General features: G+C 36.4%; 10 protein-coding genes, 1 non-coding gene and 1 pseudogene across 11 annotated transcripts in view; 6 read left to right on the top strand and 6 right to left on the bottom strand.

Moving 5' to 3' along the window:
• Nucleotides 1-8026: 8026 nt before the first annotated feature.
• On the top strand, nt 8027-8132 carry LOC112090052. Its single transcript, XR_002901411.1, has one exon. It is a non-coding gene; the product is annotated as a small nucleolar RNA R71 (small nucleolar RNA).
• Nucleotides 8133-16246: 8114 nt separating this feature from the next.
• LOC18026019 lies at nt 16247-17995 on the top strand. The gene is made up of 2 exons (XM_006409324.2): nt 16247-16626; nt 17046-17995. Exons 1-2 carry the CDS (start codon nt 16306-16308, stop codon nt 17859-17861), a joined length of 1137 nt encoding a protein of 378 aa, XP_006409387.1. The 5' UTR covers nt 16247-16305; the 3' UTR covers nt 17862-17995.
• A 5785-nt stretch (nt 17996-23780) lies between these two features.
• LOC112089973 (putative defensin-like protein 256) lies at nt 23781-24290 on the bottom strand. Its single transcript, XM_024160871.1, has 2 exons — nt 24233-24290; nt 23781-24001 (listed from the first exon to the last, which is right to left on the bottom strand). Exons 1-2 carry the CDS (start codon nt 24288-24290, stop codon nt 23781-23783), a joined length of 279 nt encoding a protein of 92 aa, XP_024016639.1.
• A 2122-nt stretch (nt 24291-26412) lies between these two features.
• On the top strand, nt 26413-27067 carry LOC112089687 (probable aquaporin PIP2-8). Its single transcript, XM_024160436.1, is given in 4 exon segments — nt 26413-26689; nt 26771-26874; nt 26877-26987; nt 26990-27067. Coding segments are annotated over 4 exon segments (570 nt in total).
• A 523-nt stretch (nt 27068-27590) lies between these two features.
• On the bottom strand, nt 27591-28880 carry LOC18026018 (F-box only protein 8). Its single transcript, XM_006409323.2, is given in 1 exon segment — nt 27591-28880. A coding segment is annotated over 1 exon segment (1290 nt).
• An 8250-nt stretch (nt 28881-37130) lies between these two features.
• LOC112089686 lies at nt 37131-58853 on the bottom strand (annotated as a pseudogene).
• A 108-nt stretch (nt 58854-58961) lies between these two features.
• Nucleotides 58962-62189, bottom strand: LOC112089685. Its single transcript, XM_024160434.1, has 7 exons — nt 62176-62189; nt 61150-62075; nt 60459-61014; nt 60257-60351; nt 59697-59981; nt 59443-59616; nt 58962-59305 (listed from the first exon to the last, which is right to left on the bottom strand). The coding sequence occupies exons 1-7, from the start codon at nt 62187-62189 to the stop codon at nt 58962-58964; spliced, it is 2394 nt and encodes a 797-aa protein (XP_024016202.1).
• A 20777-nt stretch (nt 62190-82966) lies between these two features.
• On the top strand, nt 82967-84260 carry LOC18026017 (putative F-box/kelch-repeat protein At1g13200). Its single transcript, XM_006409322.2, is given in 2 exon segments — nt 82967-84205; nt 84207-84260. Coding segments are annotated over 2 exon segments (1293 nt in total).
• Nucleotides 84261-109653: 25393 nt separating this feature from the next.
• On the bottom strand, nt 109654-112005 carry LOC18026016 (pre-mRNA-splicing factor syf2). Its single transcript, XM_006409321.2, has 6 exons — nt 111872-112005; nt 111294-111429; nt 110759-110958; nt 110434-110674; nt 110171-110307; nt 109654-110097 (listed from the first exon to the last, which is right to left on the bottom strand). The coding sequence occupies exons 2-6, from the start codon at nt 111409-111411 to the stop codon at nt 109870-109872; spliced, it is 924 nt and encodes a 307-aa protein (XP_006409384.1). The 5' UTR covers nt 111412-111429; nt 111872-112005; the 3' UTR covers nt 109654-109869.
• A 2082-nt stretch (nt 112006-114087) lies between these two features.
• LOC112089684 lies at nt 114088-115613 on the top strand. Its single transcript, XM_024160433.1, has 3 exons — nt 114088-114564; nt 114820-115320; nt 115362-115613. Exons 1-3 carry the CDS (start codon nt 114088-114090, stop codon nt 115611-115613), a joined length of 1230 nt encoding a protein of 409 aa, XP_024016201.1.
• A 3364-nt stretch (nt 115614-118977) lies between these two features.
• On the bottom strand, nt 118978-121374 carry LOC18026015 (pentatricopeptide repeat-containing protein At2g16880). The gene has a single exon (XM_006409320.2). It carries the CDS (start codon nt 121353-121355, stop codon nt 119145-119147), a length of 2211 nt encoding a protein of 736 aa, XP_006409383.1. The 5' UTR covers nt 121356-121374; the 3' UTR covers nt 118978-119144.
• Nucleotides 121375-142352: 20978 nt separating this feature from the next.
• LOC18026014 (UDP-glycosyltransferase 90A1) overlaps nt 142353-144179 on the top strand; it is a 2625-nt gene continuing 798 nt past the window's right edge. The window contains exons 1-2 of the mRNA XM_006409319.2: nt 142353-143270; nt 143971-144179. The exon at nt 143971-144179 is cut by the window's right edge and continues 127 nt beyond it. Coding sequence (XP_006409382.1) covers nt 142359-143270; nt 143971-144179 — 1121 coding nt within the window. The 5' untranslated portion in view covers nt 142353-142358. The remainder of the gene's footprint in view (nt 143271-143970) is intronic.

The following is a 144179-nucleotide window of genomic DNA, read 5'->3' as shown; positions in this document are numbered from 1 at the left end:
ATGTGGATATAAGAGTGGACTGCCTATACACTGACCTTAATGGTAAATTTGAAGCTCTTTCCACTCATGTTGATAGCATGGACGTGCAGCTATCACAAACCATAGATAGTTCAAAAAGCACTGAAGTTATCGACAGACGAATCGCTGAGGTACATGAAAAAATCGCCCAAGACACCTGCAACCTTAAGCTTAAGTTAGACAACATGAATGATCTTGGGTACAAGTTAGATATCATGAATGATTACCTCAACAAGAACAATGAAGAGTCATTTCAGAAGTTCACTAACCTCTCAACTCATGTCAAGATGCTCGAGAAACAAATCAGACAAATTGGAGAAAGTGTGAAGAGACAAGATGGTCACCTTCTGGGAAAAACTGTAGACAATCCAATGTGGCGTTGCAATGTCATAGACACTGATGGTGAGAGAGAAGTCACACCTATTCCTAGCAATCAAGACACTGAAGTTAAATCTCCAGCATGTCCTGAAGAGTATGATGCAATAGGAAAAGTTCCACACTAAAGGAAGCTTCATAAGATAAACGATTCGGTGAAGTTTGTCTTCCCCTGCATAATTGAAGGTATGAAATTTTCTGACTCTCTATGTGACACAGGAGTGATGTCGTGTCAACTGGGTGAGGGAACAAGTTTTACCCTTAACAAAACAAATGAAAGCCGTAAGTGCACAGCTAATCAGTTGTAGTATTTAGGGATCGAATCCACAGATATTTGTGTGCCTGGTATTCTTCTACGGTTTTTAACTTTATGTCTAGACTAAATTGGTTTTAAAGGTTAGTTGTTTTTGCGAATTAAACTAAAAGAAAGCAAATAAATCTATCCTAAAAAGCAAGTAAAGGAATCGAATGAAATGCAAATAGAACAGGTAAAATATCAAATGAAAGACTAATAAGGTAAGTAAAATACCGAATGAAATACTAGTAAAGCAAGTAAATAACGAACTAAGGAAATTGAAATGCAGGCCTAAATAAGCAAATAAAAATCTATGGAATTGTACACTATGGCTAAAAACGCTGAGCTTTTGAGAACTCTAAGGGATCATAATCGGTTTTAACACTAAGGTAGATAGATTGGGATTGATAGATAACGATATATGGGTTCTAGAGCTAGAGTACGGCGGTATGACTACGTCACTGTCGTGATCATAACCAACTGTTTCTCGCAACCCTGACCAGTAGGTTTCCACTCTGGCTCTGGAAGGGAGAGAACACAAGAGCTGCACAAGACTCGTTAATACTCACGATCTCGCCGCAGGTAGGTTTCCACTCCTACGGAAAAAGCGTCTGTTTCATTCTAGGGCTGATACTTAATGAAAACTTTCGCAACACTAACTATCTAGATCAGATACTAGGTGATCAATCAAGCATACATGCAATAAGAACAAGAATAAACAGAGAACAGGTCGAAATCCCAGATCTATAAACCTAGATGTCTTAATCGATTATAAGAGCCCCTTTCGGGAACCCTAAGCCCAACTCGGGATCTACTCAGATATGGCTGAGGTCGACATCATCATTGGTTTTAATAAAAGTAATGAAAAACAGTAACGAAAAGAGATAAAGAAAGCTTATCTATTGAAGAACTTGGACTTGAACAATTTTCTACAAAAATATCATAAAAACGGCTAAAGGAAAAGGGTTTCTGTAAAGTATGAAGGGTGGTTGCTAAAAACGACCGAAATGACATGTATTTATAGTCTCCAGTACTCCATGGTCTCTAGGGTTCCGGAATTGAGGCTGAGAATGACTTTGGGCTTCAGATACATGGGCTTTAAATCGGAGCTTGATTGCCGCGGTCGGGAGTGTTGTGACCGCGGCAATTGGCTTGTTGGCCGCGGTCGGGAAGCTTCTGACCGCGGGAAATAGGTTGATCACCGCGGTCGCGTGACTTGCTGGCCGACTTCGAGTGGCTCCGGGGCTAATGGAATATCTTGAGATCCAACCGTTGGAATGTCTCCAAACCAAGTGCATTTGAAAGCTGGTTGATTCTTCTATAAGTTGTCCAATTTTGAGGGTGATCAGACGGTTAGAAGGTCTTCGTATCTCCATGAGAGTTCTGACGGTCTGCATTTATCCAAAAGAGTCTTTTTGTTCCATTTTGTGCCTCTTTATCCCAAATTACCTGAAAAGTCTTTTAAAATCCGAAAACATAGAACTCCTTTGAAAACCTTTGAAAATGGAGTAAAAACACCTGTAAAAGATATTAAAGTGATCCATAAGAATGGTCAAAATCCGGTGTTATTAACTCCCCCAGACTTAGTCTTTTGTTAATCCTCAAACAAAACAAAGGCTAAATCTCGGCGAGAGGTTTGAAAACGCAGGAACTAAGCAAAATCTCAGAGACCAAACTTCTAGACCAATATCAATCAGTATGCATCAATCGGGAATAGCCTAGAAAATTCTCACTAGCAGTACAGGCATAACTAGTCCGTTAATCCGTCATGCGGAAATCTATGCACTATGATCTAACTTCCAGTCAACTAGCTCTTAACATTCATTAAAAATCTCGGTGGTTCTCATCAAAGAAAATCTAGGCAAGGCAATCTAGGCTAGGTGTCAAAAAGGATTATTTTGGGGGTAAGGCTTAAAGTGTTTAAGGGTTACCTGAAGATCTGGAGGATGCAGGATATTATGCAAAACCGCAAGAGAGAGTGAAGCTGTTGGTGTCCACAGTTTTCAGTCACTTTCTTCTTGACATAGATTTCTGGTCTTCTTCCTCAGGTTCTCTCCAAACTCCCCTAGACTTAGATTTTTGTAAATCTTTCAAAATCATAGCTCCTTAAATGAATAGTGGTTGCTTATTGCTCCACAAACTTTGACAATCTAAGACTCATTAGGCTTTTTGTCTCCCTTTCAATTTTCACGTTTTTTTTTTTTTTTTATAAAGTAAAGGAACACCTTTAGATATAGAGTCTTAGAGAGCACGAAATTACCAGTCAATATCTGTCTTGTAAAGCTTCATGATGTTTCTGATACTCTTCCTTCCCAATTCTATTCAGTCTCCTTTGTGAGTGACTGAAAACTGCGTCGCTCCTCTTCTCTCCGACGTTTTTGCACATATCTGCTGATATAAACTAAAGAGAGAATGCATGAGGATTGAAAACAAGGGTTTCGGGTTTAGGGTATGGTACCAGATAAAGATAAACTGGTCATCTAGGACGACAAAGAGTGGTAAAAGTGATGGTAGAAGACGTCATAGATGTGTATGTCGATGTCTGCCTAAAATCAATGATGAGAAAATTAGATATCAATATTAAGTCCAAATAAAATGAGCTAGTATATCCTGTCAGAAAGAATCTCCATGAATAGAAGTCCTCTGATGGAGTTCGTAGTGCAACTATTCTAGCTACCGCCTAGTCTAGTGCTAACCACAAATGAGCTATCATGCATAGTGTAGAAGTGTGCAGGTCTAAATCATCATAGTTTTGCGTCAAACATTCCTGAAAAATACTTAATGTCGAATAGGTTACATATTAAAATTTAAAGAGTACTTGGAATTTAAAAGCAAAAGCAAGAAAATGATTAGTACGGATAGACATCCTCCCCCAGACTTAAATCACACTGTCCCCAGTGTGAAAAAGTTGGTGAGAAGATGGTGAATAAAAGCGAAATAAAATAAGATAAAAGAAAAGAAAATGATGATAGAACCGTGATGGTGGTGAAGTGCTGATCAATCACTCATCCTCCGATGTGTCGTCTGCGAACTGGTGCTGCTCCTGTAAGAAGGTGACAACGCGCTCAAAGCGTCGTCCCTGTCTCTCAACTCTGCGCTCCAGTCGGAATGAGTGTGCGATGATGTAGATGATGAGGTGTGGCCGGTCGAAACAGATGGCTGAAAATGAGCACGGGCCGCAGCTGCATCACGCTTCGCCTTGGCCACTATGTATTGGCCAATGGTGAATGGTAGACGAGGTACAGATGGTAGAAAATCATCGGGTTCCGGAGTCCATCGTGGACGTCCTCCGTTACACAATCTCGGGATAGATGCTGAAGGCAAGCTGACTCGGTGCTCCTCAGTCCCAGTGCAATACTTGTAACCAAACCTGTCTGGATCGAAAGCGGCACGAGAGATAGTGTGATCGCGAGAGAGATAAAGTAGATCATACCAGACATCGGGAAGTGGCTCATCAGATGAGAAATCGAATCCTACAGCCTGGAGTATCGTCCTCGCAACCATGTAAATCATGCTTTACTTTACCATATTCTGAGCTATGATCCAGGCAAAGCAAGCAAGTCGTGGGTCGTCCATAAACGGAATCTGAAGTGTAATGAGCTCAGTCTTCAAAACACCTCCCATGTTGGCTCTAGAAAAGATCGTGTGTGCTAAGAGTTTGTGCACAACTCTCACTGTTGGATGAGTAAGAAGGGCTGACTTCGATCTCCCACTATCATAGACTCCATGACCCATCTCTCTCCACAGGTTAAGATCAGGTTCATCTTCAAGGTAAATGCCATCAGTGTATGGAAGCTGAAGAGCTTCAGAAACCTCAGAAATGGTGAGAGAGTAAGGCTGTCCACGGATAGAGAATGACAAGATGCCATCTGATGCTCTGGGGTTCCTCCTCTTCGTGTGGTGGAGTATAATAGTCGCTAAGAACTCACGGACTAGCTCAGGATAAGTCGGAAGGTTCAGCTCCATGTAGGGTCTCAGCCTAAGTGCATCGATGTACTAGATCACATCATCTCTGATTCCAAGCATCTCGAGTGTATGATAATCAATGCAAGGCGTGGGTTTGATGTTCAGCTTCTTGAAACGTCTTGCATAGTCCACTCTCGGGTTTGTCTCCCTCCCTCGAATCTGTGGTGGCTTAGGAGCTGCTCGTGTTTCTCTTGAGTGCTGGAGCAATCTCATCACATAGTTTCTCCTTCTCGGTCTGGCTTGGTTCAGCATGTACTCTCCTAGAGTAGCATCATCGGGAATGTCCTCGGAGCTGCCACCAGTGCGACGGCTCCTTCGGGATCTGTTTTGGTCCATTTTTCTGCAAAACTAAATAGTTCTTGGAAAAAGAGTGAATTTGGATGCTGATTTTAACACATTAAGATCTGTTATACTAATAATAGCATAAAGAGATTAATTAAAACCATGAGTAAACAAAATCGATATTAAATCAGAGAAATCAAGTAGTTCATGACCAGATTCGGATTTTTTATGTTCTCAACATAGAAATCTTCTAAAAATCGGTTTTTATGAGCAATTTCCATGTAAATTCTAAAGATTACCCAATACTAATCACTACTCACACAAGACTTAATCAAACTCATCAATTTTGCTGTTCCAAATTCGATTTTTATGAAGCATGTAGAATCCAAATTTCAAAGATCTCAATTCCTCTTAAGCTAGGTGCTAAAATCGATTTTTAGATAACCTAAACGGATAATCTATCATTCTTAAGCTATTTCCACCATCAATAGACCAAGATTTGGGTTTTTAAAGAAAACCCTAAGTTCTAAAATCAAGTAAAAATGGCGAGTTTGAGGTTCATACCTTGCTGGAAAAAGAGATTTGATGGTAGAATTGAAATCAGCTTTGAAAAGAGTGACGTTTGAGCCAAAAATCTCTTAAAAAGCTTAAGAATTGAAAAATGTGTTCTTTCTCCTAAATCTCCAAGTCTTTTGGAAGAGAAGAGAAGAAGGAGTTTTGATCCAAAAAGTTTGTTTCTTTTCTTTAAAAAGCGTTTTTGTAGCAAAAACGAAAAATTTATAGAAATTTTTAAGTTTACGGGAACTTACCTTTCTTGTTTGCACGTTAGGAAAGTTTAAAACTTACGAAGGATCTTTTCGAGTTTTACCGGGAACATTTCAGGAAACACCGGGAAACACCGGGAATCATCGGGAATCACCAGGCAACACGGGGAATCACCAGGTAAACACCAGGCAACACCGGAAATCACCAGGTAACACCAAAAAGCGGTAGAAATCCGTGGCGTCACCTCAACGACCAACAGCCGCGGTCAAGAGACGCGCGACCGCGGTGATCGAGGGCTCGGCCGCGGTCACATTCACGGTGCCGCGGTCGATGCTTCATTGGCCGCGGGTCCGTCGTTCGCGACCGCGGCTCTTCCTCCTGCGGCCCCTGTCCAATCTTCTCGTCTTTGCCGGGCCGAGCAGCTAAAAACCTACTTTTTTCTTCTTGGTTTTTCTAATTTTCTGATTTTTTTTTTGTGTTTTTGTTTTATAAAATACTTCTAAAACTTAAAAAGAAAAAGAAAGCATAAATTGTAAAAAGGAAAAGAAAACTAAAAGAAAGAGTACCTAAATGGGTTGCCTTCCATTAAGCGCTTTTGTTTTAAGTCGTTTAGCTTGACGTAAGCATGAGGAATCAGGCTGATTTGAATGGCACTCTAGTTGACGTGCCCTTATCACTTCCGGTCACCGGAGGTTTTACTTCTTCTCCTTGAGGAGCCGTCTTCTTACCTTTACTCTTCTTTCGGACTTTAATATTGTTTAAAACCCTTTTTGTGTTTTCGATCAGCTCCTGGATTTGGTCCTCACTAGTTTCTGTTGCATCTGGTGGAATGATGATCTTGATCTTTGCAAAAGCTTTCGGCTTCTCCTTTTCTTTCTCTTTTGGCCTGTTTCCTTTGCTTGGAAAATCGTCTAAGATAGTCGGATAGTACCTTCTGCGATCCACATTCAGGAAAACAGCATGCCCGTTTGCGTGATCGATTACTGCTCCTACTGTAGCTAGGAATGGTCTCCCAAAAATGAGTGGCCTCTCCTTGTCTTTATCCATTTCCAGGACTTGGAAATCTGCTGGAACAATCTTTTCTCCCACTAGAATTTGTAGATCATGAATCGCCCCTCAGTATCTTTTTGAGATAAATCTCCAAAAATAACCTTAACCGTCGATGTCCTTAAGGTTTTTATGCCCAATTTTTCGGCAAACGTCTTAGACATGACGTTGACATTGGCTCCGGAATCGCACAGGCAGTCTGTAAAATTGATTCCTGAAATGAAACATTGGAAAACAAAACGTCCCGGATCATCGGCTTTTGTAAGCCTTTGAAACGGTCATCGTTCAGGTACCTTAAACGGTGGCTGCTTGGGGTCGATATCCTTGTACAGTGGTACAAAGATTGGGGTTTCTTCTTTCTTTCCATCGGTTCTGGCCTCTTCTTCGGGCAATGTGGTTATGGCGTTGCAAAACTCCTTAGGATTATGTTCAACTCTTTCTGGAAGAACCCCACTTTGCCTCTTCATAGAGTTGGCTGTTTGGGCGACTTGCACGTCTAGCTTTTTGACGTGCGAAGATAAAGATTCAAACTTACCGTTCAGATCATTGTACATGCAGTTCACTTTTACGTTCACGTCTTTAGATGCTTTTTCGTTCGTCATAACGAGCTGTTGGATAGACTGTTCAAGTCTACCGATTTGTGAAGCTAGCTGGTTCGTCGTGACTCCCTGCTGTTGTACAAATTGATTGTTAAAACCCGTACCTTGGTAGTTATATGGCTGTCGCGGTTGATATGGTACTATTCCTCCAACGTTTCCACCTTGAAACTTGTTTTGGAAGGATTTTTGCTGAGGTGGGTAGTACTGGTCTTGAGGATTCTCCACATTTGGATTGCGGTAAGAGAGATTGTTGTAATTTGCATTCTGGAAGTTGTTGTTGAAGCTATTGTTGGAGCGATTTTGATATGGCACCAGTGCTCCTACGTAGTTCACATCTTCTTCTTGAAAGGCTTGATTAATGTGATCGATATCACTAGGTCCTTCATCTTCTGCGCCATTGTTGGTCTCACAAGCATGGATTGGGCGATTGTTGTTCTTCAGAAGCTGGCTCGCCATGTTCTTCAACTCGGTTATCTCCTTGTTGTCTGTTCCGGCTTGCTTCATCGATCGATCGTATTCAGGACAGTCATTGCTATTGGCTTGAGCCAAATTTTCAATGAGAGCTCTTCCTTGGGTTATCGTCTTTTGTCCAAAATCTCCATTGCTAGCTGTATCAAGTGAAAGTTTGTATTTTGGTTGCAAACCTCGGTAAAATGTGCTCAGCAGGCTTGATCCATGAAATCCATGGTGGGGCAATCACGTTCATACTCCTTAAAACGCTCCCAGGCTTCATAGAAAGATTCAGTTGTCCTTTATTGAAAGGTTGAGATCTTTGTTCTCAAATTGTTCGACCGTGACTTAGTGTAGAAGTGATTCAGGAAAGCAGTTCTACATTCTTCCCAATTAGTAATCGATCCTGCAGGCAAAGACTTCAACCAACGGTGAGCTTTATCTGCCAGTGAAAAAGGGAACAACTTACACTTTAAATAGTCTGGTGGAACTTGGTTTGTTCTCATCATGCTGCATATTTCTTCAAAAAGCTCGATATGGTCCATTGGGTGCTCAGAAGGAACTCCATGGAACTGGTTTTGCTTCACCAATGAGATGATTTGAGGCTTGACCTCAAACTTATTCCGGTTTGGAAATGGTACTTGAATCGCAGATCGATTCTGAAAATTTTGAGTAGGTGCATCAAAATCAGCTAATCGATGGTTCCTGGCTTGTCTTCGGTGTTGATTTGCTGGCGGAATGGGGCGGTGAATGCGTTCATTCGGCTGCATTGCTGGGTGGTCACCATCGGCTGCATTGATGGGTGGATCAAGGTCTTCACGTCGTTCTCTCTCGCGGTTCTGGTGGTTTCTTGGAGGAACCTCAGCCTCCTCTCCATCTCGTCGAGCATGATCACCTCCTCTGTGATCATTCTCTTCATTTTCTCCATGTTCGGACCCGTCTTGGTCCATATTCAAAGTTCGATTAAAAGAATCTCCAGGCTGGTCGTCGTTGGCCATTCCTTGCGTTCGTCTAAGTCTTCGAAGTTCTCTTTCGTGTCTGTCTATCTCGTCTAGAATTGGAATGTTTTCTACAGGTCTGCGCCTGGTATTCATGCAATTCAAAGAAAAACAAAAGAAGGGAAAGATAATTCAGCAAAACTTTAAGAAAGAACTAGAGATCAGGTGTCTAGAACAGAAGTTAAAACAAGAAAAATAGCAAAAGGCAGCGAAACAAATCCCCGGCAACGGCGCCAAAAAACTTGATGTCGTGTCAACTGTGTGAGGGAACAAGTTTTACCCTTAACAAAACAAATGAAAGCCGCAAGTGCACAGCTAATCAGTTGTAGTATTTAGCGATCGAATCCACAAAGATTTGTGTGCCTGGTATTCTTCTACGGTTTTTAACTTTATGTCTAGACTAAATTGGTTTTAAAGGTTGGTTGTTTTTGCGAATTAAACTAAAACAAAAGAAAGCAAATAAATCTATCCTAAAAAGCAAGTAAAGGAATCGAATGAAAGGCAAATAGAACAGGTAAAATATCGAATGAAAGACTAATAAGGGAAGTAAAATATCGAATGAAATACTAGTAAAGCAAAATAACGAACTAAGAAAATTGAAATGCAGGCCTAAATAAGCAAATAAAAATCTATGGAATTGTAAACTATGGCTAAAAACGCTGAGCTTTTGGGAACTCTAAGGGATCATAATCGGTTTTAACACTAAGATAGATAGAATGGGATTGACAGATAACGATATATGGGTTCTAGAGCTAGAGTACGGCGGTATGACTACGTCACTGTCGTGATCATAACCAACTGTTTCTCGCAACCCTGACCAGTAGGTTTCCACTCTGGCCCTGGAAGGGAGAGACCGCAAGAGCTGCACAAGACTCGTTAATACTCACGATCTCGCCGCAGGTAGGTTTCCACTCCTACGGAAAAATTGCCTGTTTCATTCTAGGGCTGATACTTAATGAAAACTTTCGCAACACTAACTATCTAGATCAGATACTAGGTGATCAATCAAGCATACATGCAATAAGAACATGAATAAACAGAGAACAGGTCGAAATCCCAGATCTATAAACCTAGATGTCTTAATCGATTATGAGAGCCCCTTTCGGGAACCCTAAGCCCAACTCGGGATCTACTCAGACATGGCTGAGGTCGACATCATCATTGGTTTTAATAAAAGTAATGAAAAACAGTAAAGAAAATAAATAAAGAAAACTTCTCTATTGCAGAACTCGGACTTGAACAATCTTCTACAAAAATCTCATAAAAATGGCTAAAGGAAAAGGGTTTCTGTAAAGTATGAAGGGTGGTTGCTAAAAACGACCTAAATGACATGTATTTATAGTCTCCAATACTCCATGGTCTCTAAGGTTTCGGAATTGAGGCTGAGAATGACTTTGGGCTTCAGATACATGGGCTTTAAATCGGAGCTTGATTGCCGCGGTCGGGAGTGTTGTGACCGCGGCAATTGGCTTGTTGGCCGCGGTCGGGAAGCTTCTGACCGCGGGAAATAGGTTGATCACCGCGGTCGCGTGACTTGCTGGCCGACTTCGAGTGGCTCCGGGGCTAATGGAATATCTTGAGATCCAACCGTTGGAATGTCTCCAAACCAAGTGAATTTGAAACCTGGTTGATTCTTCTATAAGTTGATCAATTTTGAGGGTGATCAGACGGTGAGAAGGTCTTCGTCTCTCCATGAGAGTTCTGACGGTCTGCATTTATCCAAAAGAGTCTTTTTGTTCCATTTTGTGTCTCTTTATCCCAAATTACCTGAAAAGTCTTTTAAAATCCGGAAACATAGAAATCCTTTGAAAACCTTTGAAAATGGAGTAAAAACACCTGTAAAAGATATTAAAGTGATCCATAAGAATGGTCAAATCCGGTGTTATCAAGGAGCAAATGTGAATGTCATGTCCAAAGCTGTTGCAAACGAGCTGGGGATGTGTGATATCAAACCTCCTCATGGTTCAGAGTCGCCGAAGGAGCCACCATCGATCTCCATCTTCATCCTCGTTCTTTGTTCTTTACCTTTCTCTTATTTAATTTCCAGCAAACTACAATACTTCTGTGATGTTTTTATACACTATGATTGAGTTATTCCCTTGTTGGGTTTTAAGGGATTTTTCAAAGGGATTCATGGATTGATTTCTGGTTTGTTAGATTAGGGTTTATCTTTAGAGTTCTTCATCTAAATTTGTGTTTCGTTTATGTGGCTTGGATCGATCATCTAGCTACTGTGATTAGGTTGATTTACTCACCGAAAGTGTTGTTAAATCGATTAACCCTATTTAGATGAACAAATTCTCTTAAACGGCGTGAGTCGATCTAAAGCGTTTTGTGAAATTATCAAACTAATTTGTCTAGACATTTAGAGAACTGAATGGGAATTTAGTAAATCTGAGTGAATGGATTTGTGATTAATACTACGTGTGTAGGTTAGTCTGGGTTTGATTTCAGGAACATATCTATTGAAAACTCTATGTTTAATTCTCTTGTTAGCTAGTCTATGATTCCCGGCGAATTCCCTAACGCCCAACACCTTCTTGTATTGATTTGATCTTATTGTTTACTAGTTTTTAAGTTTATTATTTTCTATTTTGGTCACTGTTCACAACCCCAAAACAAACACCCATATTTTCATCTTAGCTCAGTTCTCATCTCAAGTAAACTCGTATTGCAGTTACTTGGTCTTCAGTGGATCGACCCCTAAGTAGTACAACGTACATCTGTGCGCTTACAGAAAACTAGGGTTAAAACCTGAGCACATCAGTAACCGGGTTAATGGCCAGGATTAAGCAAATGTCATCAGAGAAGAATAGCTCGTTGAGGGTATCTATGGTCCATCCATTAGCAGAGGAGTTAAGCAAATCACAAACCTTCAAATCAAGATCCACCAGAATATTTTTCATAAGATCCACCAGTATCACTCTTTCACACACTCAGTCTTGTAAGTATTCCTTCTTCTTCTTCTTATGATTTCTGTTTTTGTGTGTTTGTGTTAGCATGAATTGAGAATAATTGATGGTGTTTCTTTGCTGAGTCTATTTGATAGTTCTCTATCCGAAAGTTTCATCCTTTGATCGGTTTGCAATTATACAATTTTAGCTATTTGTGTTATCCAACTTTTTTAGTTAATCTGAACTGACTCAGCAAAGGAATTGCTCTGGTCATCTGATGCTGCTAGGGTTGACTTCGCGGCTTCATGTTTTAAATTTATAACCCTAGATATCTGCAAGTGCACAGCAGTGCGTTGTAGTACTTAGGGTGTCGATCCACAGAGAATCCACGCTTTACCTGCAGAACCTTAGAACCAGAATTAGTAAACGAAGTCTAAGACGAAATACGTGTTTTGGATAGGTTGTGCGATTTCTATATATGTATTTTAAAAAGGGATTTGAAAACTAGAAGTGAATAAATCGATAATAAATTTAAAGGATGAACAAAGCTCTTAATATTGATCCTAGTAAATTCTTAGAACTCGAGTCACGGACGTATGACTACGCCACTGTCGTGATCATAACCAACTATCTCTCGCAACCCTGACCAGTAGGTTTCCACTCTGGCCCTGGAAGGGAAAAGATGCATTATGTTTAAGACTCGTCAACATTCACAGCTCGCCCATAGGTAGGTTTCCACTCATATGGTTGATCTGCTCTTCTCAAACTAGATCCAGCCCCGGATGAATACTTTCGCAACACCAAGGACCTAGATCAGTCTCTAGTTCGCGACGCTAGATCCATGCTTTAAGTATAAGTTTAGAAGAAAGATTTCTAGAATTCGGCTTTGGTTTATCTCGCGAAGATCCTTATCGAACATAGTCGATTCCCTTCGATCGAGCCTTTAAACTCATACCTCATCATTCCAAAACGTGCATAAAGTAAATAGAAAAGACGTGCATAGATTAATAAGAAGAAAGAAGTAGAGAAAAACAGACTAGGAGATGAAGAAGAAGCATCTCGATTTCGAAATCTAAGCTCGGAGAAAACTTCTCTTCAAATCCTTTAAACAACTAATCTAATATAAAGAAGATGAAAACGAAATTGAAAGATGCATATAAGTAAAAACCAAATTAAAATAAAGGTAGAACATAAAGAGAGTTCAAGAGAAATCTCTATCTCCCTAAACTAAAAACTAAGAACATAAGAACATAAAAACCCTAGAAAACTAAATTTGGTGGCTCCCAAAAGGAATTCTTCTGAGGCACACGAAAATAGGTCTCCTTAGACACATATTTATAGGTCTTGAACTCTCTCCAGTCGTCCTTAGGGTTTCCAATAAAGAAAAGACGAATTGGGCTTGAAACAGGGTCATGGGCCAGCCTTTTAGTCGGCACCGATCGCGAGGCTTCTGACCGCGGTGAATTGGGGTTTGGCCGTGGCCAGAGACTCGTAACCGCAGTCGAGAGTGTGTTCTCCACGGTCGTGGCTCCTGGACCCGCGGGGATTGGTCTTTGAGGTTGAATCTTCATTCTGTGCTTGCTTCCTTCGCAAGACTGCAGAACATGTCTTCAGTGCATCAAGGATATCTGGAGATCTAACCATTGGATTGTCTTCAAACCAATTGCATTTGAAAGCTAGTTGTCTCTTCTATATTTTGGGGATGATCTGACGGTGGTAAGGTCTTCATCGGATGTGAAACTTCTGAGGATCCGAATTTATCCAAAATGGTCTTTTGCTTCAAAATGCACACTTTTTGCCTTAATTACCTGAAAAGAGTCTTGGAACTACAAATACTAGAAAACATACTTAAAAAACTTAAAAGAAATAAAAAGCATTTGAAAAGCATTTAAAAACGATCCATAAAAGTTGTCAAAATACGGTGTTATCATCATCCTCGTCCTCCTCGTCTGTCAGAACTGGTGAGTCTCTAGCAGCTTTGTTGCTTAGTTGATATGGTTTAGAATATGTATATCGCCTTACAGGAATTTGATAAGGTTGATTTCTGTACAATTAGCTAGGTTTCAAGTGGTGTTTTGAGTTGTATATCTCAGGGGGTCAAAGATCTTTTCCATGTTTCAGAGCATGTTTTGGTGGTGTTGATTACTGTATTTTTAACATGCAGATTCCTAATGGTGCATCTGGGCATTAATTGGATCTGATTTTAACATGCAGATTCCTAGTGGTGCATCTGGTGTTGATTACTGTATTTTTAACATGCAGATTCCTAGTGGTGCATATCAGATTGTCTTTGGCAGGTCAGATTGGTAAGGATCCACATGAGAGTGCATGAACAAATTAAGCATGCATCCAAATCTCTCTTGAATCCAAAGATTTGCAACTCAGTGGATCTCCTCCTCTCTCTGGATCTCATACCTTGAGGTTCGTCTCTCTGTTAAAATTTGACATATGATTCAGATCTTATCGAGATCAAACCTCTTTCACTTTTTCTTTTGTGGAAATCTTCATTTCTCGGTGGTTTGATTGCTGCTCTTGGAGTAAAAGCACAGAGATGGCATTTGTTTGTTTTGAATTTTAGTTGATCTGAAGCTATATTATTGTTCGAAGTGATTCATGTTAATTGTTTGGTCGTAGTTGCAGTAAAGTGATGTTTATTGCTGGATCTGAGGATTTAAAGTTTGTCTATGCTTTGCATCTTTCTGGTTATTGCAATTAATCCTTGTATGCCTGGTACAATGGCTGGTGGTTGCCAATTTTGGCACCAGAATCTAGGAATCAAGGTACTGAACCTCAGTATGTTTATAAAGAAAAACCTCTTGATTTGAAAGTCTGATTTGGGGTCCTATTCTCTATATTCACTTTCTATCTATCTTATGTTACAGTAGTACTTTTTCTTGCAAGGTTTTCCTTTTCAATTGAACTAATAAGTATTCTTCATTTTGATTTCTCTCACTTTTTTTGTGCAGCGCCTGAAAAGATGGACAAATCCAGCAGGTGCCAACGATATTAAAGAAGCTCTCGAAGGAAATGATGTTGAAGCAAACTAAAGGTGATGCTATGAAGAAGGCGGGTATGCTTCAGCATCCGAATGAGTACATTTGGGGAGTGACACTGAGGTTTCTCTGCCGATTGAAGGAGACTGAAATAGTCCTCTACCTTTTATCGTTTTGGTAATATTTGTCATTATGATGTTTTTGTAAGACATGTTTTTGGTTATTAATGAAATAATCTTTTAAGCAGATTTCAAATGTAAGTTTTTATATAAATCAAATTGATTATAAGCTATAAAATTGGGCTCGATATTATTGGCAAATATAACAACAAACAAATGCTACAAAACAATATATTACAGCATTAAACCTGTGTTATCAAAATATACATTAAAGCATTTGAGTAATGCTCTAATAGAACAACATACAATAGCGAATCAAAAACGCTATTATATGAGGGGGTCCTATTATAGCTCCGGCAGAAACAGAATTCATGGAATCGCTATTATATAGATATAATAGCTGTTTTCGTGTGCTAAAAATGTCCATTTTTGTTGTAGTGCCAAAAGCCATAACCCAGTCCAAACACTAATGGATTCACTAGTACCAACCGTCACCCTCAAACCTTCAACCAAAAGATCTCTTCCATGGATCACACTTCTCCACCCAAAATATGGACGGGATCCAACATTAGAATGCAGAAAACCACCTTGATCGAAATAGCGGCTTTTAAGAAAGTGAGAGAACATACATTCAGAGAATTGAATGAGGCGCTAAGTTTTTCTCGACTAATCTAGTACGTTTTACGAACATTTTCCTCGGCAGCCACCAGAACTAAGCCATAGCACTTGATAGTTTATCACACGTTGTTTTTGGGAGTTTAAAGCAGCTCATGGCTACCGATTTCAATAAGATCTCTTTCCCATTTTAGGACAAAAGTCTAGCAAACCAACTAGAAAACCGTGATTTCATCTTATCTTGAATGTAGTCAACCATATCAACCTATAATCCACCAAAACATTCAGGCAATCCAAGATAAGTTTCCGTCTCACCTTTATTCCAAATACCTAGTTCAGACTTAGCTAAAACTTTTCTATCCTCATTAACATGGTCACCAAAAGTAATCAATAATTTGGAGAGGTTAATGATCTGATATGTAGCTTCTCCATAGACATAAATGATTTTGTTAATGTTCATGCATTGAATATCATCAACTTTGTATTGAAATAAACTATCATTTGCAAACACAAGATGGTAGATAGATGGACAACTGATCTGTTCTGTGTAGTTTTTTTTATATTTTGATTTTTTCACTTTTTTTCATCATCTTTGATTTTTATTTTTTATTATTAACTTTATACAATATAAAAATTAATTAAGTCTTTAATTTTAATATTAATATTTTCTTTTATTTTTAAATATAAATAATATTATATTAAAATGTATAAATGAATTGAGTTATTAATTTTTTTCGATATTTTGGTAGATTTTATTTAAAAAAATTCTTTTAATTACGAAAGCAACCCAAAATAAAACTTTTTAAAAAGTTTATCCTCACCAACGCAACAGTCTCCCTCTCTCTCTCTCCATTTCCACTTGCTGAGAGAACTCAGAGAAGGAGACGCCATGGAAAGGCTTCTACAACCACCGTCTTTTCGCACAGTTGCTCCCTCCAAATCCCAACCGAGAGCATCTCCGTTGTTCCTCCGTGTCCACCGTCTAGACTCGTCCGGTCTTAGCTTTGCCTCCACACGCCGATCTTTGTCTCGCCGAGTCAGCTCCATTTCTTGCCTCTCCCGCCAGATTCCATCGCCGAATACGTCTCCAGTACTGAATCAGACTAGAAATTTCTCGTCTGAGTCTCCTTCTTCGTGTCCTGAAGCCGATAAGTCCAAATCTAATCCAGGATTTCTCGAACGGTTCGTGAGGAGTTGCGAGCAGCGAAAGGTAATAACTTTAACATCTTCTGGTCTTTTCTGTTAAAATCTTTGCCTGGAACGATTGTGGTTTAATTAGGCGTTTTCGGTGGGTATTAAGGCATGGTTTCGATTTTATATGCTTCAATAGGTTTCAAGGATCAACTAAAACTCCATCTGCTGCTTGAATAGTCAGACATTGTTTTGCTTCGTTAGATTCTGATAATACTCAATTGACAAAAAGATTAAAACTTTTTGCAATCTTATATAGCTGCATTGCTTTAGGAATCATATAAATTTGTAAATCTCTTTCATCAGAGCTCTCGGATTGCATATACATTACTTTGGACTCATTTATATAACTGGTGGATCTTTGTCATAAGTGGTGAATTTTAGTCAAAGTGTTTGATTGTTCACTGCTTTATGCAAATCTGTGTGTTTTCTTTGCAGACCATATCTGTTGGAACAGTCATGATAATCTCTGCTGTAGCTATGCTTTTGCTTAACCCCGTTCTTGCGCCACCTGCTTTCGCTAGCTTTCAAGCCACGGCTAAATCTAGTGGCGCTGCTGCTGTTGGTGGAAAGCTCCTCCGTACTGAGATACTGACAAGTGCCTGGACTGGTTTCTTTGCTGGTTGCTTACACACGTTGTCTGGACCCGATCACCTTGCTGCTTTGGCTCCGCTCTCGATTGGACGGACAAGAATGGAGAGTGCTGCAGTTGGAGCCCTCTGGGGATGTGGCCATGACGCAGGTCAACTTATCTTTGGTCTTTTGTTTCTACTTCTAAAGGATAGGCTTCACATTGAAGTCATAAGAACTTGGGGTACAAGAGTCGTGGGCTTGACCCTCCTTGTGATTGGTGCTATGGGGATCAAAGAAGCTTCTGAGATCCCGGAACCATGTGTGGTTGGTGCCTTGGGTGATGAGGAAACAGATGAAAAGAGCTCAAAGAAGAAGAAGATAGGGTTTGCGACATTTGCGACCGGGATTGTTCATGGGCTGCAACCAGATGCTCTGATGATGGTATTGCCTGCACTTGCTCTTCCTTCTCGGTTAGCAGGTGCTGCGTTTCTGATCATGTTCTTGGTTGGGACGGTGATTGCAATGGGAAGCTACACGGTTTTTATAGGGTCATGTAGTGAGGCGTTGAAGGAGAAGGTTCCTAGGATCACAGAGAAACTAACATGGGCGTCTTCTCTTGTGGCCATTGGACTTGGATTGGCGATTATCATCAGCCAGTTCTTTGGATTCAGCCTGTATTGAGAGACAAATATCGTCCAGTCTTATGTAGCATTAGAAGGGTTAGATTTTTTGCATGGACCAACAAAATTTGTAATTTTGTATCTTGCTTCTGAATTTTTTTTCTATCAAATAGATGTTTGAGTTTGGCTGCACAATTTAATAGTATACTTCTAAGCTTTACGGAAGAACGTAAACCATGAATGTTTTTATACATACACTACAAGAAAAAGTGTTTATTGCAACAGATATTTTTGTGGCAAACAACTAAAATTTGTGGCAATAGAGATATTTACCACATATTGTTACAAAATTAATTTGTGGCTATAGGGTCGTTACAAACATAAATTTGTGGTAATTTGTGGCATATTTACCACAAAATACCATGATAATATTTTCTGGTAAATTAGCCACAAATTTCCAAGAAAACAATCATGGCATATTTGCCACAATTTAATACAAAACAATTGTGGCATGGTGTAACAAGTTATCACAACACCATTTCTTGCAAATTCAACACAATTACCACAAAAAAGTTCGTGGCTAATCTGTGGTTTTTCATAAATTTTTTTTAAAAAAAAAATATTAACAACAATAGTTCATTTATTGTCTCATCATTTTATTATAAAATCCCATCAAAGTGGGTTATACAAAGTTTCGGAGCCCAACTAAGATTTAACAAAATAGAAACGTCTAAAGCCCAACACAATAATAGCCCAATAGGTCTAACACGTGTTGAACCAAGAGCTGAAAAGGAGTCTCCGCAAAACTGCCACCGCATAGCGCCGCCGCGACTCTAGATCTGATATAACTTCTACCAATGTCCGGTGAATCCCATCAAATCTCTTCTCAACATCTTCGAAACTAAGCAATATGCACCAACATTTTCTTCATCATATCTCGCCGGTATAGATAGATAGAGTTTCCTGAATTCGCCATGAGAAAACTAAATTTCAGATCGTTGGCGGCAGCGAGATCTGTGAAAAAACAAAGTGTTAAGAGAAGAGGAGAAAGAAGAAGAAAGAAAAGGAGAAGATAAATCTGAAGAAGAAGAAGGGGAGAGGAGAAGGATGGAGATCGAAGTGGAGGAGAAGAAAGAAAAGCTAAGGTTTTGATTGGTAACTTTGCGGAATGGCAGAATTGTTGAAAAAATTTTGCGGAATAGATTAAACGACTTATAAGTCGCTTTTCTGCGGAATGACTTTTTCTTTGTATTTTTGTTAAGCAAAAACGCAGTCTGCGTTTTTGTGTGTATTTTTTCATTACGCAAATTTTTGTTGATTGGTAAAAAATTTGCGGAATTGTGTTTAAAAACGCAATTTCGTCTTTCCGCAGGTTATCAAGAGCCTAAGTGTTAAGATAAGAAGAAAAGAAGGAGAAGGTTTGTGCCGTTGGATTTAATCTTATCAACGGTGGAAGATAAAATAAAATGTGATCCTTGTCTTTATGAAGTAACCAATGAGAAGCTAGTAATATTATACTTAAGGTTAATAATGAATCCATTATCTAGTTTTACGGATTGCACCACAAGTAACTCCAGTTTAATTAAAGTGATCCAAATCCAATAAACAAAAAATACATCGATTTTCTTTTAAAACACAATCTCAAAATTATAACCATCTAATTTACGTTCAAATTTAAAAAATATTTTTCAAACACTGTAAACTAATAAATTGATTTAGAATTAAGAAAGGTTTAGGGTTAAAGGTTTGTGGTTGGGGTTTAGATTTAGGATTTATAAAATGACTACATCCGAAATTTTTGTAATTATAATTGATGTTTCTGTGTAAGATCTAGTAAACAATGTAAGATATAGACTTTATAATTAAGGTTAGAGGTTTAGAGTTTTGGTTGGGGTTTATATTTTAGGATTAGTATTTTTGTACAAAATGAAACATCTTTATATCACTTATAAAAATAAATACTATACGAATTTTAAAACAAAATTTTTGAATAAGAATATGTAGTAAATTTACCACAAATATAATACAAAATTAGAATAATAATATGAGACAAATTTATCATAAATTACTATGGTTTTGTGTTTTGGCAAATTTGGTAGAAATTTTTTTGATAATATATGTGGCAAATATTGACACAAATTTTGTACCAATTTGTGGTAAATATTGCCACAAAATGCCACCGATTTTGTTAGCGTGGCAAAATTGACACGAATTACCACAAAATGTAAGAAAATTTTTAAAAATCATTATTTGTGATAAATTTGTGATTAAAAACAATTGCCACGAAAAAGTGATGGCAAAATTGTGGCAATAGATATTTTTTCTTGTAGTGATATAAATTGCATTTAGGCACCACTTCTCTTTTATGGTTTATTTGCGTCATGAAATGATTCTGATAAATGAATGGCTAACTCGTTATAGAATTAGTTCTACATTCATCACAATGAAAAAGAAAAAAAAATAAAATAAAACACACTTCCTGTCTTCTAAACCAATGTATACGTAAATCAATTGGAAAACATGAAATCTAAGCTTGTTATTACACAACACTAAAGGTTTTATCTCCTAAACCAATGTACAACATTTTAAATAAACCAATGTAAAACAATTTTAAAACATGACATCTAAGCTCTTTATTTAACAAAACTAGGAGAGAAGTCGTGCTACGCACGCACAGATCTTGTTTTACTTATGTTTTAATTTCTAGTTTAACAATCAATTTTTGTGATTTTTTAAATATTTTTTTTTACCCTAATAATCTTTTCTGTTTATTATTTTCTAACATTTTTCATTGAAATGTCAATTTAGCAATCATTTTGAAATCCTAATCTAGCAATCTCAAGTGTTGTTTGAAAACCCGATGTTGTGTTCTCATGCCCGGTCGAAGTCCAAGGCCAACCCGGTCTGTTGCCAATGAGTTGTGAGGAATCTTCCGAGAATACTCAGGGTATTCGATTCAGTTAAAATTTATTATTCTCACTAAAATCTCAAATTACTTTTGTTTAATTTAAATTTAAATTTAGTTTATATTATTTTGATGATTTAATTTTTTATACATCATAAAAATTAAATTAAATTTTGTTTATGCATTAATAATAGAGATAATTTTTTGGGACATGTGTCACTCTCTCCAATGCTGATGTGTCACTCAACTGGAGAGAGTTGATTGTCTTTTATATATAAGACTAGGTGAATACCCGCACATTACGTGCGGGTTTTTATTTTCAATTTTTTCAATTTTTAATATTTTTATAAAAATTAATATAATCATCACTTGTTATTTCCTTATTTGTTAATATTTATTAAATATTATTTAATAATTTAGAGTTATATTAAAATTAATAAATATCATCAATATTTTTAATTAGTTATAACATAAAATTTTGTTTAACATTTACACAAATATTAACTAATAGTCAATTAATAAAAAATTTAAATTAATAGAATCATCATTTCATTTGTTACTTGTTAGTATTTTATTATAAATAATCTTTAAAAAATAATTTAAAATAGATATTAAATATTATTAAGTAATTTACAGTTATATAAAAATTAAATACATATCTATCAATATTTTTAATTAGTTATAACATAAATTTTTGTTTAACATTAATATAAATATTAGTTAAGAGTCAATTAATAAAATAAACTTTTCATATTCTTTAAATGCTTTAAAATTAATATTAAATTTTTATTAATTAAAATTTAATATTAAATTTTTATTAATTAAAATTTAAGTGACATGTGTTAATTTCTCCAATGCTGATGTATCAAGCATATAGAGAAAGTTGAGCAACTTTTATATATAAGATACTATAAAGGTTCTATATCTTACACCAATGGAAACCAATTGTAAAGCATGATGTAGCATTTTAGAGATGTGGCTTTTGGTAAGAATATATTGTCAATGACCATTACATCTTCCTCCAATCTTGCACAACCACAGCCCATATAGATCCACAGAACCAGTCTCTTTGAGATAGGTGATGTTAAAAACGGCTACTTTTTCAAGTTTCAACCATCATTTATTTGTGTCACTCTTTTCTTAAGTCTAGGTATTACATCACCCGCTTTGCGAGGTACTTTTTTGTTTGTTTAGTAAAGTCTTTTCGAGGTACTTGCATCATATACAACTCTTCAAAGCTGATGCATGCAACGAGGAGCTTCTTCAGATAAGATATCAGATTCTACGCACATGCAGGCATGCAGCCAGCAAGTCGAGGCCTTCCATCTTACGGATGGTCAGATCTTTGTCAGATACACTTCCTCAAATCTTTGTTCATCCACCAAAAACTCTAGAACACACAGGTTCTCTAACGCTTGATCTAGACGTGTTGTTTCTAAATTACAAAATAATAATAAGAATGCTATGGTCCTGCTTGAACGAGCAGGTTAATATAACGGACTAAAGGGTTTTCTTTACTAGTCGGATTAGGAATTCTGGTTTTTGGGATTTATAAATACAAAGTCTAAGGTCTGTAATTATTCAGTCATACTATAATACAGAAACACTAAAAAGGTTATTTTCCTCAGTTTGTTTTCTCTTTTCGATCTTCTTCTAGTTGCAATTTGCACTAATTCTCAACAAGACGACTAGTCCACGTCTGCTTCTCTGCTTTTGCTATGGAGATACTCTGCACACATGCAGCTGGTTCCTCCAGCTCTAATCAGTTTTACCCACGTCTACTTCTCTGCCTTAACTGCTTAAATGATCCCAACTCATCCAAGTTGCGCACAGCTATTCTAATGTCTATCCATCAGTACCTTGTGGTGTTAACAACTAAATATAATGACAGGAAAAAACCATGAAATAGATGGCTTGATTCTAAGAAAGCGAAAAAACAAATGCTATCATATTACAAAAACTATTGAGATATGGAACAAATATTCTTGAACACACAAAATGGGGCCATTATTTCTAGATTTCTTACCACAAGTGGTTACTATTAATAAACATGGGAATATATATATATAACAAAATGATCTTAAAAAGCAAAAATATTTTAAAAAATATAAATAAGATGAACTTAAACATTGATTTCCAATGAATGGCCCCAACCCCCAATTGATGGGTCCAAAGAATATTGTTCCATATCTTAATAGCAATGTTAGGTTATTATATAATCCAAGCCATCTAGGCTAGATCAAGAGTGAGATCAGACAAGGGACATCTGTGCGTTCTATAGGAAACCAGTGTGTTCCAGAGTTTTTGGTGAGTGAACAAAAGATTTAAGGAAGTGTATCCTACAAAGATCTGACAATCCGTGAGATGGGAGGCTTTGACTTGCGGACTTCATCTGGGTAGAATCTAATATCTTATTTTGAAGAAGCTAAAATAAATGACTTTATCGGCCACAATCCAATCACCCATCAGGATAATCTATTCTTGGATTGATATACATACTAACGTGCTTGTGAGATTCGACCTCAGCTCTATAGAGTTGAATATGATGCAAGTACTTCGCAAAGCCCGTAATGTGCTACTTAGACTTAAGAAAAAAGTGACTTTTGATGGTGGAAGATTAGCCGCTTTTGACATCACCTATCTCAAAGATACTGGTTTGGTGGATTTATGATACCATAGGGAACACTGAGTGGTCAAAGAGAGTTAGGAACCAAGAAAATCGATGAGAGTCGGAGTGGATACTAAAAGAAAGAATATAAAAAAGAGAGTCATCAACAACCAAACTAAAACTCAGCCAGGAAAAAGAAAATGGAATATTGCGACTTTGTGAGGTGAAACATGTCTCTTTTTCCTATGCTCACTAACAGGCTAACAGATCAAAATAATGTATTTATTAAAAACAATATGAATTTGTGGGAAATAATGTAATTTTTTTTTCAGATTACTCTTTTGGTAATTTTGTAGTTTATGTTATCATAATCCATCTTGATGTATCATTGCTAAACCTATGCCCACTAACAGATCAAAATCTTTGGTAAATAACTTTTTATTAGACATATACATATATTTTTATCATTATAATTTTAATCGCCGCGGTGGAGGTCCTTCTCTTCCGCCACAATTTTTATCTTCTGGAATACAATGGGTTTTGGAAGGACTGACATCAATTGTATCCGTAGCATTAAACTTTAAGTGACACTGATGAATCTTTAAGTCGCAATACACTTCATCACATAGGCACATTCTTCTGCATTCTTCGTCTGTCGTACACAAGTCGGCCACCACACTATTTTGTCCTTAAAACAAACAAAAAAGGTATAACAAAAATGATTTTAAAAAAAAATAGGAAACATAAACAAACCAAAAATTGATTTGAATGGATAGTTTTTAGTTTTCTTCAGGCTCAATTCATTTGTAAAATGCCTTTTATGAACAAACATTACTTTCAATTATTAGTAAGGAGATATGAATAATTAATTTTATTTGTTTGTTTATAAGGAGACTGTTGGTAAGGTATGCATACTTACGAAAGACGACAACAAGAAGGGAAACCAATAGCAGAAGTTTAAAGGATATGCTTTTCATTCTTCAAATTCTTTTGCTTTCAATAGTTAAGTGGAAGGCTACACTTCATCTCTTTTTATAGTATAGCTTGGATGATGGTTTGACAAGAAAATCTTGAAGATTTTGAAGATTTGTTTGTGTATTTACATGTGGAGATGTTATAGGTGTAAGTATTTCTAGATTTCTCACCACAAATGGTTACTATTTAGAAACATGGGAATATAGGGAAATTTATTTCCTAGAAATTTACTAGTAAATATATAGCAAAGTGATCTAAAAAACAAAAAAAAAACTATTATAAATATAAATAAAATGAACTTAAACATTGATTTCAACTAATGGCCCCAATTTGTGTGTCCAGGAATATTTGTTCCATATCTCAATAGCAGTTTTTTGTAATATGATAGCATTTGTTTTTCGCTTCCTTAGAATCAAGGCATCTATTTCATGTTTTTCGTGTCATTAGTTTTAGTTGTTAATGGCAAGCATGATCACAGTCTGCGGTGATGTTCATGGCCAGATATGGTTTGACTCTCCTTACATAATTGTGTGTCTCTCCAATGAATCTGAGAGTGTCCACCGACTTCCCTTTGTGACATGTTATTTGTAGTTCTATGATCTCCTAACTATCTTTGAGCTTAATGGTCTCCCTTCTGAGGAGAATGCGTACATTTTCAATGGTGACTTTTTGGACAGAGGCTCATTCTCCGCTGAGATCATCCTCACATTGTTTGCCTTCAAGTGCATGTGTCCTGCCAAAACCAACCCGAACTAAATTCAATGTGCCAAAAAAATTCGAACGGTGCTAATAACTATCTGAACTTCAAAATAATTCAAATTTCCTATCCGAAATCTAATATATGTGTTAAAATCTAGCTTGATTAACTTTGATTTTAATATATGGCTGATCTTATGACTTGTTCTCTTTAGATCTTATGACTTGTTCTCTTTAGATCTTATGACAGTTCAGTTGGTCCACACGTTAAACTACAAATTACATAGTCACAGGTTCGAGTCCACGTAAAAGTATAAGTTTTTGATTTTTTTTACAACAAAAAACGATGTAGTATAAGTTTTTGATTTTTTTTACAACAAAAAAACGATGTCACTTTTATTAAAGTGACAACGTCAGCCTCTTTTAACAGTTGACTAACGTTAAAGTTAGTCAAAATAAATTTTGACACATATATTAGAATTTGGATAGGAAATTTGAGTTATTTTAGAGTTTAGATAGTTATTAGCACTGTATTTTAGTTCGGATTTTTTTGGCACATCAAATTTAATTCAGGTTGATTTTTGGCCATTTTCCCTGTGTCCATCATGTAAGTTCTTTTCAAGTGCTCTGAACATTTTCTGTATTGCTTTTTTGATGTTCAAGTTTCAACTTCCAATTTGGGTTTGCTAATTATTGTAATCAATTCTTTTGTTTGATATGCCATATTCCAATTGCTTGATCTAAGATAACCTAAATCATGATTTTTTTTTTTTCTTGAAATCATAACCTAATGTGATGGCAATGCAAGAATCGAAATTTGAGTTTGTTCATTTAGACACGTCTACCCTCACAAGGCCCAACGCCTCTTTATACCACCTAGGTCACTTTGAATTCACAATCCATTTATCACTCTATTAACTAACTACAACAGAGCACATGAGTTTTGTTGTATTCCTTTTAATTCATTTTCTATATCTTAATCACTGGTACACATTACTAACAAAATAATTTAGCATTTATATCATGCATTTGTTATTTAGTTTACTTACCAGTAAGATTGATAATAGTACTTGTACTTCACAATTAGAAGAATTATATTAGTAGTTGATTTTGTGAGGTTTCATGACATCTAGACACTAATTGAGTTACAGAATGTACCATGACATGGTTATAAATTTTGTCGAAAACCATACGATTAAGAAAAAGTTTCATTGAGAACAAATCCAAATCTACATTAAAAGTATTCCCTTATAAAACCAACATAACAAAGAGAGAGAGAGGGTGAGATAGACGACCTCCATAGCTAGAGAGAAACCAAGCTTCTTAGAGAGAGAGAGGGAGAGAGAGAGAGAGAGAGAGAGAGAGAGAGATAGAGAGAGAGAGAGAGAGAGAGAGAGAGAGAGAGAGAGAGAGAGAGAGAGAGAGAAGATGTCTAAGGAAGTCAGTGAAGAAGGACGACATGGCAAAGACTAGGTGGATCCACCTCCAGCACCGCTTCTGGACATGGGAGAACTAAATTTCTGGTCTTTCTACAGAGCGCTCATCGCCAAGTTTATAGCTACCCTTCTCTTATTCTACGTAACCGTAGCTATCATCATTGGCAACAATAACCAGACCGGTCCTTGCAACGGCATCGCTTGGGCCTTTGGTGGCATGATCTTTGTCCTCATTTACTGCACCGCCGGTATCTCGGGTATAACCGTTCCACCAAAACTCTCCTAAAACTCATTAATTAAAATAATTTTTCAAGATCTAAATTTTTTGTTTAATTGTACGTGGTCGCATTAACCCGCCGTGACGTATGGTTTGTTTTTAGCTCGGAAAGTGTCCCTCCTTAGAGCGGTTGCTTACATGGTGGCTCAGTGTCTTGGAGCTATTTTTGGAGTTGGTTAATCGTTAAGGCCTTCATGATGACTCCGTACAAACTTCTCGCCGGCGGAGATAACACCGTCGCTGATGATTATAGCACCGAAAATGTTCTCGGCAAATTCGTCCTGGTCTCTAGACAGTCTTCTCAGCTACTGACCCTAACAGAAGCGCTCGTGACTTTCACGACCTAAAAGGTTTCTATAGTTTCTTATAAAAGTTGGATTCTTTTGAATATGTCGTAGTTTCATAATGGGTTTGTGTACTTTCTAACAAAGTTTAAATACTTGGAATATGTTTCATAAGTTTTCAACATGGTTTTGTGTGATTTCTAATATTTTTGAGATCTTTTGAATATTTTTCTTTCCTATATTGAGGTGCCAACTCTCACCTCTCTGATTCTGCTGCTGATTGCTTGCTGTCAAATATTGCTCGAGCCTTAGCAAAGAGTCAAAGAGGGATGATACTATGATAAATAGACCGATAGAAGTCATCAACACTAATTAAGGGTTATATCTACAGAAAACTAAAGGTTCTATATTCATCATTAGTGTGTTCAGTTAGGTTCCAGGCATATTACACAACGGTAAGGATTCTATATTATCATCTGCATGCCAATTATAACCACAAAAACGCCAAACAATAATAACTTATAGATATTAAATAAATTCAAGAAAATAAGTAATTCAATAGTACAAACTAAACGATATAAGAAGTTGAAAAATACGATTACTTGCTTTTCAAGTTTTCAGGTACTTGATGTTCTCACACGGATCCATAAGCTCCACGTCAAAATATCTGGTTGTGGCATCCTTATTAAACCAGCGATCCGGTATGCCTTTAATCTCAACCTTTTTTCAGATCATTGCTATATATGCAGATCATAGCAAATGAAAATAAAAAGGTGAAATCAACCTAAGCGGTACCAAGATAACTTTGCCTTTTATACTACTTCTTGGCTTCAATCTATTGTCAGTGATTAGATGCATCTGACAAGGCTTCAAAACTAGAGTCTTCATCGACCATTCCTTCTTACTCCAATCTTCCACAACCCATAGATCAATCCTGCCAGTCTCTTTGAGAAAGGTGAAGTCAAAAACAGCTACTTTCCCACCATACTCTATTTGAGTCGACCACCTGTCAAGTCTAGTTAGCACATCTCCGGCCTTGCGTGGTACTTGCAACATATCAAGCTCCTCAGATCTGATGTCGAATCTCACAAGCACACAAGAAGTATGTAAATCAGTCCAAGCCAAATAATATAACACTCCGTTCATATTCAGCTCTAGTCCATCAGGAAGATGACAAGGAAAGTCCTTTGCCACCCTTTTCCACGAACCACCAGCTTCTAGCACAAAGACCCAAAGCTCTGACCTTATCTCTAGCAGCATATTGTCTGATACTTGCGTAATTGAGCAGAGTAGTTTGTATTGATCGTTAACAGGGTCGTAACAGATAAAGTAGAAGATTTTGTAAACATCTTCTTCAGCTATGACATTGGATTCTACTACGGCAGGTAAGATCACAAGTTGTCTGGTGCTAGGGTTATAGACACGTGCCTTTTTGAAAACTGTGAAGCAAAGAAAGCCACGGACCGCGCGCAAGTACCAACCTCTCATCTTACGGATGGTCAGATCATGGTCGAATTCTAAGGAAGACGGACAAGTGCTTGGAGCTGATGATAGGAGCAGAGACTTAGAGTAGTTTTCATGGTCCAGTAAAGACATGTAAAGACCAAAACTTTGAGATGTCGGGAGCGTAATGAAACGGTTGCAAAAATCTCTGGAGGAGAAGAGAGATAACAAAAACTTTGAGATGCACTTGAATCTCATCACGGACTTCGCAGGTAATCTCGCCAGAATCTCGGTCAAGAGATCCTGATTAATCTCTGGTGCGACCCAATTTTCCGAATCCTGAATCGCTTTTACTGTTTGTCTTCTTCTTCTTCTTACCAACCTCCTCTTCGTTTTCAGCCTTCTTCTCTTCTCCTTTCGTGCGGCTATTGCAATAACTAAAGACCGACGAACCATAGCGTCCGCACAACAAAAATCTCCAGTTCACCACTTTGGACGCGCCCACAAACTTAAAAGATCTTAGGGTTTGAATCGCAGCAACTACCGAAGTTGATTTCACAATGGCCACTCCAAAGGCGACAATGATTTTCTTTGCAAAGTAAAACGCAGTGACGTATATGAAGGAGATAAACGCTGTTTTTTTTTGGGTCGCTTGAGCTTGTTGGTCGCCGAGATTCACAGTGGGAGAGAGAAGTCGCGATTTAGGGTTTGAAGAGTGTCATAATGAAAAAAAGAAAAAAGAAACTCTTTAATCGTTTAGGAAAAGGAAACTTTCTTCTTCCTTTTTTTGGAAGTGAATGTCAAATTATTCAAACCAAAAAATTGTTTTTACAAATATATGTCTGTTTTTTGTAAATTCTAGAGAGAAATTTTAGAGAGTTGAAAGTATAATCAGAGCAACTTAGATCAAGCTGTAGTGCCTAGCCAAAGTAAAAAGTATTTCTTCATGAGTAGTGTCCCCCATGATGCTGAGGGACTGGGTGATGTCTATAGGGGGCAACAATGACCGCTTATAACATGTTTCTTTATACCTTTGTTTTAATGATGCATGTGATTAGTTCATTCTTAAACTGAAGCTTTAGAATTGTTAATAGGTTTTGTTGATATGGAATGATTGAATGATTGATAGTGCTTGATGACACTACAAGAAAACAGAGATTTAGCAACCTCATATACAGTTGCTAATTAGTCGCTAACACTAAATTTACGACCGAGTTCCGACTAATAGCATCAGTCGCTAATATTGAGTCGCTAAATCAATTAGTCGCCTATCAGTCGCCAAATACCGACTGAATAACGACTAAATGTTGACGAAGTTAATCAGTCGCAAAGTAGTCATTACCTTAGCGACTGATTGACGACTGTTGTTGCGACGTATTTGCGACTGAATGGCGACCATATGGTTCGATAATTGAATGATATTTGGTGCAATTTAACGACTGTTTTGCGACGTATTTATGACTGTATTCCGACTGATTTACGACTGCATTGCGACGGCTTCAATAAATGAAAGCAAAATCTAGTTTTACGATTAGATTCTTCCAAATCTGATAATTTGAATCCATTCTACATTTTAAATAACAATTTAACAGCAAAAAAATATTCAAATGTAAAATGCAAAAAGTCATTATATTACATAATACCATTGTTTTAAAAAAAGACATAAAACCATTGTTCCAAAAGGTACTAAACAAAGATCAAATGGTTACATACTTAACCATTGAGATAAGTTCAAAAGAGTGAGCCGAGATACTTAAAAAAGAGACATAGAAAAACCTTAAGAGTGAGTTTGATCACTTGGAAGAGTTTGATTTGCAGCCAAAAAATCCATGAACTTTGGATCAGTTTCAGTCAAATACTTCTCCACCATAGATAACTTGTCCAGCTTGGCTTGTTGCTCTGCTTCACGCTTGGAGTTCTCAGCCGCTTGTTCTTCTATTTTGCGATGAGCTTCTTGTAGCTGCTCTTCCAATCCCTTGTATGTTGAAGAGCTTCCTGGGCTTTTCCTCTTTCCATTGACATGTGTCTCTGAAAGAATTCCAATTCCATAAGGAATACCTCGCTCATTTATGAAAGTCGACTGCAAAAACAAAATAAGGATCAAAGCATCAATGCATATATATTAACATCAAAGCATCAAACAAAATAACAACTTGAAAGCTATAGAAGCAAAGCATAATATAAAAGAACACATCAAAAATAAAAAACGAAGACTTTACCTGAAGAAAAATCTCATTCTCCTCTTCTATGGTTAGCCCCAACGATGGTGAAGTACCATCTGAAGTCTCTGAGTCTATCCCGCGAGTTGCCAACTTGGATTCCAGGTTCTTCCTATAAGCCTTAGCCACAGTCTTGGACTTTCGGTCTACAAATGTTCCATCTCGTTTTGTATGAACCTTGATGAAAACTTCACCAAGGCTCACCGGTCTTCCCAACTCTTCTTCCTGAAATGATAACAATATAAAGAAAGAGTTAGTTCCCATCTAACTAAAGATGATATATAACTTATGAGAAAGTTAAAAATTGATATACTTACCATTTCTTGTTGGATTTGGAGGCATGACTTCTGCCCTGAGAAGTGAACATGAGGACCAAGTCCATTACGCTCAGACATCCGAGCAGCTGATGTGGTGGAACTCTTCTCTTTGGCTTCTTCAGTGTCCCAATACTCTGTCATTTGTTTCCAAGTGGTATCTCCAATCCAGTTTGGTTGTTCTCGAGAAGCCCTAACCTTGCTGACCATGTCTTTCATCCGGAGGAGACATACTCTCTCAAACCTTTCTTGAACCACACCGGTTAATAAAGGATCCCAAGTGTGGGTTTTCTACCAAAAAAATAGAGAAGATGATGTTAGTGAGCAATAAAAAACAAATGGCTCATATGTATCAACACAAAAAAGGAGAATATGGATAGAGAACCTTACCGCGAATTCAATAAAGAATCTTTCCTGTCTCTCCCGAGGCACACATGTCCAGCTATAAAATGGGCCATCGAACTTGTTACAGAAAATTTTTGTTATCTTCCGAGTCAGGGAAGACTTGTCACGCCCAAATCTGCAAGAACACAATAAAGTAAAGAAACAGTTACAATCCTAAACCCAATACTAAGATAAGAAAATAAACAGTCCATAAACAAATCTAACAAATCTAAGCCAAGTACCATAACAACTCTAAACCCTAAATCATAACAATTCTAAGCCAAGTACCCTAACAACTCTAAACAATCATACAAATTCTAGCCAAAAAACCCTAAACTATGCAATTAGATTACTTGAAATCATACCATGTTGTGTTCGGCCTCTTTATGGGAGAGAGGACTGTGGTGTATGCTTCCCTGCCAGGCTGAGTGAGCAAGGCATTGAGAATTCGTTGCTGGTCTTCCGCGAGATTCACCGGGCATAGAGCTTCTTCTTCTTCTTCCGGAAATACACTTTGAGCGTCAGAAGCTTGCTCGTGTTGTTGTTGAGAGACAGATTGCTGTTGACCGCGTGGAGATGGTTGATGTTGACCGCGTGGAGATGGTTGCTCGTGAGATCGAGACTCTGGTCCTCGATGTGGATTCTGCGAGTTCGGGAACAACTGCGCCGGTGGTGGATAATCCCTCACGGATACTGATGGTTGCTGCGTGGGGACAACCGGCGGCGATGGCGAGGGCGTGAAGTCGTAACGACCTGGCAGAGGCGACGGCGATCTGGCTTGCGACGGTGCCACACCTCCTCTGCCTCGTCCTCTCTTCCTTCCACCACGACCACCCATCCTCTAATCGTTGAAGAACAAGTTGCTAATTGGGGATTTGGGGATTTTTGGTGAGATTTCTGGGTTGGGAGAGAAAGGGGATTAGGGTTTCGTCGAAGGGATTTGGGGAATTTTTGTTAAGTGGTTAGGGTTCTCGAATTTTTGGTGAGATTTCTCGAGTGTTTAAATGGATTTGTGCTTTGTTTACATTTTTTTTTATTTTGGGCCGAAATGTAGTCGCAAAGTAGTCGCCAATTCCCGACTACCGTAAATTAGTCGTTAAATTAGTCGTTAAATACTGACCCAGTTACGACTGTTTTAATTAGTCGCTAATTAGCGACTAATTGCCGACTGAATTTTATGAGACGTAAATTGGAGGCAAATCAGTCGCCAATTAGTCGTAACAGTTAGACCCTGCCAAATCAGTCGCTAAATGTCGTCGCCAATTAACTGTTTTCTTGTAGTGTGAGTTAGGTTGTTAGAAGAATGAGTGAATGTTTGGTTGATGATTTGGTGATTTAATCTTAGATTTGTAAAAAAATTTAGTCATGCTTGCGAGTCTTCAACCTAGATGAATGATTCTTTGTTAGAGGTAAACCGGTATTGCTTGTATTAGTATCAAGTTAGGTACCCGTTACAGGTAATCCATGAGGTGCAAGATTTCTTGCTGAGGGACTGGTGATGTCTATAGGGGCCAACAATGACCGCATGGGAGGGTATTGGCGAATCCTGTAGATATCTGTGTGATAAAAAAAAATGGTGGCAGGTCGACTTGCGGGCCTTAACTGTAGTTGGGTCGGATGTCACGGGTGGCAGACCGTTTTGTCTGTCCTTCGGGAAGATTTGGATTTGGGTGTCATTCTCTGTAGAACATTTTGCTCTTGATTGAGAACTGAGTTGATGATTGACTTTGGAAATAATTAATTGAGCAAAAGAAATTAAAAGTGAATGTTTGTTTAGTTTGAAATAATTAGTGGTTTAATATTCATATTCTTTGCTTGAGATCCTTTCCATCCTGGGCGTGTCAGACTTGTGGCATCCACTGGCGTGGTCTCTAGGCTAGATCCCATCGGTGTTGTTTTTCAAGGCGGTGGCTCTCGCTGATGGGTCTGTGCATTATTCTCTTGGTGGCGGTGAGTGAGTGTGTGCTCGTCTTTCATTAGGTATTTGTCTCTGGTGGCCCCTTGTTTCATCGCTGATGGATTGTGTGCTTGTTTAATTTCGGTTTGGAGTAAGTGTTTTGCTTGTGTGGCTTTCTTGAGGTTACATCTAGTTTTGTTCTTTGTCATGTTTATTTTGCTTTCGGAGTAGGTAGTAAGGTTATCTAAGCTTGTTGTTGCTTGGCTATGTGCGCCCCGATATGGGGAGGAGGATCTTGGTAGAGTTAGTAGCGTTTCTAAGCTTTGGTAGTTAGTGTAATCTCTTCTTTGTGATGGATCTAAGTTTGTTAGTTAAATGTCAAATCTCAGACGTTGAGGACTGTCTTTGTTCGGGTCTCCTCTAACTCCTTAGAGGAATAGTTCTTTTTTCAGGCTGCCAGATGAAACAGCTTCTAGTCTGCATAATGGATGTTTTTTCACTCCTTCTTCTCTTCCTTTTTTCAATCATACTTTGGTCTCGTTTTTCCTCCGAGTTGAAAGCTCTTTATCACTACTGTTTGATATCAATTGCTTCAAAGTTACGGTGTCAACTAAGTATCGTTTGCATTTGCTTACATGTTTTTCTCGTTTTTTGCCACGAGACCAATCTTGTAGGTCGAACATTTTGGTAACACAATTTGTAACACCTGAATTTTTTTTTTTTAATGAATATTTATCATTTAGCAAAAAAAAATGGATGTGTGGAAGTATCTGCATGGGAGAAACAATGTTTTTGTACTTATTCAATATACTTATTCATGATCAGGGTTTTAGATTTAATTGTCTTCCCTTTTTGGGGTATGAGAGTACATTCTTCTTACATTTTTTTTTTTTTTTGGGTTATAAGTTTCAAGTTTCCCCTATATAGGTAGTTTGTATGGGGTTATATTTTTAGTAATGTTAAATTGTCCTTGTGTCTTAAAAGTGAAATAGAGATAGAGAAATTGTCTCTTAGAGAGACAGAGACAACATATATCGAGATGAATTTTATCACAAATGGCTTGCAATCACGAATATACACACCTTTCATAAACTGTGTACTAGTGGCGTTCGTGGAATGAGTCTAATTTCGCCAAAACTACCCAGTTTGATAAGCCTACAAACTATAAAAATACTACCCAAGTTATAGTGTGAAGATATTTATTTGGCGGAAAAGATAATTACAGATGTGAGATTAAAGTTCTGTACAACACAAACTGAACATGATGTTTTGCTACAATTGTAGGTTTTTTCTTAATAACCACTATAGCACGCCAATCTTTGATTAATAAGAACATAAGCTTAGTGTACTTTTTGAATTTATAGTTTATGCTCTGATTATTGGAAATCGTTAATCCACAACAAATTCTGAATAGTTGGAGATCTATGTTGATGTGATGCAGATAATTTTTTGTATTTCTTGTTAGGGTGGTCATGCAAAGCATAACTTTCTATATATACTAGATTTTACCCCGTGCATCTACACGAGAATTTTGTTTTAATCAAAATTTGTAATCTAATTTATGTTTTTTTATAAATATAATTTTTTAATAAGTGATATAAAAAAAATTTGTGTTTAGATATAATTTTTTTTATTTTTTTCAGTATTATTATGACCACCATAATCATAAAACATAATTTTAACCCGATTATTTTATTAATCAAAAAGTGACAGTTATTATAAAACTATATTTCTAACTCGCTCATTTTATTAACCGAAAGAAGACCATGATTATGAAATCATAATTCTAACCCACCCGTTTATATTACTTTATAATATAACTGTTTACTAAATTTGAAATAATTATCTCTTAATATCTTGCATGCTTTGATAACCTAACCTGTATAAGACCAAAATTATAAAAAAAAAAATTTAACTTGTCCCATCAAATTATTATATAATATTAATATTTATCTATTTTCAATATGTAAATTTTTAATCTGATAGAATATGATTAAAAAAAAATATAATAAGATATTAGTTAATCATATGTGTTATTCTGAAAATCTTATTTAAATTTCAAATGTTAAATTAAATTTAACCTATATTTAAGAAAGTCTATTTAAATTAATATCTATAGACTATACATATAACTTATATTTAAGGGAATTTTTAGTTATCTAAATTAATATCTAATTTTCGGAATTAAATTATATATATATATAAAAAAAATTTAAAATTTTAGAGTGTTTGGAAGCAAATACTAAAAGTGTTTCTGTTTTAATATAATAGATATAGAAACAATTTCTAATTTGGCCCTTCAAATCTTCTATTATTATTTTACAAAGACACATTAAAAAAATCATTGTATCATGTGTGATTTATAATTATGACATACTGAGGTGTCAAGTTCAGAGAGCTTCTCAAAGTTATATTTTAAATAAAATTTTCTGAAATAAATGTATAAAATAATAGATAAATTTCACTCTGTGCAGGGTACGAGTTACTACCTAGTTAGAAATTATTGAATGTATCATCACATTAAAGTTTCATAACACTTATGTATCTTAGTCTTTTATTTTATACTAAAATGACTACATAAGTTTTTACTAGTTAGTGATCAAAATAAAAAAAGTTTTGACTATTTTAAATAATAACCTTAACACTTTTTAACACATTGATTATATATGCATGATCCCAAAATAATTCTTACAGTTACAACTAGTGTTACAGCAAACTTAAGTTTGAAAACGTAAGAGAAAGATTGAAACTAGCTACTTGTGGAAAACCAAAGCTCTAAACTGTTATCAAATTTGTGATTTCCTTGGGCTCGAATCGATGAGAGCCTGTTTCGCACAAAAATAATTTCATATTCAGAAGAGAAGAAAAAAAAATTTGAATTGTGTCTGTTTTGTGTATATGTACTCACTCGTATAGAAAGCTATCACTTGGGGAAAGCTAGATGGAGTTCTATATATATTGTGATTTCTTGCCTGGGAAGGCATCAGATTAAAAGGGTTCACTTCGCTCGTAAATATATCCATATTTGGCGTGTAACATGTTTTCTTTGATTTATATTTTTTGGTTTATTTTTTTTTATTTTTTTTTTGTCGAATTCTAAACTTCATTAAATCAAATAACATCATCGAAGAGAGCTCGAAGAGCCTCTTTTGCAATAGCATCTGCCTCGGTATTAAGGGATCGGGGATATGAGTAAAAGAAAATGCAAAGAAAGATAACGTCAAAAGACGGATATCTGCTACAATTGCATGAATCTCGGTATGAAGATCTTGTGACTGAAGAATATTCACTAGGGACAAACAGTCTGTAAGCACCTGAATTTCTTCACAGTCTCTATCACGGGCAATGATAAGGGCTTCCCGAATTGCCCAAGCTTCCGCAGCGAGAAGCGAAGTGACACTACGGCGGGAGCTAGAGAAGCTCAGAGATCTCTCTTCCTTGTTGAATTGAAGTACAATCCCCATCCCACACGATTGAGAATCAGCTTACCAAGCCGCATCAATGTTGCAGCTGACTCTAGCTGGCTCAATAGGGGGAGCGAGGTAGGAGGGGGCGTAGCCGTAGGTGCTTTACGTACTTGTGCTTCTTGCCAAACTCTAGTATCTGAGAGAGCCTTCGTCATGACATCTTGTTCAGAGAAAACAGTGTTGGAGAAGATCCTGTGATTGCGCGCCGTCCATAGATTCCAGCAAATCCAAGACGAGAGGGAAGCTGTGGATATTCCTGTAGGGGGAAGACACACCTGGGACGCGAGTGTTGATAGGAAGTCGAGAATGTGCACTGTGTTGAGGTGGTTCTGGTGCCGCAGTGGAGCCAAGTTCCAGGCTGCCCTTGCAAATTGGCAATCCCGGAGAACATGAGTAACTGTTTCCGGTGCGCCATAGATTTTGCATCAAAAATCCACTTGAATTCCTCTTCTCACAAGTTTCACTCCTACCGGTAATGCTTCGGCAGCCGCTTTCCAGAGGAAATGTTTAATTTTGGGCATTGTGCGTTGCTTCCAAATATTCTACTGCCAGTCAAAGGCACGATGCCTCTCTGGAATATGCTCAGAGGCGGAGATACCATATCCCGAACGGACAAGGTACTTGCCATTCGTGGCTGGGAGCCAGACCAATTTGTCGACGGGCTTCGTTGTACTGAGGGGGATCAGCCGTATGAGATGTTCGAGCTCTGGCACCGTAGAACAGATATGTGTCCAATCCCAAGTGTTGTGGTCTCGGTCTATTGATAACACCGTATTTTGACCACATTTATGGATCATAATTATGTCTATGCAGGTTTTTTGTTTAACTCTTTTTCAATGGTTTTTAAAGTGTTTTAAATGTTTTAGAGTTTCAAAAGACTTTACAGGAAACTTCGGCAAAAGATATGCAATTTGGAACAAATGAGCAATTTTGGATAAATGCAGACCATCAGAAGTATGACAAGCGATGAAGACCTTCTCAACGTTTGATCACCCCCAAAATTTGAGACAACATAGAGGATCCAATCAGCTTTCTAATTCACTTGGTTTGGAGACAATCTAACGGTTAGATCTTCAGATACTCCCGATGCAAGAATGACAGAAAATGCAGTTCCGGAAGAGAGCCATATGCCGGGACCGCGGCCAACACCCATTTTCCCGCGGGTAGAGCCACCGCGACCGCAGAACTTGGTCATTCCCTTTCCAGACGACTTAATTAAAGCCCAGATCAATTCCTTTCGTTATTTTTGAAGCCCTAAGTGTCCAGGACCACTCCAGAAGCTATAAATACCCTCTTTAGGTCATTCTAAAGGTGGAGACGAATAGAAACACATACTAGAGAGAGAGAGTGTTCGTGTGGAACCCTAGAGGCCGCCGCCGTCGATCCCGAAGAACGAGCCACCGCTGGAGAGCATCATCGCGCCTCACCTGCAACTCTGTTCTTCGTTTTTCTTCCTTCTTTTCTTTAGTTTCCTGCACTCTCAATTTCGTTTATGATGATTTGTTACAATATGTTTGAGTAGTTACCCAGTTGGGTTTAAAGGGATTGTTCAAAGGGAATTTCATGTGTCTTTGCTTATGAATCGATAGATTTAGGATTTATAATCTTCTAGATATTCTTCGTTTGCCTTTAATCTTACTGCGTGATTCTTTGCTGGCTACTTAGAAGCCGATCTGATATGATATGTTGCGAAAGTTTTCATTGATTGTCTGAACTAGGGTGAAACGAGCAATTCTTCTATAGGAGTGGAAACCTACCTGTAGTTGAGTTGTGAATATTGATGAGTCTTGTTCTGCTATTGCATCTTCTCCCTTCCAGGATCAGAGTGGAAACCTACTGATCAGGATTGCGAGAGATAGTTGTTTAGTGCTACGAAAGTAGGCTATTCATACTTCCGTGCCTCGAGTTCTAGAACATACGTAGTTGATTACCTTTATCACTTGTTTAAAATAGACATAGCCTAGTCCATGAATCCCTGCAAAATCCCTTGAGCCCCAACATTTGTCTTTAATTGTTTACAACCTTAGATTTCCATTATGCTTTTATTCGCTTGTTACTTGCTTTCATTCATAGCCGATTTTTACTTGCCTGCACTTGATTTCGTTTTTATTGGCTTTTACTTGTTTAGCTTTCTAGTTTAGATTTAGTGACAACCAAAAACCCAAAACCAAACCCAAAACCTTTTTAGTTCTAATCTGATTTAAGCGTTGCAGTGAATTCGTACTGAAACAACTAAGTCTCTGTGGATCGATACCCTAAGTACTACAGCGCACATCTGTGCACTTGCAGACATTTAGGGGTTATAAATTTAAAACCTGAAGCTTAGTAAAACAAAACCAACAACCCCACTTTTGCTCGCATCAAGTTTTTGGCGCCGTTGCCGAGGAATACCTGCTGGGTATCTTCTATCGCGGTATAACTCCAGAGTTACGACACTCTTTCGACACAGCAAGTAATGGAGATTTATCAACTAGATCTGTAGAAGATGCTCACGTTTTCATTAAAAATTTCGCAAACAGCATCCGAAATCAAGTAACTTTTGGTAATTCTGCACTTCCTGAGAAGAAAGAAGAAATTTCGGAAGTTATGAAGTGTCTCCATCACATAATGAGTCATCTTGGATTGCAACAACAAAACAAGGCGCACAATACGTGTAACTTTGACGGTTGGGACAACCCAATGGATTCTTATGATCAAGGGATGGTTAACACTGCAGAAGTCTATCAAATTCAAGATTTTCCATTCGTTTCTGATCACCGCGGGTCCATTCATCCGGACCGCGGCAAAACATGCTTTCACCGCGGTCGTGATGATGCTGACTGCGGCCAAGACCTGTTTCACCGCGGTCGCAAGCCTTCTGACCGCAGGAAACCGTCTTCTGAACTTGCCTGGACACCACCTTCCGAATCAATCTTGGCTATTCAATCTAATCATGTTCCATATTCTAGTTTTCCCTCTTCTGAAGCCGAAAACCTAAACAAAAAGATTCTAGAGCTTGAAAAATATAGGTCTCAAGAGATTAGTGATCTTAAATCTGAGCTAAAAACAATGCAAAAGGATTTCAATAAAAAATTTTCCACCCTCCTTAGCCTGATGATCAAAACTAATTCTAAAAACTTAGAAAATTCTGAAGAGGAGTCAAGTGAAAAATCTTTCGAAAGCTCAAGTGAAGCAGATCCCTCTGATCATGTGAAAGCTATCACACTTAGGAGTGGACTAGCTTACAAAGAGCCTGAATTTCCTAAATATCCCGAAGATGAGGAAAAGGGTAAGGAAAAGGAGAAAGAAAGAAAAAGAATCACGATTGAAGATGGAGAAGAAGTAAGAGAAGATTCATCCCAGGAAATCCTTGGAGAAGACCCAATTCCACCTCCACCAACTCGTGTCTATAAACCTAAACCTCCATATCCTAGAGCCTTAACCCTAAGAAAGAGAAAGAAAAAGCTAAGCTTAAAGAGCTTGTTAAAAGTGAGATTACCTTTCGTAGAAGCTTGTGCTATGATTCCTGCTTTAAGAAAATACATGAAGGGTATTCTAACAAATTCTTTAACTCTTGAAGAAGGCGTTATGATGATAACCCATGAATGTAGTTCTATCCTGCAAAGCCGAATCCCTGAAAAGAAAAACGATCCTGGAATCTTTGTACTTTCATGCACCATCAATGATGTAGCTTTTGAGCGTGCTCTCTGTGATTTAGGATCTAGCACAAACATGATGCCTCTTTCAGTAGCAAAACGTTTAGGACATCACACTTTCAAGCCCACTAAAATTTCTATAGTACTAGCTGATCGTTCTGTTAGACAACCCGTAGGTATCCTTATAGATGTTCCAGTAGAAATAAAAAAATGTTCCATCCCCACCGATTTCGTAGTTCTAGAACTAGAAAGAGAACCTAAGGATCCACTTATTCTTGGAAGACCATTCCTATCTACAGCCGGAGCCATAATCAATGTTCCTGAAGGAAAAATCGACCTTCATCTAGCCGGTCTAGTTATGCAATTTGACATGAACAAAATTTTCGAGAAACCGACTCTGGATGGCAAAATTTGTTGGGATGATGAGTTAGACGGAATTATTGAGGAAGTCTATGAAGATCTGCTTTTAGACGACCCTTTAAGTATCATGCTTTCACCCGCAAAAGATGAACGCAATTTCCTTGAAGAAATTTTAAGTGAATGCACATGTATGCTTGATAAGTCCGAAACTTATAGGAAACCTCTACACTATCTAGATCTTAAGGACCAAACAAACATTCTTACACCTCCTAAAGACACTGCTGCAGCAATTAATGATCCTTGGAGCGAGCTTAAAGCCCCTAAAGTCGAGCTTAAACCTCTTCCCGTCGGATTTAAGTATGTTTTCCTTGGACCAAATTCTACTTGTCAAAATAAACTCTGGTTTGACAGAAGAAGAAAACACAATGCTGTTGACTGAGCTGAGAAAGCATAGAAAAGTCTTAGGATATTCACTTGATGACATACCTGGAATCTCTCCCGATCTTTGTATGCACAAGATAAATCTAGAGGATAATGCTAAAAACTCAATTGAAAGTCAAAGGAGACTGAACCCTAATCTCATGGATGTTGTCAAGAAGGAGATTATGAAGCTTTTAGAAGCTGGAATAATCTTTCCTATCTCAGATAGCACTTGGGTTAGCCCAGTTCATGTTGTTCCGAAGAAAGGAGGAGTCACTGTCATTAAAAATGATAAAGATGAAATGATCGCTACAAGAACAGTAACTGGACATCGTATGTGCATCGATTACCGGAAACTGAACGCAGCAACTAGGAAATATCATTTTCCACTTACCTTCATAGATCAAATGCTAGAAAGATTAGCAAATAACCCTTCCTATTGCTTCCTTGATGGATACTCCGGATTTTTCCAAATTCCTATTCGCCCGGAGGATCAAGAAGAAACGACATTCACTTGTCCATATGGCACGTTTGCTTACCGACGTATGCCTTTTGGATTGTGTAATGCACTGCTACCTTCCAGCAGTGCATGATGTCGATCTTCACAGATTTTATTGAGGATTTCATGGAAGTATTCATGGACGATTTCTCTGTCTATGGATCTTCTTTTGAAAAATGCTTAGGCAACCTTGGTAAAGTTCTGCAAAGATGTGAAGATAAGCATTTATTATTAAATTTGGGAAAAATGCCACTTCATGGTACGAGATGGAATCGTGCTCGGGCACAGGATTTCCGGAAAAGGTATTGAAGTTGACAAAGCTAAAATCAAGGTCATGAAAAGCCTACAACCACCCACAAACGTAAAAGGAATCCATAGTTTCTTAGGACACGCAGGATTCTATAGGCGCTTCATAAAAGATTTTTCTCAAATAGCTAGACCTCTTACGCGTTTGCTTTGCAAGGAAACAAACTTCAAGTTCGATAATGAGTGCTTAGCCGCGTTTCATAAGATCAAAGAAGCCCTTGTCTCCGTTCCAGTCGTGCAAGCACCTGATTGGGAACTCCCATTCGAAATAATGTGCGATACAAGTGACTATGCAGTCGGAGCAATGCTTGGCCAACGAAAAGATAAGAAACTGCACGTAATCTACTAAACAAGCAGAACTCTAGACGAAACTCAATGAAATTATGCAACAACAGAGAAAGAACTTCTAGCTGTCATATTTGCATTTGAGAAATTCTGTTCTTATCTCGTAGGATCTAAGGTCAAGATCATACTGATCATGCTGCAATCAAGTATTTAATGTCTAAGAAAGACGCTAAACCTTGATTGATAAGATGGATCCTCCTACTGCAAGAATTCGATATCGAAATTCGAGATCGGAAGGGAGCAGATAATGGAGTTGCAGACCATCTTTCACGAATTCGAGTTGAAGAAAGATTGTCCTTAAATGACAGTTTGCCAGAAGAAAATATCTATGCAATAGATAATACCCCACCAATGCCAATACCACACCACCACATCAACTCATGCGACAAGCAGATGCTTTCAACACCCCATGGTTTAGACACATAGCGAATTACCTAGCAGCTGATGTAGAACCACCACAATTCTTTGGTTATAGGAAGAAAAAGATTCTGAAAGACATAAGACATTATTTTTGGGATGAACCCTATCTCTATAAGAGATGTGCTGATGGGTTATTCCGAAGATGCATGGCTGAAGAAGAGATGGAAGGAATTTTATTCGGATGTCATAGCTCATCTTACGCAGGACATTTCGCAAACTTCAAAACCGCTTCAAAGATCTTACAAGCAGGTTTTTGGTGGCCTACTTTGTTCAAAGATACTCAAGCTTAAATATCGCGATGCGATAAATGCCAAAGGATGGGCAACATAAGAAAAAGGAATGAGATGCCTCAAAATTTTATTCTCGAAGTCGAAATTTTCGATGTCTGGGGAATAGATTTTATGGGACCATTTCTTACTTCTTTTGGGAACCAATACATCTTAGTAGCAGTAGACTACGTCTCTAAGTGGGTAGAAGCAGTCGCTAGCCCCACCAATGATGCAAAAGTCGTTATGAAGCTTTTTAATTCTGTGATATTCCCGTGTTTTGGAGTTCCTAGAATTGTGATAAACGACGGAGGATCGCATTTCATCAACAGAGTTTTCGAGAATCTTCTTAGAAAGAATAGAGTTATACATAAAGTTGGTTCTCCATACCATCCCCAAACCAGCGGTCAAGTAGAAATCTCAAACAGAGAAATCAAGTCGATTTTGCAGAAAACAACTGCAGTTCATTGCAAGAATTGGTCTACCAAGCTTGACGATGCATTATTGGCATACCGAACAGCATTCAAAACACCATTAGGAACAACACCATTCAACCTAGTTTCACTACAAGAAAACAATCGTTTTCCAACGGTCCATTACGATGGTTTTTAAATCGTCGCAAATTTACAACAATTTTACGACGATCTTACGTCTAATTTAAAAACCGTCGTATATAAAAATCGCCGTAAACTCGACGTACAATTTACGACGAATTACGACGATTATACATCAATAACGAGAGATTTGCTAGTAAATGTAAAATCGTCGTAAATTCGTCGCAAAATTACGACGAATATACGACGACTACATTTCGATGTACATATTACGACGATTGTACGTCGAAAAAGGAGTTAGGTGAAAAACATTTAAAACTTGTTTACCTAACAATTGTAGATGAAAAATTTTATCGCAAAATCGTCGTAAACTCGTCGTAATATCATTGTTGAATGTAAAACCGTCGTAAAAGCGTTGTAAAGCCCGAATTTTCCTATAAATAGATCTTCATTCCTTCATTCAATCACAACACATCATCATTCAAACATAAGAGCATCTTCATCTTGGAGACCCATTGTAGGTCTCTTAAATTTTAGTATAGTGTTGTAAATCCTTATATATTGGGTTGTCCATTGCTGAAAACCCGAATTAAGAGTTATATTACTTTGAATCAAAGAAGTAATAATATTATAAGGTTAATTTACTTCATTCACGTGGCTAGACGTGACACAAGAGACCACCTCCTTTATTGTCTAATCAATAAAAAGAGATAGTATTTTGAGTTTATTTTCAAGATGTCTATATACGAGCTAAGAAGTTGGATGTATATGCGTAAAGATTCAGATGGGGCGTTGACAGAAGAGTTCAAGAACGGGTTAGAAATATTTATGTATCAGGCTACAAATATGGAGAGAACGAAAGATAGTGGGAAGATGTTTTGTCCCTGTTTGAAATGCAAGAATACGAGGTATACACTAACCAAAACCGTGTGGACGCATTTATTAAATAGAGGGTTTATGCCGCAATATTTTGTTTGGTATCTACATGGAGAAGGATATGGCAGTAATACTCATGGGAATGCTGGTAGTAGTAGTAATTATCAAAGTCATGTTGATATTGATGAATCGAATTATGGTCATCAGCCTAATCAGTATCAATATGACCAAAGTGTAGATCATGATAGGATGCACGAAATGGTGACTGATGCATTTCATGAAACGCATACGGGTAATGCTGTTGAGGAACCTAATGTAGATGCCAAACGATTTTATGATTTGTTAGACAATGCTAATCAGCCAATCTACGAAGGATGTAGAGAAGGCTTGTCTAAATTATCGTTGGCAGCTAGGATGATGTCAATTAAAACAGATCATAACCTGGCTGAGGTTTGCATGGATGATTGGGCTGATCTTCTGAAGGAGTATCTACCGGAGGATAACTTGGCAGCGGGAACATACTACGAAATTCAGAAGTTGATTTTTAGTCTTGGTCTACCTTCTGAGATGATAGATGTATGTGTTGACTATTGTATGATTTTTTGGAAAGACGATGATCAGCAAGAAGAATGTCGATTTTGCCATAAACCAAGATACAGGCCTCAAACTGGTGGGCGTAAAAGGATACCGTACCAACGTATGCGGTATCTCCCTATAACTGATAGGTTAAAACGGCTTTATCAATCTGAAAGGACCGCTGCATCAATGAGATGGCATGCGGAACATACACAAGTAGATGGAAAAGTTGTTCATCCATCAGATGCAAAGGCATGGAAACACTTCCCGATGATACAGAAGAAGAAGGTGATGATGATTTTGCTGAAACTGATGATGACGATTTGGCGGAAGAAGACGGTGATGGTGATGAAGTAATAGAGGAAGATGAATCTGATTGAGTTTCATGCATTGTATTTAGTGAATGTTTGTTATTATGTAATTTGTAATTTTGTTTGTTTGAATTTTTTTAAAACCATAAAATTCGATTTTACGACGGTTTTTCTAAACCCTAAACCCTAAGTCTAGGTTTTTAGCCCTTAATGAATAGGGTTTCAACATTACGACGTCTTTACGACGAACCATCGTAAAATCGTCGTAAAGTTACGACAGTTTTACGACGAATACACTATTTCGTCGTAAAAGCGTCGTAATGTTGACATCCAAGAATTTGAATATTTTATATCTTATTGGTTGTAAGGTATTTCACAATTGTTTTTGATTGGTTATCTTATTTTATATGAAATGCTATCAATCTGATCAAAATCAAAAATTTGAAAAAAAACATACATATTTACAAGTTCATGCATGTTTTCGAAAATGTTAAGTGAAAGGTTATATATTAAATTACGGAATTTCATTTTTTACTATCTCATGTCATAAATCCATCATACATGCAAAGTTGTAAACCTTTTATTATATGTTAGGATACAATAACCTTTGCATTGTTATTTATGCAATACCCCATTTATAAGATTTAGGGTTTACTCACTTTTTTAAAACATTGTAAAACCGTCGTAATATAATCGTACATTTACGACGATTTTACGACGATTATACCCAAAACCGTCGTAAAACCGTCGTACCGTTTGCACCGGATAGACTCTTGATCCGAGGTACGAAATTATAAATGTTTAGACGTTACGACGATTTTACGACGGTTTTGGGTTTAATCGTCGTAAAACCGTCGTAAATTTACGACGATTTTACGACGATCACATCACGACATGTGTCGTGTCATGCAGTGGACCGACTGTTATACAACCAAATCGTCGTAAAACCGTCGTAAAGTTACGACGATTTTATGACGATCACAAAATCTATATAAGGGACGCGAGGTTTTCCCTTTCGTCGCTCATTCCTCTCTTGCCCCTCTCTCTCTATAAATCTCTCTCTCTCTAAAAACTAAATCTCTCCCTCACTCCCTACTCTCCCGACCAATTAATTGTAACTTTTTTTTAAAAAATAATTTCATTACATATTATTTTAGATTTAGGTTCGGAATTTAGATTTAGATTCGGAATTTAAATTTAGGTTTCGGAATTTAGATAGGCCCGGATTTTGTAAATTTTAATAAATATTTGAAAAATTAGTAACAAATTTTTTAAAATTTTGTAGATTCTGTCTCGATGGCTCCTCGGGCTAAGAGATTTCACTACCGACAGCTCGTCGATTCTGACGGTACGGCCCCGTCTACCTCGGTGAACGGATCAACCATCCCGGAGTCCTTGGGAACACAACAGACGGTTTCCCAACCGATCGTTGTTCCGCAGCCGGCACCGCCTCCACCACCACCAGCCGAACCAGCGGCTCCCGCACAGGCCGAGCCTGAGGCTGATCCGATCCCGCCTGTACAGGATCTTCTGGCGCAACCCGGTCGTCGGACCATGAACAAACTCGACCCGGATCGAGCCCCCGGCACCTTTTGGTACGTTATTTTTTGCCTATAATATTTTTAAATTAATTAATATTTATTCTTATATATTTGATATTAATTAACTTTTGCTCTTTCCATTTAACTAGGTTTACGACCGACAATGCAGTCGGTCGTAACGTTGCGGATATCATCAAGGGGTTTTTCGTACAACCCCATACCAGCTGGAAGAAGGTGGATCAGGCCACACTTGACACTTGGTTCAAGTGTTTTGCGGTAAGTAATTTACCATTTCCTTTAATTTTAATTTTAAATTTTAACTTTTTACAATAATTACTAACTTTTTTTTTTCCTAGCAAAACTGGCATTGGGAAACATCCACACACGGACGTGTGGAGACGGCCTTCAAGGAGAAGGTCAAATTCCGCCTCAACAACACCGTTTCCGACTGGAAACAGAAATGGGAGGTCGACGGCGACAAGGCCAAGCCGGCGCCTATGTTCAATACCGTCTGGCGGAGCCTTGTCCAGTACTGGTTGGATCCGCACAACCAGACTACGGCCGCCAAGTGTTCCAGATCTAGGTAAGTCGTAGTTAATTTCAATAATATTTACATTATTTTTTTTTCTTATAATAGATTCTAATCAAAATATTTTTCAGGAACGCTACTGACGATGCGGGAAATCGGAAGAACGTCCCGCACACTTCCGGCTAGATTACTTTTGCCGGAAGACGGCTTATGATGGTAAGTAAATTAAAATCATTAATTTTTTTTGTTTTCAAATAATTAACTCTTATTTCTTGATACTAATTATTTTTTTCATTTTGATTTTGTAGGTCGAAGATAACGGAGGAGAACTTCCTCCGATGACGAAGGTTTTCGCCGAGACGCATAAAAAGCGTAACGGCGAATTCACGGATCCTCGGGCGGAGGAGATTTACAACGCCGCCTATGCGGCGATCGAGGAGCGACAGACGCAGCTGACTCAGGGGGCGCGTCAAACGTCTCCCGGAGGTAGCTCGGTCCAATCGACCCCGGCGCTGACGGTGGCGGAGATGGACCAGATCTTCGAAGAGGTAATTGTAATTACTATTTTTAATTAATGTAACTTTAGTTTTAAATTATATTTCTCACCATAATGGTTTTAAATATTTATAGGTTGCCCCAAAGAAAAAGGGGCGGGTATTAGGGATGGGGTCCATCCGTGATACCCCGACAGCTACGGCGACTGGTCACGTCCGGGTCCCGGATCCGGTTATCCGCCAAGAGATCGATCAGATGCGGACCCGGTACGAGACGAGGATCGACCAGCTCTACGGTCTATTCGAGATCATGGGAACCGACAACCCGGTACTCATGGCACAGTTGGACAAGCTGCGAGCTGATGGGGTTGTCGGATCGTCTGCCGCTGGGTCATCCTAGGACGCAACCGCCGGTGCAGACGGACGAGGAGATGTTCCGATCTCTCGGGGTTGAGCCTCCGGAGATCAGGCGCCGGCGGAAGCATCAAACCGAAGATCCGGCAAGGAACACGTCCAGGACGATGGGGAGGAGGCCGGTGACGGGATCGACGGGATCGATTTAGATTTAGATTTAGATCTGTAGGGTTTTTATGTAAATTAAAATTAATTTTAATTTCAAATTTTCATAAATTTTAAATTGTAAATTATTTTTTTTATTTAAATTTAATTCGAATTTTTTTTTTTAATTTTCAATTATATTAAATGTCATATAATCGTCGTAATAGATTTATTCAAACCGTCGTACATTCGTCGTAAATATTACGACGAATTTACGACTACAATGTACGACGACAAATACGACGATTATACGTCCGAGAGTTACGACGATTTTACGACGAAATGAAGAAATACTTTACGATTGATTTACGACGATTTATGCGTCGTACATTTTATGACGATCTTACGTCGACCATTAACGACCACTTAACGACGGTCTAGGCGAAGACCAAGTCGACGCAATTCGATGTAAATTCGTCGTAAATTGTACAACGCATTTACGACGATTTTGTTTCCCTCGACGTTACGACGAAACAAAACCGTCGATTACGACGATTTTACGACGATTTGTCTATTACGACGATTTGTCTATTACGACGATGATTTTACGATGATTTTGAAATCGTCGGTAGTCCGTCGTAATGGCTCTATTACGACGAATTAACGACCATTTCGGCCGTTGTAAAATGATGTTTTTCTTGTAGTGTTTATGGAAAAGCATGTCACCTTCCAGTAGAGCTTGAGTATAAGGCGCAATGGGCTATCAAGGAGATGAACATGAATCTGAAAACGGCTGGAGAAAGAAGACTACTTCAACTTCATGAGTTAAAAGAAATCCGACACAATGCTTACAAAAACTCGAAGATCTACAAGGAGAAGACTAAAGTTATCATGATAAGAAGATTATTCATAAAACTTTTGCTCCTAACGATAACGTTCTTCTTTTCAATTCTCGTCTTAAACTTTTTCCAGGAAAATTACAATCAAGATGGTCTGGACCCTTCACGATAAAGGAAGTCAAGCCATACGGAGCCATTGTCCTGTGGGACAAAACTGGAAACTCATTTACAGTGAATGGACAGCATGTAAAGCCATATCTGGCTGAAGAAAGAGAAGACAAAAGAGAAGTGATGTTTTTGATTGATCCATTATCGGCCAATGATGAGATCAAGGAGTGTCACGACCCCAGTTAAGTCTGATCGAGCAACAATGTCAAGCTAATGACTTGAAACAAGCGCTTAGTGGGAGGCAACCCACTTGGTATTTTATTTATTTCCCTTTGACCTTTATTTTCAATTTCCATTGCTTTGCTTCTGTTTCATTTAATTTCAGGTTTTCAATAAGGAAGAACAAACACAAAAGACGAGCAGCACTCTCCAGCACGATAAGTTCACTTAAACATTTCAACTTTTCTATATTCTTTACCATTCCTTCCGAGATTTATCTCACTGAAGACAGTGTGAAATAAGTCTGGGGAAGGATGTTCATCCGTTACTAATGAAATTTGATTTGTTTTGAGTTTGTTTTGGACACATAAAATTTTTCAAAAAAGTTTCTCAAAATGTTTTTCATAAAATTTTTCAAAAAAAGTCGTTTTTAAAATGTTTTTCAAAAATTTTTCAAACCAGGAACACAATAAACAATACTATGATTAATTAGACCAGTGTGCTTCTACGCTATTTCTTTGTTTTTTGCTCTTTTGTGATTTAGGACTAGACTAGGCGGTAGTTAGAATACTTGCATTACGAAATCCCACTAGAGGACTTCAATTCATGGGAATTCTTTCTGACAGGATATACTAGCTCATTTTATCTGGACTTAATTTTGACATAATTTTCTCATTGAAACATTAGATCAGGGAAACAAATCATACATTCGAGACTCTTTTATCCTTTTACCACTCTTTGTTGATCATGAATGGTTAATTCATCTTTAGCTAGTTCCCCACCGAACCTAACCTCTTTCAAACCACATGCATTCTTGTTTTTCATTGTCCTATGCAAAAACGTCGGAGAGAAAGAGGATCAACGCAATTTTCAGTCACTGAAGACGAAGACCTGCGATTTTATTGGAATGATTCAACAAAAGGAGAAAACTCAGTTTGCCTTGGCAAAACTTCAAAATCTTTGTACAATTTCGTCCCTTAGACTCTCTCTCTATAAAAGGTTATTTCCTCTTTCGTTTGTCTTTAAAAAAAAAAAAAAAAATATGAAGGGAGAGAAAATTAAAACCTTGGAGAGTCTAGGAGGATTGAATTTTATACTTGAGGCAAACTTGATTCGATTTTATGGAGTTTTGGAGATTATCTTTATGATTCCCGGAAAAAATCTAAGTCTGGGGGAACAGCTGTTTACAACAAAGGCGAAAGATTATCCAACCACATTTGGCAAAGGAAAAGTGACTGAAAAACTGCGGTCATCAACAGGTCTTTCTCTCTCTTGCGGTTTTGCATAATATCTTGCATCCTTCAGATCTTCAGGTAACCCTAAACACTTAAGCTCCACCACTTAAACAGCCCTTAATACCAAACGCCGTCTACCCTGAATAATGTCTTTACTGAGAATTCACCATTACACTTAATGAATGTAGAGAGCTAGTTGACTGGAAGTTAGATCTAAGTGTGTAGATTTTCGCATGACGGATTAACGGACTAGTTTCGCTTGTATTTTGGTGAAAATTTTCTACACTAGATTCAAATAGATGTTTCACGATTAGTTATGGTTTAGAAGGACGGTAACTGAGATATTGTTTAGTTCCTGCGATTTTCAAAAACTTATTTCCTGGCTTAATTTTGTTTGAGGACAAACAAAAAGGTAAGTTTGAGGGAGTTGATAACACCATATTTTGACCATTTTTATGGATCATAATTATGTCTTATGCAGGTGTTTTAACTCTGTTTTCAATGGTTTTTAAAGTATTTTCAATGTTTTAGAGTTTCAAAAGTCTTTACAGGAAACTTGGGCAAAAGATATGCAATTTGGAACAAATGAGCAATTTTGGATAAATGCAGACCGTCAGAAGTATGACAAGCAATGAAGACCTTCTCAACGTCTGATCACCCCCAACATTTGAGACAACATAGATGAGCCAACCAGCTTTCTAATGCACTTGGTTTGGCGACAATCCAACGGTTAGATCTTCAGATACTCCCGATGCAAGAATGACAGAAAATGCAGTTCCGGAAGAGAGCCATGTGCCGGGACCGCGGCCAACACCCATTTTCCCGCGGGTAGAGCCACCGCGACCGCGGGTTCACTTTCCAGATGACTTAATTAAAGCCCAGATCAATTCCTTTCGTTATTTTTGAAGCCCTAAGTGTCTAGGACCACTCCAGAAGCTATAAATACCCTCTTTAGGTCATTCTAAAAGTGGAGACGAATAGAAACACATACTAGAGAGAGAGAGAGAGAGAGTTCGTGTGGAACCCTAGCGCCCGCCGTCGTCGATCCCGAAGAAGGAGCTGCCGCTGGAGAGCATCATCGCGCCTCCACTTGCAACTCTGTTCTTCGTTTTTCTTCCTTATTTTCTTTAGTTTCCTGCACTCTCAATTTCGTTTATGATACTTTGTTACAATATGTTTGAGTAGCTATCCAGTTGGGTTTAAAGGGATTGTTCAAAGGGAATTTCATGTGTCTTTGCTTATGAATCGATAGATTTAGGATTTATAATCTTCTAGATTTTCTTCGTTTGCCCTTAATCTTACTTCGTGATTCTTTGATGGCCACTTAGAAGCCGATCTGATATGATATGTTGCGAAAGTTTTCATTGATTGTCTGAACTAGGGTGAAACGAGCAATTCTTCTATAGGAATGGAAACCTACCTGTAGTTGAGTTGTGAATATTGATGAGTCTTGTTCTGCTATTGCATCTTCTCCCTTCCAGGATCAGAGTGGAAACCTACTGATCAGGGTTGCGAGAGATAGTTGTTTAGTGCTGCGAAAGTAGGCTATTCATACTTCCGTGCCTCGAGTTCTAGAACATACGTAGTTGATTACCTTTATCACTTGTTTAAAATCGACATAGCCTAGTCCATGAAACCCTGCGAAACCCCTTGAGCCCCAACGTTTGTCTTTAATTGTTTACAACCTTAGATTTCCATTTTGCTTTTATTCTCTTGTTACTTGCTTTCATTCATAGCCGATTTTTACTTGCCTGCACTTGCTTTCATTTTTACTTGTTTAGCTTTCTAGTTTAGATTTAGTGACAACCAAAAACCCAAAACCAAACCCAAAACCTTTTTAGTTCTAATCTGATTTAAGCGTTGCAGTGAATTCGTACTGAAACAACTAAGTCTCTGTGGATCGATACCCTAAGTACTACAGCGCACATCTGTGCACTTGCAGACATTTAGGGGTTATAAATTTAAAACTTGAAGCTTAGTAAAACAAAACCAACAACCCCGCTTTTGCTCGCATCATCTATGAGGTCTGACACCATTAAATCCTTGTTCGCCAGAGTGGCTGGTCCCATAGGGCAAAGAGGCTCTAAAGAGCTAAGCCACGGGTCGTCCCAAACTCTGATCGATTCTCCATTTCCTATCAGCCAGCCCATGCCTCTCCGGAGTACATCCCTTCCTGCGATAATGCGTTCTCCAACCATGAGAAGAGTTCGATGGTGGAGAGCACTCCAAGAAGGGGGTAGAATGGCAATATTTTCCCAATAAAACTCTAGAGACTAGAGCATGCGGATGGGATAAAAGCCGAGCGACGATTTTAGCAAGGAGGGCATCATTAAAGCACTTGATATCCCGAAAGCTCAATCCGCCTGCATTAATCGGGTGAGTGAGGCGATCCCATGAAACCCAGCTCATCTTCCTGCGATCCACCTTTTCTTCCCACCAGAATCTAGTGAGGACTGATTGAATTTGTTTGCAGAGAGATTTCGGGAGTTTAAAACAGGACATGGAATATGATGGCATGGCTGAGAGGACAGACTTAAGCAAGACTTGCTTCCCAGCAGCAGAGAGAAATCGAGAGGCCCAACTGTGGGAACGTTGTCGTATCCTATCCACTTGATTCGCAAAGATGTCTATTTTCTTCTGGCAAAAGTTTTCAGGAAGACCTAAGTATTTCCCTGCTCCACCCTCGTTTTGGATACGAAGAATCCTTTTTGCTGTGTCTCGCAGGTACCGAGGGGTCTTAGCTGAGAACTTGATCAAGGATTTGGCGAGATTGATGCATTGTCCCGAAGCAGCCTCATAGCGCCGGAGGATAGATGCCAGGATCGAGCAGCTGGTAGGATCAGATCTGCTGAAAAACATAGTATCATCTGCAAAGAGAAGATGGTTGACTTGAGGGCTGTTTCTGGAGACACAAATTCCAACTAGGGATCCATCTTCTTGTGCCTTCCGATATAATCCTAAAAGTACCTCAGTACAAATGATGAATAGATACGGTGACAGTGGGTCTCCCTGTCGTAGTCCTCTGGATGAGATCACTCGACCTTGTGGGCCTCCATTGATGAGAAAGGAGTAAGAAACAGTCGTGACACATTCCATGATCCAATTGACCCATCTAGGGTGAAAACTCAAGCGCTCCAAAACAGCTTGAATGAATCCCCATTCAATCCTGTCGTATGCCTTGCTCATGTCAGTCTTAACGGCCATGAAGAATCTCTTTTTTTGCTTCCGATGTCCTAAGGTAATGCAATGTCTCATGGGTGATGAGGACATTGTCCGAAATTGCTCTATTAGGGACGAAGGCCGACTGAGTTTCAGCAATGATGGATGGGAGGATGCCCTGAAGGCGCTTGGTCAGGATCTTTGCAATAATCTTGTAGTAAACATTGCAAAGCGCAATCGGGCGGTAGTCTGATACTTTGGAATTAAACGAACATGGGTTTCGTTCTGTCGGAGTGGGAAGGAACCAGATATGAAGAACTCTTGGATTTCTTTGACAACTTCGGGTCCAATAATAGGCCAGTAAGTGTGAAAGAATCCAGCAGAGAATCCATCTGGTCCAGGAGCCTTACTCGGGTGAATGGCTCGTACAGCTGTATGTACCTCCTCGGCGTTGGAAATCTGGATGAGGCGATCATTAGTTGCCTCATCAATTTGGGGCTCCAGTACATCTCGGGCCAGAGTGGAGCCTGAGCCGTCCTGAGAAGTGAAGATGCTCTGAAAATAGCCCGAGATGATACACGCGAAGTCATGTTCTTCATGGAAGGTGGATCCTGTATCGTCTTCTAGAACAGAGAACCTATTACAGGTCCTATGGTTGCGAGTAACCGCATGGAAATATCCAGTGTTACGATCTCCACTCTGTAGCCGAAAAATGCGACTTCTCTGTTTCCAGAATTGCTCTTCTACTTGATAGACATGTTCAAGAGTCGCTGTGCATCGTCCAATCATCTCAGGATCAGGGACATCTGCTGAGAGGGCTCTCTCTAATTCGCCCTGTGTATCAGAGATGAGCTTTGCACTGTTCAAATTTTGGCCTTTGACCCATCTAATAATCTCGCATCGACAGTCCGAGATCTTAGCAAATACTGTGGATCTGTCTGCCTCATTCCATACTCGTCCTATCAGCTCCATAATTTCCTCTTTCTCGCGAAGTCGATTGTCAAAACGAAAGATACCTTTGCGTTTGATTCTCGAGTCGTCGAGGAAAGTAACTAAGAGGCGATGGTCTGAACCCTCAAAGCGAAGGTATTCTGATATCCCGGAGGGAAAATCCTCTACCCATGCATCGTTTGAGACAGCACGGTCCAGTCTTGCTCTAACGAAGTGATCCGTAACGCATACCTTGCCAGGACAACGGATTACCAGAGAAATTGACGTCCCATAGTCCGTTTTGAGATATGAAGCTCCTAAAGTTGAGATATGAAGCTCCTAAAGCTCCAAAAGTTGAAATTTTATGGTTGATGTATTTAGAATTGGTAAATAATAACTTTTGGAAGTTGAATTTTTCTCATAAACATATAGAACTTTGTTTTCATTGATTAGTCGCGAGCATAGTCTTCTAGAAAGCTAGATAAATTCAGTGACATGTAGTTTGAATTGGATCATTACGTCTATTGATTCAGTGATTTGATTCAAAGATACACGTATAAATACAAATTTACCACGGGTTAAAACAAAACAAAATTACCACGGTATCATATTATTTTGAAAAATTAATGAAGGATACAGAGATTGATTAGATTCATTTATTAATATATATATATATATATATATATATATCTGTCTTGGTTTATATTTCCTCGCATGAATCGTGAGCATTAATTTTTAGAGGATATCGTTCATAAGTTTGAACGATTTTTAAACATGACAATTGAAGTCGCGATGTGTAGCAGTAATTTTGAATTTTTTTTTTGCTAACTAGGTTTGAACGATTTTTAAAACATGACAACTGAAGTCGCGATGTGTCAAAGAAAAACATAATCTTTCAGCATATAAGATTTTGATACGTGTTTTGTTTATGCAATTTATTAAAACTAGTGAATTTGTTTACGCCTTGCGTGGGCTGATATAATATTTTTATTTGGATTTTTTTTGTTATTTATCCAACTAATACTTCACATGTAGCCTGCCGGAGGTGTGGTCCGGGGCTCATTCTCGACCAGCTCGGTATAATGGATGTAGGAAAAGGTAAAACATTTAGCTCGGGCTCTTTTTGCAAGACTATCCGCCCAGATGTTTTGACTCCTGGGAATATGAGATAAAGCAAATTCCGAGATGCTTTCTCGAAGAATACGGAAGGTTTCCAGCTCTGACATGAAGGACGGCCAATCCGCAGGAGCTTCAGACATGCTTACAAGATCCGAACAGTCGGTCTCAAAGAGAACTGAAGAAAATTGCCTTTCTCTCAAACATGACATAGCCCATAAGAGACAATTCATCTCAGCGTGAAGAGCGGAGAGGCTTCTGCGGCATCCCTGTTGTCCATAAATCTCTTTTCCCATGCCATTCACAATGCTCCACCCGAGGCCGCTAACCGGTCCGTAGTCAATCCAAGAGGCATCAATCCGGCAAATCGGGATCCGCAAAACCTCAGGTGAAGATGTCTGGGACAGAGGGGAAGCCGAGGTCCCACCAATTCTGTCTTCTTCATCTTCGGGTTGGTTTGCGATTCTCCAACTCTCCGCTTCCACCTTTGCGTGGAGCAGGGTATCTTCCGGGGAAATTTATTTTCCGTTGAAGATCTTGTCGTTCCTTGCTTTCTAAATGTACCATAGGATCGAAGGATATACATCCTTTTTTGGATCTGTCATTCCTAACTCTTTTGTTTTCCAAAAGAGAAAGCTCATATTTTGGTAAATAGAGATACTCGGGAAGAAGCCCGGAAGGGACGGAAAGTCTGATAGCGCCCAGAGTTGTAAGGTCGGAGGACATAGAAACAACAGATGATTGATAGACTCCTCAGGATCCCCGCAGCAGGGACACCGCTTGTCAGAGCCCATATGTCGATATGTGAGATTATGGCATGTAGCAATGCACCCTGTCAAAGATTGCCACATAAAGTGTTTCATTTTTCTAGGAGTACGGACTTTCCATACATGCCTTTGGAAGGCCGTAATACTCGGTTCCAGCACCGCTCCAAATGGTTGATAATTTTTTTTATTTGGTTGTTTGAAAATTTAATAGTAGTTTGGATTCATTTGTTTTTTATTTTATATTGTTTAGCATATTTGTTTGTTAGATTTCTTTATATTTTAATGTTTGAAGACATGACCGTAAAAACAGTGTAAAAGCAAGTAGGTAAAAACATATTAATATTCAAATAATTTAGTTTAAATAGTTTTGAGATTTTTGGATCACTGTTCTATGTATTTTAGACGTAGTTTTTTGAAGTATCGTACAAACTTCTTCGAAGAAGAAGGAAGGAGTTAAACAATTTAGAAGGGTGTGAGAAAATTAAAGAGAAGTCGTACATATATAGACTAAAATAATTAAAGTCGAAAAACCCTAATCTAGACATCACAAATACTGTCATTCCATTAGACATTTCATTTCTTGATTTTACATTTTCGTTAGATTTGACTAAATATCGGTTTTATTAGAGAAAATGGTTAATATTTATACTAAATCATAAGAAATCGAAAACCATATAAACATAAGAAACTAGGTGGCTGGCCCGCGCCCTGCACGGGCTGATGCTCTTCAAAAGTTTTTTTAGTTTTGAATGTAATTAGTTTTGAATGTAATACATAAACAGTTTTTTGTGTTTTAAATTTAATATTCGATCCATATTTCGAAAGTTTGTTGAGTAAAAAATGTAATATTCAAACTATAATTGGAAGCTTATAAATTGATTTGTATAATGTTTAATATATATACTTAAAAAAGCATATTATAACAACTGATCATTTACTAATTTTTTAATTCAAACAAACAGAGCTATTCAAAACGTTATCATAGTGAACACTAATTCATAATATAAGAAGATCCAAAAGATAAATCAGTTAAATATAACAAAATTTAAAAGATAAAACAGTTTAAAAATACCAATGACCACCAAAATAATATAACTAATATCCAATGTAATCTAAACATACTTTTAGTAGCAAACAAAACAATCTATTCAAACCAACCGCGAATTTCTATAAATGTTTTCAAACACGTCTTTGTAAACAACATTCATTGTCTTCTTTTGTGCTTTGCCATTCATATCTGTAATAAGAATCTTCAACCCTTGGCGTGATGTAACTCTAGACACGGCGACATAAAGTTGACCATGCGAGAACACTGGCTTTGGCAAATATAATCCCACCTTTTATAGAGTCTGACCCTGACTTTTGTTTATAGTCATAGCAAAAGCTATGGTAATAGGAAACTGCCTCCGGCGCATTCTAAAAGGAAACCTTGCTTTTGGTGGTGACACAAAAATTCTAGGTATGATAACTTTTTTTCCTATTTTCTTCCCGGTTATATGGCTTGCCTTGATTACATTCCTAGCTAACCGAGTAATAAGCAACCTCGTACCATTACACAAACCACCCTTAGGATCAATATTTCTAAGCAACATTATTGGAGCTCCTATCTTTAACTTGAGAGAATGATTTGGCAGCCCTGATACCTTTATACTATTAAGATACTCCTGTGTATAGACGACTTCGTCTATTTTGCTTGTGTCTGAAGTATCAATGCTATCGGCACTAAGGTATTCATGTTCCTCACCTAATAAAAACAATTCAAACTATGTTAGTACTGATATATTTTAATTATAATATAAATACATATTAAAAGGAATTGTGATAAATCATATAACGAAGACCTTTGAGTTCTGATAGCATGAATTCATTAATAACGTCGACATCCTGATTCCGTGGACTGAGTATTGCCTTTTCCTGAAAAAAAACTGGTTCACGAGTGGTTGTGTAAGATTGACCATAAATCTCCGAGACTATTCTCTTAACAGGATCACCTTCTCCGCTTATCAGCAAATCCGCTGGAATTTCTAATTCATCTTCTATGGTATCATGAATATTTAGTTTTCCATCACCAATATCCAAGATCCACTTGGCGAATTCTTCAATTTCTTTATTATTAAAATCATTATCGCCACGAAGCAGTCTCATATTTGTCTTTAGCTGCAGAACTTTGCAATCAGACCAAATATGAGAAGAATTCACAGTTGCCAATATAGTCTCTGAGCTATTGCCTCCGACAATAACAGGGAGTATTTGTCAAAAGTCACCACCCAAGACAACGACCTTTCCACCAAAGACCTTATCACGCTTTAGTATATCACGCATAGTCCGATCCAATGTCTCAAAACAATGCTTGCTCATCATCGGAGCCTCATCCCATATAATAAGATCGGCTGCTTCAATCAGCTCTGCTTGGTGTGATCCAGAACTCACATTACAGAATGTATACTCGTTCACAACTATGGGTATTCCAAACTGAGAATGCGCTGTTCTTCCTCCCTCTAATAACAATGCTGCAATGCCACTTGATGCAACATTGAGAACTATTTTTCCTTGAGAACGAAGAGCAGCGCCTAAAAGCCTCCATAGGTACGTTTTACCTGTCCCACCATATCCATAAACAAAAAACATTCCACCGATACCTCTTGTAACTGCATCCATTATCTCATTGTAGATATCCATTGTTCATTGGTTATTGTTGAAAACAACTTGACATGATCGTTTGCAAGTTTTGCACGATCGTATGATTTCTCATCCCGAATTAGATGATTTGATTTCTTATACTTTCCAATATCATCAGGGACTGGCATCTCTCCTTTATAGTCGGATAATGAATGACCATTTCTGCGCATATACTTCTCTATATCTGATAAACGAAGATTCTTATATTGGGCTTCAGTCAACACCAAACCTAGATATACAAATAAGTCTGTTAGCAACTAAGATAATGTGAATCTTGTAAAATAGTTTAAAATTTCAAATCCATCTTACCTGGGTCATTCTCTTCACGCCTTTTCTGATATAAGAAATCCTCGGTTAATATTTTCCAAGTTGCATTCCAGACGTTGATCGGAACTGCTACACTACTCGAAAGAAGCATTATAGCAAAAAGTTTACGAAGAAACTTTCCAGTTCCCCAAAAACTGGCCTCTTTAATTCCTTCGATGTATTCTTTATCATCGTCTAACAAACCAAGCGCAAAGCATGCTTCTCGGAAGGAAGAGTATATAACACCATTAACCTTTTTTAAGTCATCAAAACTCTCAGGGCCCTTGACTATATTGAGAAGAATCGCAAATGATATGCGTCTTCAGCGGAAGGTGAGACATACACCAGTCTGCCTATGGCAAAACCTTGTTTTCGTATCCTCCATTGCCGCTGCTTTGAGATCCAGACGAATTATGTTGGGAAATCAGCATATGTTAGCTCCTTTGCCAAGGCAAGTTTCTTGTTTGCCTCCATCCACGCTATAAATTGTGACTGACCTACCGATGCCTTGTTTAAGACTTGGTCAACGCTCTCTCCTTCGTGATATATACACATTTGTTTACCAGGCAAATGAAACGAAAGTTGCATTACTGCCGTGGTTCGGTACTGTGTAGGAATCTTTAGAAGCCTCCATGAAGATTCATACGGTGAAATGTATCTAAGAATGAGCAAATCAAACAGAAATAAATAATCTTGTTTTTTTTAAATCATACTTAAGTAATTATTCAAGCGATCTAATCTTAAAATTTAGTTTCGCAAAGTTACCTGCAATTGAAATGTTGCTCAACCTCATCTTGGGATATAACGGGGTTACCGTCTTCATCCTCGATTGCTGCTCTAATGTAATCTGGACCCTTGTTTATATATTTGAATAGGTACTTTATAGACCTGGTTTGGTTGCACCACTCAACGTTAACATGTGCCCGAAAACGCTTTAAGAGATCTGGATTATATGGGACAACATATCGGTTATCACACAAAACACCCCTCTTCAGAATGGTTCTTTGATCCATACGACGTCTATAGATGGGGAAGCCAGCATCATCGATTTTAGTAACTGATCCAGTAGGCTTAGGAAAGAATTTTGTACACCTTTTCTCATGCATACAAACATTTTTTGGATTGTCATCGCCGCATGGTCCATGTATCATCAAGTCTCCAACAATTTCGTACAAAATTGGATCCAAGTCCTTGTCCGGTATCTCTGCTGATATAAATCTATCTATGTCCTCGCCTGTTGGTAGTTTGGATTCGGGTTTCAAGAAAACAACCATGTGGGCATGTGGGAATCCTCTTTTTTGGAATTCAATGGTATACATCGCTGAAATAAAAGTAAAACAATTAGAAAAAGTTAGAAAAACATATAATAAATCGAATTAGTACCTATATGTTAAGTATAAGTTGGCACGATTTATATATTATGACTCTTTACTTATAGTTAATCTTTTTGACATACCTGAGTTAACGTGGCCCATAACGTGATCTTTCGTTAGATAATTCACTAAATTATCGAGCTTCATTTTAAAAATCCTGCAACAAATATCTGGTCGATCCTCGATCTTTAGATCATGTTTTTCCAAAAACCTCGTTATCTCAGGCCATTTTGGATTGCAAGTAATTGTTATGAAAAAATCCGGGTATCCATAGTACTTGCATGTTGCCATCGCGTCTAGATAATGTTTCCTCATGAATCTCTTACTTCCCGTGAATGAAGCAGGTATAAGCACCTTTATTCCTTGTTCAGAAAGATCATTATTGCCACGTTCACCAGATTGTTCAATCTTATCAAAGCTGTCACACCGTAGCTTCTTTTGATTATGCCATATATAACGAAGCCTATTTGATTCTACCATCGTATATGCGTCAACCAGAAACTGCTGATACAATCTCCCAGACATCATAATGATTGGGGATTCTCCATGCCTGTCTTGAATGCGAAATGCGAAAAACTCGCGCATTGTAACGGTTGTGCGTTTCCTCCCAGATGTATCAACATAGCCAATATCAATACCTAATCTAAAACCATCTTCACCATACGGAAACAATAACGGATACTGCAAAGGTAAATAAGCCGGATGCAACTCACTTATACGGTATAAACCTCCAGACTTGCTTTGAATAACGATGTCTCTTTTTTCTGTTAACATATTGAAATCACCAGGTATCAAAGCCGCCACATCGTTCTCAGTAGGTAAGTTATGCGTTCGACCATCAGTAGTTCGGCCACTTGCAAGAACCAACTTAAAACCTTTAGAATTTGGATTCCCAACAAATTGTTCGCGTGCAGTTTTTAAGGCTTTAACGTGAGGATTATGATCATCTAACATCTTCTTCAGAAGCTCCACGATATCTGCTCTCAGCTTCCTCGAATTACCAACATCCCTGAACAGTCATTTTGAAACTATTATTATTTATAAAAATGAAACACTATATTGATATAGATAAATAATAATATTATATTATAATAAAAATCGAAGATTACCCATAAGCATTCATCCTATTTTTAACTTCGTTGATGGTATCATGGATATATAATTGTAGGAAGTTTGGTTGTTTGCCAGGTGCTGGTAACATATCTCCGATCAAATGATAATTTTCACTACACATTTGGAATAAATACGGACCATTACCGTTGTTTATAGTATTATCAACCTTTCCACCAAGTGACGTAAACGAAAACATCATATTGTATGCTCTTATGAATTCACGGAAGTGTTTCCTCGTGTTATCGCGATTATACAATAATTTAACAACGTATTTGGGGGAGGTTTCAATAGCTGAACTTTGCCACTTAGACAGCACATCGTGAAAACTGGAGTAGAAGATAGAGAGTGCTTGTTTATACGTTCTCCAAACCACATTAAAGCATTGCAATAGTCACACATGTAAGATTGATCACCATCATCATAATAACCTATAATTGATTTTACATTTTTAAAATATAATAACTTGTATATATACTAAAAAAGGGAATTTGTTTGGATTTGTACCACTTTCCATCAAGCCAAAACTCGCGAATGAATTATATTCAGGATAATTCGGTGGTCTAGGTTTTTTTTGTCTTGGTCGTCGTTTGTTCAAATTACTTGGCGGAACAGCATCTGAATCTTTATCATCGTCCATGTCCGAATCAGTAGCGACAAAACATAGAACATCATCGACATCAACAGACTCTGTCAATATATCTATAAATTTAGAAAATCAGTTGAAGTTAGTTTCATATATTTAATATAAATTAATATAAAATTGTATTTAATCAACATAACCTTTTGAATTATTTATTGTTGGTAAACCACGCTTCGATCGAATGATATTCAGTCTGTTTTGTCTGGCTATTTTAGCCATACCAACACGTCCAATAGATTCTATATCAATGTATTGATGATAAACTGATTTTGGTAACGTTGGTGCATACGTTTCAGCCCATGAAACGATTGCTGTATTAAGGATGAAAGGTGTTTCAGCGGCATATCAAAAGTAACAATACATGCATTTTTCAAAGAAACAGAAACACTTACGACGATTTGCAACAGGTATCTTAACGACCCTAGGTTTCGTTTTTCTCTTTTTCTTCGGCGACATAGTTTCTGATTAGGTTTTCTTTTTCTTTTTTGTACGATATTAAAATACGTTCATGAGAAACACTATTTAAACATATGTAAGGTTTTCCTATAATTTGTAGGGTTTTCATTTTTTCTTTATTGAAACAAACCTAATTTAACATTTTATGTTTTGTCTTTTTCTGAGTTTAAGTTTATAAAATATTTAATATTAATAGAATAATCGATATCTTAGATACTTTGACGATTTCATGTGTTAATTTATGAAACTATGATAATATTAAAATATAAAATTGCATATATGCACAAACTGTAATATTTCACAATAAAGTAAGTTGTGTTACTTCGCAATTTATATAGAGATTTAAGTACTTGTTTTGAATTTTTCGTTCTTTGAATCAATAACGCATCCTAAAAAAAACAAACCATAAATTCGAATATGCATAAATATCAGTACTAAAGTATATAAAACAAAAAAAGAAAAACCAACATCGAGAATTATAAAAATATCAGTTCGAAGATTTCAAAACGTATGTGTTTGTTCATTGCCGTCTTCCTCTTTTCTTGCTATTACTTTTTTCGTCAACATTAGGCGTTTGAACGGCTGAATCTGAAACTCGTTTTGATACTGGCGATGGTGTCAGTGATGCAACTCTACCTGAGTACCTAAGTTCTAAATCATGTTCGAGGGATCGAATTCCATGATTTTCAAACTTATTCAACATATCTGCATCATCGACAACGATCTCGACTTTATAAGTTTGACGTCCGTTCCTATTCCGATTTTGAAAAGGAGCTTCTTCCCAACCAAATCAGAAAGAGCTCGTGGAAGCACCAAAGTTCTGTCCTGATCAAAATATAAAAAGACATTACACATAAATAAGATAAGATTATATGATAATGTGCACAAAGTATTATAAAATGATATACCTCAGCAACCTCCTCAGCTAAAGTATCTGCTTGAACACGGAGAAATGCGCTAGCGATTTTATCAAACAGTAAGAATCTTATCTCTTCGCCAGACTCGTCGGAAACAACCAACACTAACTTATACCTACGAAAATATGAATATTTGTAAAGCCAAAAATTAAAATTTTTTCTAATAACTGCTTTGAATCAATGAACCATTTACCTGGCTATAACATCTGAGACAGCCTCGCCACATTCTCTACAATCAAATAGCAAGGAATCGTCATCGGTAGAATCAGATTCTATTGGATGAACTGTTTTATCGCAAGTTCTGCATGCAATATAATACCATATATGATTATATTCGACTCGAACAACTGTCGCAGCAGTAACACATTTCATTTCCTACACTCGAAAATAATATGATTTAAATATAAAAAACAGATCATTCTCAAATATATAAAACAAATAATTATTATGTATAAATTTAAAATAAACTTAATAAACACGTACCGTATCGGCATAAACAATACCCTGAATTGTCTTTCTTTCATTTCTATCAAAGAATTCATCTTTCCATGAAATAGACTTAATGGACGATGATTGCACCTTATGTTCATTGGATATCACAAATGTATTGGTTGGCAACCTAACAAAAGTCATTCCTTTTAGTATTCATGATAGCTCTAAAAGTATACACAAACAAACAGATTTCATTACTTACAAAGCTCTAAAATCTTCAATTTGTTTAGAATGTGGATCGAGAAATATTTGTGTTGCGTTGAAAGAGTTTGAAATACTGTAAACTCCTACAAGAAATTAGAAGTAAAGTATTTAAAATTTCTAAAAAACCGTATATGATAAACTTATTTATATCACAAATATTATCAATACAATTAAGTTCAAATATACCTTTCCATTCTGATACTGAAGCAAATCTAACAACACACACGATCACAGACGCAGTATTTTTTGTCACGTAGTCGATTACTTTCTTTCCGAAATTTCCCCACAGCGTGCAAGTCAAGCGATTATCACTATACGTAATCAACAAACTAATTAAATTATATATGATTTGACTAAATATTATTTAATAATTATATCATTATGAACTCACCTGGCATTACGTAGAACAACGTCCAACTTTTTTATTGGTTTTCCTTGAGCGATAACGTCAGAAGTTTCTAGACTAACAACCTGCCCTATGACATCTACATGAATATTTATAAAGAATTAGTACAGATAAGATGTATTATATCACAGTATAACTCGATAAATATAATAAACAACATATATCTAGCATACCTATTAAAACACTGTTGTCATAATCCCCATTACTTATAGTTGAAAATTCCTTAAAATATCTATAAAGAAGTTCCCTAGGAAAGTCATCACAAGGTGTTATAACAGTAGTCCTGTAGAAACTTATTTTAAAAGATAAAGAACTTGTCCTATATGCAGTAGTGTAATCTTTGAACGTGAAGTTGCTTAAGAATATAGTACGGCCTTCGGTCAATTCAGAATTAAATTGCTCCACCAAATCTCCATCAACAGTTGCATGAATCCTAGAACCCTGATATAGTCAAAAACTTAATTAATATATAAGTTATTTATATCATAATTTTACTATACGATGCATGTTCATATATATAGATATAAAACATTAACATTGCCTACCACTTCATCTGTTAATATCATCTCTATGGATGTAACCTTATTTTTACGATATGATTTCCAGAGATTGATTATCTGAACCTTTATCTTGTAACGATCACTCGTTCTATCAATTTCGTCTATCAGAGCAGAGACGATTGTTTTCCGCTTGAGATAGGACTTCACAACTTTCTTAGTGTCAACACTATTATCTATTGACGACTCCATCTTCTTCTTTTCCCCGAAAATTCTTGAACCGATTTAATGAGGAAGATTAATCAGTCGTACATAAATATATATATATATATAGGAATTGATAAAAACCCTAGGTCTTTTGGATCGATGCAAAGAAATAGAGTATCGTATCTTTTATCGATTTCTATATATCGAGTTCAATTTTAAGACTTTACATAATTTAAATGTAAATTTTACTTATTTCATTTCTCATATAAGTATATTTGTTATTTTTATCCAAAAATCAGTTGCGTGAAATTATGTTTTCAGTCATTTTAACATAAACATAAAACAAACATTATAATGATAATGAAATTAGCATCTTTTGTACATTTTCCTTTATTTATAAAATCCTTTTTCATTTTTTTTGTTAGAAATATATTTCGAACTATAACCGTATATTATACTTTTTTAATTTTATTTAAATAATCATAATTTCCATAATTTATAAGTTTTTATTTTTTGTAAATACTACAAAGAAGGAAAAGACACTCGAGTATTTCATTGAGAATTTCAACTCGGATATAAATATATATACTGTATACGCATGTTTATGAAAGATACTTTAACTTAAAATATATATATATATATATGGAACATGTATAGGCAATAATCGAGAAACAATTGATAATAAATGAATTCGAAAACAATAATTATAATTATGAAATACTAACTTCACATATAATGAAGATGAAGAATTCGAAGAACACTTTAAAAAACCAAAAACCTTATGAAATGTATCCTAAAACATAAATTTAAAATACGAATAGTGAATAGGGTAATATTGTATCTATCTAATCTCGATGGTGAACATTCTCTAGACAATAGCTTCGACTGCTAATCATCCTGCGTAATAAAAATAAAACAACATAAATAAAAAAGGTTATGTATGATATTATATATACTATACATAGGAAGGTATGTATAGGCCATACTTTTCTCTGAATTCTTCGACTTCTGCAATATGTGGGTTCAGTACTACCAATGTTGGTTGAATAGCCGAGATCGTTACCTTTCCTGAAATAGGAAGTAAAATACTAAATTTATACCACGCATATTCAAACATTAATTTATATATGCAACTGACATACCTCCAAGATAATCAATATTTCCCCATCTGATTACACAAACAGCATTTTGGCTATCACAACTACGCAAGTCCTTATAGAACTTTAAAGCTCTTATGCCAGTCAATTTGCAAAAGAGACGAACGTGTCTACATGATTAAAATAATTAGCACAAAATTATATATGCTTGTATTCTTATAATTGTTCACATAGTTAAATTCGAGAAAACATTTAACAGGGAATACAAACCTTAAATCCTCCAAGTAGAAAGTGATAAACTGGTATTCGCTATCAATGCACTTTTCCTCCAGTTGGTCCAAAGTATAACCTTCCCAGGAATGAAAATTGCAAACGTTTATAACACGGCCAATTATTTCTGAAACGAAAGACAGTAGAAAGCTCATTATTGTTTCTTATACTTAAACAAAATATAAATCATATATCAACATACTTACCAACTAAAAAGTCGTCACTGTATGTGCGGTTCAAGATTACACGGAAGTCGATAAAATCGAAAAAATTCCGTTCGTAATGAAAACTATCACCATCTACGACAGTATGTGAACCCAAAACTATTTTAAAACGACGCGAAGTTGTCCAAAAACACCATAGACATGAGCAATCTGGAAACAGCGAATCTTAATCCAATTTCCAACAGGAAACTGGTCTTCAAACAAAGCATAGCATGCGGTTGGTACAGTGGCATGTATTTTATCACCCTAGCATATGATTAAATTGTTAAAGTCTAATTATCACAATAGTAATATGTTAAAAAAATATTATAAATGTAAATATATAAAACTGGACTATATAGTAAACAAACCAGGTCATCACATAGCACAGCCTCGAGACGCTTTTCAGATGGGTGCAAACTATGAGTCCAAACTCTCAAAACTTTAACATTAATCTCACTCACAGGGACCATCGGTTAGATGTATGACTTTTATTGGAAACGCTTGAATCTCTTGAGACACCATAGCTGTATTTGAAGAGGAGTCCTTGGAACATTCATCACCATTATCAATTTCAGAATCTGAAGTAAAGAGCCTACGTCGCACGCAAATGCGTTTAGGGGGAGCTTTAACAAAGAGACCATCCACTATATTTTGTGATGTTCCATGGAAATCATAGTTGAGATATAGTCTTTTTCCCAATGGACGTTTGGGCTGATGATCAGCAGAACATTCTGTTTTCACTGCCGATGCATCATTCCGAATATCATCAACATCATCACTCATGTATTCTTCATTTTTCTCATCAACATCATCATGACTCTCGTCCTCGTCTCCTTCTTCATCACAACCATCAGACAATTCGTTCGTCTCATCATAGTCATCGTCTTCATTTTCTTCATCGGTTTCCTCACAATCATCACTTTCTTCGTCCTCGTCTTCTTCATCAATTTCATCACTATCATCACTATCAGTACTATCTTCGTCATCTTCCTCGTCATCATATTCGTCGCCATCGTTATCATCACTGTCTTCGTCTTCTTCTTCCTCATCGCAACCATCATACCAGTCGTCATCATCATCATTGTTATCAGTATCCGGTTGATCACTACCGCTATCATCACCATCATTGTCATCACCTTTGTTATCGGTTACAATGTCGCCATCACCAATGTCGTCAGTTCGATCACCATCAGTTGGATCATCTTTTTTTTAATTTGATTCGTCAGGGTCAGCACCAGTAGGACCTTCGTATATATATATTTATACATTTTTGATATATTAGTCGTCCCTCTATATAGATGTTTAATAAATTATCAACTTGAAGACTGTTCTGATCAAGAGACTTACCGTTTTGCTCATGTTCATTACAAACACCAATGCTTCTATTAGCTGAGTCGCTAATCATGTCATGTTCGAATTCATTATCTGGTCCTATATCAAACCAAATTATGAATATATTTGTAACGTCTAACAGAAAAAGATATTACTATAGGAATTTTTTACCAATTTCATTGATTAGATGACAGGACACATCCCACAAACCCGACTGAACATCTGTGCGATCTCCATGAGCTGATTCAGAATACAATATTCCAAACCCAAACACCTTAGAACCCAATTCTCGTGGCCCATTCCTCTTTCTTAAACCACAAGGTATTTTGGACGTATCTATAAATAATAAGACATATATAATTTATTTATCATTCAATGAGTTATTTATTTATTTTTTTAATATAACACTCATACCGTTAATATGTGGAATATTATACAATCTTGAAGGATGTTTAGGGAGACGATCAGAGGATTGATAGAGGCGTAATCTCACGAATGCCGTTTCAAGTGATGAAGTTCGATCAACAGTATTATGAAGAACTGAAAGATAAGAAAAAATTGTATTTAGATTTTTATTCCAAACATCATAAGCAAAAACGAAAATGTCTCTTTGCAAGAATTTATAGTATAACAAAAGATTAACGACAATCTTTTAATGGCTTAAAAATTAAGATAAATTTTCACGTAAAGGCATAAACTTCAGTTTATTATATTAAAAATAAGCAAAATAAAAACGAAAACCATTAAGTTACCATTGTTATCAGCAATAGAGGATGAATCAAGCAAGACGTCACATGAGACCTTCGCGTTATGTGTACCCATTGTGATTTAAACCTATTGAGAAATCGAGTTATAATTATTATAAGCTAATAGAATGGTTTCTTTTTTTTTATTAGTTGCCTAGAAGGGTGAGAGAATTATCGTAAGCTTACGATCGTATATAAAAATGTGGTTTTTAGGGTTTTAAACGATTATATCTATGGTGCACATATTTTTTCCTTTTTATTAGTAAATAATAATATTTCTTTTATAGATAAATCCTAGAATAACTAAAATGTATAGATCACGATTTTATGTTAAATTATTTAATTTTCAAATATGTATATTTTCTTATTTGAGTATATACATATCAGCGATTAAGAAGAAGTGTTCTAAATCAATACAATTTATTTACGAAAGTTTTCTTTAGTTATGAATAACTACCAAGAACTACAAAATCGATAAAGTAAAATGACTATTACTAAAATGCAAATTTTCTCAATTTACACGGGCATTTCTAGAAGTACAACTAATTTAAGAGATAATTTTTTAAAGATAAGTACCGGGTTTTACAGAAATCATTAGCACATAACTATATGCGATTTAAATTTATATTTATCTTTAATTAATTAATTTAATAATTATTAGTTACTACAATTATTTGGAAGAGTTAATTTTCATTTATATATCAAAAAATAACATTATTTAGTTATTATGACTGCGGATGTGACGATTATGTGGTTAAACCTATTCTGTAAAACATCTTAATATATATATTACATAAGAATTTGTAATAATTAACAGTAATGAATATAGTTTAAAACACCATAATTATTATACTGCAAAGCCAGAATTTATTACATAATAAAAAAAAGAGCATATCACTCCTTTAAATTCAGAACTTAATATAAGAAATACATAAAAGTAATCTTCCAGTGATTATGCATTCCCCGTTGCAGCTGTCCCAGCATTCTAATCTTCATATTCATCATCTAAAGGGGTAAAATCAACTGAAGTTTCAAGTCTGGAACAATATGACAATATTATAAAATCACAAAATAGATGTCAATAGAATACATATACAGGATATAACATCAAATATGTAATTTACATACCTCATTTTTGCTATTGCCACTTCTGGAGTAGGAGGATCCTCGAGAATATCAGATATGAATCTTTCCGATTCAACAATCCACTCATCTAATTACATATACATATTCAGTACGCATGTGGAAACAATATATTAGTTAAACTTCTGATTAAACGCATGTGGTTACAATAAATTTGTTAATCTTCTGATTAATTGCTGTATTGGATAGATATTAATAGTTAATATTTACATACCTCTCCACATATTGAAAGAGAAAAATCGCAATACAATAATGTGTCTTGAAGACTTATCACGATTCGTCCATAGTTCTTCAAATTTTCTTGCCAAGTTATCCCAAGCAATACATTTCAAGGAATTTCCATTGTATATATTTACACCAACATAGAAAATAATTAACATATTTTAATATATAAAGAAATCCAAGTCTGACATCAGATATTATGAGGACAAGTTGTACTTACTCAAGATCTTCGAGTACAAAACGAATAAGTGGACGTTCTGTGGGTGTATCCGATGTATCAGACATATGAACTCCACTTTGAAGTTTCTGAACAAAAGTGACAACCTCGAGAACATCAACTGCAAAATTAAACAACTAAGTTTTAAAAATTCATTTATAAGTTATTGAGATAAACCAAGATAATAACATGCATATAGGAAACTTACCAAGATATCGGTCAGTTTGTATCGACGCAAGCAAAATATCTATGTATGCACAGAAAGAGTATATTTCTCTGGAAGATTTCGGATCGGTTTTCTCAGTGATTGTATCCTCGTTCAAACGTATATGACAGTTGTTTGATGATATGCTTGGATGGGATAATCTGTCGGTAACTGCAAAATTACCAAGAAAATACCACTCTCCTTCGAGCAATACATCCTCAAATTTGTCAATTATTTCAGATGGCATGGTACAGAGGATGCGATTGTTCTACACAGTTTTAGTAAAAAAGAATCAATAAACGATTACATTCCCAAAACATGAACAAGGATAAATTTTAAAAATCTTACAAACTTACAAATTCATCAGCGAGAACTAACTTCCGATGAGGGTAATGCATGTTAGTGAAATCATAATAATTTCGAACAACTTGGACACAGATACGTTGCCCGCCGTTTATCTTCTGAAGTTCAGTAACTCTATTACATGGAGCCATTCTTTTTTTTTTTTTGGTTTGGAGATGAAGAATGAGACAAATGAACGTTTTTTTTATAACGCGGGTTTAATATACTTTAGAAACGATGGTTTTGCATTTAAAGACGGGTTTAAAATACCTATGCAACGGTTCAGGCTTAATATACTTTTGAAACGACGTTTATGCTTTTAAAGACGGGTTTTATATACTTAAACTACGTTTCGCTAAAAATAACAAAAGTAAATGACAATTGATTCAAATGTGAACTTAAGTAAATATTTAATAAACGATTTTGCAAACTGTCCTTTGATTGTCCTCAAGAAAAGTGAACAAATGAGAGAAAAATGTTTAATGCATTGGAGTTCATATTACTTAGAGAAAGAGTGTATTACTATATGACTTCAATTCTCATTTTTCTATATACAATGTTCCAGATAAATAGAATAACCCTAAAACTAATAAGAAACAATGTCTATAAATTATAATAGTAAATATTAAAACATTATAGTATATTACAAAAAAATGAAAACGTGCAAGCTTTAAATTCAGATGATACAGCCTTATTAATTTTAAATATTTCGGATCTTCGTAATAGAAGATCTTGGTAAATCATACTTGAAACCACAATCCTTAATTGTTGTCGGTTCATTAGTCCAAAATCGAATAATTACAAATTTATAAATAAATAAACGTTAGAATAGTTATATAATTATTGGGTAATAATATTTGAATATTCGTATATTTTTACAATTTGCTAGTGTAACATGCAAGGGTCTATCAACTGATAGAATATTACTTATCAATGCAGAATAAAGCAAATCAAACTGTAATAATTTGTGCATGAAATAACTTTGACAGGGGAATCTAACTATTTACAATCTTTGGGAAGTTCAACTGACATAATTATACCGCATGAAAAGTAACACTGTGATATGCACTATTTATACTTTTATGATTATTCGTTTATACAATATTATTTTGATTTATCTGTATGTATTTTTTCTTTCAACGTTGTTTGTAACCACGTAAGAACAACGTTGATATCAACATTTCCGGTGATTTCTTTCTTAGTGTTACGCACAAATCTGATCAATGTCATAGCCAACACTGAGATATTATGTAAATTTTTTTTAATAACTAAACACTAAACAAAGCCTAGATTCTAAGCTAAAAAAATGTGTTTATTTATTCTGTTAATAAGAATAATGAAAAACTATTTTATACGCGTGTTTAAGGATGTAGTCTTTAGGATTTTAAACTAATAATCTTGGTACGTGTGAGTTTAAACCCTAAACCCTAAACCCTCTCGAAGTACTCATAACACGTAGCACCACAAGTACCATAAATTCTAGAGCCCTGAATTATAAACAATTATAATGTCAATCGCATTATATAACATGTTAAAGTACAATAAAAACATATATGTTATCACGAGCTTACGTGTTCATCAACGAAAACGAATGCTAAGCCTGGATTCCTGTTTCGATGAACAATAAACCATCGCCTCAAGACCTTGACGCCAATGTTCCAGGCGGTCCTCCATGCATGCAAATCACAAACTGCATCATATGAATCCATCACGAAGGATAAGGACTTGGAATTTTTTATGTTTTTTTTTTCTTTTGTTTGGGTTGATATGTTTATTTGAAGAACAAATATTCTTCTTGGTAAGAAAATATATATATATAGGGAATGAACAAAATAAGTAAGTAGGTAGATTCAATGAATTTTGTCAATAGATTATGTATATTTGCAACTTTTCAGAACATACTGTTTAAATTTTTATGTAAAGTTGCGACTTTTCAAAAAAATAATTATTGATTCAAAGACTTATATGAATCATGCATTGGTCTATCAATCACTAATGTAGGCTGAATATTCCCAGTAGCATGCATTGGTGTTTATTTTTTTTTTCAAACTTTAATTTTGATATATGTATATTATGTATTTAATTAAACAGCGAAACCAAAAAATTCTATATTAGAGAGATAATACCAAACTTTACATAAATATCTACTTGAATAATGATAAATTTAGATATTAAAGATCCATTTAGTATCTAAATTAAAGAAAATCGTACCCTAAACCCTAAAATAAGAATAGATCGTACATATCCAACGATATCCATTTAAATTAGTGCGAAATTTTCTATATTTTATTAAAATGTTATGATATTTCCATATAGACACGCTAATACATGAAATCAGAAGTTAAATTATGTTATATTAACAATCTTCCAATTATACACAATAGTTTTTTTAAAACAATAAATACATACATTTTTTAGGTCATACATTTTAATGTATAATAATTACCAAATATATTTATTATAAATGTTTTTGTTAATGAAAATTAGAATAAAACATTTCGTACGAATCGTATTTAGATATGAGGATTCTGAGTTAACCAATTCTATTTTAATATTAAATGATAAATACCCAAAAATATATTGTTTTAATCAACTAATATGAATAACATGTTAGCTAATAATAAAAATTGAGAAAAACACACTTTAAACCATAGATATATTTTAATCCAACCATTAATATTTTATCTTAGACATTGATAAACATAAAAACTCGTGATTTTGGAGGCTTGCAGCAGAGTATTCTTGAACAGATTTACCACAATCCATTGAGCATATCCCATCATAAAAGAGCCTATTGTAAATATTTATTAATAAAATAAGAAATAATGTATTGATAAACAATGCTAATAATATAATAAGTAAATAAGTTTTATACCTTGTTCTGAGAGCAGCAACAGAGGGAAATTCCTGGTTTAAATAAAACTTAGACGCAGGAGTAACTGACAATGTTACAGAACCATTTCTCATAATGCCCAATACACTTGTACTGATCAAGACAATATTAGTATTATTGTAAATTCTAAACTTTTCTTCAAAATTTTCAGCTTGTTCTCCCCACAACACCATGTTGATCTCTATTCCAGGACCGTTTACAAATCTAAATCACGAAAATAATTAATAGACTGTTTAGTATTTTAAATATCTCAATATCAAATAAATCTTATTCTCAATCAGTCTAAAAACATACCGTTCCATTAGAAGGGTTAGTACAAGCCTCCTAACAACAACTTGACCCTCAATCCGACCATCCGTCTTGTTCACATGCTTCACATAAGCAATGATATCTACAATTCGAATATTAATTAATTAGATTTCTATAACTATCAAAGTAAGTAATGGGTACATAATTTTAAAACATTACGTACCATATAGTCTACACACCAAATCGTCTGACCTTGATAACTACCCATAATCCACAAAGAGAAATTTCTCCCTAGGTATTATTTGTACTCCAGATGATAAAGGCGATATCCTTGTTCGCTCAGTTAGCACAATCATGAACTGATTATTAGTAATCTTATAACTCATATCATTATGACGTACATTGAAATTAAACATCTCAATGAGACTGCCTTTGAACAAGTGATCACCATAAACACGTAGAATAGAGGAATGAACTGAAGCTTGAATTATATTTTCCTGTTGATAATAGAATAATTAAAAATCTATTCTTATATTATGATAAACAAACCAACACATAGCAATATGATAACTTTAATAATGTTAACCTGAGCATCTACTAAAAGAAGATTGTGTCTCCAGAAACCGTTTTTTTTATCACCGTATATGGATTCCCACTTTCTAATAAGACGTGCTATAGTACGACGACAGGAGCGCTTTGTGGTGAGTTTGTCGAAAGTTAAGTAGTTCATGATGATACCAACCAATCAAGATTCGTTCTACAGATAAAAACGAATTCAATAATATGAAAACAAACTAACAAAGAATCAATTCGAAATTTTACGCAGAAACATAACATATCTTACAGCAATAAACGATTGATTGCGATGTGGGATTATCAAATACGAATACAGACCTAAGTCTTTAAATAGCTAGCCTATGACATTTTTTTTTAAAGAGATTAATAGAAGTAAATTTAACAAATTTTGTGAACCAATATACAGTAACTAAAATATTTTAGATTTTTTTAAGATGAGATAATAGAAGGTAATATCACAATATGAGATTTGTACATATTCTATTTATTATTCTTAATATTTATAATAATTACTTAATAATAGAAATTATGTAATTGGTTATTTTAATTTTTTGCAAATTTTAATTTTTGGCAAATATACTAACGATAAACATATATTTTCGATTTCATAAATATGATTCGATAAACAAAATAAGCATAGACTTAATATAAAGTTCATAATGAAGTATTAAAAGACGAAAGAAATACGAATATGTTCACAATAATATAATATAATAAACACCACTAAAAAAACATTAGCTTTTCCCCTCATCTCGAAATCCATCTTCTTTGTTGATGACAAAGCTGCTTCGTCATCATCAGTTCCTAGATTAATAACCATTTTTGATTTTTCTTCTTTTTTCCAAAACCTGTAAACAAAAATAGCTTTTTTTAAATAATGACAAATATTAAATAATAATAAGTTTTTACATTACTATAATTACCTTCGAGCAAAAGTTATGGCTCGTGGGAATCTAGGATTTAGCTCGAACCTAGATACCCCTCCCTTAGACATTAGATAGATACGACCTACAAAATAAATTTAATCATGTATGATAAGAACTTATATAATTACGATTATTAATTACTCTTAAACATTATGTTAGAATAAAAGCAAACCTTTTTCATTTTTAACAGACCAGTCCGATAGAAAACATGTCAGTGGTAATTGTTCATCAGTCCAGAACTTGTCATTGAATTCGATAGCAATCCGTCCTAACGCGGTACAATCCAAGAACAAACCACTATGCAACAAAAACAAAGCATCGTTATTTTTGCATATTTCTACATTCAGATTATAAGATAAAAAAAACGTACTTGTTATCTTTAATTGTAAAGGTGAGGCTTGCTGTTTTTTTTCCTGTCCGCTTGATATACTTGTTATCGTCTTTTACAGTTATCAGCTGGCCAATAGAAATGACAACTCCCAAAATGTCTATAATTTTTTTTTAAAAAAACAATGAATTAGTATAAAAAAGTTAAATATATAAGACATACATAATAAAAACGTAATTAAAGATAAAACATACCAATGGGTTGATCAGGTTCCGTTTTCTGGCCAAGTATGTCAGCAAAAGTGTATGACCCTACGGAATCATCTTCTGAAATTGGATTTGTATCGCCGATAACAGTGTTCATACATATCTTGATACTAATGTCAATTAGAGTGTTTGGTTCTTCGAGAGGATCATCGAATACGATAAATTCTGAGATACTTTTATGGTCTCCTTCTTCGATTGCCTTCTCATAATGTTTACATAGATCTTCATTATATACATAGGCTTGAATTCGTTCACCCTTTGTATAGAAAATGGTTAAAGCGGTAGAAAATATTATCTATAAAACTGAACTTAATGTAAAGTATGTTATAGTTTTAAAATATGAAATACCAACCTCTTCATCCATCAACAGAAATTGCAAAGAATATACTCCCGTTCCAGAATTCTCAACCCATTTTTTAATACCTTAACTCTAATACGCCAATTGGTTTTATCATCATGTAGATCAGAAATGAGATTGTACGAATCCATTACCTGTAATCAGACTATGAGAATTATATACTTCGAAGTAACTTATCTAAAAATCAAGATCAAGATATATAAATATACCAATGTTAGACGTTAAGACATAATTCTAAATTCGCTCGATAGTCACTACGAAAACAACACCAACCTCAGAATCACGATTTAATGTCTTAAAATTCCCGTATCTTTTATATCTTTACAATCGTGAGAACCGATTTCAGTATATACATTTGAATAACAAAAACAACAAAAAAACTTAAAGTAGAGATATTCTGGATATCGTAATCGGGAGAAAATCCTAAAAATATCGTCATAATCATATAAAATCTAAATTAAAATAGAAATAAAAGGTAAATTTCTACAACACAGGCAAACAAATTAACTATTTTACAATCCGAGGAGAAAAAATCGCATACCTTGAGCACAAGATGCCAGTAATTGCGAGATAAACAGATCTGTTTGTTGACTTTTTTTTTCTTTTGTAAAATCGTCATATTTTTACAAACTTAGGAAATAACGAAAATAGCATAATAAACTAAGATATCGTAATAAATATGGAAATATTATAATCATAAAATTATATACATTGGCCCATAACTTTGGGCTTTAGCCATGTGCTAAAAGGTTTAGATTAAGTTGGCTTTGGTAAAAGAATAATCAATCGTTCAAGGTGTAGGTAAGACAGAAATAGAAGACTATGATATCACGTCCATAAAACATCTTTAATCGATTCCATAGAATAGATAGTTGAACTAAAGGAAGCATTACAAATTAAGAAGAAAATTCTAGAAACATACATAACTAATAAAACCATAATGCCGAGATAAAAGTTTGATGAATGATTATCCTAAAAGATAACTAAAAAATAATTATCATTATAACATATAATAGATGCTCAATAGTTGGCATATGGAAAAATCAAGTGCTTGGTGCAGTTTCAAACATGCACATGATTCACAAAGGCCTTTTCATCGAGAAGAAACCTATACAAATCACGCAAAACATAGGAAGAGGTCCACTCACCCGCTGCATGAAACTCATCAATATAATGGTCATCATCTTCGGAAAGAATTCCTATAGCATAGCAAGCACCTTTAAATGTTGAATATCGAACATTGTTCACAGTCCTTAGATCCTCAAAACAACATGCTCCTCTCCTCACCTTCAACAAAAGTCTTAAATAGTAAAGATCACCAGATGTTAGGGGACAACTCTCCAACAGAAACACTCGTGAAATTCGAGATAAACGCCGTCTCCAACATGTTCGCTCAATATCCCAAGCCCACTCTGAAGCAAATTGTGGATACGTCAACTCCCGTGCTTCAGGATGAAGACGATTACATTCCATCCAAGCTTCCAATTTGCTCTTTTTGTCAGAGCTAGACGTTCCATCATCTTCCGATGATACACACGGCGGAGATGGAAGGTGAACAGGTAGGAATCCAACACCTATAGAGTTTAAGCATAAATATTTCAATATTTTGGATAATAATCAAAACATATAAACTTATGCTAAGTTATTGCTATGTGGTTTTGGTGTTATCAAACACATCATTATAATGAATAATAATCAAAACACATTACCTCTTAGAGACATATTCCAGTAAGTGTATATAACGTAACACCGAAAAAGGGAGTCCTGAAAATATTTTTAAAATATGTATGCAAACATTATGAGAAACAAAACTACATATATCTAATACTAAAATAGACAAAACTAAAGCATATAATACTAAAGTACACAATACGAAAGCACTCTAAAAGAGACATCTTACAGTCAAAGAAATACGAATATAAAAAAATATTGAAACCCCAAAGCGTAAGAATTATGATACAAATTAAGATAATGACAAGATGATGATCTTCTTAACTTAACATGGATTTATTATAAACCAAACGATAGTAAATCAAACAGGGTTAATAAAAAACGTATAGAATGCGTTTAAAAACAATTACACGAAACCTAGAATCTGGATATAAGGAAGAATGCGTTTACAACTATAATATCCTCTTCAAAAGAACAGAGTCAAAAGACTACAATATAAAAACAGCAACAACATAAAAACACACAAAAATAATAGATAATGAAAACGACGCAAAGAATGAAGGAATTGCATATTCGAAAGTTTAACCTAGTTTTTTTTTCCTCAAGCAATATAAAAGAACAAATATAGGGGACGCATTTATATAGTTTTTCAATAAAAGGGTTTCCACTGCTAGGGTTTCAGTTAGACTGAATAATTGTTTTCTTATTTTGGTGAAAGTTCCATTTTTTTATATACGTAAATTAAACATTTTTTAAAACTTATTTCCGGATTGATCTATTTAATTACCTTAAAACAATATGAACAGTCTATTAGCATTTCAAGGATCATCTAGAATATCAATTACTTTGTATTAAAAATATCAATTACTTTGTAAGCACACAAAGCATCTTTGCAGTTCTATTGCTATGTGAATGAGACAAGTCGTTTCATCTTTCAAAAAAATAATTGTAAACAATACTTGTATGGATAATGGTGTGAATATGTAGACCAATATTCATGAATATATAGAACGAATATGATGAGCACGGGATCCACATTACATTAAAAATATTCGATAGTACACAAAAACACATATATAAAAAACTCAAAATATGATAATAATCTAATTCATATTATATAGCCAAAACAGAGAAGAACATTCACAAGAAAATAATAGCGAATATAAGGTCGTGACGAATAACATGAAAGGCAAATCAAAACATATAAAAAACTAACGAATCCATAACACCAAATAAAAGGTTCTGTTGAATATATTAAAAAGGTATCTAAAACATTATCAGAAACAGAACATATAATGGATATTCAAGAATCGGCAGAGGGAAAGATCAAGTGCTTGACGCAGTTCCAAACATGCGCAGGATTCGCTAATGCCTTTTCCCTGAGAAGAATCCTAAACAACATACGCAAAGCATGCGAAGAGGACCATTTACTCGCTTCATAAAATCCAGCAATAAACTCATCATCGTCTTCGGATACCAATCCTATAGCATAGCAAGCATCTTTGAATGTTGAATATTGAACACCGTTGACGGTCCTAAGATCAGAAAAACAAAACGCTCCTCTTCTCACCTTCAACAAAAGTCTTAAGTAATAAAGTTCACCAGATGACAATGGACAACACTGCAAGAGAAAGACTTGAGAAGTTTGAGATAAACGGCGCCTTCATTTTGATTGTTTACGATCCCAAACCCATTCCAAAGGGAATTGAGGATACGTCAATTCCCTTGCTTCAGGATGAAGACGATTACATTCCATCCAAGCTTCCAGTTTACTCTTCTTGCCCAAACCAGACGTTTCCTCATCATCTGAGAACGATTGCGACGGTGGAGGGAGGTGCACAGGTAGGAATGGAACCCCTAATCAATGTTAATAATATACATATCAAATATAAACGATTAAACGTTTTAACCAATAAAAATATGAAAGCTTAAGATAGGTGCTGATAAATAACAAATACCAGCCGAAGACATATTCCAAGAAAATTATATACGATGAAACACTGGCTAAGAGTATCCTGAAAAGCACAGAGTCAAGAGATCAGCAAGTACAATATGGCAAATTAAAAAAAAACATACAAAAATTTAAATATAAGAATCAACCAACAAAGAAATACAAGAAACACTATAAGAAGTACATATAAAGAAAAATACATTAAATTATAGCCTAAAAGATCATAATAGAAACGATTAGGTTAAGAGATAAGTAAGTATACCTATAGGAGTTCTGAACGTGTATAAGCAGGCCGTCCTAAAATAACAAAAAACAATAGTGATCGGACAAAAAGCAACATAGTGTTAGTTTTAAGCTAGAGACTGTAAACCAATAAGGGTTATACGAAACAACATAAAAAGAGCGTATAAATACACTTACACGAAACCGATACGATGAATGAAAAGGATGAATGTGTGATTGGGTACACAAATTCAATATCCCTCTCAAGCGGATGAACCTACAATATAAAACCAACAAAACCAAAAGAAAAAGAAAAGCAAACATAAAAAAATTTGTATCAAAAACCAAAACAAAATAATATAAAACATGCGGCTAACAGAACTTACACGAGATAATCGAAGAGGAAGAATCAAATAACACTTCAATATCGTTCTCAAAAGATCAGCGTGCGCTCTTAGATCCAGTATCGTCCTCAAAAGATCTGCCTACAATAGAAAGCAACAACAACATCAAAATTATTCCAAAGAAAAAAGCAAGCAATATATAAACGCAAATCAAATCAAGCAATATTTGACCTAGGGTTTATCTAAAACGTTTTGAAAGAATGAACGTATGAGACTTATTTATATAGGTGTTTAAGATTAGGGTTTAGGTCGGTAGATTTCGTTTAGATCACGTAAAATATGGGCCGTGAATATTTGTATGGGCTTACGATATTGATTTCCGCGAGTTTCTTTAAAAAAATTTGGTTAATATATTCAAAATTAATTATTCTCATTAAGGGGTAAGAGGTAATTAACCAGCTGAAACTCAATGAGAGGCCTCCGTTGCTTATTCTGAACCCGATTTTAATAGTATAGATCGTAATGTTTTTGGCTAATTATTTAATATAAAAACGTTTTTGGCTAATTATTTTATAAATTTTGATTATATATAATTTCTAAACTGGTTTAATTTTATAGCGAAATTAAACACTAAACCATAATAATTTATATCAGTTTGTTTTAAGTTATTTTTGACACATCAGCAGATAATTATCAATAAAAAAATGACACATAATCGGTATATATGATAAAAATGTCTTTTTGCAGCCGAAACTCATTATAGAACTGACAAGTAAGCGAGAGACTCTGTAACTCGCTTCTGAACGCGACACGTAAGCAAATCACTATACGAATGAGTATATATTAAATATTTAAATGATCGGTCCAGCACGAATTTAAATTTAGTGTTAATAGAAACTATAAAGACAATTTGAAAATGGCAAATTATTATTGTTTTCCTATTAACTAAATACATATTGGAACGAAACCTTATTAACAAGAAAGATTACCAATAGCCTCGGTTCATAAAAGGAAACAAATTAATTAGTATAACTATAGTCTACAGATAAGGGATACGGTTTCCTTTTTTTAATTATTCTTTTTGTTTTCCTTATTTATCATATGTCAACATAATTGTTAAATAAATTGAAAGTTCGAATTAGTCAAGTAACCATATATAAAAAGGAAGCCGAAAGAAAATTGGAAAAGTAGTTGGAAATTTTTATATTCATCATAAACCGGGGTGTGTATAAGGGAAATTTGGTAAACATATGAAATTGACTTTAGCGAATATAGAGCATTTAAGTTTGAGAGATTATGAGTAATAGCATAGTATATATAATTAAGATGAAAAAACGCTACTAAAAGAATTAGGAAGAATTGTTTGCAGGCAGAGCAGGGGCATTCGTGCATTGATTGTAAACGATGGAGGCAGAGAAGCGAATGATTTCTCCATCCTCACAAAGAAAGAGAAAGAGAAGAAGAATAAGAAGAATACTAAGAAAAAGAAAGAGACGAAACGAGAAGCGAGTGATTGCTCCATCATCACTACCAAACGACGTCATCGAGGAAATCTTCTTGCGACTTCCAGTGAAAGCCCTAATCCGCCTCAAGTCTCTCTCAAAACATTGGAGATGGACGATCGAGTCTCGCTCTTTCGAAGAGAGACAGTTGAAGATCGCGCAGAGATCACACGTCGTAAATCCCAAGGTCATGGTCATAACCGAAGAAGATCCCTTGGAAACGATTCCTGGGAGTCCTCGTCCCGACACAGACATTGGTTTTAGAACGCTCTGCTTAGAATCGGCTTCTCATCTATCCTTTACTCTTCTCAATTTTCCCCAAGGGGTTTTCCACTATATCTACGTTTCTGAAAGCTGTGATGGCCTTTTCTGTATCCATTCCCCAAAATCGCACTCGGTATATGTAGTTAATCCGGCTACACAGTGGCTCCGACAACTTCCTCCCGCTAGGTTTCAGATTCTAATGCACAAGTTTAACCCCACTCTAGAAGACTGGAGAGACATGGAATCAGTCTTTCAGCTAGCATTCGTGAAGGCCGCTGATTACAAATTAGTGTGGCTGTATAATTCTGATAAGTACAATGCTGATGCCTCGAGTCCAAACGAGGGAGTAACCAAGTGCGAGGTTTTTTGCTTTAGGGCAAACGCTTGGAGGTCCTTGGCTTGCACTCCAAGTTATCGTATATTTCATAATCAGAAGCCAGCATATGTAAACGGGTCGGTTTATTGGCTCACGGAGCCATGTAATGCAAGAATTGAAGTAGTGGCTTTTGATATTCATACCGAAATATTCCGGTTGCTGCCTAAGATTATTCCGGCTATTGCTGGTTCAGATCCTCAACATATTGACATGTGCGCTCTGGATAATCGTCTATGCATATCGAAAAAGGACTATGTTAGGATGGTCCAAGATATTTGGCGGTTGAAAACATCAGAAGACACGTGGGAGAATATCTTGACTATAGATTTGATTTCTTGTTCTTCTTCTGGGGCTGAGGTTCTCAATAGATTTGATTGGTGCGTCCAAGGTTTGGTTGAGCCATTGACACCCGTGGCAGTATGCAAGAACAATAAGATTCTGCTCTCACATTGCCGTTCCCGAGGTTTGGTAAAATATGATCCCTTTGCAAAGTCTCTAGATTTCTTTTTCGGACATCCTTGGTCTAGGAGAAAAATTACGTATTTTCCAAGTTTGATTTCTCGTATCTAAAACTTTATTTACATACGACCTTTGATGTGCTTGGAAGCGTGAAAGAAACAAAGCATTTCTTCTGTTTGGTTTTTCGTTTTTTCCCATCTAATATTTGATTTTAAATGATTAATCATGCCCTGCATTTAAATGGGGTTCTCAAAAGTCTATCTATCGTCCAAGTCTGAGAAGTCTAACCAAATTACAAGAAAATTAAGAAACTATATATACTGTATGTAGCTATGGATTTTCCTTCTTGTGCTTGGTTCTATATATAAAAAGATTCAATTCAAAACACTCTCTGGAAGTGGTAGTTCCAACTTCCTAGAGGGAGACTTCACCTTGCTAATGGGAGCAAGGCCTTATCTCCACTAGATTTTTCAGAAACACGTTGTAATGTAAACCTGGAATTCAGAAGGAGAATAGTGAATACTAGTGCATGTGGACTAGGAGGTCAAGGACTCTTGATCAACTTATTAAGCAGTGAGCTCACAACTAACTAATTGTTCCCTTCCCAACAAAAGTAAAACCCGACACATGACACATGAGAGGGGCTCTGTCTTTGCAATCAACTAGTGACCCATATATGCATATATGTCCAGTTCAAGACACACCGGGGTGATAAACAGAGAGATTTCTCAGTTGTTTGGTAATAATAAACAAACCACATCTAAACCGCCGGTTCTAACTTCACAATATATTCAACAATCATGACAAATCCAATAAGCACGACTCACCAAATAATCCGCAAGAAAACAGTATCGTGTCAAAAATTGTATTTTTTGGCGATGGAATTGGAGTAGCAGAACCGACACACCAAACCACCGTATCTCACTTCACCAAATATCATACCAGAATAGTGGGGAAAAAATAAAAAAAAGTAGACCCTTGTTAACCGAAGATACTATACATGGAAAAGGGATATAAAAATGCTAAAAACAGAGATCATTGTCTCTTGGAAGCTAACTCTCTATTTTAGAAATCATTAAAGAAAATGGTTAATTTCTCATAGGATGAGTCCAACTCTTTTCCTTTTATTAATTTAAAAAACGGTGATGAGAGGATACATGAGCAGATGACATCAACAACGAGCAAATCAAACATTGATCATAGACAAGATCAAAGTTTCAAACTTGACATTGATAGATAAGATCTTATAATGCTGAACCTACACAGAATCTCACGAATCACCTCCTTCATCAAGAAAGGGATCTGGATCGTAACATCACGGAAAAAGTAGTAGATTCAGCAACTAATTAGACAAGCCCTAGATTTACGTACCCAAGGCAAAGAGACATTGAAAATTTCCCCTGATTTTCACCAACAAGAAAGAATGTGCTCTGGAGCAAAAACCCTAATTTGGACTCAACTCAAATCCCCCAAAAATGTGACGGTAACTTTTGACAGGCCAATGTCGGCGATGAGAATCTTGTCCGTCGTAGTCCATCGACATAGTTATTTTTTTTTCAGGTAATCACTTTCTTTTTTTTTTATTCATCTCCAGAATCATCGTATATGTTGAGTTTCTTAGTAATTTCTTAGAAGCACTTTTTCTTTCCTTTTGTTAACTGATTAGAAGCAATTTTTGTCTCATCTCGAATTTCTAAATGAATTATAGTAGTGTTGCTAGAAACGAAGGAGAGACCAAACAGAAAGTTTAATCGGTAAAACGAAACTGAGAGTAATTTTAAAGCTTATAAGAAGATCTTTAAATATGCATCCACTATAATCTTTGTTACAATCCATAAAAGTTTAATATAAACCTTTAGATACAATCCATAAAAGCTTAATATAAACCTTTAATTAGATACAATCCATAAAAGCTTAATATAAACCTTTAGATACAATCCATAAAAGCAAACGTAATGAAATATGGAGCAGCTTTTAGGCGAACCATTTTTTTTTTGGCTCCTCCTTTTGCAAGTTTTCCAAACGAATTAAACTATCATTGTAACATCCCGACTTTTAGTTAACCAAATATCGGATGTTACCAGTTCCTAATTCCGGTTTTATTAAATTAAACCATTTCTATTTCTTTTTCATTTTATTTCTTTTTTATTTGGGTTTTTCCTAATTTATTCTAAGAGTCCATTAAGCCCAATCTATCTATTTAACCTCCATATAAATACATAATTAAATCCTTAAAACCCTCATTAAACTCCTAATCAACCCTAGCCATCTTTTTCCTCTCTCTTCCTCTCTCCCTCTGCGTTTTCTTCTTCTTCCTTCTCTCTCTTGGCCGTGTCTTTCTCTCTCCTTGCCGCGGCCGCCATCCTCCAAGTCTCTCCCTCTCCGCCGAAGTTTCCTTGCCCAGCCGTGATGTCTGCGTCGCCTCCTTCTTCTTTGGGTGAGATGGGATCTGATTCTGATGGATCTCCTCTTAGATCTCCTTCTCCTCTGCCTTCTCCTCCAGTTTCTCAGCCTTCTAAGCCAAGGTGAGGGCCCTGTGGCTTTATCCTCTCTTACATATGCATGGTTGTCTTTTAAGTGGTCTTTTCTTAGATCAGGCTTAGATCTGCTTGTTAGGGCTGTTAGAATTGTTTAGGACCTGGATCTGTGTTGCCTGTTTGTTGATGATTGCTGGTTGCTGGTGGAATGAGATAATTAACCTGAACTTGGATCTATAGTTATTGGACTTTAAAATATTGATTGTGTGATGTTAACCTGATTAATGTTCCTTTTTGTTACAATTGGTATCACCGAAAGTGCATCTTAATAATGGAAGGACCTTTAAGAAATGGATGATTCTTTGAAATGGATGATTGTGCATATAGATCTCTGATAGGACCCCTGGCTCCTGGAGGCGGGAGTCAGTGTTGTTTGTTGGCTATCGCTGTCGTGTGAGGGACGGCTAGAGCCATCGCTGGAGTGGATTAGCGATCCACTGTTTATTGAGCCGTCCAAAGGGACCGCTGGGTACAGCTTTCTGGGTGACCGCTTTGAGCAGCCGTCTGAGTGACCGTTAGCTCATAGCCTGTCTTGGTGATTGCTGGGATCAGTCTGTGTGACTGGCAGAGTGAACCTGACTAATGGGTATGGTAATAGGCCAGCCATTGGATGGGATTATTCTGGTTGCCTTTCCGGGTGAGGCATGGGGGTCCATGTGGCAGCCCATTGTAACTGCCAAGTCCAGGAACCCACTGCTTGTGTAGTTGTTTGTAGGGTTACCCTTGAATGCTGCGTGATTGATTGCTATGAATGAATTGTCTATATATAAATAAGTAAATTTATCTATATATGTGTTGCTTGGGCTTGCTTTAGGATTAGATCTCTTAAAACCAATTTATGCTAGTTTGATGATGTTGTGGGCCTCCTTAAAGACCACCCTCACTGAGTAATCCCAATTACTCACCCCTCCTCTCCCCTTGTCTTTCAGGTTTAGTAGAGAGATCAGTCTAAGTCTGTGTTGTTGATTGTTACCTGGGCGTTTTCCTGGCGATCCTGTGTGCTCACCAAATCGGACATCCTACCGGACGCGGTTTGATGACCGATCTAACATACCCGGTTCCCCGCTCTCTTAGGAGCCTGAGATAGGGATGTTACAATCATCGTATTCACAATAACTTAAAAATAAAGTTTACCTGTGTAACTGTAAACTTCATGTTTTCTTGCGCTTTCCACTTCTTCCACTGCCATTTTTGAGCTTTCTAGCCTCTCTCTGAACATCTGCTTCCGTAATTCCCATTTCCCTAGCTATAGCAGTGATGTTGTCTTCTCCAAGATTTGCAGCACAAAGATAATATCTCGCGATCTGATTATCGTTCCACTTACCATTTTCTGACATTTTTTTGTTTTTGTTTTTGTGTTGTGAAGAGAGAATGAGAATGTGGTGAGAGAAGAAGGAAATGAGTAGCATAAATAAATAAAGGAACAAGCAAGGAAGTTTTTTTTCTTTTGCATTGCGCTTCTATATATCCAAACATAAACAACCCCAAAAAATATTTAAAATAATTGTATTTTTACATTGTATTTTTTATACATTTAAAAATTACATAGTCAGCCCTTACTATACAAATACAATTATCAAACTTACAAAGTTATTTATCAAAAAAAAAAAAAAACTTACAAAAGTTCATACAGTCCTGTATTTCATTTGCATTATTTATTTTTTTCCAGATTTACATAATAAGTTGTATTGGCGGTGAGAAAAAACCCGTTTATGAAATGTAATAATTAATGTGGTCCTAGTATTATTGATACCAATCTATATTACTTTTTCCGTTGATTAATACGAATATAATTTCGTTTATTCAAACTCAAACAGAAGACTTGACACACCACTACACCAGACCATCAGTTGACCGTATATCATACATGTGACTGCGCTATTATCATTATAAGGTTTACCGTGATGACGCACCTCTACCCAAAAGAAGATATGAAACTAACAGACTTCCAAATTTTCCTATTTGATAATGTGTATACGTTTTTTGTTTTTTTTTTTAACTTTTGTTTACCATTTCTGTTCACTTATTTAGGAAATTGCGTAGGAAGAGAAACTGCATACAAAGAACACACAAAAAAAAAAAAAAAAACTGAAATGACCATTACATTCTTAAGAAATAAGAAAAGCAAAAACAAACTTAGTAAATAAAAGGAATATGATCTTATAACACTAGAGGTTTTGGGTTTTATTTTTTTGTTAAAAGGTTTTTGGATTTTATTTACATATATATGATCTTCTTTTCTAAATTTATATTAATTCTTCTTATTTTACCAGTGAGGGTATAAATATAGGAACAAACAAAAAAACAACAGTGGTATCATGCAACTTTCTTGTATACTCCATTTTGATAATAATATTAATGTAAGCACACTGGTTTATTGTGCTATGAAGATCTTGTTTTAGAGAGATATAATACAAGAAAGTTGAATCGGGCAAGGAAGAAAAAAATTGGATCAAATTTCCAAAGCACTTATCCATCTGCCACGTCATCATATCATCATACATAAAATAAGTTGGACAGTGATAGTAATAAATTTGCTAGTTTCCATTCATGATTTTTGAATAAGAGTATAGGTACCTACCTATGTATCACACAAATTAAAATTGGTTTCAAAATGCAATTACCTTGAGGATTTCTATCAAAGTGAAAAAAAAATTGCACTTTTTCCTTGAGATTATTTTGTAACGTTGGCTTATTTGTATACTTTTTTTATAGGTTAAGCTTAGGATGGTCAATTTTCCAAAAAAAAATAAAACCCAAAAATATATCACTGTCTGCCACGTGATATCACGGTTTGACATTTTTTCGTTTTTGAAGAGAGAATGCGATTATGTGAATTAAAATAATGAGTGATGAAATGCATAAATAGACTCAAATAACACTGAAAATAAAGTGTAAAATTGATAGAGACGGACGATGATGATGATGTCATAGATTCCACTCTGTTTAAAATTTTCACCTTCCAAAAAAACATGAAAAAAAATGAAAAAATAACACAGAGATGAAGATGCAAGAAGTTGTGCAACTGTAATTATCATTGTTAAAAACTTGTGGTCCTAGCTAGTATCCGTGATAAAGAGGGTGAATACTTTGATGTATATCATTATCCCACTCTGGTTAAAAATTTACCTTAGATAAAATTTACAAAAAAAATGAAAAGAAAATTTTAAAGTTAATTTATATGTTCATTTCCCTCGTACATATGCCATTTCATGATTACATGTAGGCTTTGACGTGCAATTTATTGGGTTTTTCTAAGTCCATGTCCAACTTCCCTAATTAATATAATATTGTTTGCTTTGGGCCTTAACTGACAAAGCCCGCACGGATTTGTTTTTGGACTCTTTCCCAAAAGGCCTCATACTAATTGAAGTTGGACATTACTTATATACTAGACCATATTAGTCTAAACTTCGGATGTGAGACTTTGGATTGATTCCCAACAATCTCCCCCTCAAGCCAAAGACTCTATGATCTTCAACTTACAGCGATACTTAGTACCATCTTGTACTTCTTAATCGCAATGTCACTTTAAGGGTTTTTCTCCCACACCGAATATTCAGTCCAATCCAACTTCTCCAAGTCCACTTTTCCTTAACCTGGCTCTGATACCATTTATTGGGCTTTTCTAAGCCCATGTCCAACTTCCCTAATTAATATGATATTGTCCGCTTTGGGCCTTAACTGACAAAGCCCGCACGGATTTGTTTTTGGACTCTTTCCCAAAAGGCCTCATACTAATTGAAGTTGGACATTACTTATATACTAGACCATATTGGTCTAAACTTCGGATGTGGGACTTTGGATTGATTCCCAACACAACTGTGAGTTTGCATTTGCTAAAAAAACATGCATGTCAACTTCGCCTTTTTTTTAAATTCTGTGAATTTTATTTAACAAACTTACAAAAAAGTATTTATAAAAAAAAGATTAAATACCACATGAAAACGATTTGATCACTGAATTGTTGACTAAAAGATGGGAAATTTGGTGTCATAGCTAAAAGACAAGAGCTATTTGCATGCGTGGAAACTAATTTTCTCAGGATGTGGAAAGTACCCAATACCCCCTCAGCTACATTGCACTCTAACACGCCATATGTCTTATAACGTAGACGTCTTTACACTTTTCTTTTTATCTGACAACTTTCTCTTTCATCTAGCTTTTACTTTATTTTAAATCTGTTTTTCCACTCCTTCATAGCTATGCTTTGGTCATTGAAATTCATTTTGAATTTCAAAATACATCTGCCCCATCAAAATTGTTCTCATATCCGATTTTCCGACGAATTCTAACATTGTTGTACGGCGAGCCTCTTTAGCTTTATCGGCGACCTTCTTCAGTTTTATCGCCGAGCCTCTTCAGTTTTTACCGGCGAACCTCCATATCCGAAAATGGCCGACAACACTTCCACACCTCCGGAGCCTGTTTTCTCGGCCAATCCTGAAAGGTAAGTTTACTATTTTTTTCTGGGTTTTTCCGTTTGGTGATGGGCGAAGGTGGTCGTAAATGATGTTGGGGTTGTTCTGAACGCGCGTTTTGTCTATTTAATTTGTAGATATAGATTTAATATGTTCGCCGATAAATGTCCTATAGTTAGTCCGTAGAAATCGTTTTGCTCATTATGAAATGGATGAAATTTCATTCCACCTCCCTTGTCTTCTTTAGCCGCAATCCGGTTTGGATATACGTTTCGTAGATCTCGTCTACTGAGATTGTCTATCAACGATCTATGTATAACAAGTAGTCCACTTCATTATAGTTAACTACATGAAATATATAGTCTGCTATTTCTTTTCACCTGAGTAGTTAGTTACGTAAACAATATAGTTTGTAATCTCCGTAGTTAACTATGTGTCTGCTATGTTTTGAAGGGATTTGTTGACACTAGGAAAGCCCGATCTGAAGCCTTGGTCAAATCATGCGCTCCAGCTGATTCGGGATGCAGTCGTTGTCATCTTCCAAAAAATTGGTTCGGTATCCGCCGAAGACGCTTGTTCCTTTGCTTGTTCGTGTAAGTTCCTGAACCAAACATTCAAAGAACCATCTGTGATGAGGGTACTCAAACTCTCAGCTTTCGTGGGACGGCCCAATTTAATTCAGAGCTAGCCAAGATTGTTTGAGTCAGCAATTTCATCAGGTAATCCAACTGCACTCTATATCCACGGCATGAGCAGAATAACCGGTGCCGATGATATCGAAGGTTGTCTGAGATGTTTAAACCAGACGTCTAAAGGTGGAGTTGACGCAGCGACCTTAATGTTGGCTATCAGTGTCACCGCAGTTGGTCACTACCCTAGGGGTTTGGAAATGTTAGACCGTATAGTCGGTTGGAGAAGTAGAATGGAACACATGATCGTTATTGGTGAGCAAGTCATGGATTTGATCAAGAAGATGGTGGTGCCTGATGCTCATACATCTTTGCCCCACATTTTAGTTGATTTCCCCATCTGCCGTATGAAGCATGAGCTAATGTGTTGTGAGCACTGCTACCTGTATGTTCAGTACCATTTCGCGATATTTTCTTTAGACCCATAGGTTTTAAATCAGGTCTTATTATGTTTGTAGTTCTGCATCCTTTATGTAGTTAACTACTAGTAGTTTGACTACTTTAACCCAAAACTTTGTGGGTTTTTTCAAAAACTACTTAATGTAATCGTCTATGTGATAAACCAGTATTCGGAATAATAATTATTAATTAATATTTCTAAATCACCTTTAATTCCGAGAACAACTGCTTCTCCAAGTGTTAACCGTTTTTTTTTTAATTCTAAAAAAAAACCGCAAAAAAAACTTCCTTTATTACCCTTCATAACTTCACGTCTCCCATTTATCACTTTTTCTTCACTCAGACCACGAATTTATTTTGCAACTGTCATTTCCTTTCTCTCCCCTGTTCTCTTTCATATTCCCAGACGCCTGGCTTTACCCTAAAAAGTTTCCGGGCATCTTCGCTATTTCCTCCACTCGGAACCGCCATCCGCCGCACCGATTCACGAGTACCCAGCCGACGTATCTCACCCTCCCACGATATCTCCTTCTGGTATCTTTATATTTCGCATTTTACTATGGTTTCGGTTTCTGTAGATCCTGCATCGCCGCCGCCGTCGTTCGCACCAGTTATTATTAGATTTTTGAAGAAATCATTTTCTAGCTTATGGTCTATTAGTATATAATTACCCTAGTAGTCGTATATCTGTGTTGTCTACTAATCGTAATTAGAGGCTTAATTGTTGTCGCCTATGCTCGAATGTTAGATCTATGTTGTTTGCTTTGTAGTTTTGTTTCGCTCTCCTATAGATTCATGAAAATAAATCTACTTTTTTCTGGGCAAAGTATGGAATTTATATGTTCTGTTTGTTCGTATTGGAAAATTCTCGTTCATTATCACAGAATTACTATATAACACGCGCTTCTTCTTGTTTGCCCAATTAATCAGCACTAAAACATTGTAGTCCATGCCATACACTAATTCGTTTACTCGATTATAGTAGTCGATTAAGTCACCTAGTAACTGATTACTAATAGTTGTGTACTTACATATACAGATATATTTTTCTTATGGTAATTGATGATTTATAGTCATTTACGTTTCAGTGTCCACCAGTTAAGCGATGAGCCGATTCCCGGAAAGACTGTTTGCATTAGGCAACGAACCGGAAAATAAGAAGGTCAACACCTACTTCCAGCTATCTTATCTTGACACGATAAGTTTAGCTTTGGAAGAAGACCATATGGAGAAGCTGTCTTTCTCCCAATTTGGTAATCTCATCGAAGCAGGCAACAAGATTGCATCATCGGTTAGATTCCTTCACTTCATTTTGTCAAGGCAGCTGGTTACAAAGAAGAAGAAAGAGGTTTGGTGTCTCTTCGGTGGTCAGCCAATTCGGTTTTCTCTTAGGGAGTTTGCTATTACGACAAATCTTGTCTGGATGAGCTCACCAATCACTTGTGTTGTCGCCTGTTTGTGATATTTCTGACGGTCTTCAATTGGGCATGTGTGCTTCAGTTTGGCCTTCTTAATTTGGAAGTTCCCACTCGCATCCATGAAGGAAGCGTATACCCGCCACGGACATGTCTCATTGATGCAAAGAAACTCCATGTAGTTGGGTGTTGACCGTGGGGTCCTGAAGTGAAAATTTCTGTTTATGGCGTGAATAGCCAACTTAATTTTACACTCCACCTTGTTTCTGAAGATTCTGCCAACAAAAATACCATCCCCTTCGTATCGCATTTCTCTCAATGCACCGTCTATCCCTGATAATCGATTTAATTGAAGGTAGTTACATATATATATATATACTTACCATCAATGGTAAACAGCTATGAAGGTAGTTACATATATATATATATACATACCATCCTCAGAAACCTCATCCACAACCGGCGGAGCATCCCTTCCAAACATTGCTGGTACCTCATCTGTCTCAGAGAAAACACCATTAATAGTTTTGTCTGCGCAACTGTACCTGCTTGAATTGCGGCTACACTCTCCCTTTTCATAGGCTCCACTACCAGGCACATAACCAGGTCCACAATCCGGCACTTTAGCCTTTCCTTTGGTACGAGCTATTTCAGCGTCACTGTTATCCTCGAGGGGTACCTCCTCACCAGCATCATCCACATTATCTTGGTTACCCTCTCCGACGAAATTTTCACCCTTCTCAAAGTCCGGCTCCTCTCCGGCCAAAGAGATGACAGCTAACTCTTCCAGCCTCTCACACTCTTCTTCATCAGACGGGACTGCACCAATAGACAACTACCATGAGAAGGCAAACAATAGACAACTACTTAAAATACGACTACCCAATGCTGTTTTTGTGAATATAATCTCACTTTCTGTATATATGGGTAAATAGTTAACTACATATCGTATTAGACATATTTATGTATAACATGTAGTGGACTATGCCATAGTCAGCTATTTGTAGACGTCCTACCATCCTGAAGTTAAATTTAATGTTTATGGCGTGCATATATGGGTAAATAGTTAACTATGTCATACAAGGAAACCATCGATATTATAGTTAACTACATATCGTGTTAGACATATTTGTGTATAACACGTAATGGACTATGCCATAGACAGCTATTTGTAGACTTCTTACCCACACCGTCCGCGTCGTCCTCCTCCGTCATGCCGTGGACAACCAAAGCTCTTTCATTTTTTCCAGGTACACTCACAATCTCGTCTGTATTGTCATCTGTGGTGACGCACAGGTTCAGCTGGTCGATTTCCGACCTCATTTCCACAAAAAGAGCCACTTCGTCATCTGACGACATCAGCACCGGTGGCGCGTCGTGGCCGTCGTCCATCAGCATGTATGAGGGCCACTGGAAAGTAAGTGTTACGCCGACATCTTCCTTGATACCCATTTTCTCCTTAACGAGCTTTACCACTTCACAAAATTTCATCCGCGCGCTTAGGAACACCGTTTTAGTATTTCCAGTGCGGTCTGTAAGGAAAGTCCACACTCCGTTGCTCTGTTCGAACCATTTCCCTTTCACCAACAACACCATCTGTCTTCCTGCCATCTACACAAACAAGGGTGAAGAGGTTAGTAAATAGCCAACTACAAAATGGTTCGTAGTCGGATTTTTTCCACAGAAGTAGACATACCTTCGTAAACCAAGAAGTAGACAAGCCCTAAGACAATTGTTTACTAGCGGCGGTTTATGGAAGTTTCTTGTTGGCTATTTATTTGAGATCCCAAGGGTCCCCTCCACTTAACCTATCCGTACAATTAACTACACGACAAATAGCATAAGGGATGGGCAAAAAGTTACTAAAGTTAACGTTGGTAGTGTCGCCAAAACCAGGTAGCGTCCGCGCTTAACTATCATCGTGTGGTCCCTATCTGACACAAAAAAAGCAATGTCTTCTTTATGGGAGCAAGGGACATAGTGTCTTTTCCACCCACTTTTTGGTTGACTTCTGCTACACACTGAATTGACTCCTTTTCGATGTCATTCGCCTAATTAGCTCCTCCAAACATAATATTGATGCAAATCACCCCTAAAAGATTCATAACGAAGAAAACCTTACCTTTTTGGTTTCCCATTGCTATATTAAGTAAGAACCCATCAAACGAAAAACAAAGGTGCGCACTACGTACACTGTATTACATCATTTATTTTTATGTTGTGATTTGCATTAGTTATAATCATATATATAATAAAAGTAAAGTAAAATTTTGAGTTAAAAATTTGTCATTTAATTTCAAAGTGATTAATTACTTTTTACTTCTACCTAAAATTACTTAAATTAAATTTAATAAAAAATATTAAAAATCGAAAATTCATATATTTAACTTAAAATTAACTTAATAAAAAAAATTCTAAAATCTAAATTTTAAATTATATTTAATAAAAAACATTAAAAATCGAAAAAAATAATAAAAATATTATAAATCGAAAACCATATATTTAAATTAAACATTAAAAATCGAAATTTAAATTGAATTTAATAATTTAATAAAAATTTAAATTTGATTTAATAAAAAATGAAAATCGAAAATTATATATAATAATAAACAAAAAATATTAAATTAAAGATCGAAATTGTATCATATGTAAATTTTAAAAAATATTAAAAATAAAAAAAATCATAGATAATATAAAACGGAAAAGATTAACTTAAAAATTGAAATCGTATTATACATAAAATCGAAGAACATTAATTTAAACTTGAGCGATTCAATAATCTAAACTCTAGCGTTTCCTTATTATATATATATCAATTTTTACATATTATCTTTGATTACTATGTTTTAGATATTGATCTTTGGTTTATGCTTAATTTTTTACATAGATGAGATCTCAAAGTATATTTGTTCTTTTGAAGCTGTCTCTTATTTTTTTCTTTTTTTTTCTACAACCCAACTATTACATTACATTTGGCCCGTTAAATAAATGGTCTGAAAACCGTCTTCAACTGGCTCGGTATGAATGATTTGGGAGAAAATACAGCATCTTGCTCGAGCTCTTTTTGCAAGATTATCCGCTCGGACATTTGAACTTCTGAGGATATGGGTGAGAGTGAAATCCAAAAAGCTTTCCCGAAGGTTGCGGAAGGCTTCCAACTCTGATAAAAATGATAGCCAATCCAATGGCGATTCAGACATGCTTATCAGATCCGAGCAATCGGTTTGAAAGTGTACAGATAAAATTTGTATATCTTTCACGCAAGACATAGCCCATAAAAGGCTCTCCAATTCGGCATGAAGGGCCGATAGGCTTCTATGACAGCCCTGAAGGCCAAAAGTCTCGCCACCTCTTTCCTCCTTCAGGCTCCATCCGAATCCACTAACCATGCCGATGCCTATCCAGGATGCATCAACATGACAAATCGGGAACCTCTGGGTAAAGGACTCAGGAGCAAAGGAGTGACCGGAGTCTCGTCTGATCCGTCTTCTTCTTCTTCCGGTTAGTTTGCAATCATCCAACTTTCTGCTTCAACCTTGGCGTGGATCAAAGTATCTACCGGGAAAATTTCTTTCCCATTGAAGATTTTGTCGTTCCTCGCTTTCTAAATATACCACAAGATCCAAGGATAGATATCCTTTTGAGGATCTGTCATGCCTAACTCTTTTGTTTTCCAAAAGAGAAAGCTCATATTTTGGTAAATAGAGGTACTCGGGAAGAGACCCAGAAGGGACGGAAAGCCCGATAACGCCAAGACTTGTAAAGCCGGGGGACATAAAAACAAAAGATGGTTGATAGATTCTTCATGATTCCCACTGCGGGGACAACACTTATCCGTTCCCATGTGCCTATAGTTTAGGTCTTGGCAAGTAGCAATACATCCTGATAAAGCTTGTCACATTAAATGCTTCATTTTTCTAGGTGTCCGTACTTTCCAAACATAGCTTTGAAGGGCTGTGATACTCGGTTCTCTCACGACATCCAAATTTTGTTCAAAGTTTGCTTTTCTAATCAGATCATATCCGGATTTAACCGTGTATATTCCTGATTTAGTATGATTCCACCCGAATCCATCAAGGGTGCGGTTCCTACTAGGTCTCAACCCAAGGATAAGAGAGACATCCTCAGGTTGGAAAAATTCTCTTAGAAGAGGTTCATCCCATTGCTTCGTATCTTGACGGAAAGGAGTAAACTAACAGTCTTGGGTCCTATCTGGGGGTTGCTCTAGGTGGACAGGCCCTAGCGTCGGGGATCCAAGGCTCACTCCACGCCCTCGTATTTATTTATTTTTTTCTTTTGTGGTTCGGTCTTTGTTTTTTTTGCCAGCTTTGTATCGTCTTTCATGTATTCCAATTTTCTGTTATTTTGGTAGTAATAACTAATTTGCTTCTTGACTTGATTACTGATTTATCATAGAATTGGTTACTAATGTTTTGTTCTTCGGTGCTATTTAATTCAGCCTTTACAACCAAGAATGAAGCTTATGCACCTGTTAAGAAGGTGCACCGCTCGATATATCATGAATATATAGATATCAAATCTTTAGAGAGAACAGCCTGTGCTAGACTTGCAAGACAACAAAGGATGACAATACTTAATTCAAATCATGATTTGAAAAAGAGTAGGAAACATTGATGGTTTATATAATTACTTTGCTTATCCAATATGTGACATTGTTCTGATATTCTCCTATCGTCATTCCTTATCATAGACAAGTTGGTCAACTCTCCAAACGTGGATGATTTTGTATGTTTTGTGGCGACTGATTCTGATAGCGATGAGGAGGGTGGTAACGATGATTTATGCAACTCTAGAAATCAATTAATTCCAGCTCCATGAAAGAAAAGAGGTCCAGTGAAACTAGTCATGACAGATTCTATGAAACTTCCAGGATTGATTGAAACTGATAATAACAATCAACATTTCTTATATTTTGTCTCTATTACTATTATTAATTTTTTATGGCAAACAGATTACTATAATGATGGTGATCATTTGTTCATGTGCGATTATTGTCACGCTTGTATTTGGTTTGGAGAGCGAATAAATAAAAGGTCAGAATGTCCAAAACCAATTTTTACAATGTGTTGTCACAAAAGAAAATTTGATCTACCTCTTCTTACAATGCCTCCAAATACATTGTTAGCATTGATGTATAATCGGGGTGATACAAGAACAGATTTTTGAGAGTATATCAGAGCCTATAATATGATGTTTTCATTTACTTCTCTTGAAGACAAGGTTAACAATGCTGTTAATAATATGGTGCTGGTCCGTATGTGTTTCAACTCTGTGGTGAGAATTATCACTTGATAGGTGATATCCTGCCAGGACCTGACAAACAACCATCCTTCTTCCAGCTCTATATACATGATACTGTCAATGAGACCACTAACAGAATGAAGGCGTATGGGAATATTAATTTTTTGAAACTCTTAGTTCTCTCGCATATATTATTGAAATTATTTCGTATTTTCTATATTTATATTAAAATATTCTTTTCTTTTGCTTACTTCTGTAGGCAAATAGGTTTAGAATTAAGAGCTGAAATTGTCGACACTCTTAAAAAGATGCTAGATGATCACAACCAACATGTTAAAGTGTTCTGTACAGCTCGAGATAAATTAGTCGGCAACAATAATGCAAAAGGTTACAAATTGGTACTTGCTGCTAGGCATACCACTGACAGAAGAACTCATAATTTACCAACAGAAACTGATGTAGCCGCTTTAGTAGTATGGCTACCGAAAAACAAGATATTGTTATTGAGAGTCAGACATGACAGTTGCAGAGAATAAGCGAATTGCATCCAGCATATTTGCCCTTGCAATACCCGCTATTATTTCCATATGGTGAAGATGGGTTCAGACTCGGTAATGTTATTGGATTCGTTGATACAACTGGTGGGAAACGAAAAACTGTGACAATGCGCGAGTTTTTTGCTTTTTTGTATTCAAGAAAGATACGATGAATCTCCAGTCATTTTGATGTCCGGCAGATTGTTCCAACAGTTCCTTGTCGATGTGTATACCATGATCAAGTCAAATAGACTTCGATATATTTGGTATAATCAAGATAAGCTAAAGTGCGATAATAACGAGAAAATAGAAAGTGCTGTTGAAAGAGAAAAAGAAAATCTAGCAAATCAAGGAAGGAAGGTTGTGATACCTCCATCATTTACATGTAATACAAACTATAATGAAACATTATCTTAATGTAATGGTGATATGCAAGTACTTCGGTTATCCTGATTTTTTAATCATTATTACTTGCAATCCTAAGTGGCCTGAAATCACCCGGTGTTTGAAAAATATGATCTAAAGATAGAGGATAGACCAAATATTGTTGCAGAGTTTTCAAGATGAAGCTCGATAACCTTGTGCAATATCTAACAAATGATAAAGTATTGGGTAAGCTGAATTCAGGCAGCAATTTGCAATGAACTCTCCTTTTAGAAAAAGAACATTATAATCTGGTTTTTAAATTTGTAGTAACTTTTTACCCTGTTTTCAACAATGATGTATACGATTGAATTTCAAAAACGAGGGTTACCCCATGCTCATATGGTAGTTTTCTTGCATCATGATTCCAAGCCGTCCACTGGTGATGGCATTGATAAATTTGTATGAACTGAAATTCTTGACAAAGAATTGAAACCACATTTGTATGAAATTGTTAGTGATCTGATGATTCATGGTCCATGTGATACGTCTAACCCAAGAAACATTTGTATGAATAAGGGGAGATGCACTAAGTACTATCTGAAGCCTTTTAGTGAGATTACCAAAATTGATGATGCTGGTTTTCCTGTTTACAAGCATAATGAAGATCAAAGAGCTGTGGTAAGAAAAAATGTGGAATTAGACAATGGATTTGTTGTACAATACAATGCAAAACTCATGTGGGGATTTTAGAAAAAATTTACCTGTCATACCAGGTGGTAATAAGATAGAAACAATAATGGCAAGTCTGAATTCATCTTCTTTATGATTAGAATGAAAGGTGATGGAACTAACAACAAACATGAGGTTTCTTCGTGGGTCTGGTGGTGTTGAGAACCAAGAGATGGCAGATTTCGCTAAATAGATTATGGTTATCGGTAATGGGAAGATAAATGAACCAAATACAGGAGAAGTTGAGATTGATATTCTATCAGATTTATTGATAACCGGTGAAGGAAATCCACTAGAAAATATTGTTACTGAAATTTATGGCACATCATATGCTACCACAAGAGATCCAACATTTTGTCAGGAGATATCTCTATTGAGTCCCAAGAACCAAGACGTGGATGTTATTAATTAATTTAGGTTATCTAAGTTCACAGGTACGTAATTGCTAATACACTTCGTGAATTCAATTTGTGCTGACTATATTGCTTAAAACTAAACAACAATTTTAATACTGGTGACGAACATGAGTATCTAAGTTCGGATAGTATTGATATCAGACACAAGTAAGAATAATGATATGGTTTATACTCAGGAATATCTTCATAGTATTAGAGTATTTGGGTTAGTGAGTCATTGTCTGAAGTTGAAGATTGGTGCTCCTATTATGCTACTTAGAAATATTGATCCTAGATGCGGTTTGTGTAATGGAACGAGGTTATTGGTGACCAAATTGACTAAACATGTGATTGAGGCTAGCCATTTAAGCGGTGAAAAAATTGGCAATAGAGTTTTGATTCCTAGGATGTTTGTTTCTCCACCAGAAGCAAGGTTCCCTTTCAGAATGCGTCATAGGCAGTTTCTCATTGGTATCATATTTGTTATGACAATAAATAAAAGCCAAGATCAAACTTTACAAAAAGTTGGTTTATTCTTACCTAAACAAGTCTTTTCGCATGGTTAGTTTTATGTTGTTGTGTCTAGGGTAACATCGAGAAAAGGATTACATATTTTGATAACTGATGAAAAGGGAAAGCTGCAATAGAAGACAATGAATGTGGTTTACAAAGATATATTTCAAAAGATATATCCTAACGCATGTTAAGTATTATGACATTTTGTAATGCTTTTTTTCTTTTAAATTGGTTTGTGATGTTATTTTTAACAATCAAAATTAGAGAGTATGATTATCGTAACTTCAGAAATTAAGCTATACACAGAAATATTTATTTGCGTTTTTAATGTTTTTAAAATTCTTTGTTATGTTATACGATCTGTTTTACTTAGCTTATGTTATTGTTTAGTACCAAACACAAACCATTGTATATTGTATGATAGTTTTCAGATCTTGTAGAGAATTTTACGCATTGTTAATATATTTAGTGATCATTCTATCGATAGTTTTACATTTGGTGATAGAGTTTGGTTAACGAAAAACTCTTAAATTAATTAACAAACAAATTATTGTTTTAAAAACACACCTAGTTAAATGATATAAAATAATTTTGCACATGCAAATCTCTCTACATCTATTTAAGCCATTACTCAAATCACATGAGATGCATAGCAAAACCATTCGAAAACTAAGATGTTCACATAAAAACAAATAATCTGACAATAATACTCAAACTATATTTACCAAACCAGCATGCAACAATCCAGATCCTTCTATCAAATACTTTGGTAATAAAATCAATTATGAAAAATAATATGAATATGATTAATAATTATTTTTAAAATTTGTGAAAATAAATTCATGTTTTTGGAAATAGTTATAAACTGTTTAGAAGATTTTTAGTCCTTTGCGGGGGAACGTCAGAAAACAGTGGTGTGTTTTCCAATGGCTCTTAGACGCTCAAGTCAGAAAACAGTACAAAAAACTACACAATGTGTAATCGGAGAGAGGAAAGAAATCAGAAGAGAAGGAAAGTGGATCGAGCATTTCTGAAAAATATGGAATCGACTCGGGCCTTTGAGTGGTGATAAGTTTTTGAGGTAAAAGGAGAAAAAACAAAAGAGTTTGTGGGTGAAAATGCTCCACGGTTTAGGAACCACCATGGAAAGGAAGTGAAAAGATGGTCGGAGTTATGACTGAAAAGCGTAAGATGCTAAGGCTCAAAGGTCACAAGTGTCTATAGAAATAATATGAACCTTAAGATAGCGAAAAGAGTGAACTTCCTTGTTGGAAGTAACAAAGTATTTATACGATTTTACTTGGCCTAGATTAGTATACCGGGTCGATCCTCGGATCGTGAGTCAGTGATATATTCATAAATTGCATCATTTAATGTACATATTCTAGTCCAAATCATGTCTCATTTGCATGCATTTTAGATCTTTAGGCATTGTTTTAGGACTTAGGAGATTGCATTAGGTCCAAGAGAATTTTGCATGTTTTGGAGTGTTAAACAGGTGCTTTTGGAATTTATTTGGAGTGGAGGATGTGATTCAGATGAAGAAATGGAGTTGAAATTATCAAAAATGGTGAAAAGGAGCAATTTTGGGTTTCTCGGAAAAATGATGTACTGATGGCCGAAGATTCTCGGCCAAAATCCTTCCCGCAGGTAGCTCTCTCGGCCAAAAACACGTACTGCGGTCAAGTCTCTCAGCCAAAAATTCCAGGTGCAGATACATTTCCGAAATCGCGTCACCAGAAGATCTTGCCGGCCGATTCATCTTACAGGGTCTTCAGAAACATTGGAGATAATTGAGTCAAGAACCCAGGACAGGTTGAATCAGGGCATTTGGAGTACTGAACTGAAAGATACGGTCACCGGAAGACAGACCTCTCTCGCATCCATTCCGGAGCAATCCGATACTCCTGAATGATGGCCTGTTCGGGGAACCTTCCGGTCCGATTCAGCTGTCGGGTGCTTCATCAAATGTTAAGAATATTGGATCATGTTTCCATACCAGGTGGAATCATAGGATTTGGAGGCGTGAGTAGAGAGTTAAGCTCACCGGAATGCACGCCTGTCTCGCTACCGTTTTGGACCGACCCGATGAGCTCCGAAGATTGCGAAGGACGATGAACTTCCAGACCGATTCAGTCTACAGTTACGTCATCAAAATTTTAGATATTTGAGTCCTCTTTCCAGAACGTTTGAGATTATTCAATTTGAAGCCATGAGCAAGAAGATAACGTTTTCGGAATGGACACATGTCTAGAAGCCTCTTTCTGACCGTGTCAATGTACTGCAAAGATGAGCCCTCCGGGGAACCTTCTACTTCCCAAGCGCTGAGGGTTTCTTCACCAAAGTGAGAGATATTTGAGTTGTCTTTCCAATGCATTTGAAATCATGCCATTTGGAGCCATATCCTGGAAGTTACTATCCCCTCAATGCAAAGTGGTCCGAGAAAACTTAGGCTGTGCGATACGGTACTGCGACTTGATTAACTCGCACCCATGAATATTCAACGCTCTGGAAACAAGTTGAGACTTTAGAGATGAGTCTAAGGAGACTCTGAGAAAGTTAGAGACTTCCAGAATCAAATTTGAGTAAGTCCACAATGCTGTGCGAGATAGACCTGCGAGTTGGACATGAAGTGGAACCATGTAGCACATGTGTTCGCAAATTACACCGACTTGGGCATGCGACTTTGGCAAGGAAGTGACCATCTCGCACACATATTATCTCCATAATGCGTCCTGGTTGTGCGAGTTGAAGAGAAGGAAGCCTGAGCAGCACAAACATTCGCTGTTTACACCTAGATAGGCATGCGGCTGAGGCTGAGGGATTTATGGCGCACAAGGCTGCTTCTATAGCTGTGCGACTTGGGCCTGCGACTTGGGAAGCACCTGACCATGTCGCACACCAGCCACCAGACCCAACTGAGCCGGGTCAATACCCCGCTGACCCGGTCCATTAGCACTTAGTATATATAGCTTTTTGGAGAAAACCCTAAACATCTGATCTTCTACTTAGTTTTCTCTCTAGTTTTTTTTCCTTTTTAGTGTAAAAACGTTTTTGATTAAGAGATATCTGAAGGGATTTGATCATTCCAAAGCTGTTTCTTATCATCTCATCATCTCATTTCTGCTTCTAATCATGATTAACATCATCTCTTGCAAAAGATTAGATGTGTTCTTCATGATTAGTGAGTAGTTATCTTTTAAGCTTCTAGGTGTGTAGATTAGGGTGCTTAGATATTTGATTTATGATGTTTAGGGACTAAATTCTCATTTCATTTCCTTAGTTAGCTGTTCCTAATGCTAGATCTTTGCACATCACTCTGGTCTAGAGCTTAGGCAAATCTCCACCCACAAGGTGTTTGATGAATTGCTTGAATGAAAGCTAACTAAGGGTTTATGCATTAATGACATGGGAATGTTTGTTAATTTCATAAATGACATATTAGAACTGTTATTTAATGCTCATTAATTCATATTTCACAAATGGGAATTTGGTTTGAAAGTGGATTAGTGTAGAGATTAATGCCTTTATGAGAGGATTAGTCTAGATTAGAGTTCTAAGTTGAAATGTTTGAGATCATGTGATTGCTTGCTATGTCTTTCTGTGTAAGATTCAGTCTTCTTGGTTGAGAGATTGTTTGGTCACTTATTAGGCTTGATGCATTATGCTTGTTGATATCTTGATTATATCTAATGGTTGTTAGACTTGATTAAGTGATTAGCAAAGGAATTATTGTCATGGGAATGAATTAATCTGCTTTTGAAGTCTAGACTAAAGAGTAACTTGCATTGCATTCTTGTTCTTAGCATCATGAATTGATATCTACAGCACCGTAATCAATGATCACATCTAGAGGTTTATCTTTTATCATTTGCTTAATCACCACATTCTTATTTAGCTTGCTTGCTTTGTTTAGTTCATTCATCATAGCTTGCTTGTTTCTTGTTTTATGCTTTCTTGTTACTTTGTTCACACCAAAACTCATCTTTGATCACTTGACTTAAGAGCTTATCACATAAGCTAGTGCATAACTACCACACATATGGATTGACACCCCTTATACTACTTTGACAAGGGGATTGATAACCTTTCTTTAGGCCTTGAAAACCTAAGTTATCAGTCAGGTAGGTCGGTCCACGATCCGACTTGATTGGATCAGAATCTTTTGTTTGCATCACACCTCTGATGGTCTCACCAGCTTTCATGGCGTGTTCACCTGCTGTGAGACCGCTCTTTAGCGTGTTTCTCTCATCCCCAGTGTACAGGTTGGGTCGACGGTTCAGATATGATATGGCCTTTGTTTTTCCTCTGACTTTTGCGAAGGGTCATTATCATCTGACACGTGTAAGAATAGTGCATTAAATATCAATATCTTTGGTTTGTAAGGGTATGAACAATTAAATCAGACTAAGGCATATTCCTATTGTTGGATGGAGGGAAATTTGAACAGTGTTTCCCGCTCGTAAAATTATACATACCTTGCCTGGATCCCTCGATACTGGGATCGAACTCTTGGGATTGTCTCAATGGCTTACTCCATTCTCCAGGGTACTTATGCGGGTCACATTTCTTTATATCCTGACCGTTCCTGATTACCAAGCTTACGCCTAGGACATAGGAAATGTGACTTCTCCTCGTCTTGACCATTCAGTTTCCGACCTTTTTATTTCTGACACCGTAGCCTGCATTTTCAGATACGAAGAATCCGGGAACAGATGGCCTATCGTGCCGGATCTCCCGAATCTAAATAGATTTGAAGCTCGATGCTATATGCTTAAGTTATATTAGACCGCAACCCCAATATGAATCCTAATTTGACTAAGGGGACCATATCTTTAAAAAAAAACTAGAGACGTCACGTGCAAACACGTGGTTCGTCCACGTAAGAAAAATCGAATTTATTCCCAACATAAATTTTAGTAGCATTTTTATTATATAATAAAAAAGTTAGTAAATAATACAAATCTTAGTAATTATTTTTCAAATAATTATGAATAAAAAGTAATATTTGGTTACCTTTCTCAGAAATTGATTTTATTTTAAAAAACACTAATTTCATTTTTTATATTCTGTTAAAATTCTTTTTAGGTGATTTATAAAACGGTGACAAATAAACTGTGGTTTCATTTTCCATATCAGTAGTTTCTTTTCAAAACTCACGATTTTTTTTTTAATTTTTAATATTTTATTATCCATTATATTTTTATTATTTTAATCCAAAATTTTCAAAAAAATAACTTTTGGATTTTACCAAAAATATCTCCAACTTTTTGTTTGCCAAAATAATTTCAAAATTTTTATTCACAAAAAAAACTAACTTTTTATTTATTATGCCATTATGGTCATATCGTAAGTCAACTATAATTGTTGACTAATAAGAGATTTAAAACGGTTTGGTCAAAAACAAAATTAGAGATTAAACTAATTAGTCAACGAAAGTTGAAGATCTATTTTATCCACGAAGTAGTTGGCCGTTTTTTTTTGTTAAAAGTTGTGAGTTAAGGATTTTTTTTTTGGCATTTTTCTTATAGAATTACTGATTTGGGATAAAGGTTTCGTACGACACAAATTAAAAAATTTAAAACCTTTTCAAGAAACCTTAGTTTTCCTGAAAAAGGGCAATACTAGGTCCAACAACGAATGTAGCGAATGCTCTTCTAAAAGGGAAATGGAAGTTATGTGATTCGGATGATAATGGATACGGTTAGTTCTTAACTACGTACATGTACATTTGAAATTATTTTCAATATTAGATCATCTGAGAATTAGTTGGCGTTGTTATTCACATAGTGGAAGTGGATATAAACATCATTCTGATGGGAGGTCGGAGAATATAGTACTTTTGGGGTTTAAGATTTCAAGATTAACATATCGCATCGAGGGAGGTGGATAAATTGCAAAAATTTATCTAGAGCAAAGGAGTTGAGAAATCGTATTGCTAACGAGTATAATTTAGACATGGGATCTGTTTCATTTGAAATGTCCTATTGGTTTGATGATACTCTAACTAAACTTAATGGGAGGGTAATGACCCATGTAAGATTGTGATAAACTCAGAATATAATTTTTTTATATGCTCTCCATAAGTCTCAGAAATCTATGATTATATATTTGCGACATTCAGAGAGGTAATGGGTTGTGGAATGGTGATTATCCAATGAAAAGAAAGTGTAGAAGCTGAATTTGCAAGAGAAAGAGGAAGTTCAGTGCGTTTAGGTTACTCCAACCTCATTTCTTCACGTTTGGCAGAGTGACTCTCTGACAATGAAATTGATCTGATGTAATCTATGATAGAAACTAATAGCACACGCAGAGGAGATGAAAGCTGCTGTGGCCATATCTAACGATGTACAGACAATGAAAGAAAGTTTGAATGATAAAATTGTCCCAAATGGTTATGTGGTATATTATGAAGGAGGAACAGAAGGGCTGATGCAAGAATCAGATGAGGTTCAGGATGAGGATGAGAAGGAAAATTGGTGAGTCAGGATGATAAAAAGATTTGGTGATGATGACGATTATGCATTGGATGATTACAATTTTGACTATTGGAATGACTGTGATGTAAATGATATTTTTGATGATGGTTATAATGATGAGCTTATTTATCAAGATGTCTTTAACTACTATTTTGTAAAAGCTAATTTTTCATATTGGATCCCATCTTCTCATACACTTCAGTTGATATATTTATGAAGGAGAGTAATAACGTGTTGTAATTTTTTCTCTTAACTATAGTTTTTCCCATGTTTAAAATATCGTTAGGCGCTAGTCACGAGGTCAAGGTGTATAGTGCCTAACAAAAAAAATCAGAGCTTAATTAGAAATTAATCAGAAATTAGTTTTGGTGTGTTTTCATTGTTTTAAACCTGTATATATATATTAAATATGTCGAATAAAATCAATAATGCAGTTTAGTCTAGTGGTCTTTGATATGTTATTTGGGCTTCAAAAACCCAAATAGTTTTTTCATATTCTTTTTTAATAAGTAAGGAAAAGACAGTTTTACCTTTGTCTTCTTTCTTGTCGACTTTTGCAACCCTAAATTGTACCGTCAACTCAATTTTTTATATTTTTTCTCAGTTTTGACTACTTATTCTTGTGTTTTTTACCAAATTATGATAAATTCATAAAAAATGAGATTTAGAATTCAAAACGTCCCAAAAATAGCTGATTCTCTTATTTCTCGGTTCAGGCAGATTTTAATCGCTCTGCCACTTAGCATCGCCGATCAAAATGAAATCAACTCTCTTCCGCCAACCGCCTAGGCGCCCAGTTAGTCGGCAACTTGGGCGATATTTCAAACATGGGTTTTTTTCTATGTTCTCGGTCGTGAGGCTGTCTAGGCACCGATAAATGTTAGACGGTGGAGCTCCGCCGCAATTACACCAAAATCAGACGAAGAATTAAAAAAATCAAAAAAAAAACTCTAAGTTTTGTTATATTTGGCTCGAAATATGAAGTTGTAGGCTAAATCTATCGTTTCTCCTAAAACACATGATAATCTGAAGTAAAATTGATGGAATTCTGGCCATAGATCAGATTTGCAGAAACCTAATTTGCATGGAAAAATATGATATTATAATTTACTGTTTTGTCTTTAATGCTAGTTTTAATGAAAAAACATAAACACACAAAAGTGAGACTCAACATATTAACCAATGTACTACAAAAATTTCATAAATATATTGTGCTGCTATAAATATATAATAACTACTAAATATGATAATTTTAATATTAATTAAATAGAATGTTAAACAATTTAAAACTAATTCCCAATTAATCAATAATGTTTTGTTTAAGTGCTAAGCAGATCTCGGCCGCTGACTAACACCTAACACAATTTTGAACATGAAGTTTTTCCTATTAGTTTTTTCAAGTAAGGTTTTTAACAAGTCTAATATCTTATGCATTTTAATACTATTTCATTATAATGGACATCCAAAAAAGGTGTTACAAATAATTAATATAGATGTCCATTATAAAACTCATATCATAAAAAAGTTTAAAATATTATTTATTCCTTATCCTTTTAATTTTAATTTCCTTTCTAAAACTTGGTAATACTCTAGACCTTTCACTACTCATAAAAAAAAACATCACAATATCCTCTTCTCTCTTCCCTTCTTTTCTTTTCTCTCTTTCTTTCTCACAGCCATTTTTTCTCTTTTTTACTCATATCTCGACGGTTTTTAAAAAGCCTACAAAATCTGGCTTTTAATTTATGAAAGTCATAGTTATTTTTTTAAGTAAAAGTTTTTAAAGATAAAAAGCATACAGCCGAAAATGCTTTCCAAGCATCCCGGAAAACAAAGGAAAAAAACAGTTGAGTTACATTCAGGACTTAAAAAAATAATACAGTCAAAACAGCTAGTTTGGGTAAATAAAATCTGTAGACTGTAAAACCTATCAAAGTCTCTACAGTCCGGCCAATCAGAGCCTTAGTCTGGTAAAGCAGTTCCTCGTTCCAGATTGTTTTTAATCTCCAGTGTGTATTTCCCAAAAGCACGCTCAATTTTCTTGTTGAAATGCTCGTTTCTGTCATTGATCGAATCGATATCCTTCTCTTCCCGGAACTTCCTCCTCCTGCTAAAGTCCTGTCGCTTTTGCTCTCTGTCAAGGAGCTCCTTCGCCATCTTATCTATCTTATCTTTTGAAATTTTCGGAGCCTGCAAAAGATTTAGACATATGAGACTCTCTGCTAAAGACTATACAATTGACCATAACGACAAAATCACAAACCTTCCCGTATTGCAAGCTTGAGGCCTCGCGGTAAAACTCTGGATCAGCTGCTCTCATTCTGTTATACTCCTCAAGATCAACCTGAATGTTCTTTGTCCGCTTCTTATATGCGTTGTACAACGTCTTCTGGTTAAAGACTAAAGAAAGATACAACATTTCACGCATTAGCCTCACAATCAATGAGAAACAAACAAACAATTCATTAGCCTCACAATCAATGAGAAACAAACAAACAAATCAAACTTAGTGAGAGTAATACGTACCATCCCAACCAGAAGGAGTAGGTTCCTTTTCCCATTTTTTGTATTTTGTTTCCGCTGCTTCTTGAGTATCGAGCATGTAAGCCTTTGTCATATCTAAACCGTTAGCATCGAGAAGTTTCCCGATTTTCTTCCTCCTCTCCTCCAACCATTTCTGTTTTGAGATGCCTTTCGTCTCTGTTGGTGCTTCCATTTTCTTCTTCTCAGTCCCGACATCTGTCTGATTGTATTTTCTTGCTTGATTCTGCAAAAAAGCGGGGGCAAATCAACGATCTTAAAAGACAATTTTAAAGAGTTAAACTAATAACGACTGTACAAAGAGGCTTACCATCTTAAGTCTCAGCTCAAACAGTTTCTTCTTCCTCCCTGTAAGTTGGCTCACGTCTACTTCAGGTTCTTGGTTATCCTCTTCTTCATCTTCTTCTTCTTCTTCAGAACTCTCTTCCTCTATTCTTTTAGCATCAAGCGACTGCTCACGACCTTTAGCATTAGGGTAACCATGCCCACCGATGGCAGCTTCAGCTAATCCTTTTGGCACACGAAAAAAGGAACATAAGTCTCAGAATAACAATTTACACTCGCTTCTTACCAGACTACACGATTATTTCATCAGACAGGACATCGCAATGACGAATAGAAACTCTATATTCGTGCCTGCATAGAGTGGGTGAATCACAAATAGCATTACCAGCAACTTTATGTGCAAATTTTACTCACAACTCTTTAAGTGGATAACCTCTAGCAAATAAACAATAAACCTCAGAGAGCTACTGCAAAGACCATAATTACTGGAAACAAATGCTCACATACAATAGATTCATCAAGAGCAGCTAAGCCACAGAAAAGAGAACAAAAACTAGTACCTTGCTTCTCCAATATAGCCTTTGCTTCAGCAATTTTCTTAAAGCAATACTCCACACACTCGTGATAAGGATTCGAAGCGTTTATACAGTCCGGGTGCACTCTTCTCTCGCTATCCATATTTCACGGCCTGAGAAACTGTTCAAAAACCAATTAATTGAATGTGCCGCTAGAAATTGTATCCAAACACAGCACTGAGATTTGAGAATTATAAACCAAAGAGGGAGAAGAAGCATAAACAGAATTCACTCATTAAGCTGCAACCAAGATCTAAACTTGATTCGATAGGGAAAAATCTCCTAACTTAATTGCAAATTCAGATAAAGATAAAGCTAACCAATTCAAAACCCTAAAAGATTGAAGATTCACGACACTGTAAATCACTATAAATCTCCATGGGTTTCCTGATTCTGTGTACGAGAAACCCATTTGATATCCGAAAACCTAAGAGTAGTGAAAACAAGTAAAATCTCATCCTCGGTTTCAAATCGAACCAAGACGATTCAAAAATCGATGAAACAATTGAAACACTCAAAGTACGGTATCAAATCCAAAATGAAATCGCATCACGAACGCCAACCTGTGAATTAAAACAATTCAGGAGGAATCCGCTGTATCTTTATGAGAAGAACACCAAAGAAATTCGCTGACGACGAGCTTCTTCTTCTCCCCTCGTTGGAGAAAAATAAGAAAGAAAAAAAAAAATAGGAAAAGGAAACAAAAAGTAAAGACCGATTAATTGATGGGCCACTTTATAAATTTATCTATGGACCTCTTGAATATGATTTGGGCCAACAAAGAGAAGAATGGTTTCGGTTTGGACAAAAATACTATAAAAAAATAAAAATTAATGAATTTAATTTCAAGTAATATTATGTTTAATATTTTTAAATATAATTCTTATGAATTTAATTAAAATTATTTTTATATTAGTTGGTTCAATTAACTAAAATAATTCCATTTGGCTTCATATAATTTGAGTTTGATTCGGTTTGGGATTGGACAATTTGGTATAAAACTTTCTATTTTCTAATCCAGATTAATTTTTAGTTATGTTCAAATTAATTAGGTTTAAAAAATTGTTTCAAATTGGAAAATTTTGGTTCGGTTCAGTAATTTTACATAGCACTAAAAGCAAATATTAGAAACAGAGCTTAACATGTTTACCAACAAAAAAAAAGAAAAAAAAAAAGAAAGGCGAAAGCATTGAAAACAAAGTCAAAGCTAGACTAATGTAGCTAAATGCTTATCACATCTAAAAGAGCATATCCAATGTATTTCTCCATTTTTATCTCTAAAATAGAGTAATTCCAAAATAAAGTTGAATTTCTCTCTAATATATTCCTCTATTTTCAACTAAAAAAAATATTTTAAATATATTCTTCCTTTTTATTTTATTGTTAATTACTAATAATGCATTTCATTTATAAAAATTACGAGTGAACCCATTTATTTTTTTCTGTTAACACTTTCATAAATTATAATATTATTTTAAATTCAACTACTATAATATAAAAAATAATATTACACACCATCTAAAATAACAAAACAAGATACATTTTAATTTGAATATCACAATTGAATAAGCAACTTTTAGAACAAGAAGACAAGTGTCCAAAGACAACAACATTTGGATATTTTAAGTAAGAACTATGCCTTGAAAGAATTTAAGAAAGAAAACAAATTTTTGTTTCAAGACTTGAACTCGATACAAGATCCGAAACTTCGTGCTTATGTTCAGATTGAACAAACACGGATTTTATAGAAAAGGACTGAGCAACAACAATATCAACAAAATCCGCCTCAATCTGGTTTGTTTGGACAATATTTTAATGATCTTGGTAAATCTGGAAGCAGTTTACCGGATTTTTATTAATCAGTTATTGTGTTAAATTTATTTTATGGTATTTATAATTTCAGTACTTCTTATGTATTTTAATTTTATGTTATTTCTAGTTTCAGTTCATTTTCTTATATTTTCTATTTTAAAATTTTAAATTTATCTGTCTTTTATTTTAAATTAAATATATATAATATGAAGGATTAAATTATAAATTAAAAAATATAGTTTTAAGAATTAATAAAAAGTGAACGACTATTGTGTAAATAAAAAAATTTACCTGTAAAATGGAGTTGAAAATGAGGTTATTCCATATTTGGAGAAAAAAATGGCATTCCCCCATTTTGGAGGTGAAAATGGAGTAGGATTGGAGAAGAATTTCTCCCAAAATGACATTTGAAGAAATAAATGAAATAGGGTTGGAGATGCCTTAAAGGAAGTAACTACACAAATGTTTTTGTCCTATAGTAAAATATGTCTCCTCAAGAATCATGTTATCACTTGTTTAAAGTTCATTGTTAAACGTTTTATTTTGGTAGATTTGATATATTGTAAAGAGAATACTCAAAAATCTTATAACATCTTATTTCAGACCATTTAAGTAATTCTTACAAAACCAAAAGTGCAACACAATCATCTTCAACTCAATGGCATCCCCTCAAAATCATTTAGTTACATTGTCACTTTTACTTGATAAAAAGATCACACAAGTTATAACCAACAACTTGTATCATATCAGAAAATGGTGGTGGAAATGAAATGAATTCAAAAACAATGTACACAATTAGCAAGTAATATGATCAATTCCTTTGGGTTTCATTCATACCGTTTGATGATATACTATTGAATGAATGGAAACACAGAAATCAAATTATTAAGTTCGGTATTACAAAACAGATTATTTTACCGAGTGAAATATCCCTTCTTTATAATTTAGCTCTCTGTCTCGGTTCCCAATGGCGAACCGCTGGTTCCCGTCTGATGGTGCTTCTGCCCTGAATCCACTGCTTGCCACCACTGGTGGAAGCCCCCATCGCCCTCCTCCGTTACCTCCTGATCCCCTTGATGACCCCACCTCTCCTTTATTGATTAACCAGTTCCCTCCCTTAGCTACAAAATCTTCCACTACTTCTCCTTCCCCTTCGGAAACTGCTCCTATTGAGGAGTCTACCCCTTTAGTCACTATTAAGTCAATAGCGACTGACCCTCAAACTGCTGATATTGACATGACGGAGGCTAGCCAGATTGCTTTCGAAAAACCAAGATCTACTGTTCCTAACCTTAGATCTGAAATTTCGGATGCTGAAAATTACAATGTTGTTCCTCCCAAGAACTCCTCTCCCCTCCAAACTAATAGAGCCTCTAGTATGAGCCATCCGCCTTCTAATCCTTTAACCCCTACTAAAATCCTTGCCACTACTGCTTCAGAAAAGGTTCTCCCCTGCTCCAATGCTCCCCTGTCTTCTGCTAAACTTTCTGTCCCATCCATAAACAACCGTCAGCTCCTAATCCAACCTCTCTGCCTACCTTAGCTGATAAGATTCGATCTTCTGAGGACAAATCTCTAAACGAGTAGCTCCTCTTAACATTTCTGAACATGGGAGGCCTAGGGTTCTCATTCCAGATGATGTTTTTGAATTGGGTGCTGAAATACACAAAGATTTCATTATTTGCTATTTCAATGGCAGACCTCCCCCTATAGCCAAATCCAAAGCGTCCTAAGTCCCATGTGGGGTAGGAGAAGGCATGTTGAATTCCACAACAACCCCCTTACTAGATCAATGCTTGTTAGAATTCCGAGTCCATACCTAAGGTTGAAAATCCTTGAGAAAGGAATTTGGTATGTTGGAGATTCGATGTTTCATACAGCGCAATGGTCTCCGAATCCCGTTTCTGAAACCTTTGCTCCCACCTCCATTCCAATTTGGGCTCACCTGCGTGGAGTTCCTCCGGATCTTCGTCATTGGAAAAGGCTCAGATTGGTTGCAGGTCTTGTTGGAGAGCCTGTTGAAACAGACGATATTACTAAAAACTTGGCTGGTTTAACTCTCTCGCATGTTAAAGTCCATGTAGATTTAACGAAGGATCTTCCTCGGATAGTTGAGTTTGAAAGGCAAAATAGCCAGATTGTTGAGTTAAATGTTGATTATCCTTGGCTGCCTTCTACCTGCTCCACTGTTCAGAGCTGGGTCACATCGCTCGAAATTGTCTAAAATTGCCTCCTCTTCAGCCAGCTTCAAATGATCCAATCTCTGCTGCTACCCCTAAAGGTCAATCAAAATATCTTAGAAAGGATGCCTCCACTAATCCTACAAAGAAAGTTGTTGAAAAAACTGGTGATGCCTCTGCTTCTAGTTGCTCTGTCCCCACTGTGCTTACTTCTCAAGCGCCGATTGTATCCATTGGGCATGTTTTCAAGTCTACCCCTCCATCTGCTCCCTCTGCCCTCAGCATTCCTTTGCCTCCTGGTTTATGCTTCTAATTTAAGTGAGGAAATAAGTGACCTGTGGGTGGAACTGTTAAATTTACATGTGTCTCTCTCTCTTCACGATTGCCCGTGGATTCTGGGTGGAGATTTCAATGAGATCATTCATCATATCGAACACTCTCTCCCGGAAATCAATTCTATTACTCCGCATATGGCTGACTTCAGAGACACTCTCCATCAGATGAGAATGTTTGATCTTTGATTCCAAGGTCCTTTTTTCACCTGGTCAAACTGCCGTCCTCAATTCCCAATTGCAAAAGAGTTAGACAGGGTTCTTGTGAACAACAACTGGATCTCCTCATTTCCCAATAATGCTGCTACCTTCATTGCCCCTCTCATATCTGACCATAGCCCCAGCCTTGTTACTCTAGCCAAATACCTCCCTCAGTTCGGTATCCGACCTTTTAAAATTTTCAACTACTTAACCAAACACCCAAACTTCCAATTTGTGGTGGATGAAGCGTGGATTCAGGCTGGAAGCTTTGCTGCAAATCTGACATATTTGTGCTGAAAGCAAAAGATCATAAAGAGAGAGTTGAAAAAACTAAATAGAGAGAACTTTTCAAAAATTCAAGAGAGAGTGAGTGAAACTAACAAGCTGTTACAAATTATGCAGGTGCAAGCTCTTCATCGCCCTTCTCCGCAAAACTTCCAAGAGGAAAGAATCCTCCATGAGAAATGGAACTTCCTAAAAGAAATTGAAGTGAGATACTCTAAGAAAAAATCAAGAATCCACTGGTTGAAGGAAGGAGATCAAAACACAGCATTCTTTTTCAGGGTGTCGTAAACAAGGCATAGTTATAATGCTATCAGATCCTTCTCCTTACCTTCAGGTGCAGTCATTTCTGACCCTCAGCAATGGGCGTCCATGCAATATCTCATTTCAAAAACCTGCTCGGGCCAGATATTCTTCCGCAGATTATTCTCTCCTCTCTTGATTGGTTTCATTCTCTGATCCCTTTTAGATGCTCCCAAGCTCACCTTCAATATATGACTAAACTCCCTTCCTCAGCAGAATATGTCAAATGTTTGTTTAGGCTCAACCCCAATAAGTCTCCGGGTCCAGATGGTCTGACTTCTGGTTTCTACAAAGCGGCTTGGACTACCCTGGGGGTTGAGGTTGTGTCATCGGTAGCTAACTTCTTTGTCTCCTCTTTCATGCCTGCTTCTCTCTTTCTTTCATAACACTAGGGGCTCTTGACTGGGTATTCCCTGCAATACTCTACTTGCAGACTTGTCAAGACATGGAATCTGGCAACTGCCTCCAGCCCGATCAGAGAACCAAGTATCTGTCCAAATAATTTTAACAACCATTCAACTTTCAAATAAGGAGGATCAGTACACCTGGGAGAGAAATGGGACACAATATCATTGTTATGCTACTGGTCATGTTTATAATATTCTGAGAGGAGATGCGCAACATGTACCATGGTATCGGGTAATCTGGAATCGAGGAGGGATTCCAAAAAACAACTTCCTGTCATGGTTATTCTTGCTGAATAGATGCCCAACTTGAGATCGGATCATTAGTTGGGGCCTTCAAACTGACACCACCTGCCTTCTCTGCAATCAATCGGCTGAATCCAGGGATCACTTTTTCTTTGAGTGTTCTGTCGGATGGTCAATCTGGTTACCCATGGAAACTAGGTGTGGTCTCCAACCACAATCGGTCTTGGACTAACTCACTAAACCAACTACAGCTTCATGGTTCAAGGAGATGAAGAGACTCACGATACTAGCTTGGCAGTACTCGATTTATTCCATTTGGACAGAGAGAAATCAGGAGCTTCATCGTAATAGCTTTCGATCTGTTGATTCGATCCTCCATCAGAATGACTTAATTATCAGGAATCAGATTGCATGTTACCGTGATACAAACCAATTATTGGCGTCGTCGATGCTACAATTTTGGTTCTCTTCAGCATCATGATCATCAACCTCTCTAATTTATGACTCTGATAAACCGTTCATGGCACTTTTTGTTTATTTTCTATTTCTGATTAGAATCCTTCCTTTTGGGTTTTGTAGATACTGGACTGGGCCCATTAAAAGGGTACTTACCATACTATAGCCTGGCTGGTATGCTTTTATATGATGATCATTATAGGCTGGCTTGTAATGATCTTACATTTTTCATGCTTTTATATTGAAAATCCTTGTTACAAAAAAAAAAGTTAGGTATTATAGCTCTGTTTTCTTTAAGTTTGTCTACTAATATATCATCTTACAGATTTATAAACTGTGTTGATCAAATGTTATATTTCAGTGATCAATTACCAGAATTATACTTTCAACATGCATATTGCTGTTTCTTTCTTATCTAAATTACATTCAATAAAGCAATTAAGAAAATGTAAACAGAAATTCCAAGGAAAAACCAAAATAATTTAAGGCAAAGCAAAAACAGTCTAACACATAAATAGATCTTCTCAGAGATAGAGAGTAGGAGCAACCTTAAAAAAATAGAAGATATTGAGATTGTGCATACTTTGGACATTATTGTTTTATAAATCACAAACAGATTAAAAATTCTTCAAATCTGTATTGGTGATAAGCATACACAATAATAATAATAAAAAAACATTCAAGTTTTCTTCAGCGCTCTAGAGCCGCTTCTATTTTACTCAAATTTTTTTATCACATTTACTGTTGGGATTAAGAATGTTGAGATCATGTTTTTTTAAGTGAAGTGCGTTTGTAACTTTCAGGAAAAAAATCAATACAAAATCTTTATGATGAAGATTTGTAGAATAAGTAATAAATTACAAATATTGAGAGTATTCCACTAAAAATGCGTTGTTTTACCCATCAAAAGTACCAGAATCCGATTATCGTCAGATGCAAAATCACCATTTGAAATAAATAATAAAATTGATTTCAAAAACAAAGAAATATTTTGATAGAGTAAGACAATTTATTAACAAAAGAAAAAAACTAAAAATAGTAAAAAAATTTGAGAATTCAAATTTATGAAAACAAACAATTGCATTTTTTCCTTTAATTATTTATGAATAATCAATTTATGCTTTTTTAATTGTGAATCATAAAACATTATTTGTAGAAAACTTAACATAGATAAACTTAACAAGATCTTAATTTAGAATTTAATTCTACAAATCATAATTATGCGGGTTATTAATTTTAAAATTTAGATATTTTACTATTTTTATGCATATCATGCAAAATTTAATCTAGTTATAATTGTTTTTGGATAGGACAAACAAATTATTTGTTTCTATAAATCACTTTTTATTTCATTTAAGAAAAGTTACGTGCTAGTGCATCTTTTTGGTCAGAAACTTCTAAAATTTTCAACACATATATGGGATTAAGAAAGTTTCTAGAAATGTAATTACATCCTATACCAAGTATTGTTTTTCATGATAATCATCACATGAAAACTACTCATTCTTAAATTTTTAGTGTCTCTTAGCATTAATTAAGTAACTAACCATGCTTTCAAAACAATACAGAAGGAAGCCAAAAACAAAACAAAACAAAACAAAAAGACTTTCACTTTCACTGTCATCTAGACTGTCCCTTTAATCTTCCTCTGCTACAAAGTTCATTTATTACATCTGAGTATGCAATAGCCTCACTGTTAAGTTCTTCCTTTGATTCAGTGTATTCCTCCGTCTCTGCCTGCAACTTCTGCTTCACCGATCCGAACTTTCCAGAAACTTTCTCCAACAATTCTTCAGCTTCACTCAGCTTACCATCTTCCATAAGTGCAGTGATAATACTGTTGTATGTAAACCGATCAGGTTCTATTTTTTTCTCCTCCATTTCTGATAGAAGATCAAATGCTTCTTTTAACTTCTTGTCCTTGCAGAAAGCTGAGATCATCGTGTTGTATGTAACTGTATCGACCTCTCTCTCTTCGATAAGCGTATTGAAGAAATTCAGAGCCTTCTCTGTCATACCCTCCATACAAAGACCATTCAGAAGAATGTTGCATGTGTAGTTATCAGGTTTGAAAGAGTGATTGATGGATTCGTTATAAAACTCGAATGCTTTCTCAACCTGTCCTTCTTTGCAGTATCCGAGGATGATTGAATTGAAAGTAATGTCACCAGGAAGCAAACCACTCTCAGCAAGCTCATCGAATTTCTCGATTGCTAGCTCCGTTTTTCCATTGTGACATAGACCTCCAATTAAAGAGTTGAACGTGCTCACGGTAGGAATAATCTTCATCTTCTTCATTTCCTCCCACATCTCCAAAGCTTTCTCCACCTTTTCTTGCCTGAAGTATCCCGTGATTAAAGTGCCATAACTAACCTCGTCAACAATATATCCTCTCTTGCGAGCGCTATCCAGCAAATTGCGAGCTTCATCAACTTTCCTCTCTTTGCACAAACCATCAAGAATGGTATTAAGTGTAATGGTATTCATCTTAATCCCTTTCTGTCCCATCTCACGCATCATCTCTAGAGCACTACTCAAATCGCCAGCTTTCAAATACCCATTGATTAGAGTATGATAGGTAACTCTATCAGGAGCAAACCCATGCACTTCCACCAAGTTCTTAACCTTTCTCGTAACCTCTTCCATCTTCTCTTCTTTACAAAGCCACTTAAGAGATATGTTATGAGTCACTTGGTTAGGTTTAACTCCATGATTCTCCATTTGCTCCATTAACTTCCTAGCCTCGGAACTAAGCCCCAACTCGAAACATCCATCAATCAACGTATTGTAAGTAACCACATCTGGAAGTAACTTCAACTCCTTCATCTCATCTATCAATTCAAGAGCTTCCCTGATACTTCCCGCATTGCACAGCCCGCTCATCAACATGTTATAAGTGTGAAGATCCGGTAACATGTTAGTTTGCTTCATCAGCTCCACAATCTGAAATGCTTCCTTCAATGAACCATGCTTACAGTAACCAAACACTAAATTATTGTAAGTAACTTTATCTGGCACCAATCCGTTCTTCTTCATATTCAACAACAGTTCCTTAACATCATTCAAACGCCCTTTCTTAGACATTGCTTTCAAGACCGTATTGTAAGTAACGTTATCAGGATTAACCTTGAATTCACTAACCATCCTCTCTATCATTCCTAGAGCATCGTCGAGCTTTCCCTCTAAGCAATACCCATGAATTAATACATTGAAAGTTTTCGAATTTAGCGAAACACCGAGCTTAACCATATCATCAAACACTTCTCTAGCATTCGAGATGGAGAAACTAGAAGGGTACCTAACCAAACTGATGAGAAGAGTGTTGCAAGTGAGAGGATTTGGCTTGAGCTTTAACCGAATCATTTTCTGGAAGATCTGCAACGCAACGTGAGGCTTCCCGGCCATAAGATACGCGCCGAGGGAAATGTCGAGAAGAGCCTTAGAGGGAGGAGGCGAGAGATGAAGATTCGGGTGGAGGAGAGAGTTGCAAAGAGAGAGAGATGCATCGGAGGTGCGAATGTAGGAGACGAGGAGCGATTTGGCGTCGGCGAACTTGTGGTGGGAGATAAGAGAACGGACGACGGAGAGGAGCGGAAGAGGATAATCCGATGGGAATGCTTCGGGGACAGAATTCTGAGCCCAATGGAAGAAAGATACGAGTGTTTCGGGTCTCTTAGCGAGTGAAGGAGAAGAGAGGAGAGAGCAAAGAAGAGGCTGTGTAATTTGAGGGATGTAGGGGTTTAGGGTTTCGAGCAAATGGGTTTTCTCTGATGTGAGGATTGATGTAAGGGTTTTCAGTAGTTGAGATTCCGGTGGCCTCAGAGTCGCCATTTTTTGCGGCGACCACCAGTGATCTGTTCTTCGACTCCAAGACGAAGACTTCACTGTGATGGCTAAACCGTAAGAAGCCGAGACTCTTGAACCGGAAATTAGAGACTCGGTTTGCTAGCACATCCAAATGCAATAAAACACTGTCGTTATGCGACTTTTCAGCTCATTGGGCCTTTTGGTATTCTTATAGCCCAATAACCCATATTAATTGGACAAACCGTGTGGTCCCTGTGGTTGCTAAATTTTACACTCAAAAAATTTGTATATAGTTTTAGAGAAGGAATTTATAACGATGGGGCAGATTTGTCTTTGAATCGATCGAATTTAGAAATATATTGAATAAATTGGACTTATATTGAATTAATTGGAGAGGAAGACAAGATTTCTTGAAGAAAAAGAGTACAAAAGATAACTATAATTCTAGGGCCTTTTCTGAGGAAATATGTGTCTTCTTCGTGTTGAGAACTTTTTTTATATTTCTTTTCAAAATTTGAACTGTCGCCACATATCTCGGATCACTTCGTATTACGCCGTTTCTGTGATTTCTGTAACGGCTTTGAGCTGTTAGAGGAATACTGTATCTTTGATTTTGACAGGATACCGTAACGGCTTAATTCGCACGTTCAAGATGATACTTAGTTGGTCCGCGAATGGGTTGATGGGCTGGATCCTGCATTTTGAACCGATATTTATCTGGTCCAACTCCGAATATTCGATTATTTAGAATATAATTTTTTAAATTATATCTGCTTCGTGGGTCTGGCTTAGTTTTGAGAAATCCAGCTCTCACAGTCCCTCTTGGCAGAGATTTTTTGTAAAAAAAAAATGTCCTTTTATGTATTTCTCTTTGTGTTTTATTTATTTGTATAGTGGCATCACTTGGACTGGGATTAAGAGTCTGAGTGGTTTAAATGCAGTGGTTGCGGTTGTGAGTGTAGAAATTTGCAGAAGCGAGCGATTGCAGTTTTGAGCGGTATTAAGCGGTTTACACGATTGGTTTAATTGTTGAAAGCAGGTCCGTTTACGGGACATTTTTGACTAGTAAATCAGCAGATGTTTCAGCGGTTAAACATTATATCAAAATAAACATAATATATAATTATAAAAAAAATACAAAAACTAGATTATTATTATGCTAAATATCAAAATCACTAGTTCAAAATAATTAATAATAAAAAAAAATTGTAAACAAATACTAAATAGTTATTCAAAAAACTAAAAAAAATTATAATGACATGTTTTATTTCAGTTGTTGGAACATCACCCAAAATTGTATCTAGTAATGTAGCAAACTGGAAAAATTTTGCTCCAATACGTGGATTTTCTGGATTTTTCTGGATTTTTCTTATGCATGATGTAAATTTTTGCAATAGATCTAATCGATTTTTTGCATGATCCCAACTCAAATCAACTCATTTGATAGAAAAAGTGATAGGTTAAGATTTATATATATAGGAGAAGATTCGTAGGATTTGGGTTTTATAATTGTTTTTAATCGTGATTTTCATTTTTTTCTAGACTGCAAAACATCACCCATAATTTTTTTTATCCAACCGCTACCGTCCGCAACCACAAACGTTGGCGGAAATCAGCTTTTGGATTTCAGCGGTATAAAATGATACAGAGCGGTTTGAAGCAATGTCTATGATTGTTATAAAACACCACTAACCGCTACCAACCACACATATAGCGTTTGCGGGTGATAGCAGGTAAACCAATCAACACCTAAGACTCTTCGTGGAGTCCTCGAGTACAATTAGTTTTGACTTCAAAGAGCAGAACAAAGAGTTTTTTTTTCTTTGAAATATGAAATTTATCAATCAACAAAAGAAAAAAAACTATTTATAAGGAATTGGAAAAAGTCCTTTAAAAAACAGAACATGATGGATATCAAAACTGATCACAAATTAAACCGATAGGGGAGTTAGAGACAAGAGAAGACAGAGCAAGGCTCTCAGTATTCCAAAATTTATGGTCTTAGTTCTGAGGCTAGGAAGTTAAACATGTGATATTATTGATGTGATTGTGATCCAGAACTGATCTTCCATGGGAATGGTGATTGTTTTTCCAATGCGTCAAAAATATGGTTGGTCTCTTACATTTCTCCAAGAGAATGAAGCAATACCTAGTCAGCTTGATAGGATCAAATGGTTTCTGATTCAAGTAGTGTTTGTCCTTGATGTCTATTTCCCACTAACCTATCCAGCTCGCTTCCTAAGTATAGGGATAGGTAAGGTTAAAACTTAATAGATATAGACTTGGTGTTAAAGTTCATGAATTGAGTAATTATCCAAATAGTGATGTATTTGAAGAAGCACCAGTGGGATAGTTTTGGAGAGGAAGAAAGAAGAAGAGAAAGAAATGAAGAAAAAAGAAACAAAAGAGAAGGAGAGAAGAAAAAGAGAGGAAGACATACAAAGAGCAAAAGCGTATAATCTGGTTCCTTATCCCTCTAATAAAAATTCAGATTGAAAAAATAAGAATGAAGCTGAAGTAAATGGGCTTTCATTTTTTTTTTCTTTTTGGACCAAATCTTCTAACATCATATATATATATATATATATATATATATGCTTTTTTTGTTAAAGCCGATTGTTTAGGTTGAATTAATTAAACGATTCATATTTTATGGGATTTTGGTTGATTATGACGGTTTAGATCTGTAGATAAACAACAAAAACAAAGAAACTATTCAGAATCCACGTATCAAATATCAGAAAGTCAGAAATGGACTATACTTCAAATCTAGATTCAGTTTTTACTACACAGACACATTACAGTTTATTTATTAGGGATCTGATTTTATAATATTGGTTGTATAATGTCCTGGATATGCATAATATATCAAACATTTGAGCAGTTTGAAACAAAAATAATTGAAATGTGAGAAAATGGGTAAGAACAAAAAAGTGCAATGATTTTTCTTTCCGCCCCTTCCCAACCCCTTCTAACCGTTCACATCCTACTGACAAAGTTGCTCAATGTCAGGGATTTGTGCCAAAAATCTTAGTATATAAATACACTCAATAATTATACTCAATAACTACTTCAACTGTTAATTTTTTTTCTGTCTAAAATGCCGCACTCGAATCTGACCTTGATTGCTCATGCATTTTTGGCTGCAATTATGGCCGGTATCATCCCTGTTTTTGCCATTGACGCCGATTTGAAGCTGGCCAGGTCAGATGCCCATGCTGATACTTATATTCAGAGATGTCCTGAATATGCACAACACATTAGGTCTAATTGGCGACTCCATTTAAACAAGGCGGTTAGAAAATTTTGAACAGTTGTAGCAAAGGCGGTTAGAGAACTTTGAACAGTTGTAGCAAAAGCGGTTAGAAAAGAGGCGATTAGAAATAGTGATTGGAAAATATGGTTTTATAATAGAAAGCGGTTGAAAATTAAGCTTGATTGGTAGCATTACAGCGGTTGAATAGTGTAATGTATAAAATTATTAGTACAATGTTTTAGATAGCTATTTATAAAATGATACAATAATACATAGTTTAAACTTTATTATATGAAATTTGAGTAAATAAAGATTATAATTATTATTTATGAAATAATTTTTAAACAATTCAAAATAACTCCTCTTTGTTTTATAATAATTTGCATCATTCACCTATCATCTGTCCATAACATATCTACAATTTGGTTACGAATTGTTTTCATATATTCTCCGTCAAATGTATAACAATTGTCTCATAAAATCGTCCATATAATTTTTCTCATCATTTATAATCATCTGTATAAGATGATTAAAAAAGATATATACAACCAATGTCTGATTCTTTTGTAAACTGACTTGAGTATACAAACACATCTTTTTCTGATTTTTTTTTGTCGAGTGAATTGAATTGAATGATTAACAAAAAAACTAACACACACATATACATACAAAGAAAAAACAAATAATTTTACTAGTTTATTATTAAAAATTAAAATTAAACCACAAATTTTATTATTAAAAAAAAATTCTTTGGCTACAACCGTTTGTTTGCTCCAAACGCCTATTTTTTTCACAGTTTGTAATCACCCAAATATTAACCTCCAACTTTCGAGTGATCTTTCAACAATGGTTTTAAACGCTTTATCCAACCGGCTTTGTTGATTGGTAGCATTTTTCAACCGCCCTTGCCAACCGCCAGTTTAATGCTATCACTCAGACCCATTAAACATTTGAACAGTTTGAAACAAAAATAATTGAAATATCATGTGAGAAAAATGGCAAGAACTAAAAATGGAAACAAATGCAACAAATAAAAAAAGGGCTCGAAGAAGGTTGTTTGAAAAAATGTTTTGCATATGAATTTAGTTGTTAGTAATGAAAAAGTTGGATTTCGTGTGATTTTGATCTGGTGTTTTCTGATAAATTTGGGATTTAAATTCATGATTGGAACCCAAATATAAAAAACTCTCCCATGGGAGGGACTAATCAAATGTTAGTATATTAGATGATGGTAGATTGTAACAGCTTTCACACTCTATAACTATCGTTACAGATTTCATCAAAAGTAAGTAAATGCACCTAAAGTTAGAATCTTCTTTCTTTTCCTGAACAACCTACAAAAGTCATGAAACTAATGTGTATAACTGGTGATTTAGGATTGTAAAGAAGGGTATGAAATTATCTATAGATAAAAAAAATACTTCACAAAAAAAACCCCAAATATAACTTACCAACATGCCATTACTTTGTTTCTAGTGGTAACAGAATTTGGAACAGAATAATAGAACAAGGAGGCTGAATAGTTTTAGTATTAACTTTCAACGATAACCTTACATCAATGACAAAACATTGCTTATATAGTGCAAGACTCATAGATGATTCTAGAAACCCTAAGAGCGCATAGACACAGACAAAAAACATGTGTCCCTATGTGAACCACTAGCCACAAATCGGTAAACACTCAAACTTGTTGCACAGGACCACATTACAGCCTGTCTTCTTCATGCTCTGTACGGTACAACTCTGTTTTTGAAGCAGAGATGTTTCTTCACACTTTTCTTGATGACTGCGAACTGGGCCTGCAGCTATTGGGCTTTTGCGGTTTATTTCATCACAGTCCAATAGCTGAGTTGTTGGACTCCTTTCACCCTCCCTCAAACTTGTGTCTGGGAGAAGCCCAACACCAAGTTTTCTGCGAAGGTCAACAAATGATTTGCGCGGGAGAGACTTTGTAAATATATCGGCCAACTGTTCTGTCGCCGGAATATGCCGGACTTCAACCACACCAAGAGCGACTCTCTCACAAATATAGTGATAATCCACCTCAATATGCTTCGATCTGCTGTGAAAACCAGGATTAGCTGACAGTTGAACCGCAGACTTGTTATCACATTGAAGCAGAGCTGGAGCTGACTGAGGAACACCTAGATCGCGAAGAAGATAATTGATCCAGGTGAATTCTGCAGCTGTGATAGCAAGGGCCCGGTACTCTGCTTCTGTCGACGACCGTGATACAGTAGGTTGACATTTTGCACTCCATGACACAATATTTGAACCCAACAAAACACAGAATCCTGTCGTTGACTGCCGTGTATCCTGACACCAGCCCAGTCGATATCACTGAATGCGTTTAGGGCTGGTGAGCTGTCTTTGTTGATGAACAGACCATAGGAGCTTGTACCTCTTATGTAGCGAAGAACCCGTTTTAGTAACGCAAAATCAGACTCAGTCGGAGAATGCATTCGCTGGCATATGAAGTTGATCGCAAATTGAATGTCCGGTCTCGTTAGAGTCAGGTATTGAAGCTTTCCAGCAAGGCTCCGGAAGTAGGTTGGTTCAGGAAACAGCTTTGTATCCTTATATGCTTCATCCAGACAAAGTGGTAGGGGAGTTGGCATTGGATTTGCCTCTGCCATACCAGCTTCAAACAAGATTTCTTCTGCATATTTGGACTGATTTAAGAATAGACCTCTGTCATGACTCTGTATTTGTATCCCGAGGAAATACGTAGGAGCTCCCAAGTTCTTCATGGAGAATCTACTACTGAGTTCAGTGATCAGCCCATTGATGAGATGTGGAGAGCTTCCTGTGAGCAAAACATCATCAACATAGAGAATAAGATAAAGAGTATGACCTCCATAATGATATGTGAACAATGAAGGATCGGCATTGCTGCACTTGAAACCAAATTCAATGAGAAACGTTGTAAACTTGTTAAACCATGCCCAGGGAGCTTGTTTAAGGCCATAGAGGGCTTTATGAAGTTTACACACATGAGTGGGACAATCAGGATCAACAAAACCTGGAGGTTGTTCCATGAACACTTCCTCTTGAATCTCCCCATGTAAGAAAGCATTCTTGACATCAAGATGTGTAACAGACCAATCCTTTGCAACTGCAACATTCAGCATAATCCGTATTGTAGTACGTACAACAGGACTAAATGTTTCAATAAAGTCGACCCCTTCTTCTTGTGTATAACCTCTCGCAACCAGACGAGCTTTGAGTTTGTCTAGGGAACCATCAGCCTTTGTTTTGACAGTGAATATCCATCTGCACCCTAGAACATTCATCCCTGGCACAAAAGGAACTAAAGACCACGTTCCATTCAGTTGTTGAGCTGTCATCTCTTCATTACACGCATTATTCCATCCTTCATCCTTGAGAGCAGAAGTAATGGTTTTGGGAACTGAAGGAAGGTTAGTCCGCGTGAGCAAAGCATAGCGTGGATTCGGTTTCCGGATCCCACTTTGAAGCCTTGTGGTCATAGGATGAGTTCTTTCAGGTTCAGGTGGAGGATCACAAGGAACTTGATGTATTTCTCTCTCAATTATTACCTGTTATCAGAAAATAACCATCTCCTCTGTATCTTGTAACGGAGAAGGAACCAAAGGAGCTTGAACTGGGCCTGTTGGAAGGTGATGTGGAATATGTGGAGCAGATTGCCACGCTCTAAGAAGAGGAGTGGAATAAGGAGCAACATAGTCCTTATACCGATCAGCAAAAGGATATATATCTTCATCAAATAAGACATGTCGTGAGATATATATCCTTCCTGTGGGGGGATAAATACACCTATAGCCTTTGTATTGAGCATTGTATCCCAGAAAAATGCATTGCAGAGATCTAGGATCAAATTTGTGTGTGGCATAAGATCAAAGACATGGATAACAGGCTGACCCGAAGACTCTCAAGAAGGAATAGTCAGGTTTCTTGTTATGTAGAGCTTCAAACGGAGTCTTGAACTGCAGAGGAGTGGAGGGGAATAAATTACTCACAAAGTTGGCTGTGTAGAAGGCCTCCACCCAGTATTTGAAAGGGACTTTACTTTGGAACATCGCCAATGCAAGCTCAGTGAGATGGCGATGCTTGCGTTCTGCAAGGCCATTTTGTTGAGGAGTTGCAGGACAGGACAACCGATGATGAATACCATGATTAGACAAATGACGTCTAAACATATTACTTGTGAACTCACCACCTCCATCACTTTGAAAGAGCTTAATCTTTTTGTTATATTGATTCTCAACTTGTTTTTGAAATGCCACAAATACTTGAAAGAACTCAGACTTTGCTTTAAGAGGGAACAACCATGAGAATCTTGAGAAATCATCAACTAGAATAGCATAATATCTAAATCCTTGATTGGATACAATAGGAGAAGGTCTCCAGAGATCACAATGAATTTGATCTAGTGGTCCCAAAGCAGTAGACAAAGAAGGGAAAAATGGTAACTAAGAGCTCTTGCTCATTTGACTCACAAACTGTGGAGTTGGACTCCTTATTGCTAGATATTTCCTTAGTAGACTTCAAATGCTGAAGAACTTGGAAGTTTGCATGACCCAAGCGCCTGTGCCACACCATATCACTTACGGTCACCTGCCTGTTTGAGTAGAAGGCACCAAATTCCGAGTTCCTCAACACATACAGCTTATCAAGACGAGGTCCTTTGGTCACCACTCTTTGAGTGTGTAAGTCAATGACATATACCCAATTAGCATCAAAAAACACACCACAAGGATAATCATCACATAGTTTTGAGATGGATAATAGAGACTTCTGTATCTCAGGACATACCAGAACATCTAATAAGGAAATACTACCTTGTGGAGTAGTGATGTCTGTGGAACCGATGTGAGTGATAGGGAGTTGTTGTCCATTACCAACCATAACACTCTCTGGACCATTGTATGGAGTGGTGTTCTGCAGAGAGGATGCCAAGGAGGTAATGTGAGCTGTCGCGCCTGAGTCTGGATACCATTCTTTCCCTGCAACATCAGACACTTGAATTGCAGTGAGAGCTTGAGGAACATCAGTGTTCTGGTATGCATGATCGAACCTGTTCCAACAGTCAATCGCTGAGTGACCTATACGGCCACAGATCTGACAGACTGGGCGATTGTTGGACTGGTTTGAGTTCCTCCCAGAGTTATTAGCATGTTGAGTGAAACCTCGACCCCTTGTAGAATATCCTCCACGTCCACGGTTTCCATAGTTGTTTGGTCGAGAATAGTTGTTCCTACGGCCACGTTGAGCTGAGTTGTTATAGCCAGATTGCTGAGTCTGGAAGGCAGTGAACGGAGTGATATCGGCTGGAGTCTCATAGGACTTGAGACGAGCGTGAAAGGCTGAGATTTCAGATACAACATCACCAAAGGAAGGAGTTGGGAGGCGAGACATCAAGCTCTGGACAACTGTGATGATTGGGTCATATTCACGGGTTAATCCATTCATAAAGGTGAAGATCTTCATGGATTCTTCAACCGGTTTACCAATAGAGCTTAGCTGGTCGCAGAGAGCTCTAAAATCTCGACAATATTGAGAAAAGTCACCTCCTTTGGTGGTGAGACATTGAAGGCAACGACAAAGATCAAACTCCCTTGCAACTGAGCTTTTGTTGAAGTTGTCTGCAAGAGAAAGCCATACTTCTTGAGCCGTAGACAAACCATGAACATAACCAAGAACCTCTTCTGTAAAGGTTCCAAAAAGCCAAGACTGAATGAGCTGGTCGGTACAGATCCATGCTTCATATTCAGGATTCGGTGTTGTGACATTGACACCATTGTTGACAACCGTGACGGTGGTTGCTGGAGCTTGCATTTGGCCATTGACAAAGCCAAGCAGCTTATGACTGCGAAGGAGAGCTTCGAACTGGACTTTCCAAAGAAGATAGTTACTTTCATTGAGCTTTATCGTGACTGAACTTGAGACATGAATGTTGGTGGGAAAGGGATAAAGTGTTTGAGCTTCTACCATTACAGCAACTTGTTAGGGTTTAGAGAGGCTCTGATACCATAATATAACAAGGAGGCTGAATAGTTTTAGTATTAACTTTCAACGATAACCTTACATCAATGACAAAACATTGCTTATATAGTGCAAGACTCATAGATGTTCTAGAAACCCTAAGAGCGCATATACACAGACAAAAAACATCTGTCCCTATGTGAACTACTAGCCACAAATCGGTAAACACTCAAACTTGTTGCGCAGGACCACATTACAGCCTGTCTTCTTCATGCTCTGTACGGTACAATTCTGTTTTTGAAGCAGAGATATTTCTTCACACTTTTCTTGATAACTGCGAACTGGGCCTGCAGCTATTGGGCTTTTGCGGTTTATTTCATCACAGCCCAATAGCTGAGTTGTTGGACTCCTGTGAGAATCCATACTCTTTTCCCTAAATAATTTGCCACTAAACCACAACAAGTTTGGGCATCCGAACATTAATTCCTTTCCTTTTTTTTGTTAAATCATTAATTCCATTCCTTCCACAAAACATATAGAAATAGGAGCTTACTTATGATGTTCACCTCCTTGTTCGAAAGTTGGAAATAGATTCGAATGGACAACAGGACAAGTAAATGCATATAGATTTACTCAAATGGACAAGTAAAACGAGCCAACGTGATATGAAGCTATGACGGTAAAAGGTGAGCTATTAGAAAAAGAAGTGTATATATACGTATCTACAAAAAAGGACAAATAGTAAAGACTAAAAGTGAAAAGGACAAGAAACAAATATTTATTAAAATATAAAATGAAAACAGAAAAATGAACGGTGAATCATTGCCTAGAACGACATTGTCACGGCAAGAGGTTAGGCTACTTTGGCCTTAATGCAAACGTGGGGCGAACTATAAGCCGTTGTATGATATATGTCCAACTCAATTGCATGATCATAGTTTTCCTTTTTTAAGACGTCAACGTCATAGTTTTGTTAATGTTGATTTTCTATACTATAAAGGAATAAATATCAATAATGTTATTACTATTTTTTTAATAGATACAAATGTAGTCCGAATGGTAATGAATTGATACAATTTTATTTTATATAAATCATGGGAGTTTCCACTCATAATCTCCTCCAATTCTGGAATTTATTTCGATTTAAAGAATACCTTTCTGTTCCAAAGGAGATTTAAACTCCGAACAAAGGAATCAACCCTCTTGTACTACCACTAAATCACCACTCTTTTGGTAAGAAACGAAAATATTGGAAGGGAACCTTTGAAATTTTTCGTATTTCTTTTTTTGCTCAAAATTTTGTGTGGTCTTGAGTTTTAATTGTGTGCTTCATATATGATTTTCTTGAGCATTGGTTTCTAGAAGAAATTTTGAGAACCTATAGAAGAGTATAGACTTTACTTTCGTGAGAAACTGAAACACACCACCTCACCATCTTGTCCAAATTCTCCGTAATTATCTCTTACTTTTTACCATCTAATTCTAACGCGTACATTCGAGGTATAAGACTATATATTAAAGCTTTGATTGGTAAAGCTTTTAGATAAACATTATGTTTTAAATCATTCAAATAGTTTTTTAAATGCTCTTTCCTCTATGCTTTTAAAATAACATCAAAATAATTTTATATAACTAATTTATTTTGTTAAAATAACATCAAAAATTATATTTATATTAAAATATAAATTTTACATGTTAATATTAATATTTATTACTTTTATTTTAAAAATACTATTATAATTAAGTGATAATTTAATAAGTATAAATAAATATATAAAATAATTAAAAATCTATATTATAAATAAAATAAACCACAAATTAATAAATAAATATATTAAATATTTTTTTTGAAAAATATATACAATTATTCACAACTCTACTAATTATTTAAAATATGTATATTAATAAAAACATACAGCTTCAGCATCATACTACTAGATTACTACTTACTATTTTTGCTGCTTAAATATAATATTTAATATCAGCTATATTAATAAAGGTCTAAATCAAAATACATATCTAAATAAGGTACGCATACGCACACATGTATGTCACTAATATGGGCCTGCTTTGAGCTGGTCCAAAAGGCAGATCAATAATTTGATTAAGTGAAAACATTTCTGACAGTTTTTTTCTTTGTTCGGTACCCTAAAGTTCTAAATATCTCTGTGATACCGAACCACATATAGACTGAATATAATGGATCATGACTATGTTTTCAACAATCTGGACCATGAAACATAGTTTAACTCTGAGTCTCCTTGTGTATATATATATATATATATATATATATATATGAAATCTCCTCTTTAATAAAGTATTCACATAATCATATTCTAACTTATATAGGTATTTTTCTTTTTGTGAATCACAAGAAAAGACATGAAAAAGGTTTACATTTTGGCATGGACTACCCTGCTCTTGCCAATTGTAATGGCGAATTTTAATAAGATTTACATTTTTACAACTTCTCGCTCTTAAACTCTCTCTCTCTCTTCTCTCTAAAATAGGCGATTAGGGTTTCTCCGAAGCGCCGCCGTCGGCAAAGCCTCACGCTCGCCGACGAGAACTCTCTCCCCTTCTCTAATCTTTGATATGTCGGTCGCTGCTTCCCCGCTTCGCCATCCTCCCGACCCTCCGGATGATCTGTGTTTCCTCTGTCGGTCGCCTCCCCCTCCTTGCTCCTCGCGTCCTCTTTTGTCGGTGAGCTCTCTGTTTCCAGATGTGGTAACTCCGGTTCTTCTCGTGCCTCTTCCTCTGGCTTCTGCGAGTGTTTCCCCTCTTGTCTCTCGGGAACCAGCAAAAGCCCCTGTTCCATGGGTTTCGAAATTTAAATCCTCCTTTCAGAATCTCTCCAAAATCGCGTCTCCTACCTTTTCCGCCGATGGTATTCCCACTATCGCGGCCCCGGACTCGATTGTTCTCGGCTCTTCCTAGATCTGGAAGAATCACCTCGTCGCTTATTTTCACGGATGTCCTCCTTCTCCAGAGAAAATTTTTCAAGATCTTAACCCCATTTGGGGGAAGCAAGGTAAAATCTCGGTCAAGTTTCACTCTCCTTGCGTCTGCTTTATCTTCATTCCCTGTGAGGTCACAAGACATTGGGCGCTAGACATTGGTTTCTGGCATTCTGAGAACTGCTCATTCACTGTTACAAAATAGTCCCTTCTGATCAACCTTGCTCCTATGAAGCTCGATTTTGCTCCGGTTTGGGTTCTGTTTCAGAATGTACCCCCGGAACTATGGTCTCTTGTCGGTTTCAGCACTATTGCTTCTGGCGTTGGTCTCCCTGTTCATTCGGAATTTCCAAAGATTGCTCGCTTCACAAATGGTGTTGTTAAACTCAAGGTGGTTGTCGAATTGGCTAAAGCCCGACCTAAATCTGTTTGCATCTTGGATAAATTCAATAACTCTGTCCTTGTCTCTGTGGAATTCCCCAAGCTCCCTCCTCGCTGTGGTTCTTGTGGTGAGTTTGGGCATCTCGGTCTGCGCTGTCCCCATGCTTTGTCTTATTCTCTCTGCTCTTCTGGTGGTTGGTCCGTCGGATCCTCTCTCTGCCAATGCTGTGGATGTTGTTGCTGATTTGGCTCTTTTTTCTTGTGGTAATGCTCTATGTTTGGAGGAGACTCGACAGTCTCAAAGCCTTCCTGGATCCCCTCGTTTGGTTTCGAACCCTAGCTCCGTGTCTGCGGGTTCCTCCCCTGATGATTGGACCCTTGTTGTTAAGCGGTCAAAGGTTCTTCCTCATCCTGCTGTGTCCTCTGCCAGTCGCTCCTCTGTAATTCCGGTCACCACCTCTCAATTTGAGGAGGAGGAGATTATCATTCGAAGACTCAAGCAGTTCTGCGAAGTCGCATTGCCTCTCTTGAGGAAGTGTCTGCCTCTTCCTCCTCTGTTTCTTCCCGGAGGAAGGCTAGGAAGAAGCTGCGTCAACATATGCTCTTGCTTTCTTCGTCGGAGTCCTCTCCCCCTTTTGTGGCCTCTTCAGGCCGACCTGCTGTTTATATTCCTGTTTCTGCTTCTTCGGGGCAATCACAGTTGCGATCTCCCCCCCCCCCCTTTTGAAAGCCCAAGTGCTTTGCACTATCCCCTTTTTGACTTCTTATGAAGTGTTTATTTTGGAATATCAGAGGCCTAAACGGCAACGCAAGACAGTCTTCGTTTAAAAAATGGATTTTGGCTAATCGACCCGTTTTTGGGGGTCTGTTGGAAACGCATGTGCAAGATTCTTCTCTTCCAGATATAATGACCAGATCTTTTCCAGGTTGGAGGTATGATGCTAATTACTCTGAGGAAGCTCCTAACGGAAGGATTATAGTATTATGGAGCACTCTTCTATCCCTTGTTACTTACTTCAAGTCTCCCCAATTAGTTTTATGTGGTATTTTCTACCCCTCAACAAGTCAGTCTTTCACCGTGGCGTTCATTTACGCGAGGAACACGAGAGAGGAACTCTTTAATCTCTGGAATAAAATTAAGGAATTCGCTGCTCTTCCGCTTCTTGCTGAATCTCCTTTTCTGCTGATGGGTGATTTTAATCAGGTCCTTTCTATGGATGAAGTTTATTCTCTCCTCCCTAGTAATGTACCAATTGCTGGTATCACTGATTTTCAGGACTGTTTATTGGAGGCTGGTCTCTTCGACATGTCCACGAGAGGATGTATTTTTACAAGGAGCAATAAATCTCTTTCTAATCCAAAGGCTCGTAAGCTCGATCGTGCTCTTATAAATGAGGCTTGGCAATCTACCTTTCCTGCTTCTAATGCTTATTTCGATGCGCCGGGGAACTCTGACCATTCCTCCTGCCTTGTTTCGCTGTCAAATGAGGTCTCTCGCAGGAAATCAAGATTTCTCTTTTTCAAGTTCTTCACATCGCATCCTGAGTATGATCGGTTGATTCGTGATGCGTGGTCTCAGCCTATTATCCCAGCCGGTCCTATGTTTTCCTTGTATCAAAGACTAAGGGCTGCTAAATTTTGTTGTAAGGAGCTGAATAGGACAAGTTTCAGTGGTATCCAAGTGAGAACAAAGGAGGCTTTTGAGAAGCTTCAGGCGATCCAGCGTCAATTGCTTTGTACCCCGTCTTAATCTCTTTTCCAAGAAAAAGATTCTTTAAGGGATGCATGGTCGTTTCTTGCATCGGCTGAGGAATGCTTTTTCAGACAAAAGTCTAGGATTCGGTGGTTATCTGAAGGGGATGCTAACACGGCGGTCTTTCATAAATCAGTGGTTGCTAACTTATCCAGGAATGCAATTCATTTTCTCAGGAATGCTGAAGGAGATAAGATTTCCGATCCATCTCAAATGAAAAGGCTGGCTACTGGTTACTTTACCTCTCTGCTTGGAACTGCAAATGCTAGTGTGCATGCCTTTTTCAGTACAGCAAATCCAGAGTCTTCATTCATTTCGTTGCTCTCAAGAGTTGAGTACTAAGCTTTCGTGTATTCCTTTTGGCGATGAGATTAAGGCAGCTCTTTTCGCTCTTCCGCGTGACAAGGCCCCTGGGCCGGATGGGTTTTCAGCGGAATTCTTCATCTTCTCATGGGATTTGGTTGGCAGGGATTTAATTGATGCGGTGCAGGATTTTTTTGTTACTTCTTCGATGCTTAGGCAGGTCAACACAACTGTTATTGCCCTTATCCCGAAGTTTGCAGGAGCATCTAAGCTTTCCGAATTCAGGCCCATTTCCTTGTGTAACACCGTGTATAAGGTCATTTCCAGGATCTTAGGCGCTCGCTTGCGAAGTTTTACATCAGAAGCTGTTCAAAAGAACCAAGCTGGTTTTGTTAAGGGCAGACTTATGTGTGAGAATATTCTCTTGGCTTCGGAACTCGTTAGTGACTTTCACAAGCCTGGTTTTATCACCAGGGGCTGCTTGCAAATCGACATTTCGAAGGCCTATGATAATGTTAACTGGTCCTTTGTGATTAACATTCTCGAGGCTTTCAAGTTTCCTCCGGTTTTTATCAGTTGGATTCGAGCTTGCATCTCTTCTCCGTATTATTCCATTGCCTTAAATGGGGAGTTGGTGGGTTTCATTCAGGGGAAGAAAGGTCTTCGACAAGGTGACCCCATCTCTTCATCTTTGTTTGTGCTTGTTATGGATATTTTATCCAAGCTCTTGGACAAGGCTGCTCTGGAGAAGAAATTTAGGCCTCACCCTCTCTGTTTGGACCCTCTTATAACCCATCTGAGCTTTGCCGATAATGTTCTTATGTTTTTTGACGGGTCCTCCACTTCCTTGGCCGGTATTATGGATGTTCTTTCTTCTTTTGAGAAGGTATCAGGTTTATCTCTCAGTCTTTCCAAGTCATTCCTTTTCATTGATGGTAACAACTTTCCTTTCGCAAGAGAATTAGCTGGAAGATTTGGGTTGCAGATGGGCTCATTACCTGTCCGATATCTTGGTCTTCCTTTGCTTCTGCATAAGCTGAGACCGCAGGATTACCAGCCGTTATTGGATAAAGTGAAAGCTCGGGTTTCTTCTTGGACTGTTAGAAGACTCTCATTTGCAGGGAGATTGCAGCTACTTTAATCCGTCATCTATAGCGTCATTAATTTTTGGTCTGCTATCTTTCCCCTCCCAAAGACTGTCTAGAAGCTCTAGAGAGGATTTGTGGTGCTTTTTTTTGGTATGGCGCTTCGACCTCGGCTAAGGGAGCAAAGGTTTCTTGGGATTCGGTTTGTTCTCCTAAGTCGGCGGGTGGTTTGGGGCTTAAAAGACTCGGTGATTTGAACAAGGCTTTTGGCTTAAAGCTGATTTGGTTATTGTTTGCTGCTGAGGGATCTCTTTGGGTTGCGTGGATCAAATCTCAGGTTCTTCGCGGGAGGCTTTTCTGGACTTCAGGCTTTCAACAGTCGGGTAGTTGGATTTGGCGGAGGCTTCTAAAGCTTCGTCCGCTAGCTCGCCCCTTTCTTTTTTGTCAGATTTAGTCCGGTTCTGTGGCATCCTTTTGGCACAATGATTGGACTAACCTTGCCCCCTTGATTGATATCACCGGCCCTAATGGTCCCATGATCTCAGGCATTCCTCTCCTTTCCTCGGTTAGGAACGCTTGTAAGGATGGTGTTTGGTCTATTTCTCGTGGCAGGCATCCAACTATCTCTATGCTTCGTGCCTGCCTTCCATCTAAAATTCCTGAGTCCTTGTCCTCTACCGATGATGTTTTCCTGTGGAGGAACTCCTATGGTAAGCCTCCTGGAATCTTCTCCTCTGCTGCTACTTGGATCTCCCTCCATCCTGTTCCTCCGCCTGTTTCTTGGTTCAGGGCTGTCTGGCCCTCTATTAGAATTCCAAAGCACTCCTTTCTTTTATGGATTGTCTTCCGAGATCGGTTGCCTACAAGAGATCGCCTTATAAGCTGGGGTCTTGATGTTACTCCAACTTGTCTGCTGTGTGACTCTTTTTGCGAGTCCAGAACTCATCTATTTTTTTAGTGTGATTACTCCAAAGAGGTTTTTCAATCGGTTTTCTCACATCAGGATCTTTCGCCTCCAACGGCTCTTGGGGATTTGGCTACTTGGATTCAATCCTCCGCTTTTGCTAAGAAATTGAAAGTGGTCTGCAGCCTGGCTCTACAGGCAGTGGTTTATTATTTGTGAAAAGAGAGGAACTCTAGACTCCATAACTCTGCTTCCAAACCTGTTCAGGCGATTATTAAGGAACTCTTTTTGACTTTGCGTGCTAAACTTGCGGGTTTGGATACTTCGGCCCGTTCAAGGCATTGTCCGACGTCTTCAAATCGTACCGCTCTTACGGACTCTTATCTATCAACCTGGTTTAGATTTTTCCAGCCATAACTTCTCCGGAATCTGGTCTTCTGGTTATCTGGTGCTTGATGTCACGGCGCTTCCTCTATCTTGCGTTTTTTTTTAAATATTATTTTAGGTTTCCTTATCTAATCTTATCCTTTGCATTAATTTTCTTCACTTTGTTCACATTTGATGTAATTTCAAAAAATGCCTTTTGAGGAAAGAGGGAAAGGTGAATAAAGGAAAGTTTAAAAAAGAAAAAAAAAAGACGTAAAATATGAAAATTTAAAAAAAAAAAATCTTTACGATGAAATAATTACAAAATAGAGATTTGCTTGTTCATCTATATATAACCTGTTGAGTGAATCGTTTAAGTAAACATATATATATATATATAGGCTTCTCGTTGACCTAAATGGCGAAAGCAGCTTTGTTCCAAGGGACTGGTTAGTTCGTCTTGAAAAAATTAATTTTAATTTGCTTTTTGAAAATTTATGTAAGAGTAGAGAGCCAATCAGCCAAACGATGCTAATTATAAGTAAACTGATTCAAGATGGATAACTGTACCAGATTTAGACCTGTTTCTATATAATTAAACCAGTGGCCGACATAAAAGTCTTCTATAGATTAAGCTGAAAAGTTGACGAATATCAACTAAACTGGTTGAACAAACCATGATCTTTTAACCCCAACAAAAAAAAAGAAAACCATGATCGTAGCAATATAATTAACCTTTCTCTCGATGGTTTTGAGGAAAATCTGACTAAACTGATGAAAGCCAAATTAACCGGTCTCATGCCTTTATTTTTTATTTTTATTTTAATAAAAATGTTAAGATTTTATTACCATTTTTGAGTTTTTGACAAAATTACAAAGAATATAAAGAATATAAAGAAAACAGATTAACCGAAAAAAAACTACAGACAATAAAACCACAACCAAGATAAAACAGACACGAAAACTAAGAAAACGGTTAACGAAGATAATAAAGATAACCGAAGCAAAACCAAACACGAAAGCAGCAATCACACGCCGAAACGCAGACTATCTTATTTTTGCCATAGTTCAAAAGAGCTAGAATTCTCATCTTTATTACCACGAGCATCACATTCTTTAGGCCAGCCTTCAAACCTCCGGGAAAAACGCCTACAACTTCTCCGAGAACTAACAAGATTTCCGAAATCCATAACAGACTAACATGCATCTGTCGACAAGGGAGCCCGAGCGGGCAATTGAAAAGTCACCTCCAACCACCATTCCCAAAAAGAACGAATCTCCTCAAAACCAGCCCCTACAGCTACACGTTAGCCACCACAACAAATCGGCACCTCAACATCTCACGCCTCAACATCTCACGCCTTTATGGACATAACTTCTCAAAACGACGTGTTGTTTTCCCGCGGTATAAACGTCATTGCATTGTGAATTTCAAGCTTGACTCGTGTTCTTCCATAATTTAAGGGGAATATAAGACAATTATAATATATGTTGCCTTAGGAACGTTTCTGGTTTTGCCACTTAGGAGCGTTACTTCAATTTCCTTAACTATTGAACTTGACGTTACATTAGATATTTTATGTCGACAACACGAGCCAACATCAACATGACATGAACTTATGGCGCGTAAAGTGTGAGTTACTAGAAAAAAAGAAGTAAGTGTGTATACGTATCACAAAAATTGCATATAGATGCAGTGCAAAAGTTAAGTCTATAGACTAAAAGTGAAAAAGACAAGAAATAAGTACTCAGAAAATAAAAATAGAAAATAGAAAATCGAAAGGCGGGAGATTGGCTATAACGACGTTAATTGTAACGACAAACCATCGTGTACGTCCATGTCAACTGCATCATAGTTTCTCTTTTTACAAGAAAAAAATGCTAAAAAATACTTCATTTATTTAATTTTTGGAAGAATGACTCACGGAACTTTTAGCGTTGCCAGAAACTCATCTAAACTATTTTTTGATGCATAAAAATACATAAATATTTTAAAATTCCATTTTCCCCTCTCTGATATCACGGTCGTTAACGGACATAACGGAATCAATAAACAGCGTTAATTTTTTGTAGGAAAAATGCTAAAAATACCTCAACTATTTAATTTTGTCAGAAACCCACACAAACTTTTTGCATTGCCAGAAATCCACACAGGCTATTTTTTAATCTATAAAAATACCCAAACTTTTTAAAGTTTTATTTTCCCTCTTTAAGTTTCACTTGTAACACGTGCTAACTACTCTAGGATTGATATCATTGTTACTCTTAGAAAATCTTCAAATCGATTTGGGAAAGAAAAATCTACACCCTAATTTTTTTCTCTCTTTTAGAAATTGAATGAAATCGATTGAAAAATATGGTTGGTAGTATAAATCGAGTCAGAAACAGTGTGTATTGTGATATATAAGACTAATAAGAACAATTCAAGGAGATGATGTATATGTTCTAAACATGATTTATTGCTCTATTAATCACATTTTCAACCGATTTCACTCAATTTCTGAAATAGTGAGAGAAAAAATTAGAATTTAGGTTTTTCTTTTTAAAGGTAATAATGGTATTAATTTGACAGTAATTAACACGTGTTATGGAAAATTAACGCAGTTTTTCGATTTTGTTATGTCTATAATGACCGTGAAACTTGAGGAGGGAAAATGGAATTTTGAAAAGTTTGTGTATTTTTATAGATTAAAAAAATAGTCTGTGTGGATTTCTGGCAATGTATAAAGTCTGTGTGGGTTTCTGGTAAAATTAAATAGTTGATGTATTTTTTTAGCATTTTTTTCATACAAAAAATTAATGCTGTTTATTGATTCCGTTATGTCTGTTAACGGCCGTGATATCAGAGAGGGGAAAATGGAATTTTAAAAAATTTATGTATTTTTATGCATCAAAAAATAAGTTTAGGTGGGTTTCTGACAACGCTAAAAATTCGTGGGTGATTCTTCCAAAAATTAAATAAATGAGATATTTTTTGATATTTTTTCTCTTTTTACAATAGTCAATAATTGTTACTTGTTTGTAACAAAAGTAGAGTATGATTACAAGAAAAAGGTTGCTAAAAAAATGAGAATAATGTTATTTGTTCTACTTTAAGAAAATAAATAACGTGTCTATAAATTTTTTTAAAATGAGAATATACATTTTTTTTGTTCAATGAAATATACCAAAGGGTAATAAGATGGTAACCGAATCTTGGATATTTTTCGTGTTCTTTCTAGAGCCATTGGTTTCTAGAAGAAATATAGAGAACGAATTGACTTTGCTTCCATGAGACACTGAAACACACCACCTGTCCAAAATCTCCACGATTCTCTCTTCGTTTTAATTTAATTCTAACGTATTAAATAACGTACGCATACGCATGCATGAGAGATATCTGTAACTGTAAGGTTATATATAATTATATCTCCAAATTTTGACTCGATTTCAAGACTTGCTTTGAGCTGGTCTGAAGGCAAAGCAATCTTTGGAAACATTACTAATAACTTTTAACTTTGTTCGGAGTCCTAAAACTAATATTGAGGTGAAATTAAACACCCAAAAATTACTGAATATAGTGGACCATGACTAAGTTTAAACAATCTGAACAAAGAAACATGGTTTTTCCCGTTGAATTCTTAACCATATAACACATGAAATTAGTTAGTTTGAACGTTGTATACAAACCTTTAGGGAAAATTACCTAGAATAACCTATTTTGTTCTTGAAATAGCTAGAATAACCCATGATATATTTTAAGTTTGATTATTTTATATGAATTTTATGCAAGTGTGACTTTCTACTTTTTATACTAATTTTATAGGCCAAAAGCAATGTCTTGTACCTTAATATAGAAAACTGCATAGTTGTGTCACATCTCACAAAATGTGCATATGCAATTCAACATCTCTAAATTCATAAATAATACATAGTTATCAATGTATTAACCCAATTGTTACCTAAACAATATAACAAGTAATTAAATATTGAATATTAATACAATACAATCATGTAACGTCCTATATATATGGCTTGCGAACACAACGTAAGAAACATATGTAAAAAGAAAACAAAAAATGGCAGTTTCATCACATCATGTAGTTCTCTTCCCTTACATGTCAAAGGGCCACACAATCCCTCTCCTCCAATTCGGCCGTCTCCTCCTCCTTCACCGCCGCGAACAAGCAACCATATCCATCACCGTCACCGTCTTCACCACTCCTAAGAACCAACCTTTCGTCTCCGACTTCCTCTCCACCACACCGGAGATCAAAGTCATCTCTCTCCCTTTCCCCGAAAATATCCTCGGAATCCCTCCCGGTGTCGAGAGCACCGACAAGCTCCCTTCCATGTCACTCTACGTGCCCTTCACGCGCGCCACGAAGCTTCTCCAACCTTTCTTGGAAGAAAAACTCAAGAATCTTCCGGAAGTTTCCTTCATGGTGTCCGATGGATTCCTCTGGTGGACATCTGAATCGGCAGCTAAGTTCAAGATTCCAAGATTGGTCTTCTACGGCATGAACTCTTACGCATTTGCCGTCTCCATCTCGGCTTCCGAACACAAACTCTTCATTGAACCGGAAATTGAATCTGCTACAGAACCGGTCACTGTACCAGACTTTCCATGGATCCGAGTCAAGAAGTGTGAACTCAACCATGGTACTCAATCAAGTCAAGGGGCCGAACTATTCATGGACCAAATCATATCGACCAATAAAAGCTATGGGTTTTTAATAAATAGCTTCTACGAGCTTGAGTCAACATTCGTCGATTACAACAACAACTCTGATAGACCAAAGTCGTGGTGTATAGGGCCGTTGTGTTTGACAGACCCCCCTAAACCGGAGCGTGTTAAACCGGCTTGGATTCATTGGTTGGACAGGAAAGAAGCGGAAGGACGTCCGGTTTTGTACGTGGCGTTTGGAACGCAGGCAGAGATATCGAACAAGCAACTTGAGGAACTAGCTTTAGGCTTGGAAGATTCCAAGGTACATACCCATAACTATAGACTATGATCCAATCCAAATACTATGGTTACAAAAACATGTCTATTCATTATTCATCATATAAAAGCTTTTTTGATTAAACCGTTCAAGGAAGGTTTTGACGACACACACACAGGAATTAGGCGTTAGTTATTCTTTAAGTAGACAAAAGAGTTTTGTCAACTTAATTCCATGACTTTAGTTTGGAGTGTTACTGGCTACAACTTGGCAGAAAGTTTAATTTATAAAAGCGAATCTCGATCGGTACAAAAAAAGCGTTATTATTTTATGACGTGGTTTGATTGTATTAGGTAATTTTTGTGTGGATCACAGATTCACAATAGATGACGTGAAACATTCAAATTCTAAAAAGAAATAATTAATCTATGCCATGCAATGGTTACAAAATACAGATTTTTTTATTAATATAAACTTCTGATTGAACCTTTATAGTAGACATATAAGCGCTTTTCGTCGACATAGTTCCATGATTTTTGTACAACATGCATTATGCAAAATTAAATATAGCTATTAATGTAGTAGCAACATTAATACAAACCACTAAGCTTCATATCTTAGTTTTATTATTATTTTAGTTTAAATAGTGATTATGCAAGTTTTAATTGTACGAATGGTTATAAATGAATGCATATGACTGAATCAATAATTTGATGTTTTTTTCATGGTGTTTGTTTTTTTTAAGGTAAACTTTTTATGGGTCACAAGAAAAGACGTGGAAGAGATTATTGGAGAAGGATTCAAAGATAGAATAAAGGAGACTGGGATGATAGTGAGAGATTGGGTGGACCAGTGGGAGATATTGTCGCATGAAAGTGTCAAAGGATTCTTGAGTCATTGTGGATGGAACTCAGCGCAAGAGAGTATATGTGTTGGGGTCCCATTGTTGGCTTG

The sequence above is a fragment of the Eutrema salsugineum genome, unplaced genomic scaffold, assembly GCF_000478725.1.
Source record: "Eutrema salsugineum unplaced genomic scaffold, Eutsalg1_0 scaffold_11, whole genome shotgun sequence".
In the NCBI taxonomy this organism is placed as follows: domain Eukaryota; kingdom Viridiplantae; phylum Streptophyta; class Magnoliopsida; order Brassicales; family Brassicaceae; genus Eutrema; species Eutrema salsugineum.
This window is presented reverse-complemented; position numbering and strand designations above follow the sequence as displayed.

Coding starts and splice junctions, on each gene's coding strand:
- LOC18026016 (XM_006409321.2), bottom strand. CDS start 111,411: ATGGATAGCGAGAGAAGAGTGCACCCGGACTGTATAAACGCTTCGAAT. Junction 110,959..111,293: donor GGCTATATTGGAGAAGCAAG/GTACTAGTTTTT, acceptor GTGTGCCAAAAG/GATTAGCTGAAGCTGCCATC. Junction 110,308..110,433: donor TACTCCTTCTGGTTGGGATG/GTACGTATTACT, acceptor ATCTTTCTTTAG/TCTTTAACCAGAAGACGTTG.
- LOC18026019 (XM_006409324.2), top strand. CDS start 16,306: ATGGAAAGGCTTCTACAACCACCGTCTTTTCGCACAGTTGCTCCCTCC. Junction 16,627..17,045: donor GGAGTTGCGAGCAGCGAAAG/GTAATAACTTTA, acceptor TTTTCTTTGCAG/ACCATATCTGTTGGAACAGT.
- LOC112089973 (XM_024160871.1), bottom strand. CDS start 24,290: ATGAAAAGCATATCCTTTAAACTTCTGCTATTGGTTTCCCTTCTTGTT. Junction 24,002..24,232: donor CCTTCTTGTTGTCGTCTTTC/GTAAGTATGCAT, acceptor GTTTGTTTTAAG/GACAAAATAGTGTGGTGGCC.
- LOC112089684 (XM_024160433.1), top strand. CDS start 114,088: ATGGCGAACCGCTGGTTCCCGTCTGATGGTGCTTCTGCCCTGAATCCA. Junction 114,565..114,819: donor CCACTACTGCTTCAGAAAAG/GTTCTCCCCTGC, acceptor TTTCAATGGCAG/ACCTCCCCCTATAGCCAAAT. Junction 115,321..115,361: donor GCTCCACTGTTCAGAGCTGG/GTCACATCGCTC, acceptor CCTCCTCTTCAG/CCAGCTTCAAATGATCCAAT.
- LOC18026015 (XM_006409320.2), bottom strand. CDS start 121,355: ATGGCGACTCTGAGGCCACCGGAATCTCAACTACTGAAAACCCTTACA.
- LOC112089685 (XM_024160434.1), bottom strand. Junction 59,982..60,256: donor ACTTTCGTTTCATTTGCCTG/GTAAACAAATGT, acceptor TTCTCAATATAG/TCAAGGGCCCTGAGAGTTTT. Junction 59,306..59,442: donor GGATGAGAAATCATACGATC/GTGCAAAACTTG, acceptor ATGGTGGGACAG/GTAAAACGTACCTATGGAGG.